At 44.4% G+C, this 144,179-nt stretch overlaps 1 protein-coding gene across 1 annotated transcript; it reads right to left on the bottom strand.

Annotated features, from left to right (window-relative positions):
* Nucleotides 1–32,047: 32,047 nt before the first annotated feature.
* On the bottom strand, nt 32,048–82,433 carry ZNF366 (zinc finger protein 366). The gene is made up of 5 exons (XM_040421470.1): nt 82,304–82,433; nt 64,537–65,853; nt 62,238–62,429; nt 35,204–35,378; nt 32,048–32,804 (listed from the first exon to the last, which is right to left on the bottom strand). The coding sequence occupies exons 2-5, from the start codon at nt 65,839–65,841 to the stop codon at nt 32,374–32,376; spliced, it is 2,103 nt and encodes a 700-aa protein (XP_040277404.1). The 5' UTR covers nt 65,842–65,853; nt 82,304–82,433; the 3' UTR covers nt 32,048–32,373.
* Nucleotides 82,434–144,179: the final 61,746 nt, after the last annotated feature.

Here is a 144,179-nt window from a genome sequence, read left to right as displayed (position 1 = left end):
TTCAACCGCTTGTTGCGGTCTTTCTCAAGCTATGTGCACATGTGTTACAACCATAATATATATAGGTGTATCAATTCATAGTACAAAAGAATCAATTAACTATAAAAGTGAACAAAATTCATAATAAATCACATTTAAAACATAAACATTCATCCATATCAATGTGAAAAATACATAATTGAAATAAAGTGACAGTGCCATATAAATAATACGTGATATACAGTGACAATGCATAATAAAGTATAATTAATAATGAAAAAATACAGGTTTGCCCATTACATAGTGTGTATTAAAAAACTCACACAATCAGCTGATAGACTGCGCACGCCGAGCATAGCGGTCTCGGTGGCGTCCACATTCGGTTACTGCGCATAAGCGGGAGCAATAAATCTCGCGATATCTCAGGCGCAAAGAAACTCAATAGAGACCACATCAAAGATGGCCTAATCCGACGGCGCCCACATGTGCGCATGCCTACGCAATAGAGGCCACCCACTCTAGAATCATGTGATCCTTGTCACATGATCCAAATAGAACCAGGTAAACAAAACCATAGGTGTGTAAAGGATCTGAGCGGCAGACTGCGGGTCAGGATTGCACAAATGGCCCATGGTTCCCCAATGATCAGCGGCGAAACCGCTGCCATGGAAACCCAAGGTCAGGCGTCCTACCAACCTTCCCGCCGCTATACAGACCCATTCATGGAATACACAATGTGGGAAAAGAAAGTGTCTCACAGTCAGGACCAACCGGATCAGCAGTAAAGTCATCACTGTAATAGGGCAGCAGTGGCGTCGACACGGGTCACCGCGTCGAACCGCCATCGTACCCTATGAGGCACTGAACAAATCCACACATGTGTCCTACATGAATAAAACAAAAACTGGCGTGACCCTTTAGCAGAGAAAGGGGGCAACACCTTTTTCAGGTATAGCATATTTCAAAAGCATTCAATGTGTAAGTGGACCTAAAAATTGCCATATGCAACGCGTCACATGTGTGGCACAATTCAGACATGGCCATCATAAAGGTTGTTTAACAAAATATATAAAACAGAATGTGGATAGCTAATAGGGACCGAGATGCTCTTGTCTTCATGCAGAGTATCAGCCATGATCGTTATGGATAGCCGAATCTACAAATAAAACAAAAAAAAAAGAAAATGTTAAAAACAATTTATATTTCAGCTTGGTTGTATTATACACATGTTCACTATATCCATATCAAGGAATACGGACAACGCGGTACACGGGGAGAGACACCACAAATTTTTGTATTATTTGTGGATTCGGCTATCAATCACGATCATGGCTGATACTCTGCATGAAGACAAGAGCATCTCGGTCCCCATTAGCTATCCACATTCTGTTTTTTTTTTATTCAACATTTTATTGAAAGTTTCAGTTGAAAGTATTCATATACATATGGACATGTACAGTAATCAACCATATACATGTGTTGCAAGAATATCTCGTTGACATAAATATAAAATACAATTATGTTAAACCCTCAACATCTTTCCCTCCCCTCTCCCCCCAACTTTTTTCATCTGGATACGACCCACTAATCTTGATTTCTATACCTGTGTGGATGCTGCTACATAGTTATGCCTTTATCCTACTTTCAATTTCCCCAATGTCCCCTTCAGGTCTCTCAACAAATACCACTCTGTGTGTTGAAAATTTGCCACAAGGGAGTTAATATCCTCTGCAGATAGATGTCTAGACATAAAGACATTCCATTTGTCTAAAAATCTGGTTGACTTCAGATTTTTATGTGCTTCTGCCTCCAACTGGTCCATAGGCAAAAAGTGCCTCATTTGACTTAGGAATTCTCTCTCAGATGGTGTCCGTGAGTCTAGCCAGTTTCGTAATAAACTTCTCACGGCTACAAGTAACGCTCCATCCACTAACCCAGGAACCTTAACATTTTCTGGAAAAATATGAAATAGCAACACCTTTGGCTCACAAGGCAGGACTATTTGCCAAGTGTCTTTGATCCAGGATAAGACCCACTCCCAATAATAACCGAACTTTTAAACAGAGCCATATACAGTGATCTAAGGTAGCTTTTGGCGTACCACACTTAGGACATTCGGTTATCCTAGTCTTATTAGTATCCGATGACACATCCAGCAAATCTAAAAAAAAATTTGTAGATACCAGATGAAATTCCTCTCTGACAAGTGAGAGCAAAAATAGAAAGATAGTAGGGTACACCACCACTTGGTTCCACAAGGAGGATTAATATAACAATATATTTATTTAAATATCGTGATATACAGTATATATTCAAAACATGCTAAAATAGATGGCTAAAACTAATATTTAAAATACCTAAAATATAAAACACTTAATACAGTAGTTAAATTTAATGATTCTCTGTATTTTGACCAGAGTTTCAGGGTCTTTATATAAAAAAAAATGTCGTCTCTCCAAAGGGTTAATTAACCCAGTTGATGTCCCGATAAATAGTACTTAAATAATGAAGATCGATCTAGTCTTTGGATATAATCTTTTAAATAGTTACTTGTATCTTTACAAATTTGTTGTCACTTCATATATTCAGTATAGTGCCGCTAGATGTCACTGCCAATTAGCAGAAACAAACCGGAGCTATCTTACTCACTGTTTTGGATGGAGTAGTGCCGGTTTTTGTTGCAACATTCGTGGCGTCCCACGTGTGATGGAGTTCTTTGCAAAGTTGCGGTATATTTGCGATTCAGTTTACACAGGACTTGCGTAGGTCCTATGTGCAGGACTCGGGATCTTCGGTGATCATATGTAGCTGTGCTGTCTTGGTGGGTACCTGGCAGTATATACTTTCTGCGCTATTTAATTTGTTTCACACAGGGTAAAGTCTCACCAGGAAGGCTCTCACTGGAAGGAAACAGGTATCCAGCTATTTTTAGAGAAAACGAATATTCACCGATCCCTTTCCTCTTTCTTATCTTTAAGCGCTTTGGATCCTCCGGTTCTGTACTTTATTTCATGGGATTAATTACCATACGCGTTTCGGAGTAGGCTACGACTCCTTCTTCAGTGGCTGATTTTCCCATGAAAAATGATCAGTTTTCATACACCTGAGCAGGTGTGACCTGAATTAATTAGCTTGTGCTGTGCATAGGAAGTGACGTGAGTTTCTTTTTGATCTCGTAATGGAGAGACATATATATGTATTTAAAAACCCATTGTTTCTCAGGTTAAAAATATATTAAATCAGCACAAGGAAATATATCACATTATAATAAAAAAGAAATATATCACATTATAATAAAAACATATAATAGAATGAACAATTAAGATGAAGTTGTATACTCTGCCCTAGAGGATTGGACGGTGATGCCTTCAAGAAGAATGCCACGAACTTACAACTACGGACCATACATGAATTCTTCTTCTAAGTGACTGTGCTTTGGGAAAGGGGGGTGGGATGGAGGGGGGGAGGGGGGGGAAGGGGTTATAGTTGTGTATTTGTTTAATGCACTTACTTGTAAAAACAAAATAAAAATTATTTGATCAAAAAAAAGATAGGTTAAATGACATAAACTATATATAAAGGCCGGGACTATACTTTTCAATATTATAGATAAAATCTATGGCATTATTTCGTTCCATATATATCCCTACTTCATAGTACTATAAAACAGAAACTGAATACCGAAAAAACGCACGGCCCACTATGTAATAATCCTGCATTTTTTTGGGCAATGCGGTTTTAACCACCTCAGCCCCCAGTGCTTAAACACCCTGAAAGACCAGGCCACTTTTTACACTTCTGACCTACACTACTTTCACCGTTTATTGCTCGGTCATGCAACTTACCACCCAAATGAATTTTACCTCCTTTTCTTCTCACTAATAGAGCTTTCATTTGGTGGTATTTCATTGCTGCTGACATTTTTACTTTTTTTGTTATTAATCGAAATTTAACGATTTTTTTGCAAAAAAATGACATTTTTCACTTTCAGTTGTAAAATTTTGCAAAAAAAACGACATCCATATATAAATTTTGCTCTAAATTTATTGTTCTACATGTCTTTGATAAAAAAAAAATGTTTGGGTAAAAAAAAAATGGTTTGGGTAAAAGTTATAGCGTTTACAAACTATGGTACAAAAATGTGAATTTCCGCTTTTTGAAGCAGCTCTGACTTTCTGAGCACCTGTCATGTTTCCTGAGGTTCTACAATGCCCAGACAGTACAAACACCCCACAAATGACCCCATTTCGGAAAGTACACACCCTAAGGTATTCGCTGATGGGCATAGTGAGTTCATAGAACTTTTTATTTTTTGTCACAAGTTAGCGGAAAATGATTATTTTTTTTTTTTTTTTTTTTCTTACAAAGTCTCATATTCCACTAACTTGTGACAAAAAATAAAAACTTCCATGAACTCACTATGCCCATCACGAAATACCTTGGGGTCTCTTCTTTCCAAAATGGGGTCACTTGTGGGGTAGTTATACTGCCCTGGCATTCTAGGGGCCCAAATGTGTGGTAAGGAGTTTGAAATCAAATTCTGTAAAAAATGACGAGTGAAATCCGAAAGGTGCTCTTTGGAATGTGGGCCCCTTTGCCCACCTAGGCTGCAAAAAAGTGTCACACATCTGGTATCTCCGTATTCAGTAGAAGTTGGGGAATGTGTTTTGGGGTGTCATTTTACATATACCCATGCTGGGTGAGATAAATATCTTGGTCAAATGCCAACTTTGTATAAAAAAATGGGAAAAGTTGTCTTTTGCCAAGATATTTCTCTCACCCAGCATGGGTATATGTAAAAAGACACCCCAAAACACATTCCCCAACTTCTCCTGAACACGGAGATACCAGATGTGTGACACTTTTTTGCAGCCTAGGTGGGCAAAGGGGCCCATATTCCAAAGAGCACCTTTCGGATTTCACTCGTCATTTTTTACAGAATTTGATTTCAAACTCCTTACCACACATTTGGGCCCCTAGAATGCCAGGGCAGTATAACTACCCCACAAGTGACCCCATTTTGGAAAGAAGAGACCCCAAGGTATTCGTTGATGGGCATAGTGAGTTCATGGAAGTTTTTATTTTTTGTCACAAGTTAGTGGAATATGAGACTTTGTATGAAAAAAAAAAAAAAAAAAAAAAATCATCATTTTCCACTAACTTGTGACAAAAAATAAAAAATTCTAGGAACTCGCCATGCCCCTCACAGAATACCTTGGGGTGTCTTCTTTCCAAAATGGGGTCACTTGTGGGGTAGTTATACTGCCCTGGCATTTTCCAGGGGCCCTAATGTGTGGTAAGTAGGTAAATGACCAGTGAAATCCAAAAGGTGCTCTTTGGAATATGGGCCCCTTTGCCCACCTAGGCTGCAAAAAAGTGCCACACATGTGGTATCTCCGTACTCAGGAGAAGTTGGGGAATGTGTTTTGGGGTGTCTTTTTACATATACCCATGCTGGGTGAGAGAAATATCTTGGCAAAAGACAACTTTTCCCATTTTTTTTATACAAAGTTGGCATTTGACCAAGATATTTATCTCACCCAGCATGGGTATATGTAAAATGACACCCCAAAACACATTCCCCACCTTCTCCTGAGTACGGAGATACCAGATGTGTGACACTTTTTTGCAGCCTAGGTGGGCAAAGGGGCCCATATTCCAAAGAGCACCTTTCGGATTTCACTCGTCATTTTTTACAGAATTTGATTTCAAACTCCTTACCACACATTTGGGCCCCTAAAATACCAGGGCATTATACCTACCCCACAAGTGACCCCATTTTGGAAAGAATAGACCCCAAGGTATTCGCTGATGGGCATAGTGAGTTCATGGAAGTTTTTATTTTTTGTCACAAGTTAGTGGAATATGAGACTTTGTATGAAAAAAAAAAAAAAAATCATCATTTTCCACTAACTTGTGACAAAAAATAAAAAATTCTAGGAACTCGCCATGCCCCTCACGGAATACCTTGGGGTGTCTTCTTTCCAAAATGGGGTCACTTGTGGGGTAGTTATACTGCCCTGGCATTTTCCAGGGGCCCTAATGTGTGGTAAGTAGGTAAATGACCAGTGAAATCCGAAAGGTGCTCTTTGGAATATGGGCCCCTTTGCCCACCTAGGCTGCAAAAAAGTGTCACACATCTGGTATCTCCGTACTCGGGAGAAGTTGGGGAATGTGTTTTGGGGTGTCTTTTTACATATACCCATGCTGGGTGAGAGAAATATCTTGGCAAAAGACAACTTTTCCCATTTTTTTATACAAAGTTGGCATTTGACCAAGATATTTATCTCACCCAGCATGGGTATATGTAAAATGACACCCCAAAACACATTCCCCAACTTCTCCTGAGTACGGCGATACCAGATGTGTGACACTTTTTTGCAGCCTAGATGCGCAAAGGGGCCCAAATTCCTTTTAGGAGGGCATTTTTAGACATTTGGATACCAGACTTCTTCTCACGCTTTGGGGCCCCTAGAATGCCAGGGCAGTATAAATACCCCACATGTGACCCCATTTTGGAAAGAAGACACCCCAAGGTATTCAATGAGGGGCATGGCGAGTTCATAGAAATTTTTTTTTTTTGGCACAAGTTAGCGGAAATTGATATTTTTTATTTTTTTCTCACAAAGTCTCCCGTTCCGCTAACTTGGGACAAAAATTTCAATCTTTCATGGACTCAATATGCCCCTCACGGAATACCTGGGGGTGTCTTCTTTCCGAAATGGGGTCACATGTGGGGTATTTATACTGCCCTGGCATTCTAGGGGCCCTAAAGCGTGAGAAGAAGTCTGGAATATAAATGTCTAAAAAATTTTACGCATTTGGATTCCGTGAGGGGTATGGTGATTTCATGTGAGATTTTATTTTTTGTCACAAGTTAGTGGAATATGAGACTTTGTAAGAAAAAAAAATAATAATTCCGCTAACTTGGGCCAAAAAAATGTCTGAATGGAGCCTTACAGGGGGGTGATCAATGACAGGGGGGTGATCAATGACAGGGGGGTTGATCAATGACAGGGGGTTGATCAATGACAGGGGGGTGATCAATGACAGGGGGGTGATCAATGACAGGGGGGGTGATCAATGACAGGGGGGGTGATCAATGACAGGGGGGGTGATCAATGACAGGGGGGGTGATCAATGACAGGGGTGGTGATCAATGACAGGGGGGTGATCAATGACAGGGGGGTGATCAATGACAGGGGGGGTGATCAATGACAGGGGTGGTGATCAATGACAGGGGGGTGATCAATGACAGGGGGGTGATCAATGACAGGGGGGTGATCAATGACAGGGGGGTGATCAGGGAGTCTATATGGGGTGATAACCACAGTCATTGATCACGCCCGTGTAAGGCTTCATTCAGACGTCCGTATGCGTTTTGCGGATCCGATCCATCTATCAGTGGATCCGTAAAAATCATGCGGACGTCTGAATGGAGCTTTACAGGGGGGTGATCAATGACAGGGGGGTGATCAGGGAGTCTATATGGGGTGATCACCACAGTCATTGATCATGCCCCTGTAAGGCTTCATTCAGACGTCCGGATGCGTTTTGCGGATCCGATCCATCTATCAGTGGATCCGTAAAAATCATGCGGACGTCTGAATGGAGCTTTACAGGGGGGTAATCAATGACAGGGGGGTAATCAATGACAGGGGGGTGATCAGGAAGTCTATATGGGGTGATAACCACAGTCATTGATCATGCCCCTGTAAGGCTTCATTCAGACGTCCGGATGCGTTTTGCGGATCCGATCCATCTATCAGTGGATCCGTAAAAATCATGCGGACGTCTGAATGGAGCTTTACAGGGGGGTAATCAATGACAGGGGGGTGATCAATGACAGGGGGGTGATCAGGGAGTCTATATGGGGTGATAACCACAGTCATTGATCATGCCCCTGTAAGGCTTCATTCAGACGTCCGGATGCGTTTTGCGGATCCGATCCATCTATCAGTGGATCCGTAAAAATCATGCGGACATCTGAATGGAGCTTTACAGGGGGGTGATCAGGGAGTCTATATGGGGTGATCACCACAGTCATTGATCACGCCCCTGTAAGGCTTCATTCAGACGTCCGGATGCGTTTTGCGGATCCGATCCATCTATCAGTGGATCCGTAAAAATCATGCGGACGTCTGAATGGAGCTTTACAGGGGGGTAATCAATGACAGGGGGGTGATCAATGACAGGGGGGTGATCAGGGAGTCTATATGGGGTGATAACCACAGTCATTGATCATGCCCCTGTAAGGCTTCATTCAGACGTCCGGATGCGTTTTGCGGATCCGATCCATCTATCAGTGGATCCGTAAAAATCATGCGGACATCTGAATGGAGCTTTACAGGGGGTTGATCAATGACAGGGGGGTAATCAATGACAGGGGGGTGATCAGGGAGTCTATATGGGGTGATCAGGGAGTCTATATGGGGTGATCAGGGGCTAATAAGGGGTTAATAAGTGACGGGGGGTGGTGTAGTGTAGTGTAGTGGTGCTTGGTGCTACTTTACTGAGCTACCTGTGTCCTCTGGTGGTCGATCCAAACAAAGGGGACCACCAGAGGACCAGGTAGCAGGTATATTAGACGCTGTTATCAAAACAGCGTCTAATATACCTGTTAGGGGTTAAAAAAAACACATCTCCAGCCTGCCAGCGAACGATCGCCGCTGGCAGGCTGGAGATCAACTCTCTTACCGTCCGTTCCTGTGAGCGCGCGCGCCTGTGTGCGCGCGTTCACAGGAAATCTCGCGTCTCGCGAGATGACGCGTATATGCGTCCACTCGGAATGAATCAACCACCTCCAGGACGCGTCTGTGCGTACAGCGGTCCGGAGGTGGTTAAACAATCACATTGAGTTTTTACTATAATTCAGTTTTCTGCCGGTATTTAATATAATTGTTACTATTGGGTATGTATCGTCCCATATTTAAATCATACAATCATACATTACTTCTAATTCTGTATATATTAAATGTATAAAATCATTATTACAACAGTTGCTTATAATTATCTGTATTGTCGGGAGGTAGAGGACAATACATATTCTATAATAGGCTAAATAATATACTCTAGTCAGGTTCTCCCATTCCCTGACCGCAGGTACCACACTATCTCCCCAGTGTCCAATAGTGATGAGCGGCAGGGGTCATATTCGAATTCGCGATATTTCGTGAATATTTTGTAGAATATTCGTTGAATATTCGCAAATTTGAATATTCGTTATATTCTACGATTTTTTTACTCGAAAAATCGGCAAGGTAATGATCGTGTAATATGCGAATTTTCGTCATGCGAATTTAAGTCATGCGATTTTTTTCAACTTACAACTATTAGACAAAGAAGATTATAGCACTATATTAGCTAAATTTCTCTATATTCGGTTTTTTTTCTAATATTTGCTATATTGCTATAACTTCGTTTTTTCGAATATTCATAATATTCTAAAACAAGAATATATAGCAATATAGTGAATATTCGAAAAAAAAAGAATTTAGAGCAATTTAGCTAATATAGTGCTATAATCTTTTTTTTTTATAGTTGTAATTTTTTTCCAATCTGAACTTCAGATGAGAAAAAAATTACAACTATTAGACAAAAGATTATAGGACTATATTAGCTAAATTGCTCTAAATTCGTATTTTTTTCGAATATTCACTATATTGCTATATATTCTTGTTTTAGAAAATTACGAATATTCGAAAAAACAAAGTTTTAGCAATATAGAAAATATTCGAAAAAAAAACGAATATAGAGCAATTTAGCTAATATAGTGCTATAATCTTCTTTGTCTAATAGTTGTAAGTTAAAAAAAAAAATCGCAATAAAAATTCAAAAATTCGCAAACAACACTACTCCTAAAGTCAAATATACTGCAGCCTTCTCATTGGCCCACAAGCTAGAAGCAGGGAGGGATCATGTGTACGGATTAAAAAAAAATGGAATATTCGAAATTACGAATATATATCACTATATTCGAAATATTTGCGAGTTTTCGAAGTACCTATATTCGCGATAAAAATTCAAAATTCGAATATTCCTGATCAACACTAGTGTCCAATAATGCACCTCCTAGCCTGAAATAGGAGTTTAGAGGCTATATCTCGATGTTTGGAGTTATCTATCTTATCCATCACTTCCAAAATACATAACTCAAACTCCCTAGGAACACTAAACCCATGATATGCCTCTATTCTTTCATTTACCTTCTGCCAGAAATACTGGATCTTTATACATGTCCAGAGTATATGCACATCATCCACACCTATCTGGCCACAATTTTTGCAGCTAAATTCTTTAGATTTGTAATATTTCATAAGACTCTTGGGGGAGTAGTATAGTCGATATAGTATATTAAATTGAGTGATCCTATGAGAGAAGTTGTTTAAAACCCCAATTTTATCCTGTTTCACCCTCTCCCAGAATTCTTCCCGTTTAGACTTGAGAACATCTTGCCATTTATGCATTAGACAATTAATTGCTCTTTTTTGATATAACAGACATTCATATATCCTAAACACCAGTTTCTTTCCTACTGTTAATTTAGAAATATTAGATAAAGGGGGTGGGAAAGTAACAATTTGTGTTCCCCTTCCCAACGACACACGTAAGGCTTGTTTCAATTGTAGATAAAAGAAACTCATGTCTTTATCCCCAATTCTATACACGTTTTTAAGATCCAGGTATGTGATTATATCTCCCTCCTTCCATACTTGGCCCAATCTATAGATTCCATATTTCCACCAGATTTCCTGTTCAATTGGCTTTTATTCTATAAGTTGAGTATTGTCCCACAATAAGGTATCTGTGTGTAATCTAGTCTGTTGCCACAGTTCTCTTACCTCTTTCCAGATTTTAGCCCACAACCCAAATAGCAGTATTTTACTGGTTTGCTGTTGTGACAAAATGTCAGCTTCCACCAATTGGAAGATGCTGCAGTTGTCCAACTTTTTATTTATCCCTGCTATCATGGTCTTATATCTTTGTGAATTACTCCATATTAACATATTTCTAATATGGCCAGAGAAAAAATAAAAGTTCCAAATCCGGAGCCGACAGACCACCCTCTCTCACGCGAATTTGCAGTATTTGTGCTCTTATCCACGGTTTTTTACCTCGCCATATCGGATCTGCCAGAAGAGAAGCTATTTAAAAAAATATATATTTTGGGGATTAATACAGGTGCATTCCACATTATATAATTCAGGGAGGGTAAAATGCACATTTTGACCAAGGAAATATGTCCTGCCATTAAGACATATCATTTTTTCCATACCTCTATTTTCTTCCTAATTTCCTGTATTTTAGGAAGCACATTTAACTGGACATAGTCCTTATGTCACGGCGGACAGGATACAAGATACACAGGATATAAACAAGCAAGTGTCTAGGCAAGAAGCTGGGAATAGAGGTCACCTCCTGACAAATCCCTACCAGCTCTCCCTAGACTTCTATGCCCACGTTCAGACCCTGAAGGTGGGAATAAACGTGTCCCCGTGCCTAGGCTGAAGATTCCCTAGAATCCCTAAGATGGTGAAAGGGGGAAAGAGGCAGCCTGCTCCCTCAGGACCTGGAGGGGGCAGGCGTCTCTCTAACAGCCTAGACAGACAACCACAAGAAAACAAAACCAACTTATCTTTTACTGAGCAGGAACAGCAAATCCTTCCTTCCTTCCTCTGAGCCAGACAGAAGCTATAACCCGCACAGGACACTGGTAGTGGGAGTAATTTAAACTCAAACCAACGACCCCACCCAGTGCACCTGAAGGGAGGCGGATATAGCTCAACTCAAAAACAAAAAGGCTACACACGTGCTGCTAACCTGGCAGACCTCCGCACATAGCCTGAGCAGGGCATGTTACAGAGGAACATCAACCTCCAATTCAAGTGCCTGAACTACCAGTTAAGTCTGTAGAGCCTATGCTAACTGTTGAAAAACTAATGATGGAAGCAGATCCTCTAAAATGGTTCCTTACACCATGGTTAAACATTGCTGTGCCTGCTCCAGTCAGTACGGTGTCACGTCAGCCAGAGGAGCCACCTCAGGAAGAAGTTTCAGTAGTGCAAGAAATTCCAGATGTACCAAGTCCCCTTGCGCCAAGGTCAGAAGAAGGATCGCCACTTTGCAGATCCAGTCAGATTACAAAGGGACAACCACCTGCCCGTTATAGGGAGTATTTACCTCAGAATCAGTGGAGAATGCTTCCAGCTATCCCAGTTTAATGTGGATTACAATTTCACTTTGGTGAGACTACAGAGCCTGAGTAAGAGACTTCTTGACTTTGATTATTTGCCTTACTCCAAGGACTCTCTACAGTCTTCTTTGTTTTGTTGTTGCAACGTTAAAGCCTGTGCCCGGAGATAGACTCAAACGTACCTGAGCCTCTGTGTTGTTCATCATCTTTACTTCCCCTATGCTCAGGGAACGGACTCATGTCCTGTGAGCTTCCTGATTTTCACCCATGTTTATTATTTAGAAAAAATGTGATGGATTGAGTCAGCACAACCTGTATGTGGGTGCACATCACTATGGCGAAATACATATACAAACGGAGAATACAAATGTGATAGCACTCTACATCCAGCATTCTACCCTGCCTCCATGCTGGATGAGGCATTGGTGTACATTTTGGCCAAAGCGTAATAAGCCACTCACCACGTCAAGGTCGCCTCTATTTGAGTGGTCCCTAACACTAGTTCCTACCTGTTTATGGGCCATGACAGCCACACAAAGTCCAGGGAATGCAGGTCAGCGTGCACACCAAGCACACTCTGCTTTTAACCCCGTCCGGGGCCATTACAGCTTTCATCGGATCCAGGGATGCAAGTACCAACATGCACGCTAAGCCCACCATATACTTCTCCTGGAGCCAAATGGCTACTGGTAGGTTCTATATAAGCAGACTCAGTTTTATACTGACTTTAAAACCAGCCTCCAGGACAGATTGACTGGTCAGGTGTGCATGACTCAAGGGAGATCGCCACACCTCCAATACATACTACAAAGAAAAAATGTGGGGGATTGAGTCAGCACAACCTGTATGTAGGTGCACATCACTATGGCGAAATACATATATACAAACTAAGAAGACAGGTTAGCATGGAGGTGCTCAAACCCACATGCAGTTGTGCATATATATAGGGGAGCAAATCCTGCACTTGTGGCCCGTTGCTAATGGCAATCCCCAGCAATATGCATACAATGGAGGATGCCCGCGGCGAACCACAAGTACCACAATAGACCTCCTACACAAGGTAACAAGTGCGGATGTGATAATTAATATAACAATATAACAAAACAATAACAAACACAGGTGCACTCTGCAGTCTCACTAAATCCTCAAACTGATTTTAAAATTGAGAGATTAGTCAACATGTCCTACGGTGTAGAACATGTCTAAGCCCGGACACCACGACAAGGTTTCTCAAGTAGCCCGGGACCCTACACTCTCCTACCTGAGCCGTATGGGTGATACCAGGAGCCAGTGGGCAAATTACAGGAGCATAAGGCCGACTCACAAACAACTCACCAGTTACCTCCAGCATGTGGCCATGCTTGCAATGGGAGGAGGGAGGAGTCTGTGAGTCCCACTCAAGACTTGCTGATATGTCCCAGGCCTCACAGGTGCACCTAAATGTGACCTGTAGATGGAAAACAGGCACATTTAAATAGGAGTTTATACACCTCCAGGAATCTATATATACAAACTAAGAAGACAGGTTGGCATTAGCAGGAGGTGCTCAAACCCACATGCAGTTGTGCATATATATAGGGGAGCAAATCCTGCACTTGTGGCCCGTTGCTAATGGCAATCCCCAGCAATATGCATACAATGGAGGATGCCCGCGGCGAACCACAAGTACCACAATAGACATCCTACACAAGGTAACAAGTGCGGATGTGATAATTAATATAACAATATAACAAAACAATAACAAACACAGGTGCACTCTGCAGTCTCACTAAATCCTCAAACTGATTTTAAAATTGAGAGATTAGTCAACATGTCCTACAGTGTAGAACATGTCTAAGCCCGGACACCACGACAAGGTTTCTCAAGTAGCCCGGGACCCTACACTCTCCTATCTGAGCCGTATGGGCGATACCAGGAGCCAGTGGGCAAATTACAGGAGCATAAGGCCGACTCACAAACAACTCACCAGTTACCTCCAGCATGTGGCCATGCTTGCAATGGGAAGAGGGAGGAGTCTGTGAGTCCCACTCAAGACTTGCTGATATGTCCCAGGCCTCACAGGTGCACCTAAATGTGACCTGTAGATGGAAAACAGGCACTTTTAAATAGGAGTTTATACACCTCCAGGAATCTATATATACAAACTAAGAAGACAGGTTGGCATTAGCAGGAGGTGCTCAAACCCACATGCAGTTGTGCATATATATAGGGGAGCAAATCCTGCACTTGTGGCCCGTTGCTAATGGCAATCCCCAGCAATATGCATACAATGGAGGATGCCCGCGGCGAACCACAAGTACCACAATAGACATCCTACACAAGGTAACAAGTGCGGATGTGATAATTAATATAACAATATAACAAAACAATAACAAACACAGGTGCACTCTGCAGTCTCACTAAATCCTCAAACTGATTTTAAAATTGAGAGATTAGTCAACATGTCCTACAGTGTAGAACATGTCTAAGCCCGGACACCACGACAAGGTTTCTCAAGTAGCCCGGGACCCTACACTCTCCTATCTGAGCCGTATGGGCGATACCAGGAGCCAGTGGGCAAATTACAGGAGCATAAGGCCGACTCACAAACAACTCACCAGTTACCTCCAGCATGTGGCCATGCTTGCAATGGGAAGAGGGAGGAGTCTGTGAGTCCCACTCAAGACTTGCTGATATGTCCCAGGCCTCAAAGGTGCACCTAAATGTGACCTGTAGATGGAAAACAGGCACTTTTAAATAGGAGTTTATACACCTCCAGGAATCTATATATACAAACTAAGAAGACAGGTTGGCATTAGCAGGAGGTGCTCAAACCCACATGCAGTTGTGCATATATATAGGGGAGCAAATCCTGCACTTGTGGCCCGTTGCTAATGGCAATCCCCAGCAATATGCATACAATGGAGGATGCCCGCGGCGAACCACAAGTACCACAATAGACATCCTACACAAGGTAACAAGTGCGGATGTGATAATTAATATAACAATATAACAAAACAATAACAAACACAGGTGCACTCTGCAGTCTCACTAAATCCTCAAACTGATTTTAAAATTGAGAGATTAGTCAACATGTCCTACGGTGTAGAACATGTCTAAGCCCGGACACCACGACAAGGTTTCTCAAGTAGCCCGGGACCCTACACTCTCCTACCTGAGCCGTATGGGCGATACCAGGAGCCAGTGGGCAAATTACAGGAGCATAAGGCCGACTCACAAACAACTCACCAGTTACCTCCAGCATGTGGCCATGCTTGCAATGGGAGGAGGGAGGAGTCTGTGAGTCCCACTCAAGACTTGCTGATATGTCCCAGGCCTCACAAGTGCACCTAAATGTGACCTGTAGATGGAAAACAGGCACATTTAAATAGGAGTTTATACACATCCAGGAATCTATATATACAAACTAAGAAGACAGGTTGGCATTAGCAGGAGGTGCTCAAACCCACATGCAGTTGTGCATATATATAGGGGAGCAAATCCTGCACTTGTGGCCCGTTGCTAATGGCAATCCCCAGCAATATGCATACAATGGAGGATGCCCGCGGCGACCCACAAGTTGTTCGCCGCGGGCATCCTCCATTGTATGCAGTAGGAGAGTGTAGGGTCCCGGGCTACTTGAGAAACCTTGTCGTGGTGTCCGGGCTTAGACATGTTCTACACCGTAGGACATGTTGACTAATCTCTCAATTTTAAAATCAGTTTGAGGATTTAGTGAGACTGCAGAGTGCACCTGTGTTTGTTATTGTTTTGTTATATTGTTATACTAATTATCACATCTGCACTTGTTACCTTGTGTAGGATGTCTATTGTGGTACTTGTGGTTCGCCGCGGGCATCCTCCATTGTATGCATATTGCTGGGGATTGCCATTAGCAACGGGCCACAAGTGCAGGATTTGCTCCCCTATATATATGCACAACTGCATGTGGGTTTGAGCACCTCCTGCTAATGCCAACCTGTCTTCTTAGTTTGTATATATAGATTCCTGGAGGTGTATAAACTCCTATTTAAATGTGCCTGTTTTCCATCTACAGGTCACATTTAGGTGCACCTGTGAGGCCTGGGACATATCAGCAAGTCTTGAGTGGGACTCACAGACTCCTCCCTCCTCCCATTGCAAGCATGGCCACATGCTGGAGGTAACTGGTGAGTTGTTTGTGAGTCGGCCTTATGCTCCTGTAATTTGCCCACTGGCTCCTGGTATCGCCCATACGGCTCAGGTAGGAGAGTGTAGGGTCCCGGGCTACTTGAGAAACCTTGTCGTGGTGTCCGGGCTTAGACATGTTCTACACCGTAGGACATGTTGACTAATCTCTCAATTTTAAAATCAGTTTGAGGATTTAGTGAGACTGCAGAGTGCACCTGTGTTTGTTATTGTTTTGTTATATTGTTATATTAATTATCACATCCGCACTTGTTACCTTGTGTAGGATGTCTATTGTGGTACTTGTGGTTCGCCGCGGGCATCCTCCATTGTATGCATATTGCTGGGATTGCCATTAGCAACGGGCCACAAGTGCAGTATTTGCTCCCCTATATATATGCACAACTGCATGTGGGTTTGAGCACCTCCCATATATATAGCCCAGCTCATGCCTAGTCGGGGGTGTGCAGTCTAGCAGAGAGTCCTCAGGCAGTTCAGTCCAGTTCAGTCTGGAGTCTTCAGCCCTGAGTTGAAGTGGTCCATATACTCAGAAGGATATTAATCCAGAAAGCAGAGACCCAAAGGGTTACGGCCATTGTTATACGCACCTTAGGATCTTTGGAGTTACAAGTGAAGGATTTACTAGCCTCCAGCAGCCTCACTAACCTGCACTGGGGATAACAGGGACCAGCATAAAAGTCCTCTACCAGTAAGCATAAAAATCTATATCATTTAACAGCTAGAGAGACAGAAATCACACCTGTCAGCAGTGGACCTGTTGCAGCTTTACCTCTGTCCATCTTAAAGAGACTGTTTTCTATATGGATGTAACCGTTACTAGGAGCAACATTCAGTAAAAGTTATAAGTTGGATTGCACCATCCTTGTCTCAGTCTCCAATTCCTCAGTTAACACTACAGTAAATGGTTGTACCACCACAAAAGGTACTGGCGTTACGACTACAAGGGACCTTGCCATAGGCACATTAATACAGACCATCAAGGTCACCTCGAACCACCATCTGGCCTGTGTCCCTTACACCAGAGTGTGCCCCAGAGAATTCTTGTGCCGCTCTCCTTATCACTTATGCGAGCCTGCCCAGGGACGACGTAACCGTGAGTAACCAGAACTGTATTTACCTCGGCCCACCTATTTCTCACACCGTGACCTCACATGTAATTCCCCTGTCGGTCTGGCATCCCGCATTAATGCTCTGTGTCCCTGCTGTCCAGTGCGGGGCTTGGCTGTCATTTACGCACGGCATCCACTCGTGTGAAACAGCCCTTCGAGTCATTCTTCCCCCTGCTCCCAGACAGACTTTCCATTTTTACTACCTCTGGGAACTGCACCTGGACTCCTTTGTCACTAGTGTGGAAAGTCCGGGGTGAACTGCCGGAATAGCCACACTGCAAACCTGGAATTAGATCACTGCGATTAGCAACCTGCATGGCACATATCTGCCCTCTAGTACCTTTTCTGTTGGTTGCCTACAATTGTTTCACATTTTTAATTTTTTTGTATGTTTTTAATAACATTTTATTACGACTGATTGATTATAAAAGCCAGAAAAAACGTATGCATGTCGTCTCGTTGCGATCAAATGGATGAGGTAAATATGATATAATTTTTTTTTCTTTATTTTACACTATGATATTACTGTCAGATGCCGCAATAAGCTATGAACGCGGCATCTGAGAGGTACAATGATGGGGAGCGGCGCAATTACTGCTCCCTGTTATTGCACCCACTGCTTACAAAGAAATGTGCTTCATGACGAAGTAATTCATCACAAAGCAAATTTATTTGTAAAATTTGGCTAAACAACCGAATCGAATTTTACAATACTTCGCAGATCTCTAATACCCTAACACACCTACACTGTGGCTACGACTTCTCTGTATAGTGGTGGGAGTAATAAGTTTCAAGTTCCCCATGATACCAAAAGGACATGCTGAGTTCGGTATCAAGGTTTTTTACAGTAATAATTCATTAACAAAGTTATTACACGAAGTCTCATAAGACTTCGTGAAGTAATAACTTCGGCTCATCGGAGCCAATACATTCTAATACTGTATGGAGCGCCTGCTCCGTACATTATTACAACAAAGTTTTATGAGAATCGACTTCGGATGAAGCAGCCGAAGACGATTCGCTCATCCCTAATAAAGATAACCAAATCAAACAAATGAGTCCAAAATACCCGTTCATTGATTGATTGAGGAAAATTATCCAATGTCACATGTCTATGAGTGGCAAAAGTATTTGAACCTCAGTATCTGGTGTGACCTCCTTGTGCAGCAATAACTGCAACTAAACATTTCTGATAATTGTTGATTAGTCCTGCACATCGGCTTGGAGGAGCCCATTCCTCCATATAAAACAGCCTCGGCTCTGTGATGTTGGTGGGTTTCCTACCATGAACTGCTCATTTCAGGTACTTCCACAACATTTCTATTGGATTAAGATCAAGACATTGACTTGGCCATTCTAAATCCTTAACTTTCCTCGTTAACCAGAGTTATACTTTCTCCAAACAATGCTTCTCTTTTAAAACAAACAGTTCTATTTTGGTCTCAATCGTCCACAAAATATTGTTCCAATAGAATCCTGGCTTGTCCAGGTGACGTTTAGCAAACTGCTGGTGGGCAGCAATGTTCTTCTTGGAGAGTAGCAGGTTTCTTCTTGCAATCATGCCTTGCACATCATTGCTGTTCAGTGTGCTCCTGATGGTGGGTTCATGAACATTAACCAGTGGCGTACACACAATCCATGGGGCCCCGGTGCGAAACTGATCCATGGGGCCCCCTCCCCGTCGACGCCCCCCCCCAACCAGCCGCCGCGCATGTGTGTGTGCGTATGTGATATATATATATATTATACTGCAAAAAGAAGTTGAAAGAAATCCAGCTCCACTTGGATAAAGGAATGTGCGATTATTCAGCTTGTGGTTAAAAACTCATCCATGAATTACAAAAATTAGCAGTCTTGTCTACGCGTTTCGGGCTACCAGAGACGATTCCAGCCCTTCTTCATGACTTCATGACAGAAGGGCTGGAATTGTCTCTGGTAGCCCGAAACGCGTAGACAAGACTGCTAATTTTTGTAATTCATGGATGAGTTTTTAACCGCAAGCCTAATAAACGCACATTCCTTTATCCAAGTGGAGCTGGATTTCTTTCAACTTCTTTTTGCATTTGCTGCCCGCACCTGACACGGGCTGTCCATGCTCACAACCAAAGGAAGGGCAGGTGAAAGCTGCTACACTTCTCATATATATTATACTGTATACAAGAGGATGATATTCGGTATAACCCACGGTATTCCCACGTAAAACCAGCTCTGCTACATTATGTAGCAGAGCTGGTTTTGTCATGCATTTATTTTGCCTTCATATGGTAAAATACTTCATTGGCTATCAATGGCTTTATAACTAACTCTGCTATATTTCTGTAGCCTACAACCTCTGACTGCCCAGTTGGGCTGAAACTACTACACCCAACATGTTCTGGCAGTAATAGTAAATGGATATTGGTGCAATTCTGAGCTACTAGTCTATATATGTAGCCTACATATTTATTATATAGACTAGTAGCTCAGAATTGCACCAATATCCATTTACTATTACTGCCAGAACATGTTGGGTGTAATAGTTTCAGCCCAACTGGGCAGTCAGAGGTTGTAGGCTACAGAAATATAGCAGAGTTAGTTATAAAGCCATTGATAGCCAATGAAGTATTTTACCATATGAAGGCAAAAGAAATGCATGACAAAACCAGCTCTGCTACATCCAAGCATATACTAGAAGCTCAATAGAAGTGACTACACAAAAGAGCTGCACCCCAAGACAACAGAAAAAAAAACATTACTTCATAGCACAAGTCACCAGTCATAACTTTACATACATTGCCCAACTCTCAGCCCCCATCAGACCTCACTCACTCTGAAAGCCGGACCGGCTTCTTTGCGCAGCGCTCTCCCTCTCCCTTTCTTTTCCGGCGCCTTCTCCCTGTCCCTGCATCTCAACGTCATGTCCGGCACGCCGCACCGCCGGCCGGGGAGGAGACTCAAGGGAGGGTAGGGCTGGCAGCAAGGAAACTCAACACTGGGGGGGCGGGCCCCGGCAGTGGCGTAGCGTGGGTTGCCAGCACCCGGGGCAAGCCAAAAGTTACGCCCCCCCCCCTACCCCAGGCACGCCCCTTTTAACAGATACTGTAGTAGATCCCTAGCAGCCCTATGTAACACCACAGATAACACAGTGATAACTCTGAGTACAGATAATGTAGTAGATGGGTGTAAGCCCCCAGAATTCAGAACACACACAGTGTGACCTGAAGTCTGGGGCCGAATGCGGCAGGGTGGCCATATTCTCAATCTGCTCCCCCAACCCTACTGTGAAACAGATATGTGCATGGACATTATTATTACGGTATAATACCGCCCCATACCTGTTACATCCAGTGACCGCTCCTGTGATGTAGACTCTCCTCGACGTCTTCATTCAGAGATAAGACCGCCATGATACCTTCTTTCAGCCGCTTCTCGTCTCTGCAGAGTTTCACAGAAATGTTTTTAGGTTCCTCACTTTACTATCATCCTCTCCTTCCTGGTGTCTCAACAACTCATCCTGCTGCCCCCCAATATTGTGCTAGAGCCATACAGATAGTCCCCCATTCCCCATAATATTATTTCCCCTGTATATTATAATGTCCCCCTCTTTGTTATTAATATAATGGCCCCCTCTTTATTATTAATATAATGGCCCCCTCTTTATTATTAATATAATGGCCCCCTCTTTATTATTAATATAATGTCCCCCTCTTTGTTATTAATATAATGGCCCCCTCTTTATTATTAATATAATGGCCCCTCTTTATTATTAATATAATGTCCCCCTCTTTATTATTAATATAATGGCCCCCTCTTTATTATTAATATAATAGCCCCCTCTTTGTTATTAATATAATGTCCCCCTCTTTGTTATTAATATAATGTCCCCCTCTTTGTTATTAATATAATGGCCGCCTCTCCCCTCCTCTCCCCTAATTACACAGGGTGGGACTCTGCACTCAGTCTCAGGGACAGTCACTGACTCAGACTGTCACTCACTCTGGGTCGCTTGAATCACTGCCTGGCCTGGAGTCTTGACTTCAGTTCTGCATCTTCTTCATTCTTGCTCCGGCTACTGGCTCTGCACTCACTGCCTTTCCCGCCTGGAAGGTGGGCGGGGCCTATCAGGAACTGCCGTGCATGCCCTGCCCCCTCTCCCCTCCTCACTCTGCTCTGCAGCCGGACGCTGCCCGGGATATACAGGCACAGCACTACTGCAGGGCGGGTCCACAGGCGGCCGGGCCCCCTGGAGTGCCGGGCCCGGTCGCAAGTGCGACCCCTGCGATCCCTGTATGTACGCCACTGACATTAACGTTAGTTAACGCGATTAAGGCCTTTAGTTGATTAGAGCAGGGATGCTCAACCTGTGGCCCTCCAGCTAAATTACAATTCCCAGCATACCCTAATAGCTGTAGGTTGTCTAGGCATGCTGGGAATTGTAGTTTTGCAACAGCTAGAGAGCCAGAGGTTGGGCATCCCAGGCTTAGAGGTTACCTTGGGTTTCTATATGATCTCGCAGACTATTACACACCTTGTTCTTAGCATGATCTTTGCTGGTTGACCTTTCCTAGGGAGGGTAATATTGGTCTTGAATTTCTCCTATTTGTACACAGTCTCATTGTGAATTGGTTGAGTCCAAACTCTTTAGTTATGGTTTGGTAACCTTTTCCAGCAACAACTCTTCTTCTAAGGTCCTCAGAAATCTACTTTTTTGTGCCATGATCCACTTCCACAAATGTGTTGTGAAGATCAAACTTGACAGATCCCTTTGTCATCCCATTAATTGAAAATACTTGACTCTAATTTCACTTTGAAATAATCCACTAATCCTAAAGGTTCACTTACTTTTGCCACTCACAGACAAGATATTCGATCATTTTCCTCAATATCATAAATGATCAGGTCTAATATTGTTGACTCATTAGTTAGATCTGGCTATCTGTATCTACTTTAAGGACTTTTGTGAAAATCTGATGTGGTTTTAGGTCAACTTTATGCAGAAATATAAAAATTCTGTAGGGTTCACAAACTTTCAAGGAGCATTGTAAGTACATACAAAATCTTTAGCCAATAGCCCTGCTATTAAGGTAAATGTTCACAGGCTTGCTGTTTGGTACTAAAGCAGCACACAGCAAAATCACGGTAATATGCAGTAAAATTTGCAATCTCAAAAGTATTGTGTTTTTTTTAGATAGATGCAGTGCCTTAAAAAAAATGTATTCATACCCTTTGAACTTTTCCACATTTTTTTCAGGTTACACCCACAAACCTAAATGTATTTTTGGAGATTGTCTGTGATAGACCAACACAAAGTACTTTTCTAAATTATTAATAAATAAAAATCTTGAAAGTGTGCCATGGATTTGTATTCAGGCCTCCAGGACTACCTTTTGCTGCAATTGCAGCTTCAGGTCTTTTGGAGTATGTCTCTACCAGTATAGCACATTTAGAAGCTGAAATGTTTGCCCATTCTTCTATGCAAAATAGCTGAAGTTCAGTCAGTCAGCGTCTGTAAACAGCAATTTTTAAGTCTTGTCACAGATTCTTAGTGGGATTTAAATATGAACTTTGACTGGGCCATTCTAACACATAAATATGCTTTGCTCTAAACCATTCCATCGTAGCTCTGACTGCATGTTTAGGGTTGTTGTCCTGCTGGAAGGTAACCCTCCGCCTCAGTCTTAAGTCTTTTGCAGCCTGTACCAGGTTTTCCTCCAGGATTGTCCTGTATTTAGCTCCGTCCATCTCCCCATCAACTTCCCTGTTCCTGCTGAAGAAAAGCAACCCCACAGCATGATTCTGCCACCACCATGTTTAATGGTGGGGATGGTGTGATGTGCAGTGTTATTTTTCCACCACACAAAGCATTTTTTTTTATTTTGAGCCCAAAAAGTTCAACTTGGGTTTCTTCTGACCAGAGCACCTTCTTACACATGTTTCCTGTGTCCCCTACATGGCTTGTGGCAAACTGCAAACAGAACTTCTTATGGCTTGCTTCCATGCCACTCTTCCATAAAGGCCAGACTTGTGAAGTACATGACTAGTAGTTGTCCTGTGGACAGGGTCTCCCACCTGAGCTGTAGATCTCTGCAGCTCCTTGTACATGGAGATCTACAGTGGTAAGTGCTAGGGATCAGTTGATTCAAGTTAAATGGCTTCATAGGATTTATTATACTCCTGTGAGACTATTTAAAATGGGTAAATTGCCGGACCCTCATTGTACAAGATGTGGACATGAAAACGGTTGTCTTATACACATGGTTTGGCAGTGTCCGATTATTCATGGCTTCTGGGAAGAGATCCATAAATATTTTAATGACAAACTAGGCTTTCCTAACGTCTGTACTGAGCTCACTAGTCTGTTGGGGGTAGCCAACGAGATTGTTCCAACCAAATTTGGCAGGAAGCTGTATAGAATACTCTTATATTATGCTAGGAAGACTATCCTTCTCAACTGGAAACCTCCTAAGAATCCTACTGTGCAACAATGGGTATATCTAGTTAATGCTGATCTTGAATTATACAAGTTTGTGTATGAGAGAAGAGGGACCCCTGATCGCTTCATGAAGATATGGGACCCCTGGATTGGAGCCCAGACTCTAGTACCATAGATGACTGAAAGACTGTTCTGACCAAGAAGGCGTGTGTGAATGTGTGTGTGTGTGTGTGCAGTACTTTTAATCTTCCTTAGGATTGATATGTTGGGTACTGTACATCCTGAAAGTGATATCTTTTTCTTCTGTCCCAAACTTAGGTCATGAGGAACTGTTATGATTGATCCCATGTATTTGATTTGTACTGGACTCAATTGATGATTGTTTGTATTTGATGTGTTTGTTATGCTGTTTGCTAAATTAATAAATAAAAAGATACTATTAAAAAAAATCTCTGCAGCTCCTCCAGAGTGACCATGGGCCTCTTGGCTGCTTCTCTAATTAGCTCTCTTCTTACCTGGTCTGTCAGTTTTGGTGGACGGCCATGTCTTGGTAGGTTTGCAGTTGTGCCATACTCCTATTTTTGGATGATGGATTGAACAGTGATCCGTGAGATGTTCAGAGCTTGGGATATTTTTTTATAACCTAACCATGCTTTACACTTCTCCACATCTTTATCCCTGACCTGTCTGGTGTGTTCCTTGGTTTTCATGATTCTGTTTGATCACTAATGTTCTGTAACAAACCTCTCAGTTATAGTGAGAATAAATTACACCCAGATGGACTCTGTTTACTAATTAGGTGACTTCTGAAGGCATTTTGTTACACTGGATTTTATTTAGGGGTATCAGAGTATGGGCTGAATACAAATTACACCACACTTCAGATTTTTTTTTTATAAAATTTTTTGAAAACTATGTATCATTTTCTTTCCACTTCACACATACTTGCTACTTTGTGTTGGTTTATCACATAAAATCCCAATAAAATACATTTAAGTTTGTGGGTGTAATGTGATAAAATGTGGAAAAGTTCAAGAGTTATGAATACATTTTCAAGGCACCGTAGATAGGTAAATAGGTTCAGCAAAAATGCTCAGTTACTGATAATACAACAATCTGCATCCGTTATGAACGGATCCGGTTGTATTATCTTTAACATTGCCAAGACGGATCCGTCATGAACTCCACTGAAAGTCAATTGGGGACGTTTTCTATCGTGGCAGATTGTGGTAGAGAAAACAGATACGTCCCTATTGACTTGCATTGGAGGTCATGCCGGATCCGTCTTGCTCTGCATCCCAGGAAGGAAAGCAAAATACAAAGTGTTGCAGGTTGCTCTCAGGTGTGGGAACGCAACTAAACGGAACAGAATGCATTTTGGAGAATTCCGTTCAGTTCAGTTCAGTTGTGAATGGGGACAAAACTGAAGCATTTTTTTCCGGTATTGAGCCCCTATGATGGATCTCAATACCGGAAAACTAAAACGCTAGTGTGAAAGTGGCCTTATTCAGTTACTACCTTTAAAAGGTACCTGTCAGATAGGTTATGCCTTGCAAAACAATTGCAGGGCTGGGTAGGAGACTTTTGGCCTGACTTTTAGAGAGAACTAAATTTATTCCCATATGAAAATGAGTTCTGAAGTGCCCAGTGGGCGGTCCCAAGCAAGGCAAGTGCTTCGTTTCTTGTCACTGAACACTCCAATGCATCCTCTTTGGAAGCCATTGTGTTAGTGATATTGTTGGATGAAACTTTAGAATGACTAAAATTGGAAATAAACTGAAAACATCTGGGGAGACTTCAGGATCAGGTATAAATATGTACATATATAGAGATATAGTAAATGTGTGTGATCCACATCTACTGCATATTTCTATTCAGAAAGGTTTGGGAACATGTTCACCTCCACCTCATTCTCTCCCTCTTCCTCTTTTCTTCTGCATTATCTATATATGAGTGTTATCAATTCAGTTAAAAAGTTCCACTTTCCTCTTTTCGGTTCCTTTTATTCTTGGTAGAATTTCTTCTTTCTCTTTTTTGTGTGGTTGCAGTCGTCTTGTCGGGTTACACACAGGTTGTAAATGTACACTTAATAAATTGGTTATCATGAGCCATTTATTGAATAGGCTAAGATGCAGTACCAGACACAGCCTGTGGACAGAAGTGGCACTCCTTCGGGAAATAAAATGTCCAATCCTTTCGTAAGTTGCAAAATTCTATTGAGAAGAGCGGATTGCAAGCTATCTAGGCTCTATAAAATATTGGTGGATGATTGTGCTGATGACCTATCCTCCAGATAGGTCATCAGTATCTGATCGGGGAGGGGGGTGTCCAGGACCACCGCCAATCAACTGTATGAGAAGGCACTGGCGCTCCTGTGAGCGCCGCTGCCTTCTCACAGCATACCAAGCACAGTGCCATAAATTGTATATCGGCTGTGCTTGGTATTGCGCTCAGCCCCATTCACTTCAATGAGGCTGAGCGATATACCAAGCACAGCCACTATACAATGTAAGGCCGCTATACAATGTCAGCCCTGAAGAGGCAAAATAGGCCACTCCTTAAAGGGATTTTCCGACACTTTTAAACGAGTTGGAAAACCTCTTTATCAGAGTACAGGAGGCTGTGTAAAATTTATAATGAAAAAATGCACTCACTCAATGTCCCGCACCACCCCTCTGATCCCCACTGGGCCTGCAGCAGTCACTGGCCATTCATTGTTCATGTGGCTGCTGCAGCCAGTCACCGGGATATCCTGTGGATATGCCAGAAATGTCCATGTTGGGAATACCCCTTTAAAGTTTGACAGGTTGACTGTTTTAACTAAAACCTTGAAAACCTTGGAGTAGATTTATTAATGTATTTATGCGTTCTCTGGTGTAAAGATAGTAAAAAATGTGGATTTCAGGCTGAATGCCATATTTAAAGGGATAGTCCACCTTTTATTAAGTGATGGCATACCCTCAGAATAGGCCATCCCTAGCTGATCGGTGAGTGTCCAACAGTGGCGGATTATAATTGGGGCGTTTGGGTTGGCAGCCCCAGGCCCAGGGTGAGTGAAGGGCCCATCGCCGATTCGCCATCCCAAACGCCCTATTTTGCACCACCAGTAACTAACTAAGTATGTACAAATTAATATAGCAAAATATACTCTGCAGCAGGAGCGCTTCACTGCAGCTCCGCCTCCTCCGGCACAGAAGGAGAAGCTGCAGTGCTTATCTCCGTCAGCCGGAGCCGCCGATGTGCCTGCCCCATTTGTGAGTGTGACCTAACTAATGCTCGCCCCCAGTCTTCTCAGTGCCAGCAGCCAGCTTCATCAGACCACGGGCTGGGTCTGTGGGCGGCAAGTGGCAGGCAACTACAAGAAAGCAGCAAGCAAGGAGGACCTGCTTCCATCAGCAGCCAGAGTGAGCAGCAGCCAAAGCTCCATAGTAAATGTTAATGAATGTTAATGATGGGCAGCAGGGCAGGGCAGTGGGCTGTGTGAGTGTGATAGAGGCACTCAATCAGAGCAGCCAGTGGCAGAGAGACTCACTGAGGCCATCAGCAGCCATTTTAGTCAGATTACAGCCACTCTGCAGCTTTGGCTCTGATATGACTGAAATGGCTGCTGCTGGCCTCAGTCTCTCTGCCACTGCTGCTCTGCCTCTATTTTCACAGGTGCCACTGCCCAGCACACAAAGTGTGTTTGAATATCAAAATGGTGGATTATTATTAAAGGGATTCTGTCACCTCGTTTTAGCCTATAGAGCTGCGGACATGCACAGCTAGATCGCCGCTAGCATGTCCGCAATATACCTGTCCCATAGTGCTGTGTCCTTTTATTGTGTTAAAAAAAATTATTTTATAGATATGTAAATGAGCCTGGTATGGTGCCCAAGGGGCTGTACTAACCTTCTTGGTGCCCAGCCATGTGAAGGAGCCCAGCACAGCCTGCGTCCTCCGAATCTCCTCCTTTCTTCACAGTTAGATTGCCGTAATCTCGCGATGCACAGTTCCTTCCCTGAGGCTGATGCCAGCACAGGGAAGGAAGACTATACCGGCACTGCGCATCGCGAGATTACGGCAATCTAACTGTGAAGAAAGGAGGAGATTCGGAGGATGCAGGCGGTGCTGGGTTCCTTCACAGGGGCGTGGCTGGGCACCAAGAAGGTTAGTACAGCCCCTTGGACTCCTTACCAGGCTCATTTACATATCTATAAAATCTTTTTTTAAACACAAAAAAAGGACACAGCCCTATAGGACAGGTATATTGTGGACATGCTAGCGGCGATCTAGCCGTGCATGTTCGCAGCTCTATAGGGTAAAACGAGGTGATAGAATCCCTTTAATCCTTCTCCTCACACATGCCTAGCCCAGCATACCAAGTTTTTGAACATCAAAATGGTGGATTATTAATCCCACTATGATACAGGGATTAATAATCCACCATTTTGATGTTCAAACACTCGGTGTGCTGGGCTGGGCATGTGTGAGGAGAAGGATCAGTAATCGACTATTTTGATGTTCAAAGTAACTCTTGGTGTGCTGGGCTGGGTACTAGGGATGAGCAAACTTCTGTTTTCAAGTTCGGTGTATAAGGTTCTGGTACCTGTTAGCGGAATCCATAACGGAATTCTTAGATAACCCAAACCTTATACCCCAAACTTGAAAACATAAGTTCATGTTGTGTAGTTATCTTTTAATAGTTGCTATAGATAGAAATAACTATGGGGCAAAACACAGAATGGGGTGGGGGGGGGGGGGGGGGCACGGGGTCATTGATAAATAGAGGAAAGGGGCCCAAGTTTGGGAAACAGCGCCAGGACTATGATGCACTTAATCCGCCCTTTCTGGACCATTTATCCAAAAATCACGGACAGCCAACCTTTTCTACGGAAAATTTGGAAAACTATAAAGAACTATAAAGATTATAAGTAATCCATGTCTACAGGTCAGCTACTAATAGTGAACACATTAGCAGCATTAACTGTGAGCTCTAAAATGCTGAGAATTACCATGAAAGCATACCTCCCAACCTTCCCGGATCCGGCGGGACAGTCCCGTATTGCAGTAGCTCTCCCGCAGTCCTGGTACGGGGGAGGTATGTCCCGCACTCAGGCAGCTGTTGCTGTTTCAATAGGAAGCAGAGACAGTTGCCTGTGATGATGAAGCAGAGAGCCCTGCTTCATCATTCCTCCCCCCCCCCCCCCCCCCCGCACCGCCTCCTGCACAGACTAGAGCAGCCAATGTCCTGCTGCTGCTGCTAGGAACAAGGTAAGTATGTGATGTTTATTTATTTTAAACTTTCTATGAGGGGCACATAACAGGGCATATTACTGGGGGCACAGCTGGGCATATTACTGGGGGCACAGCTGGGAATATTACTGGGGGAACATTACAGGGCATATTACTGTGGGCGCATAACTGGGTATATTAATGGAGGCACAGCTGGGCATAATTCCATGAGGGGGAACATAACAGGGCATATTACTGGGGGCACAGCTGGGCATATTACTGGGGGCACAGCTGGGAATATTACTGGGGGAACATTACAGGGCATTCTACTGTGGGCGCATAACTGGGTATATTAATGGAGGCACAGCTGGGCATAATTCCATGAGGGGGCACATAACAAGGCATATTACTAGGGGCACAGCTGGGCATAATTCCATGAGGGGGCACATAACAGGGCATATTACTAGGGGCACAGCTGGGCATAATTCCATGAGGGGGCACATAACAGGGCATATTACTGGGGGCACAGCTGGGCATAATTCTGTGAGGGGCACAATGTGGGCATAAATACTGTGCGGTGGCATAAAAGGGGAATAACTACTATGTGGGGGTATGAAGTGGACTGATTGGGATTAGGTGCATAGTTATGTTTTGGGTAGAGTTAAAGGCGTGGCCTAGTGCGGAAAAAATATGCCACCGCACACTTCGCACGGCGTGTCCCTCTTTGTTCATTTAGAAAGTTATAGGTATGATAAAAGTGACCTGCTCGAGTCCCACCAGCCTCAAATAAAATGACGGACACATCTAATTTTTGACACTGGAAAAAAAAAGTCCCCTATTTTTACGGATTGTCCAGGAATTTCTGGACAGTGGGCAACCTTGAATATAGACAATCACAATACACTAGTAACTGCCTGGTAGTAACTTTATCTACATGATAAATGTCATTTTCTGAAGTGACACAACCCCTTTAATAAAAGATGGACAACCTGTTTAAGAAGCCCCCATGCCACTTTTTCTGTCACAAATAAATAAAGAAAGTGCCTACAGTAGGTCTTCAGAGGAATTCATAGCGGGAAAAAAAAGGGATACAAAAGCGTAGCACACCACACTTTTCCATTCTGCAGGGTCCGTTAACATATACTTTTTTTCACAATTTTTTTGTTACAATTTTTTCTACGGTGAACGGATGCCACTCTATGGCATCGGTCTGAGGCATCTGCTAACGTATACGTTTTTTTGTATACGTTAAACGGATGGCAAAAATGTGATGTGAACCTACCGTAAGTTGCTAATAGCTACACAGGACTGGACGGGGACTAGTATTAGTCATTTGGTCTAGTTTGTGCCATGAACTTTACTGCTAACATACCAAAAGAAAGAAACCAACATCTCAAAGGTCATGACTTTGGGTCGGGATTCTCAATTGCTAGATGTGTTTCAGTTTTTTGGTTATTAGCACTAAGCAGGAATATTGCTATGAGAGATGACACTGATTCAGGCTTGCTGGAATCATAACTCCCCTTTAAGGGAGCCAAAAGAAAAACACCTACTGCCCAGTTCGGGTTTTACAATGTCTGGTGTGATGGAAAGGGGCTGTCTAGGGACTGGTAAAAAAAAAACTAAAAACTAAACTCACCTTCCAAAGCCCCCTCCCATCCAACAGCACTTCTCCATTCTCTCTGCTGGGCTGCAGCCATGATGTGATGTTTTGGCTTCAGCGTTGATGTTCTGTATGACCACTGCAGACAATCACTGGCCTACATATTTTTGTGCCATACACTGTTGAGGCCAGTAATTGGCTGCAGTGGTAGATGGGACGTCACTGCTGCAGCAGTGCTGGATCAGAGGGGTCTAGGAAAGATGAGTTTATGTTTTATATTGTTTATGTTTGCCCAAGTAAGGTTACTTTTACACTGGCGTTTTGGGCGGATCCGTTATAGATCTGCAAAAACGGATCCGTTACAATAATACAACTGCATGCATCCATCATGAACGGATCCGTTTATATTATCTCTAGCATAGCCAAGATGGATCCGTCATGAACTCCATTGAAAGTCAATGGGAGACGGATCCATTTTCTATTGTGCCAGATTGTGTCAGAGAAAACTGATCCGTCACCATTGACTTACATTGTGTGTCAGGACGGATCCTTTCAGCTCAGTTTCGTCAAGCGGACAGCAAAATGCTGCGGAATGGAGACCGATCGGAGGCAAACTGATGCATTCTGAGCGGATCCTTATCTATTCAGAATGCATCAGGGCAAAACTGATCCGTTTTGGACCGCTTGGGAGAGCCCTGAATGGATCTCACAAACGGAAAGCCAAAACGCCAAGTGTGAAAGTAGCCTAACATTTTAACTTGGACAACCCCTTTAACTTCCAAAATAGCCATGTAGAGCAGTGATCTCCAACCTGCAATTGGCCCTAGACCCTACAGGGAAATCTCCCAGTGGGCCAATAGCCAGGGGGCCACGAAAGCCATTTTCTTGGCCACTGGCCAGGTACATAACCTAACTAATGCTAGGAGCATCAGATGCTAATGCACCTGGCCAGCAACCATTCTCTTGAATTCAACTGTTATCGTCGTCCTGAGGCGATACTGTTGAATACTGTGGCGGGGGTGGCATTATTTTGTGCTGCACTACAGCTTGTGTTGTCCTGCCTTCTGTCAATTTGAGCATGGAGCCACCTTTAGTTGTTTTTTTTTTCCAGGGCCTTAAGGTTCCCAGTCCGCCTCTAGCTAAACTAGAACTCTAAGCATGCCTTGACATGCCTAGTATGATGGGAGTGGAAGAGTTGCAAGTTGGATACCATTGAATTAGAAGCAGTTTTTCTTCCTCGGATGGACAAAGACTTGCACATTTGTCCAAGGCTAATAACCTAACACGCCTCTCCTTCCCGGCATTTCTCCAGATTGTGGGTTGATACCCCAGTATTTATAGTATAAAATGAGAAGTAAGCTCCCCTAGGATCTGAGCAATTGGTTTTATTATTATTACTATGCACTCAATAAAGAGTACAATACATCCCTTATAAATAATATTGCAAACATTGTGTTAATGGCTGCCATGCATAGTGAAATATATGGCTTACAGTTTGATATCACTCGTCCATTAAGACAGAGCAGATGGAAATTATCGCTACAACCTCCTACAAAGCTGTGCTGAACAGATTATGGTATAGTATGGCATTTCTGCGACATGTTATGAGCCTCTGTTTGCTGAGTTCACTCGCTTTGTGATAAATGTAATTTTATATATTTAGGTGTCGTTACTTCTCTTTGGTCCATTTATGGCTTTAGTCCACAAGCTTCCCATCTGTGTTTCTGTTCTTCATAAAGAAGTAATAAGGAACAGATATTCCTAAACTTCCCTCTTTCTGGCTCAGGTCCATATCCGTTTCTTCCTCTTTGTGCTGGTAACTTATTCTTTCTCCATCTCTTTGTTTGTGGAGAATCTCTTGATTGTCCTTGTTTGGAATCTCTTTCAAGATACTTAGATGTTCCTTAGTATGGTATGTTGGCTCCTTATGGACGGCTTCTTGATACATTTGTTGACCATTGTATCTGTCATCCTCCTCCTGGAAAGAATTGCTCTTTACACTTTCTCCATCTGAATGATCAGACATTTCTTCTTCTCTCCTTTTTCTGGATAAGTCATAAGGTTCTTTCTGCTCCAAACTACGAAGGACAATTGAACGAGAATGATCTGCTCTTACACGGACAAAACCTGGAGAAAGAAGAAAACTATTTAATGTGGGGTTTACTTCAGGAGTGTCATATTGCCTCATGAATGTATTCACCTGAGGTACCAAAAGAACATTTTGGGGAGCAAACCCCGCAACTAGGCACTCCTATAAACCCTATGACTAGTATAACCTGACAGTAGGTTATGGTTTTGTCAACCTTACTTTTTCAGTGTTTGCTTGTTGTCTGCACCTCTATACCTAATGTATAAGTGCCATTACTGAGACATTTATGGTCACCGATGTCTCAACGATGTGATAAGGAAATCACATATACAATTCTAGTAATTCTGATACTATAACACTTCCCTCTGGTCAGTTTTCAAGATGCCTAGAAAAGAAATCCATTAAAACATTTACTGATAAATAGAAGCCGTGTTGGAATCAGGTACCTTGGACATTCTGTTGGAATGTTTATAAGGGCCCACGGGTTGTCCAGCCTTTACCAAGTGATGGCCTATCCTCAGTATTCGGTCAGTGATTTCCATCAGTGATTTTAAGCCAAAACCAGATGTGGCTCTAAACACAGCACAAGAGCAGATCTTTCCATTATACCTTATGTCTGTGGAGGATCCAGTCCTGGTTGTGGCTCACAATCACTGATGGAAATCACTGACCAAAACACGGATGTGTGAATGAGGCTTAAGCCATCACTAGCTAATAAGCGAGGTCCAACACGCTGCAGCCCCGCCAATCAGCTATCTGGGCGTAACTCCATCGCCAGAAGTTGGTGCCAGAACTAACCTTCCAGTGGAGGGAGCTCGTTACTACAGCACTGATCCTATTGAAGTCAGTGGGAGCAGCGCTGCAGTAACAAAATCCTTCCAAGGTTGATGGTGCTGTGTAGTTCCAGCATTGACTTCTGGCAATGGAGTTTTACACCTAAACAGCTAATTGGGGGGAGGGGGGGGGGGGGGAGACTCCTGCTGATCAGCTACCAGCTAGAGGCTGGACTTAGTGAAGGCTGGACAACCCCTTTAATCTATACAGAAATCAACTGTAGTTTAGTTCTGCTGCATCAGTTCAATTCCACTACAGTTCCACTCCACTACATCAAACCTGCTGCATCAAGTTCAGTTGCACCTCTCCAGCTCTGCATCCTCAATTTCTCTCCACTACTCTGGGGATGCTACATCTCTTCATCAACTCTGTCTCTGCTACATCTGTCTCCATCCTGCTGCACCAGCACTGCTTATCATGAGGTAGAAGACCTGCTATTCTGGACAAGCATCTTTGAGGATCCATCTCACTAAGGCTACTTTCACACTTGCGGCAGAGTGCTCCGGCAAAACGTATGCCAACTGATGGCATTTGTAAGACTGATCAGGATCCTGATCAGTCTGAAAAATGCCTGATCAGTCAGAAAAATGCATTGCAATACTGGATCCGTCTGTCCGGTGTCATCCGGAAAAACGGATCCGGCATTTATTTTTTTCACCTTTATATTTTGAATGCCGGATACGGCCCTAAAAATTTCCCATGGAAAAAAATGCCGGATCCGGCATTCAGGCAAGTGTTCAGTTTTTTTGGCCGGAGATAAAACCGTAGCATGCTGCGGTATTATCTCCGTCCTGATCAGTCAAAAAGACTGAACTGAAGACATCCTGATGCATCCTGAACGGATTACTCTCCATTCAGAATGCATGGGGATAAAACTGATCAGTTCTTTTCCGGTATAGAGCCCCTAGGACGGAACTCAGCGCCGGAAAAGAAAAACGCAAGTGTGAAAGTACCCTAAGGGCTGTTTCACATAAGCGAGTCCATTGCGGGAATCACGCATAAGGCCATCCTTCATATAAGATAGGGCCAGGGGCTATTCATAGTATTCAGTATATTGGGCAGACTAGATGGGCCAAATGGTTCTTATCTGCCAACACATTCTATGTTTCTATCCTCTGCTCTGGACTTGCAGGAGCGCACGGCATTATCATGATTTATAATGCTATGTGTCTCTGCTTGACCTTATTTCTACAGAATCATACTGACAGTTTTATGTCACTATGATCCTGTAGAAGTAAGGCCATGCAGAGGCACACAACATTATAAATCATGATAATACCCTGCGCTCCTGCAAGTCCAGAGCAGAAGATCACACTCCCACACAGAGCGCGATTCCCGCAATGGACTCGCTCGCGTGAAACAGCCCTAAGTGAGATACAATACCCCTGCAACACTATGTACGATACACACAAAGTGTCAGGATAAGTGGGCTAAAGAGTTGTACTTTAAAAAAAGTCTAGCGTGGAGTTAATATTAGCCGGGAACCTGTTGATGAATCTGGTGCATGAGCAAAAAGAAGTGATACTGATATTCCTGCATTTATACATCCCCAAATACATGTACAGCATGTGGAAAGTAACAGCAGTATAATTTACAGTTGTACCTCGAGAGTGGAAGCCTCTTTCGGTGACTCCATGTTTGACCTTCAAATGGCGAGTCAGGTTTCCCTTTAGCGTGAACTTACTGGGGCAGTAGAGACATTTGAAGGGTTTGCTGTCAGAGTGCAGGTGCATGTGGCCCATTAAATTGTGCATACGATTAAACTCCTTCCCACACAGCTGTTAAGAAGAAGAGTAAGGAGAGGTTACAGAAAAATCAGGACGGCGATATTATTTATAGTGTCAGGATATTGATAATTTCAAGAAGGGAAATTATTCTTTTTTATTTTCAGATTAGGGTAGGTTCGCACTAGCGTTATGGCATTCCGTTTATAACGGTATATAACAGAATTCCCTGACGGAATGCAAAACAGAAGTCTTTAAGATGCATTCCGTTTTGATCTGTCATGATAGAAGTCTATGGGCAAGCATAACGGATCCGTCTGGTTTCCTCCTGTCGACAGGACTTTTTTTCCGTCCAGACGAATCCGTTATGCTTGCCCATAGACTTCTATTATGACGGATCAAATCGGAATGCCTCTTAAAGGGCTGGATCTCACAGGCTTCCGGAGAAGGCAAGCTCCGATGCCTATGGAAGGCATCAGGCTTGCCTTCTCTGCCATTGGGTCCCCGCCACTGCAGCATGGGGACCCGATGGGGAAGCGGAGGGCTCCCGTACCCTCCGCGAACCCTCTGCATGCCGCGGTCAGCTTTGACTGCACCATACAAGGGGTTAACACACCGGTATTTTCACCAATGCTGGCGTATACAGCAGGGGCCCGGCTGTTAGTGACTGCCGTGTCCGTGCCGCTGATCAGGCGGGCTAAGCTCCTGCACCCGCCCGATCAGCCCGCCGTACATGTACGGCGCTGGTCCTTAAGTCACGTCCACCAGCGCCGTACATGTACGGCGCAGGTCCTTAAGGGGTTAAAGAAGGGTTATTATCATTTTTTTAAAGGTTCAGAATGGCATAAAATAATAAAATAAGTAATGTTCACCTCATCGATTACTCAAACTCTGGGCCCCATAGCACCTGATTGGACTACTAGGACTCTAGTTAGTTCCATGTACAATAGATAAGCACATGTTAAGCCCAACTACCAATCATTTGACAAGCCAATTGTAGCAACCCACAGGAGACTGCTGTGAGGAGGATGGGAGTGGTAGTAGTGGCTAGGATTAGTGCAGTAGCTGCTAACGGTGGTGTTTTGCACTCTGGAACTCCCTGAGGTCTTGCAATGGATGGAGAGGCACAACCCTTGTTCCCCTTGGGGCACACCCTTGTACCTGATGATGTGCAGCACGCCAGACCTGCAGGGTATAGCAAAGCGAGGTCACGGTTATGGGCAATCGAGGGTTGCTCACTGTATTGGAGAACCCTGGGCAGGCATGCGGCAGTGAAGGAGAGGTAGACACAGTTAATCTGGGGCACACTCTGTATGTAGGGACCAGGCCTGATGGTGGATGAGGTGCCCTGGATGTTACAGGTATTTTGAGTGCCTGGGGCAAGGTCCCTTTTGGATTCGTGACGCCAGTGCCTGTAACGGTGGCACACCGATTTATAGTTGGAATAATTGAGGTACACAGGTGGTATAGTGAACCAAACGTTGCTTTACTTAACCACCTCCGGACCGCCTAACGCAGATTCGCGTTCCGGAGGTGGCAGCGCTGCGCACAGTCACGCATATACGCGTCATCTCGCGAGACGCGAGATTTCGCTCCAAGCCGGCCCGCGCATGCGCATCGCGGGCCGGCAAAAGTTAAAGAACAAGTTCGTCACCAGCCTGCCAGCAACGATCATTGGCTGGCAGGCTGGCGATTTTTAAAAAATCCAATCACAAGCCATATAACAGATCATATTAGTAAATATGATCTGTTATATGGCTTCTCTGCTCCTGTGCTGGTCCTTTTCGTCGGTTGGATCCAGCACAGGAGCAGACTGAACTGTGAGTAGCACCAACACTACACCTTAGCCCCAGATCACCCCCCTGCACCCCAATTAACCCTTTGATCACCCCTTTGATCGCCCCTGTCAATCACCAGTGAAAGGAAAAAAAGTGATCAGTGTAAACTGTCACTTTTTTTTTTTCACTAGTATTGGCTGTTAGGTTTTAGGGATAGTTTAGGCCCCTTGGTTAGGTAGTTAGCGTCAGTTAGCGCCCACCCCACCGCACCGCAGTCACTTTTATTCGCTGAATAGCGTATCGCTAATCAGCATTTGTACTTTTATAGTATCTGTAAGTGATCAAAACTGATCACGGTCAGATCTATAATAGTATTAGTGTCACTTTAGTTCGCCCTCCACCCAAAACGCAGTGTTTGCCCGATCAGGCCTGATCGGTCGCCCACACGTGCGTTCACCCACGCCCGCCCCACCGCAGTGACAAAAAAAATATATTTTTTGATCACTGCACATTCATTTTACACGCACTGCGGCGATAAAAAAATCAGTTTTGATATTTTTTATCAACCGCAGCGGCCTCCGGTACTTCGCTAGCCTCCCCTTTGTAAGACAGGTTTTCTTTTTTTCTTGGGTAGTCTCAGGGAATACCCCTAAATTTAGTAGTCCAAAATGTCAAACAGGGGGTATTCTTCTGAAGAGGCCTACAGGATTCTGACCCAGTCGGATGAGGAGTGGGAACCCTCATCTGATGAATCTAGCGGGTCAGAATATGAACCTGTGGAAAGCAGTGGCTCTCTGACCCAAAGTTCGGACGAGGAGGTGGAGGTCCCTGGCAGCACCAGGCGTACCCGGCCCCATGTCGCTAGACCACAGGTTATGCAGGATCCGCTTCAAGAGCAGCAGAGTGGGGCTGTCGCTGCCGGATCACGTGGTGAGGCATACACCAGCAGCGCAGCCCTCCCTGGACCTAGTACCAGCACTGCCGTACAACATGGTGACGTGGCGAGCACCAGAAGGGCAGTTGAAGCTGGTACGGTGGCACGTGCACTAGTTACCCCGTCGCAGCCACCGCAAAGACAGGCCCGTAGAGCCCCTAGAATCCCTGAGGTGCTGGCAAACCCTGATTGGCAGTCACCAACTTCAGCCGCACCTGTAGTTCCCCCTTTCACCGCCCAGTCTGGAGTTCGGGTTGAGACGGCTCAAATCGGTTCGGCCCTGGGATTTTTTGAGCTGTTCTTGACTGCGGAGGTCTTGGACTTAGTCGTGGCAGAGACCAACCAGTATGCCACACAATTTATATCCGCCAACCCGGGAAGCTTTTATGCCCAGCCTTTCCGGTGGAAACCAGTCCAAGTTTCCGAAATTAAAATTTTTTTGGGCCTTCTCCTCAACATGGGCCTGACAAAAAAGCATGAATTGCGGTCATATTGGTCAACGCACCCGATTCATCACATGCCCATGTTCTCTGCTGCTATGTCCAGGGCACGATTTGAGGCCATCCTCCGTTTCCTGCATTTTAGCGACAACACCACCTCCCGTCCCAGAGGCCACCCAGCTTTTGACCGGCTCCACAAAATTCGGCCCCTCATAGACCATTTCAACCAGAAATTTGCAGATTTGTATACCCCCGAGCAAAACATCTGCGTAGACGAGTCCCTAATACATTTTACCGGGCGCCTTGGCTTCAAACAGTACATCCCAAGCAAGCGTGCCCGGTATGGGGTCAAATTGTATAAGCTCTGTGAAAGGGCCACAGGCTATACCCACAAATTTCGTGTCTATGAGGGAAAAGATCAGACCCTGGAGCCGGTCGGTTGCCCTGACTACCTGGGGAGCAGTGGGAAGACAGTCTGGGACTTGGTGTCACCCTTATTCGGCAAGGGGTACCATCTTTATGTGGACAATTTTTACACAAGTGTGGCCCTCTTTAGGCATTTGTTTCTAGAACGGATTTGCGCCTGTGGCACCGCGCGAACTAGTCGCGTGGGCTTCCCCCAACGGCTTGTAACCACCCGTCTTGCAAGGGGGGAGAGGGCTGCCTTGTGTAACGAAGAACTGCTCGCGGTGAAATGGAGAGACAAGCGTGACGTTTACATGCTCTCCTCCATTCACGCAGACACGACAATCCAAATTGAGCGAGCAACCCGTGTCATTGAAAAGCCCCTCTGTGTCCACGACTATAATGCGCTCATGGGAGGGGTGGACTTCAATGACCAGATGTTGTCTCCGTATTTAGTTTCCCGCAGAACCAGACGCTGGTATAAGAAGGTGTCTGTATATTTAATTCAATTGGCGCTGTACAATAGTTTTGTTCTCTACAGTAAGGCTGGGAGAACACGATCTTTCCTCAAATTCCAGGAAGAGATCATCGAGAACCTCCTTTACCCAGGAGGTTCCGTGGCCCCATCCCCCAGTGTAGTTAGCCGTCTACACGAGCGACATTTCCCCAGTGTCGTTCCTGGTACCTCAACCCAACCGTCACCCCGAAAAAGATGTCGTGTCTGTAGCAGGAGTGGAATAAGGCGTGACACCCGCTATATCTGTCCTGACTGTGCTGACCACCCTGCCCTATGCTATGGAGAGTGTTTCCGGAAGTACCACACACAGGTACACCTAGCATAGGGATTGCATCTCACAGGACAGGCACACAGGGCTATTAGGGCCCTTTTACTCTCAGCTGCTGCAAACCTCTCCTTTCACCTGGGATAAAGTGCATAACGTACTTCGCCACATCTTTGGGCGATTTGCGCTTTGCACATTGTCCCATGGGGAAGGAGAGGTTTGTTCTATAAAGGTAAAAAAAACTAAACAAAAAAAAAATTACCGGTAAGTAAAAAAGTTAAAAAAGTTTAAAAAAGTTAATATGTTCTGTTCTAAAGTTAATAAAGTTATTGCTTTGCGGCCTGGTTTTTTCTTTTTTGTTTTGTTTTTTTTACCTTCCAGGTGGACCAACCGATCGACCAGCTGCAGCACTGATGTGCATTCGGACAGAAGCATTGCGCTGCTGTCAGATTACACGCAAGTCGGTGTATGCGGCGCTGCAAGACGAGATTTCTCCTCAGCAGTAAAAGATATGTTTGCCGAGGCATATGAGCTGAGGAGGTGGCGGTGTTCATATACTTTGGCAAACACTTTGTATATATAAAAAAAAAAATCCCGGCAATGATTTATTCATCCACATCGATTGATGTGAATGGAGAAATCTGGTTTGCCAGGGCATACGAGCTGAAGTGGGTATGGATGTTGGGCGGAGCTCCTATGTCCTGGCAGACGCCTTTCCCCTCCTTTTTCTTTTTTTGGCAGAGATTTTTTCATCCACATTGATCGATGCGAATGAAGAAATCTGTGCCGTTCATTTTTTTCTTTCAGCCCAGAGGCTGAACGGAAAAAAAAAATCTCATTACCCGTATGCTCAATATAAGGAGAATAGCAGAAACTCCTAATGCTGGGCATACATGTAATGATTGCGGAGACCCTCAAATGCCAGGGCAGTACAAACACCCCACAAATAACACCATTTTGGAAAGAAGACACCCCAAGGTATTCGCTGAGGGGCATATTGAGTCCATGAAAGATTGAAATTTTTGTCCCAAGTTAGCGGAAAGGGAGACTTTGTGAGAACAAAATCCAAAAAATCAATTTCCGCTAACTTGTGCCAAAATTTTTTTTTTTCAATGAACTCGCCATGCCCCTCATTGAATACCTTGGGGTGTCTTCTTTCCAAAATGGGGTCACATGTGGGGTATTTATACTGCCCTGGCATTTTAGGGGCCCCAAAGCGTGAGAAGAAGTCTGGTATCCAAATGTCTAAAAATGCCCTCCTAAAAGGAATTTGGGCCCCTTTGCCCACCTAGGCTGCAAAAAAGTGTCACACATGTGGTATCTCCGTATTCAGCAGAAGTTGGGGAATATGTTTTGGGGTGTCATTTTACATATACCCATGCTGGGTGAGATAAATATCTTGGTCAAATGCCAACTTTGTATAAAAAAAATGGGAAAAGTTGTCTTTTGCCAAGATATTTCTCTCACCCAGCATGGGTATATGTAAAATGACACCCCAAAACACATTCCTTACCTTCTCCTGAGTACGGAGATACCAGATGTGTGACACTTTTTTGCAGCCTAGCTGGGCAAAGGGGCCCATATTCCAAAGAGCACCTTTCAGATTTCACAGGTCATTTACCTACTTACCAGACATTAGGGCCCCTGGAAAATGCCAGGGCAGTATAACTGCCCCACAAGTGACCCCATTTTGGAAAGAAGACACCCCAAGGTATTCCGTGAGGGGCATGGCAAGTTCCTAGAATTTTTTATTTTTTGTCACAAGTTAGTGGAAAATGATGATTTTTTTTTTTATTTTTTTTTTCATACAAAGTCTCATATTCCACTAACTTGTGACAAAAAAAAATTTTTTTCATGAACTCACTATGCCCATCAGCGAATACCTTGGGGTCTCTTCTTTCCAAAATGGGGTCACTTGTGGGGTAGTTATACTGCCCTGGCATTCTAGGGGCCCAAATGTGTGGTAAGGAGTTTGAAATCAAATTCAGCAACAAATGACCTGTGAAATCCGAAAGGTGCTCTTTGGAATATGGGCCCCTTTGCCCACCTAGGCTGCAAAAAAGTGTCACACATCTGGTATCTCCGTACTCAGGAGAAGGTGGGGAATGTGTTTTGGGGTGTCATTTTATATATACCCATGCTGGGTGAGAGAAATATCTTGGCAAAAGACAACTTTTACCATTTTTTTATACAAAGTTGTCATTTGACCAAGATATTTATCTCACCCAGCATGGGTATATGTAAAAAGACACCTCAAAACACATTCCTCAACTTCTCCTGAGTACGGCAATACCACATGTGTGACACTTTTTTGCAGCCTAGGTGGGCAAAGGGGCCCATATTCCAAAGAGCACCTTTCGGATTTCACTCGTCATTTTTTACAGAATTTGATTTCAAACTCCTTACCACACATTTGGGCCCCTAGAATGCCAGGGCAGTATAACTACCCAACAAGTGACCCCATTTTGGAAAGAAGAGACCCCAAGGTATTCGCTGATGGGCATAGTGAGTTCATGGAAGTTTTTATTTTTTGTCACAAGTTAGTGGAATATGAGACTTTGTATGAAAAAAAAAAAAAAAAAAAAAATCATCATTTTCCACTAACTTGTGACAAAAAATAAAAAATTCTAGGAACTCGCCATGCCCCTCACGGAATAGCTTGGGGTGTCTTCTTTCCAAAATGGGGTCACTTGTGGGGTAGTTATACTGCCCTGGCATTCTAGGGGCCCAAATGTGTGGTAAGGAGTTTGAAATCAAATTCTGTAAAAAATGACGAGTGAAATCCGAAAGGTGCTCTTTGGAATATGGGCCCCTTTGCCCACCTAGGCTGCAAAAAAGTGTCACACATCTGGTATCTCCGTACTCAGGAGAAGGTGGGGAATGTGTTTTGGGGTGTCATTTTACATATACCCATGCTGGGTGAGAGAAATATCTTGGCAAAAGACAACTTTTCCCATTTTTTTATACAAAGTTGTCATTTGACCAAGATATTTATCTCACCCAGCATGGGTATATGTAAAAAGACACCCCAAAACACATTCCTCAACTTCTCCTGAGTACGGGGATACCAGATGTGTGACACTTTTTTGCAGCCTAGGTGGGCAAAGGGGCCCATATTCCAAAGAGCACCTTTCGGATTTCACTCGTCATTTTTTACAGAATTTGATTTCAAACTCCTTACCACACATTTGGGCCCCTAGAATGCCAGGGCAGTATAACTACCCCACAAGTGACCCCATTTTGGAAAGAAGAGACCCCAAGGTATTCGCTGATGGGCATAGTGAGTTCATGGAAGTTTTTATTTTTTGTCACAAGTTAGTGGAATATGAGACTTTGTATGAAAAAAAAAAAAAAAAAAAAATCATCATTTTCCACTAACTTGTGACAAAAAATAAAAAATTCTAGGAACTCGCCATGCCCCTCACGGAATAGCTTGGGGTGTCTTCTTTCCAAAATGGGGTCACTTGTGGGGTAGTTATACTGCCCTGGCATTCTAGGGGCCCAAATGTGTGGTAAGGAGTTAGAAATCAAATTCTGTAAAAAATGATGAGTGAAATCCGAAAGGTGCTCTTTGGAATATGGGCCCCTTTGCCCACCTAGGCTGCAAAAAAGTGTCACACATCTGGTATCTCCGTACTCAGGAGAAGGTGGGGAATGTGTTTTGGGGTGTCACTTTATATATACCCATGCTGGGTGAGAGAAATATCTTGGCAAAAGACAACTTTTCCCATTTTTTTATACAAAGTTGTCATTTGACCAAGATATTTATCTCACCCAGCATGGGTATATGTAAAAAGACACCCCAAAACACATTCCTCAACTTCTCCTGAGTACGGGGATACCAGATGTGTGACACTTTTTTGCAGCCTAGGTGGGCAAAGGGGCCCATATTCCAAAGAGCACCTTTCGGATTTCACAGGTCATTTTTTACTGAATTTGATTTCAAACTCTTTACCACACATTTGGGCCCCTAGAATGCCAGGGCAGTATAACTACCCCACAAGTGACCCCATTTTGGAAAGAAGAGACCCCAAGGTATTCGCTGATGGGCATAGTGAGTTCATAGAACTTTTTATTTTTTGTCACAAGTTAGTGGAATATGAGACTTTGTAAGAAAAAAAAAATAAAAAATCATCATTTTCCGCTAACTTGTGACAAAAAATAAAAAGTTCTATGAACTCACTATGCCCATCAGCGAATACCTTAGGGTGTGTACTTTCCGAAATGGGGTCATTTGTGGGGTGTTTGTACTGTCTGGCCATTGTAGAACCTCAGGAAACATGACAGGTGCTCAGAAAGTCAGAGCTGCTTCAAAAAGCGGAAATTCACATTTTTGTACCATAGTTTGTAAACGCTATAACTTTTACCCAAACCATTTTTTTTTTACCCAAACATTTTTTTTTTATCAAAGACATGTAGAACTATAAATTTAGAGCAAAATTTCTATATGGATGTCGTTTTTTTTGCAAAATTTTACAACTGAAAGTGAAAAATGTCATTTTTTTGCAAAAAAATCGTTAAATTTCGATTAATAACAAAAAAAGTAAAAATGTCAGCAGCAATGAAATACCACCAAATGAAAGCTCTATTAGTGAGAAGAAAAGGAGGTAAAATTCATTTGGGTGGTAAGTTGCATGACCGAGCAATAAACGGTGAAAGTAGTGTAGGTCAGAAGTGTAAAAAGTGGCCTGGTCTTTCAGGGTGTTTAAGCACTGGGGGCTGAGGTGGTTAACAGTCCAACTTTGTACAGCAAGATAGTTATACAGTCCTTTAGATCAAGTACTTCACAAGCAGGCTTTATTCCACAAGATGGCAGGTATTGATTATGCAAGATACTCAGAGGGTAAATCCACAACACACTCAGAATCAGGTTGTACCTTTCCTCAGAAATAGCGTACACTGTCCTTTCTAGAACTCCTGTCTAGTTTTAATCCCAAGGCCCGGATGCCTAAATGGTGGCTTAAATCCTTGGTATATATACAGTATATCTTCCTCTTGTATTAAATCCTTGCTTTGCTTCCTAAAGCATCTGCCCATCAGTGTTACTTATCTTTGCTTGTAATATCCTGACTTGTCTTGATAATGACTGTAGGTTTCTCCCAGGAGGTTCTGTCCTGCAACTGGGGTGTCTCTACTGAGCTAATCCTAGCCTCAGGAGCTTCAGGTGGACGAAGTAACTCCTCTAGTCCCCTGGAATGAACTACCACTCCCCTGTCTGGGCCTTCCTATATATATCTAGGGCTCTCTAGCTCCCTCTAACGTCTGGGAGGCTAAACTACACCCTGACAGGCCTGACACCCAGCTAACACAGGGAAATGCATACACATAACATTAAAGGTAATAAAGACACATTAACCCCTTTTGTGCAGTGCCCACCTTTATCTAGTGGGACACTACAGATGCAAGACAGGAGACCTTGGCCAGATGATGGAATATGGTTGTGCAAGACAATAAACAGGTCATATTCTCTCCAGGGTGCACACACAATCTTTCCAAGGTTGTATATGGGAAAGCAGGTTGTAAAGTAGCTGACTTTGAGCCTCTCTCTAACAAATCCAAATCTTACAAAATCGGCCAAAGGGGTGCAAAATGTCTCTCGCAATATGCACTCCCACAGCAGGGTTCAGATGACCTGTCCCTTATATAAGTGTGGTGGGTACCGAAGCAATATACCCTCTCCACAAGCAGCAAGGTTTGTTGCCATAAACAAGTGTAACATCCAGGGGCGTAACTAGAAGTGACTGGGCCCCACAGCAAATATTTGTAAGGGCCCCCCCAGCGCGCTTCGCACCTCCCTCCTCCTGTGTAAACCCCACTCCTTTGGCACAGTGTAGCGGTATACTGTATATTGTGGGGCACAGTGGATGCTATATGTGTATAACATAAACATATTTCACATGAAAACTTACAGTTACTTGACCCTTGGGGATCTCGGAAACAACTTCAACACTTGGCCGGGGGCTCGGCGGAGCTGATGTTGTGCTTTATCCTAATGAGAAAGATTTCATAATAAAGATTTGGAGAAGGGGCAGTGGGGTCGCAGGGCAGGGAGAGGCTGGTGCTGCTACTAGGGGGTCATACCATGGGGGAGTAATAAAGCCCACCATAATGCCCCCCAAGTAGTAATAATTCTCCTTATAATGTGACAGTGCAAAAATACCCCCTTGTAATGCCCCCAGTTGAGCTAATGTCCCCATAGTGCCCCCATAATGTCCCAGTATAAAATACCCCTATATAGTGCCCCCAGTAAATGCCTCCATAGTGCTCCTCTCCCCCCTTCCTGCTAGTGCCCCCCATAATGTACCAGTATAAAATGCCCCATATATAGTGCCCCAGTAGATTCCCCTCAGTGTCCGGCCTCTGATAGGCTGCCGGCCTAGTGTCCCCCATAATGCCCCCCCATCATGTGCCAGTATCAAGTGCCTCTCTCCCCCCCCCCCACATGCCCCAGTATCATAGTGCCATCTCCCCCCCCCCCACAAAAAAAGTGCCAGTATCAAGTGCCTCTCTCCCCCCCCCATGTGCCAGTATCAGGTGCCAACCCCCCCCCCAGGTGCCAGTATCAGGTGCCAACCCCTCTCCCCCCCCCATGTGCCAGTAACAGGTGCCTCTCCCCCCCCCATGTGCCAGTATCAGGTGCCAACCCCCCCCAGGTGCTAGTATCAGGTGCCTCCCCCCATGTGCCAGTATCAGGTGCCTCTCCCCCCCCATGTGGTAGTATCAGGTGCCAACCCCCCCAGGTGCCAGTATCAGGTGCCAACCCCTCTCCCCCCCCATGTGCCAGTATCAGGTGCCTCTCTGTCGTCGTCGCCCCAGGTGCCAGTATCAGGTGCCTCCCCCCATGTGCCAGTATCAGGTGCCTCTCTCCCCCCCCATGTGCCAGTATCAGGTGCCAACCCCCCCCCCCCAGGTGCCAGTATCAGGTGCCAACCCCTCCCCCCCCAGGTGCCAGTATCAGGTGCCTCTCTCCCCCCCATGTGCCAGTATCAGGTGCCAACCCCCCCTCCCCCCCAGGTGCCAGTATCAGGTGCCAACCCCTCCCCCCCTATGTGCCAGTATCAGGTGCCAACCCCCCCTCCCCCCCAGGTGCCATTATCAGGTGCCAACCCCTCTCCCCCCCCCCATGTGCCAGTATCAGGTGCCTCTCCCCCCCATGTGCCAGTATCAGGTGCCAACCCCCCCTCCCCCCCAGGTGCCAGTATCAGGTGCCAACCCCTCTCCCCCCCCATGTGCCAGTATCAGGTGCCTCCCCCCAGGTGCCAGTATCAGGTGCCTCTCTCCCCCCCCATGTGCCAGTATCAGGAGCCCTTCAGCCTCAACTGGTGACAAGCAAGCAGCCACCTCCAGACCTCCAGGACAAACCATTCCCTGTGAGCATAACTGTGAGTAACATCCAGAGACCAGGAGAAGGCAAATTCCTCCTCAGCTAGTCAGTCCCATACACAGCAGAAGATAGACAGAGCAGAAGATATAGATTCCTGCCATATTCTCCAGGCATATGATAGAAGCAGAAGAGATAGTGATCCCTGCCATATATTGCCAATACCTGCTGGGACCCAAGACTATTGCTGTATCTTATGTGGATTAATGCTGCCTCCAGTAAAGACAAGTTGAATTATATTCCAAGTCTGGATCTCATTCATTGCTACCAAAACCCTCAATTACTCCTACTAGCAACACACTCATTTATTGCAAGTGAGCCAGGATCCAGGAATCCAGCCGTACCAAGGTAGGAGACACCGTTGACACCATTACCACTACCATACAGAGACATTACACCACTCTGGCATTCCTAACCTGGTACGTGAATTGCAACACCTTAAAGGGCCCTGAGACTGTACCCTGCGCACGCTGCAATTGGCGTCACAAACAAAAACTATAGACTTCTATACCCATATCCGGACCCACTGCATAATTTTGGCGTCCGTGTAACTGTACCACGGTCCGGCTCATTGCATTTTTTGGCGGCACTGGAACAGAATCGAGCTGTGTGCCAACAGGATCGAGCTGTGTGCCAACAGGATCGAGCTGTGTGCCACAACAGAACCGGATGCAATTGTGTGCTTAATCGGATCGAATTGCATGTTTCACAGTACTGCAAGATCTGAGGATTCTACAAAAACCCTGAAAATTGACTTTATTGCCTTATTGCTGTGCCAGAAAGCACCATGCGGTGTTCACAAGTACTCAAAGGGTTAATTCGCCATATTCGCAAAATGCCGCCGCCTCTCCATGCTTGTCGGAATCGGGAAAAGTCAAGAACGCCCTCTCAAGAGCGCGAAAATGCCGAATACGCCCCCCAGAAGCGGGAAAACTCAGGAACGCCATTTCAAGAGCGTGAAGATGCCGAATACGCCCCCCTTGAAGCGGGAAAACTAAAGACTGCCCACCACAAATTTTACATTGTGAGCCAAGGGAGTGAAGACTCCTCCCTCTGGGCTCAACCCTCACTTCCTGAATGCACCCCGACAGAGGAGCCAAGGAAGATGGCATTCCCGGTGCCGAAATGGAACCAGATGGTTATCGGAGGAGAGCCGGTGTATGAAGATCACCCACCAGAGATTCAAGTCTCTCAGCTAGTGAGGAAAAGTGGTCCCTCCATCTTTGCCACAAGCCCGGAGGCAGTGGATCCCTCCGCGGCTACAGAGTCTGTAACCCCTATCCTTACCAGTGCCGAAGAAGAGAAGGTCGCTGTTGCTGTTGCCACTCCCGCGGAAGAAGACGAGACTCTGGTCAAGTCCTCAGAGGCTGTGGATCCCTCCGCTTCCATTGCTGTCAGCGCGGAAGACGAGACGTCACGTAAGATGTCTGCCGACGCTGAACCAGTCCCCGCGGAGATCGCCGGTGATGTTGCTGCCCAGGCGTCCAACCAGCCTGCACCGCGGATGATGATTGAACCCCGCGACAACTACCAGGAGGCACCGGAACCGGCCGCAACACCAGGTAGGAGCAGCCACACTCCCTGGGGCCCAGGCCCGGTCCGTACCTGTCCCTGCACCGCTTCCCGCGGGTCCCGATACCGCCAACAGGCCTAGGCCTGCTCCGCCAAGGACACCCACTGGTGCGGCGGAGGCGGCTGGTGTTTCCACTCCGCCGCCCAGTTCCACCACTACTAAACCGGGATGCCTAAACCCTGAGGTCCCCTGGGAAATAACCGCTTATGCCCAGACGGCGTGGGAATACAAGTCCACCATTGAAGAATGGGTCAAGCAGGTAGTGGACGACCCCCAGCCAGGAGACCCCAAACTTACCAGGCGCACTGGGACTGTGCTATGGTTCTCCGTGGAAAGGGGAGTTGGATTTTTGCAAGATAGCCGCTCCGGGTCGGAGATCTTTGTGGGCCGCCGCTCAGTGAAGCGCCATTATCTGCCGCAGGCCCGTCACAACCTGTACGCGGGGGATCAGGTAGAATATACCCCCATGCGTTCAGTACAAGGTCCCTTCGCTGCTGGTGTGACTTTGTTAGACAAGCCATTAACCCCTGCAGTCACCCCGGAGACCTAGCAGGAGGACCCAGGCTCTGCGGGGAAGGTGAGATGCCTTCAAGAAACCCCGAATGGCAGGTTGCGTTTTAGGGAACAACCCCAGCCAGAGCCTGCACCCCTTATTCTGGACCTGGCCACGCCACCAACACTACGGGTGGGTCAGATAAACAATTCGGTGTTGACATTTAATCCCAAAGTGCAGCCCTATGGACTGCCCTGGAAGCAGCCTCAGGCACCTCCTGTGTGTCTACCGGAGCCCCTTCAGCCAGAAGTTTTGAGCCCCTCTGCACAAGCTAGGGATTCTGGCTTGCAGCATGTCACGGCTGCATTTTCCAGGCTGTCTGCACAGCCAATACCAACAGCCACCACTAGAGGTCAGTGGCGCACAACAACTGCTGCGACGATGAGCTACCAGAGGCAAGAGCGCCCCCTGATGCGCTTCAGTAGCTCTAGTAGCGAGGAGGACATGGATGCCTTCCTCTAAATGTATCCTTTTACAAAAATAAGGAACTGTTTGGGAGCCACGTCGTGGACTATTCCTGACGGGTGAGGACCCGTTGGCATTGTGTGCTTTTAACGTTTTTATTTCAGGTTGCCCTAGTTTGTCCTCACCCTGGTGGTCATGAGCTGTAAGGACTCCCCCCATCATCATTTAACCCCTCATGTCCAAGTTCATTGTTTTAATCTCTTTCTCAGGTTACTTGATAACCTTGTGGAACTATGGTTCTAAATATGCTGCTTTTAGACATTTTATACCTCCTTGGATTACAATTAACTTTTATCCCTGTGGATTACAATTGACTTTTAAAGTTTCCAGAGAATTCTACTACTTCAAGCACTTCAAGAAAAAAGGACTCAACTTATTTTTGAGCCTATCCTTGCCTTAATAAAATTGCACTATTTTACTAAAAATCTTTTATTGCAACATAAAAGAACAGACTCAAACGATACCTGAGCTCTTTGTGACTTATACTGTAATATTTTTGCACTAATTGTACCAGTTACCTGTTATGCAACGTTTAAGATAACATGCCCATTGTGTGTATTCTCTCCTAGGTGCCGCAATGTGAATTTATGCACTATTTATGACAATTGCACTTAACCGTTGCACTTAACAAAAAATGTAGCAAGTTACTCAAGTATGCCTTATTTGACAGCTCTTATTCTCTCCTTCCTTTATACAGGCTGCCTTCATACGGACGCTTAAAACTAATGGCCTACACCCAGTGATATATACCCATAGTACCCAGGGTAGGACCAAGTGGCAAGTCTTGGCAGGTCCAGTAATTACACAGGTACCCCCGCTGCTTCGGGAATCGTTAGAAGTCCTAGACTGCTCATTCCCGCTTGTTTCATGTTCAGGATGATTCCCATCCTGAGGTGTCTTATTTCCAGGAGATCCATGGGATCGTAATGCCCCCCCTCCTGTGACATTGCCAGAAGTATACAGAGACGATAAATATCTCCCCTTCTGAGCCTTTTGCCTAAGGTAAGGTGCCTCAAACCTTAGAGCCATAATTTAGCTACCCCTTAGTCACCATAGTGATCGTGCTTTAAGCCAAATTTCTCAGGTTTTGGTGCAAGAAATGGAATACAGGATAAAGCCACCCTTTCATTTGCGGGCATTCCATTACACAATGGTGGGACTACAGAGTAAAGACACCCCCATGCTTTCTTTGGTGTCTACAGAGCTCAGGACACTACAAAGTCAGTCAGTAATGTTTGCTTTGTGCAGTATTTAGGTTACCTGGTTATACCAAGAGAAGGAAACTGTGTGTTGGACACCTTACTCTAGCGGGCAGGAACCTGGGGAAAGCCGTTTCATGTTTGTCTTTGTATGTCATATATGTGTAATTCATGCAGCACTTTGTACTATATTGGGTACCCCAGAGCTGATTCCTCTACCTTCCAAGCACAAGCCGAGGACTGCTTGATTCAAAGTAAGGGGGAATGTAACATCCCAGAGTTATGTTACTAAACTCTTTTTCCCCGCTACTATTTGTTGGTAACATGTGCCTTGTCATCTAATGTGATTTTATGTAATATCCCTCACAAATGTGCATTTTGTAAGCGTGTTATATGTATTTGCTGTAATTTCCATGTGTTACCAGGGTCTTAGTAACAGTTTAGCATATCTAGACTGGAATAGTACATTCCAGTATAGCTTCCCCCTCTTTGAGGAGGTATGGAATGTTCCCACATCCTGCCTCATGGGGAGGAAAGGAAGTTACAGTTAGTGTGCCAGCCACCCCTGCAAGGGGAAGGTTGTGCTGGTAGGAGCTCCCAGTTCTAGGGATCCCAAACCAGGATCTTGTCTCGGTTGAGACCAAAGATCTTCATTCCCAGTCTGAGCCCTTCAGCCTCAACTGATGACAAGCAAGCAGCCACCTCCAGACCTCCAGGACGAACCATTCCCTGTGAGCATAACTGTGAGTAACATCCAGAGACTAGGAGAAGCCAAATTCCTCCTCGTCAGTCCCATACACAGCAGAAGATAGACAGAGCAGAAGATATAGATTCCTGCCATATTCTCCAGGCATATGATAGAAGCAGAAGAGATAGTAATCCTTGCCATATATTGCCAATACCTGCTGGGACCCAAGACTATTGCTGTATCTCATGTGGATTAATGCTGCCTCCAGTAAAGACAAGTTGAATTATACTCCAAGTCTGGATCTCATTCATTGCTACCAAAACCCTCAATTACTCCTACTAGCAACACACTCATTTATTGAAAGTGAGCCAGGATCCAGGAGTCCAGCCATACCAAGGTAGGAGACACCGTTGACACCATTACCACTACCATACAGAGACATTACACCACTCTGGCATTCCTAACCTGGTACGTGAGTTGTAACACCTTAAAGGGCCCTGAGACTGTACCCTGCGCACGCTGCAATTGGCGTCACAAACAAAAACTATAGACTTCTATACCCATATCTGGACCCACTGCATAATTTCGGCGTCCGTGTAACCGTACCACGGTCCGGCTCATTGCACAAGCAATTACCTTACTAGCTTTCCTTGCACCAGTCCTCTGTAATGACCCCCAACAGTCTGTAGATTCTTTACTTCTTTTTCTCAGAGGTCTGGCACTTCTCCTCAGCATGCAGGGATGGATGATCCTTGAAGTAGGCCTCACACTGCACAGGCAGATGCAGCTCCCCACATTTTGGCTGCCAGATTATTCTACACTTCTGAAAAAATTGTTTGGATTTTACAAAGTCCTGTCTAGAATGTATGACGTAAAATCAGACAAGCAAGGAATGAGATTAAGAACCCGCAAACACCTAATAAGTACAGCACACTTTGTTTTTCACATTCACTTTGAGAACTAAGGAATGGAAACCTGTAGCCTGCAGAGAGCTACAAAGGCTGCCACTGAGCTGTCTTCCTTTATAAGAAGGGTGTTTCTTTCCTTAGAGAGGCAGAGAGAGAAAACCAGAATGAGAATGACTGTAAACTGTCCAAAAAGACCGTGAGAAAACAGGAAACCTCGAGAAGTACAAGAGAAAGCAAGATGAAATCTATTTGCGAGTCATTCCCATGGGACATGTGAGCCATTGTTATGAAGGCAGTGCAGTCGTTATATCCTTCCTTCTCCTGAGGAGGAGCTCAATGCCAGAATGCTGCTATCTGGTCATTGCCTTATTTCTGCTGAACATCGGCCAAAAAGAAAAAATTGCGCTACCAGGAATCTTTTGAGGTCTTTGCCATATTGGCAGGGGGTGAGCGAAATCCAAAACACATTTCATTTGTTCTCTATGCATTATTGAAGATGAAAGGGGCACATGCAGAGTCAAACAAGTCAAGTGCTAACATCTCACCAGACAAGCACTGCCATTGCTGGAGCCTGCTCATATCCCACTTCTGTTTCCCTGTAATCATTCATATTCACAAGGCACACTGGGGATCACCCGTGTCAAGGCACAAGCTGTTCTAATAGTTTGAGTGCAATGAAAATAACGTTACGTTCATCTTGCAATTTGCAATAATACAGAAAGTATTAATTATGTAATTGACATAAGGGATCTAGTACTTTATCCATTAAATGCTTTGGCACAATCCTTGTAGAAATACTGCACAAGAGAAAGTGACAAAAATACCATACATTTTTCAGACTAGTAAAAATTAGTTAAATGCTTTGACAGCATCCTTATAGAAGGAAAACTGACAAAAAAAATACCAGAAATTTCTAAGACTAGTACAAATTAGTCACAATTTTACCCTGGCTAGAAAGGTTCCCTTCACATCCATCTGGCATCTGAAGGAACAGAGACCCATAGAGACAAATCATCTTCCTTTAATATTTCTCATGCTACATCTTGGACCCCAGCAAGTACTTTTGGTGGACACCTGGGGTGATAACATAGCCCTTTCTCCAGCATATACTGTAGACTTGTAATTTGTGGAGTCCAAGCCACATATTCTGAAAATAAAACACTGACTGGGGCTTGTGCAGTGTAAGTTGCATATAAAACATTTCACAATTTTTGCACATGAATGCCTATTATATAAGGCTTGTCTGCTTGATATAAAGGAAAATATGCAGGTCCTATAGAATGACAGCATGAGAAACAGGATCATGTGGGCAATTTTTTTGGACTGGCCCCCTGTACCGCCTGTACAGTCCTGATGGCGGTCATGCTTTTGTGTGACGGACGGGAAGTGAAAAACCTGTCACTGATGGATGGCTATTGGAAGATGGAGGGTTGTGACCACACACACTGCACAATATGCTGTGATTCATTGAAAATATATAACTGCTCCTAGAAATTTTCTGAGAATTCTCTCTTACGGTCCTATAGATACAAATATAGTTGTCAACGGGCTTTAGGGACATTTCACATGTGACATGTTAGGTTCATCCTTAAAATACTCATCTACTCATAAGTTTAAGTTCTTAGCCCCCAATGCAAAACGAGCCTTCCCATCTCTACATACAATTTATAGTACCGGTATCTACTTAGGAGGCAGTAGGCACATTGGGCCACTTCAGACCCCAGCTCCCAGGTGTAGCTGCAACCTCTACCCCTTAAGTACTAAATATACACACATATAAAATGAAAGGCCAAAAACTGCAGATTTTGTGTATGAGGGTGTCCTGACCCTTCCACGACACAAATATCCCAGCACAATGTTAAAAAAGGCAGTGAAATAATTACAGGGAGAGTAAACAGTGACATCCCCACTTGACGCAGGTATTGGCTATCGCACTCGCTTCCAACCCTTTACCCACTCCCACCAAAACCCCCAAAATAACGACACGTACACCAGGTTGGATTGAATCGAGCACAGCAGCCGTTTTATTATTACATATTTAACTTTCACAGAAAAGAATGTACAACCAACCCATATGCAACGGCATATGACAACACCCCTTACCCCCCCCAACTTATGTATAACATATATTAACGACGAGGGAGGTCCTCAAAGCCCCGACTGTTTCATAATAAATCTTCTTCCACGAATTACTCCATCTTGCCCCCAGCCGATGAGCGCCAGCTTGGAGGCACCACTGATGGACCTAAAAACCTTGCCATAAAATAACAACCATGGGAGTCCAGCCCCAACAATGGAGCCCTCCCATCCTCCAGAACCTGTTATTTCACCAACTCCCAGCACCTCCCGCCGCCAAGAACGCACAGGCTTGAGCCCTTAAGCATGGGCGTCCCTCCAAACACCCAAAGCTGTTCCATGCCCACTTGCACTCCTAGACACCAGAGATCAATCCCAATCCCATTGAGATGCACCTCATCGCTCCGCCAAAATGCCCCTGAACCTTGCTCCAAATCTGGATGTCTCACAGCTACGGAACATTCCGCAACATAAACCTTCCCACCGCCCGATTCACCTTTATCCGGGCTTTGTTCAAACGATCCGCTGACCGAGATCCCCACCACACATGCCTGTATACCACATCGGACTCAGGGCCGGCTCCAGGTTCATGTGGGCCCTTGGGCGATAAATCCCAGTGGGCCCCCATGAGGCATTTTTTTACATTGACATGTCCCCCTGTGGCTCCTACACGGTATAATGACCCCCAGTGGCCCCTATACAGTATAATGACTACTAGTGGCCCTTCACACAGTATAATGAACCCCCAATTCCCCCCCCCCACTGTATAATGACCACCTGTGGCCCTGCATTCAGAATAATAACCCCCAGTCGCCCCCATTTAGAATAATGACCCCCAGTAGCCCCCACACTGGGGGAATACTGTATGGAGGGGGCTCTGGGGGTCATTATACTGAATGGAGGGTCATTGGTGATCATTACTAAATGGGGGACACTGGGGGTCATTATACTATGTAAAGGGCCCTCACAGTATAATGACCCCACAGTGGCCCTCCATTCAGAATAATGACCCCCAGTCGCCCCCACACTGGGGGTTATACTGTATGGAGGGGGCACGAGGGGTTATTATATTTAATGGGGGCTCTGGTGGTCATTATGCTAAATGGAGGGTCAATGGGGATCATTATACTAAATGGGGGGCACTGGGAGTCATTATACTGTGTAAGGGACCCTCACAGTGTGATGAATGACCCCCCAGTGGCCCCCTCACATACCTATCATTGCAGGGGAGCTGGTGGTCCTGTCATTCACTAACCGCAGCTCCCAGCTCCCCACATGAACCTGGAGCCGGCCCTGAATGACCCCCAGTAGCCCCCACACGGGGGGAATACTGTATGGAGGGGGCTCTGGGGGTCATTATACTGAATGGAGGGTCATTGGTGATCATTATACTAAATGGGGGACACTGGGGGTCATTATACTATGTAAAGGGCCCTCACAGTATAATGACCCCACAGTGACCCTCCATTCAGAATAATGACCCCCAGTCGCCCCCACACTGGGGGTTATACTGTATGGAGGGGGCACGAGGGGTTATTATATTTAATGGGGGATCTGGTGGTCATTATGCTAAATGGAGGGTCAATGGGGATCATTATACTAAATGGGGGGCACTGGGAGTCATTATACTGTGTAAGGGACCCTCACAGTGTGATGAATGACCCCCCAGTGGCCCCCTCACATACCTATCATTGCAGGGGAGCTGGTGGTCCTGTCATTCACTAACCGCAGCTCCCTGCGCTCCTTCTCTCCTCCGGCCCGCTGCAGCAGTGAGCCAGGCCTGGAGGAGAGAAGGAGATGTGCAGTGATGGAGCTAGAACTGACTGGGCCCCACAGCGAAATTTAGTACGCCCCCCTCCCCCCCAATGTGTGTTCACATTACGTTTTTCCTATTGGTTTGATGTATACACATGTGCAGCACTCCACGTTTTTGTATCCTGCAGAGTCAAGTAAAAAATGCATACGTCAACGTATATCAACGTATATGTTTTTTTACCATGGAACTGTATGGTGAACGGACACCCACTGTACGGCATCAGTCTGAGGCATCTGTCAATGCATACATTTTCAGTATGCATTAAATGGATGGCAAAAATGGGATGTGAACCCAGCCCTAGTGTCAGAATAAGCCCCAGTACACAGCGGAGCAGCGAGGTGGAGAGGGGAGGCCGCCATGTACTGACAGAGCGCTACCTGGTCCTGGTGGTCAGGGATGAGGACTGTGCTTCCCAAGGATCATTTATCTATTGGGAAATCCAGGGCACAGTATAATACACTAGAATCTATATAATATAAAGATATTAGCCCCACCCCCCGAATAATCATACGATTAGGGGGTCATTTATTATATAGAAATACGTCTATATTAGGCGTATTTCTGACACAGATGTGGCGCAAAGGTCCTTAGCACCGCAATCTGTATCTTTTCCCGCTCATGCCAGGTCTAAAAAAAGTGGTGTGGGCAGAAAGGGATACAATTATGGCCATCCAGTTATTGGATACCACCGCCATATAGTGATAACACCGCCATATAGTGATAACACCGCCATACAAGGATAAAACCACCATACAGTGACCGGATAAAAGGTATAAGAGGGCACAGTACAGGGAATGACTATGGGCACTGCACAGAGTGTGGTAAAAGGGCACAATGCAGGGTATAAAGGGGCACAGTACGGGGTGGGGGGCACAGTCACATGACCCTGTGATGTTAGAAGGTCCTTATGGTGAATGCGGTTCAGATGCCACCATAATGAGAGGCAGAAAAGTGAGACAGGGGCCCGGGGCCCTGGATGGACAGGAGGGGTGGACACAGCAAGTAGGTGGAAGGGGCTCTGAGGGGGATTCATACAAGTAGTGGCAGGAGGTCTGTGCAGGGCAGCAATAGGAGATAGGAGGGTGGGACAGGAGCCCTGGATACATGAGGGAGGAAAGGAGACAGAAGGGGCTCCATGAGGATGAGATAGGACAGGATATGCGGGGGGGGGGGGGGGGGGGCAGGTGTCATGGAGACAAACAGCTTAATAAAACAGTAACACAACTAAATAGAATGAAGCAGCAGTGTCCCCCCCCCCCTTTCCTTCTGTCCCACAGAGAAGAGACAGTCACAGTGCAGACTCACTCACAGACTGTCTCCACACTTCTCTGCTCCAGCTCCAGCCGTGCGGTCTCTCTCCAGTCTCCTCAGGCAGCGTGTGTCCTGAGTAGAGGGGGCGTGTCCTGAGTAGAGGGGGCGTGTCCTGAGTCTCTGCAGCTCAGAGGGCCCACCAGAGGGGTACTGCGTATGTGAAATGACAGCAGTGAGAGCTCCCATCTGTATTGATGGAAGTGCTCATAGCAGCACAGTGGGCCCCCCCAGGAGCATTGGGCCCCGGCACTTGCCCGGGGATGCCGGGTTATGACGCCGGCCCTGATCGGACTAAACAGTTACTAATCCCGGGAATAAAGCCCAAATCCGGAACAAATTCAATTTTATATCCCTGATCAGCTCCCGGAAAGGTCTTGCCCCTAATTCACTACCGCCTACGTGTAATACCAACACATCTGGTGGTCTATCCAATTGCACAAACCTGTGTACCTCTGGTAAGACGCTACTGCACACCATCCCTCTTTTTCCTAGCCAACGAATCACCGCCACGTCCCTTGAAAAACCTATGTCACCCGTCCTGCCATACCGCCGCTCACAATGCTCCCCAAAAGACGAACAAATGGCCCATGATCCAAACTAAAGCCGGTCGACTTCCTGCAATAGAGGCAAAAGAAAGCAGAGCACCCACTAAATATTCGCCTGAATTTGCAAATAACTACCATTAAAGGGAACCTGTCAGCGGCAAAACCCATCCCAAACCGCCAGCAGTACCTTCAAGTAGCCGGCAGTGAGTTTTGAATGATGATTTTCTTACTGCATTCTGATGAGGCAAAAGTATGAAAAACATTCTTTTATCCTGAGTCAACGCGATTTTCCAGTCAGGCTTCAAGCCAAGGGGTAGCGGCCTCTTTGCTTCAAGTGAAGGTAACCACGCCCCCTTCCCTGCCCCTTCTATACCCCATGCAGGGAGCGGCGACCCCCACCTGGCCCCCAACCCGATGCTAACTATGTCAAACCCCCCAAAACATTGACCAGCCCCCTTCCCACGTCCCCAGAAGGTCCCTCCACCCGTCCACCCCCAAAAGCACTAGGATAGCTAGGAACGGTGCCCATGGTAACTCACCAGGCTGCCTGGACACTGTGCTCCCACCAGCCGCAGGTCCTGAATCCCGTCCAGAAGCCGTTTCTGGAGCCCATCCTTCCAGCGATCCCGACTCCAGATGGGACAACCCATCGTCCGTGGATGATGCAGCCCCAAGGGACCCCTGATCAGTTATGCTTGTGCTGAATGATGAAGAGGTGGGGCCAGTGTCCTGCTGCCCGTTTTCCACATCTGACTCTCGGTTGGCAATGGTACTGGCGATGCGGGGGGGGGGGGGGGGGCAGCGCTGTAGGGGGAGACAGCCCTATCCTCTTCTACCAATCTGTGCCAAGCGGCCTCTCCTGTAACAGACAGGGGATCCGCCAAACCTGTCCTGAGCCACTGTAATCACCAGCAGAGAGTGTGCTGTTAATCTACATGTGTCTGTCAGAGTCCCGCCGAACATGTGGATTCCTCCCATGGTGGGACTAATGAGCAGGGGGCTGGCGCTCAGACGCTTGCCGTGGAGGGTCCCTGGTGGGGCTCCTGACCCGGCGCCGGACCCTGGGGACCTGATCTGTACTTAGGCGCACCGTCAGCGCGTGAGCGCCGTGGCCAGCGCATCTCCTGCCTCCTCCTCGCCGAGCAGACCCTGAAGCTGGGCCTGTAACTACTCCAGTCCCTGCGCCACTGCTCTCTCCCACAGCAGGCGGCCATAACAAGGTAAGCTGCCTATTCTGAGCTGCCTATTTTCTGCACCCCTACCTGCTGGTGTCCTCTCTATAAAATGGCCTCTTCTTCCCGTCCTGCAACCCTATTTAAAGTCCCCCCCCCCTTTTTCCCCACCCCTAACTTTAAACCCACCAATCCCTACCTGGCCCTGTCAGAGGCACAATAGTCACACAGATGTCACAGAGCACGGATGAAGCAAGCAGTTGTAAGCCATGTACCGGGGTGGGCTCCTTTAGGATACAGCGAAGTCACGAACGAGGAAAGCAACTCTGACACCAGCTTTTGCCAAAATGGAATTTTACTAACACGTGATAATAAACACAACCACAAATGCTGAGAACATAAAATAAATTTACATACACCCAGCCCAAAGGCTGAGACCCCTGCACAGCATGGTGCCCTCTGATGGATGCTGGAGGAAATTGTTTGGTAATTTACCTACTGGCGGGCACAACGAAAACTTCCTCGCCGGAGCTATTATTACCCTGAAGCAAACACAAACAATTGTTTGGGTGCTTAGTACGGGCTAGCCTGCAGTGCAACACAACAGTTTACAATCATACCGTGCTCTATAGTGTTCCCCCTCCCATAACTAGTCCGGTAGCACGTGCCTGAGTATTACTCCTGAGTAAAACGCTGAACTGGATTGAGTTCGTGGGGGTTTTATCAGCTCTCAAATGTGCAATGTCCCTTTAAGGAATGGAGTAACAGTAGAAACACTTTAGGCCTGACACAAACCAGAGAACCTAAACAGCCTCGTCTCAGTCTCTAGGTGCCAACACTGCAATGAGGTGCGTGCACAATCTTACCGACCCGGGTCTGCTCTTCTTCCGCTGATGACTCTGAACCGAACAACCAGTCTCTCCAGCAAACATGAGGTCCCGCAGGGTATGTAGCTTTGTTCCTCAGCTCTTATCAGCCTTCCTGGAAACAATCCTCCTTTCCCTGGACAGGATCTGGGTCTTAGACAGCGATTAACTTCACTTAGCTGCAGCTGTGATCACTGAGGGCCTCTTACTCCTGGATCTATCAAATTCTTTGCTCACACACAGCTCCTCAGTCACAGCTAGCTTCTAAGATGGTTACTGCTGCTTCTTCTAGCAAGTTCTCAAACCCCACCTCCTTTGAATATTCAAATATCTGCAGTCTATTAGCTGTGTTTAAGAAACAGCGGCCTCTTGTGGCCAAACAGCAGAATATCAGTACTGATCATTTAACAATCCACACACACACAGTGTTCAAACAATGAGAGCTGTTTCTCAATCTCACACAGTGATGTCACAGTATGGGAATAATGCACAAAACGAAGAGTTATGTCACAGAATGTGCTTGGAAGGGTTTTTGCACACAGTGATGTCACAGTTTAGGAAGAATGCACACAATGCATAGTAAATGTAACCATGCTGATGTCATAAGTGATTCCTTACAGGATGCCTCCAAGAGGGAACCCCCATAGATAATACCCGTGCACAGATATAGATAATACTCCTATAAACAGTTCCCACGTTAATTAAAAAGTATACCTCCTTCTCACACCACCAAGCTGTCACTGACATATCCCTTCTTCTCCTGGTGATGCTCTCTATCTACAAATATCACCACCAAAGAAGTGATCCAGTCAGGTTAGCCGTCAATAATTGACCATTCAAGATGATCGAACTACCAGCTTTGTAGGAAACTTGCTGTATTTTTTGGAAGCTTGTTAGGCTACTTTCACACTAGCGTTTCTATTTTCCGGTATTGAGATCTGTCATAGGATCTCAATAACGGAGAAAAAAGCTTCAGTTTTGTCCCCATTCATTCATGAATGGGGACGGATCCGTTTTCTCTGACACAATAGAAAACGGATCTGTCCTCCATTGACTTATAATGGAGTTCATGACGGATCCGTCTTGGCTATGTTAAAGATAATACAACCGAATCCGTTCATAACAGATGCAGACGGTTTTATTATTAGTAACGGAAGAGTTTTTGCTGATCCCTGCTGGATCCAGCAAAAACACTAGTGTGAAAGTAGCCTTAGACCTCATTTATACGAACGTATTTTGTTTCCGTGTCCATTCCGTTTTGTTTTTTTTGTGGATTGGATGAGGACCCATTCATTTCAATGGGTCCGCAAAAAATGCAGACAACACACCGTGTGCTGTCCGCATCCGTATATCCGTTCCGTAGCCCTGCAAAAAATATAGTACATGTCCTATTCTTGTCAGTTTTGCGGACAAGGATAGGCATTGTTACAATGGATCTGCAAAAAAAACGGATGCAATAGGGATGCCAAAAGGACGTGATCCGTATTTTTTGCGGATCAGCGTTTTGCGGATGGCAAAACACATATGGTCATGTGAATGTAGCCTTAAACTGGGGAGATGTAGGTATGCTCAAAGCTTGTCTGCCGGCCACTTTGAAGCAGACAACATGAAATGTACCGAATCCATTTTTTCTGAATTCTGCACCTCTTCTGTCCACATTTCTGACTTTATGTATACACTAGCTGAAGGACCCGGGGGAAGCTACAGTATATTGATGGTGGAAACAGAAGATCCTGGAAAGGAAAGGATCTGAAATGATCAGTTTTATAATAAATAATAAAAACATACTTAAAAATGAAGTGCATCCATTAAAGATGTATAGGCAATTAAGTGCAGGATTTCCCATAGCTGGGGTCCTGTTCATGCTCTATACACAGAATAGTAGACCCAAAGTGGATACATTTTAGCAAGCTCATGCTGCCAGTAAATAATTAGAACAAACAGTATCAATGGGACATTTTAGTTTCACTGGTCCCATAAAACCTATTGTAAAAGCATCAGGACAACATGTGATATCTCACCTTGCACTTGAATGGCTTTATATCAGAGTGGACAATCATGTGTGCCTTAAGAGTCTGTTTTTGGACGAAGCTCTTGAAACACAGATGACATTGATAGGCTCGGATGTTTGTGTGAATCAGGATGTGCCGCTTCATATTTGCCAGAAGAGTAAACTCTCGACCACAAATCCCACACTTGTGTTCTTTTACACCCTAAATACATAAAAAAAATAAAACTGATTATTGAGTTCTAGACAATATTGAACATCACACATAATATACAAGGAGTGTGGGAGTGCCTCTGTGGGAGTGCCTCCGTGGGAGTGTCAGTGGGAGTGTCTCTGTGGGAGTGCCTCTGTGGGAGTGCCTCTGTGGGAGTGCCTCAGTGGGAGTGCCTCAGTGGGAGTGCCTCAGTGGGAGTGTCTCTGTGGGAGTGCCTCTGTGGGAGTGCCTCAGTGGGAGTGTCTCTGTGGGAGTGCCTCTGTGGGAGTGCCTCAGTGGGAGTGCCTCAGTGGGAGTGTCTCTGTGGGAGTGTCTCTGTGGGAGTGCCTGGTTTTGCAGCTCACTGCGGCTTTGGCCACTTTCACACTCGCTTTTGGTGTGGGTCCATCATGGATCTGCACAAACGCATCCGTTCAGATAATACAACCGTCTGCATCCGTTCAGAACGGATCCGTTTGTATTATCTTTAACATAGCCAAAACGGATCCGTCTTGAACACCATTAAAAAGTTTTCTATTGTGCCATATTGTGTCAGTGAAAACGGATCCGTCCCAATTGACTTATGCCTCATGCACACGACCGTTGTGTGTTTTGCGGTCCGCAAATCGCGGATCCGCAAAACACTTATGGCGTCCGTGTGCGTTCCGCAATTTGCGGAACGGCACGGACAGCCTTTAATATAACTGCCTATTCTTGTCCGCAAAGCGCGGACAAGAATAGGACATGTTATATTTTTTTTTGCAGACCACGGAACAGAGCAACGGATGCGGACAGCACACGGAGTGCTGTCCGCATCTTTTTCGGCCCCATTGAAGTGAATGGGTCCGCATCCGAGCCACAAAAACTGCGGCTCGGATGCGGACCAAAACAACAGCCGTGTGCATGAGGCCTTACATTGCGTGTCAGGACGGATCCGTTTGGCTCAGTTTCGTCAAACGGACACCAAAACGCTGCAAGCAGAGTTTTGGTGTCCGCCTCCAAAGCGGAATGGAGGCGGAACGGAGGCAAACTGAGCCAAACGGATGCATTCTGAGCGGATCCTTTTCCATTCAGAATGCATTAAGGGCAAAACTGATCTGTTTTGGACCGATTGTGAGAGCCCTGAACGGATCTCACAAACAGAAACCAAAACGCCAGTGTGAAAGTAGCCTTAGGCTACTTTCACACTTGCGAATCCCAATACCGGAATTAAACAGATCCGTTTTGATTTTGCACATCAGGATGCATCCATTCTGTTAGGATGCGGATGTGGGAAATCAAAACGGAAAGAAACGGACCCGTCACTACCACTACATACATTGAAAGTCAAAGGGAGACAGATGTAGTTTTTTAGGCTCCTACAAAATCGGATCCATCACCATTGACTTTCATTGTTTTTAGTGCCGGATCCGTTTTATTTCCGTTTTTATGACTGGACACAAAAATGCAGCTTGCAGTGAGTGCAGCTTACCTTAAGGTCTCCTCCTCTTATTTTTTATTTCCCAGCACTGTCACTGGGAGAGGAGGGCATGGCTTAGCACAGTTGGCTATTTCTGCCAGTCCTATAGTAGTGAATGGAGCTGTCGCGCTTGCTCAGTGTGCTCTCCATTCACAGCTATGAGACTTCCAAAAACAGCAGAGCGAATTACCCTAGCAATGAAGGGAGAGCATGCTGTGCGCTCTCCTTCACTTTGGGGACCCCTTTCTGGAGATGGGAGCAGGTCCTGGAGGTGTGATACGCCATCAATGTCTGACATGAGCCAATGGTTGGAAAGTGCGATGAGGTCTCTGCTGTCCCACTGTATGCCCCCAATTTCATATGATGGAATTACAAGATTTTTTTTCTGTTAGTTGCATACAGATAATTTTTTTAAATCACATTTTTAAAAATGTGGTATGCTCCACCCTGTATGTGTGGAGATATTTTCTTCTAAAAGCATTGCATGGCAGTGCACATTGGCTATAATAAAGGAGCTGCGACAGCGGCCTGCCAGTGTGCATGAGCTCTAAGGCTGGGCACTCACTTTTTTCACACTGTTCTCAATCCTCAAATAAAAAAAAACCCTAATCATGCCAGATCCGATGAGGACGTGTTAAGGCAGTAATGTCTATAACTAACCTTATGTGTCAGTGAATGCTGCTTAAGGTGATGCGGCTGTACGAATTCCATGCCGCACTCGGAGCAGATATACGGCCGGATGTCCTTGTGTTTCATCATGTGATTCTGCAGTTGGCTTGGGTACTGGAACGTTTTATCACATTCGCTGCAGTTGTACTGAACGGGGCCCCTGTGGGCCGTCAAGTGTCTTTTAAGCTGTGCCAATGTTGGGAAATCGAGTCCGCACTCCACACAGATATTTTCCCGCCCGCTCTCGTGCTTCGACTCATGAACTTTCAGTTCACTTGGATAGGCAAACCCTCTGCCGCATATCCTGCAGTTGTATGGTTTCACGTCACTGTGCTGCATCATGTGGCGCTTTAAATGACTAGTTTGGGTAAAAGCTTTATTGCAGACTTTGCACTTGTGGGGCCTGGTGCCCTGGTGAGTTAGCATATGTGTGTGCAAATGACTGAGCTGTTTAAACAACTTGCCACAACGTGAACACGCATGAGGTTTGATGCCACTGTGCCCTAAAATATGTGTCACCAAATTATATTTGGATGTGTAGGACTTTTCACACATTGGACACTTCCAGCGTTTCTGATCGCCCACCTCCACGTAGAAGCTGTCATCAATCTGAATATTGACATCCACCCTCTCCACCTTCTGCTTGTTGTCGTCATGCTCCTGAATCTGAGTTTTAAAAGCATCGTCCGCTGGATGGCCTGTATCAACACCATGATGCGTATGCATAGTTTGTGTGGGCATATGGGAGGGGAACACCATGCCAGGGTAATTTTTATGAAATAATGGGTAAGAGGGATGCAGGCATAGCGATCCAACAGGCCATACTGCATTTCTTCTTATGGGTTCTTGTTTTAATGGACTAAGCCAAAAAGGCTCCATAGTTCTGTAGTACTGAAGACCAACATTGAACAAATCAACCATTTTGGCATTGTAGCCTGACAAAGGTGGTAGATGATAAAACAAGGGAAGGCGAGAAGGGAGAAAATGCTTTCTTTCTTCTTCAGTCTGCATGTGGACTTTTTGGTCTTCATCATCATAGGGCATCTTAGATGGAAAAATTATTCTTCTGGGTGATCCACTTTCTAGTTCTTCGTGCAAATGGTGGAGGTTATCTTCTGGATGACCATACTTGAAGTGTGGAGAGTGATGGGAATATCCCTCATGGAAGGGAGATAGTCCACCATACTTCACTATGGATGGCAAAGCTTGTCGAATGAGTGGAAAAACCGGAGGTTTCTTAATGTCGGCATTAAGGCAAGAAGTGTAGTCTTTTTCTATGCATGTGGCGTTCTGCATACTGTAGTTTAACTGAAAGAAGAACAGAAATAAAAATAGTGGAATAAATATTTGCAATTCAGTTGCTGGACCTATGACTCTACACAGGGACATAGCTATAGGGGTCGCATTGGTCGCAGTTGCAGTTGAGGTCTGACATTTGGGGGGTCTGATTTGAGGTCTGATACTAGGGGGGGGATCTGATTTGAGGTCTGATACTTGGGGGGTTCTGATTTGAGGTCTGATACTTTGAGGGTCTTATTTGAGGTCTGATACTTGGGGGGTCTGATTTGAGGTCTGATACTTGGGGGGGTCTGACATGGAGTCCTGATCTGAGGTCTGATGCGGGGGTCTAACATGGAGGTCTAAAGGGGGTCTGATCTGAGGTCTGATATGGGGGTCTTACATGGAGGTCTAAAGGGGGTCTGATCTAAGTTCTGATATTGGTAGGTCTGACATGGAGGTCTAATGGGGGTCTGATCTAAAGTCTCATACTGGGGTCTGATCTGAGTTCTGATATGGGGGTCTGACATGAAGGTCTTATGGTGGTCTCATCTGATGGGGATCTGATATGGGGGTCTAATCAGAGGTGTGATATGGGGGTCTGATCTGAAAGGTAAGGGGGGTATTTATTGTAGTGGCGCACAATTTAAAGGGGTTATTTTTTGTACTGTAACACATTAATAAGGGGGTATTTTGATAGTGGCACAAATTATAATAGGGTATTTTGGTACTGGCAGACATTAAGGCATATTTTTCTACTGGCACACATTATAAGGATAATTATTACTACTGGGGGCTATGGGGAACATGATTATTAGTATGGGCACAATGGGGGCATTATTACTATTGGGGGTACTGTTAATACTATGTGCTCTGGGAAAAAAATATTTCTCTTTGTGGGACTTTGGGGAACACTATTACTATTAGTTTAGCACATTATGGTTACACTATTAGTTTCAGGGACACTATCTGCTGGGCACAGTTGATTTTTAGGGCACTGTGATCCAATAGATATTGAAGGGGGCACTACCTGTGTGGTACTAGTATTTTCAGGGGGACTGTTTCTGCAGTATAGTATTGGGGAGCACAGCGGGCACAGTATTGGGGGCGGCAGGATAGGTTTTCTAGAGGTGGGAGGATGATGGAAAACTAGGAAACTCAGATGTCTGTTTGTCAACTCTGCAGAGATGAGAGATGGTTGAAAGAAATCATCATGGCGGTCTGGTGTGAAAGGAGAAGATGAAGAAAGAGAATATCTACATCAAAGAAGACATCACTGGATGTCCCAAGCTAAACTCTTGCACCAGGACCCATGAGCCTTTAGCTACGCCTATGACTGTACATAATGATATCCAGACAAGATTGCCTATAACTGTATATACAGTGAAATCTCTCTTAAAGTGCATCTGTCAACAGATCTGTACCTATGAAACTGGCTGACCTGTTACATGTGCACTTGGCAGCTTAAGGCATCTGTCTTGGTCCCATGTTCACATGTGCCCGAATTGCTGAGAAATATGAAGTTTTAATATATGCAAATGAGCCTCTTGGATCAACGGGGGCATTGGCCGTTACACCTAGAGACTCAGCTTTCTCTGTAACTGCCGTGCCCTCTGCAGGCAGTGTAAACATCATTACATTTGGTCCTGTCAGTCAAAGTGCAGAGAGTGCGGCAGTTACAGAGGGCTGAGCCTCTAGGTGTAACGGCAATGCCCCCCATGGCTACTGGATGCTCATTTGCATATATTAAAACATCATTTTTTTTTGCAGCAATGTGGGTATAAAGTTAGTTATATCTTATGTATTTTTGTCCTCTTCTTGAGGATCACCACTTTTAACCACTGCAATGTTTGATGGTGGTTGCATATGAAATGCTTAAAGAGGACCTTTCATCAGTTTTGACATAGGCTAATTATGGTATTACCTTGTAGGGCGGCCCCCACTGATGCCATAGGTGTTTTTTTTTTCAACCCCCCCACCGTTCGCCCGCTGTGGTCCCCCGATATTTTGGCGCACTGTATTGTAATGAGCTGTAACTTTGCAACGGGGTAGAGACGCAGTCTTCTGCTGTGGGCGTCTCTTCTGCTGTGTCCGCTCTGATTGGATCGTGCTCACTGCCAGGGAGAAGGAGACGCCCACAGCAGAAGACTGCGTCTCCTCCCCGTTGCGAAGTTACAGCTCAATACAATACAGAATGCCAAAATAACGGGGGACCACAGCGGGTGAAAGGTGGGGGGGGGGGGCGTTGAAAAAAAAAAAACATCCATGGCATCAGTGGCAGCCGCCCTACAAAGTAATACCATAATTAGCCTGAATACAGTGTGGATGGAGCATGCAGGCTATACAGGCTGTAGACTAAAGAACCTTCAAATGGTTTATTCCTGGTAGGTCTCGTATGGAGACTGCAGTTTCTCTCCAACACAATTCCATTGGTATTATTCTCTATTAAAGTGAAGAGGATACAATTGTCCCCTTAAATGGTTTTCTGGTGCTTAGATATTGATAACCTATCGTCAGGATAGGTCACCAATATCAGATGGGTGGGGGTCCAAAACCCAGCACCCCATCAATCAGCTATTTCGCGCTGCCACGAGAAACAGACGCTAAAGTGTAAAGAGCAGGAAGCAGACGGCTCTGTACACTGTGTAGTGTCCAGTACCGTCGTACTGAAACTCAGCTCCCATTGACTTGGATGGTTTCTGAGGTGCAGTACCTCAGCATGGCCACTACATCGTGCATGGCGCTGTCTGCCTTCAGCTTTATACACTGTATAGCTTTCAGTGCCACAGCAGCCCAAAATAGCTAATCGAATGGGTGCCTGGTGGTATCCAGAGACTAGATCATCAATATCTGTAACCTGGAGGACCCCTTTAACATCTGCAGTAAAACTAGATTTCATCTAATGTCATAAATTAGATTTCATCCGATTGCAGTAGGTTTTAACAGACCCTAATTACAAGGGCCTTTCTAATAGACGTCATTTCTTGTCCTCATTGACAATTTTTCCATCCAGAAGGACCTAATGTTACTTTAATTTCCTGATACGCATCTCAGATTTCCTGGATTTCAAATCACTGCCAGCGCTGAATGAAGGCTTTCTGCCAGGATGAAATGCATAATTTGTTTTCATTTATCTTCATTTACGTGGCCTTTTAAATGTTGTGTACTCTAAAAACACAAGCTTGCCTAAAGTGGTGAATATGGAGCATGTCTCCTATGCTACCCTAGTTATACCAGTAAAGCTTAAAGAGTAACTAAACTTTAAATTTTTTTTGTAAAATGTCCCTAATGCCCTAATAATACTTTTTCTAATGTACTTTATTAATGGATTTTAAATTTTTAATGGAGTTTTCCCTCCCGAAGGCGCTCCTACCCATACTACGTGCACTGCGGCCCCATTCATAAACTGTACAACCTTTACTCCGTACACCGTCAGCGGTGTACAGAAAAGTGGATTTAAAGCGCACAGGGAAAGGTGCGCTTTAGGGAGGGAAAACTCTATTTAAATTTAAAGGTAAATATTTTTTAATAAAGTATTTTACTAAAAGTATTATTAGGGTATTTAGGACATTGTACAAAAAGCTTAATTGAAAGTTTAGTTGCTCTTTAAGCTGAAACTTGCCGCAATGTGCTTCAAGTATTTTCTCATGAGTAAATTCCCTGTCATTTACATTTGTAGTTGATGTTAATTAAAAATTCCAAACCATTTGTCTTCTGCAGCCTGCAGGTGTTCCCATACATTGCAGGCTGCCTAGCCCCGTTCAGGGTGAATTCCCTAAGACAAGCTGATGACTCGCACTGTAGCCTTTATCTCAGCTCTCTTGAATGATCTTTTAAGATTACATCTTTTATGTACAGTGGATATAAAAAGTCTACACACCCCTGTTAACCACTTAAGGACCACAGGTTTATACCCCCCTAAAGACCAGGCCCTTTTTTACAAATCGGCACTACACTACTTTCACCGTTTATTGCTCGGTCATGCAACTTACCACCCAAATGAATTTTACCTCCTTTTCTTCTCACTAATAGAGCTTTCATTTGGTGGTATTTCATTGCTGCTGACATTTTTACTTTTTTTGTTATTAATCGAAATTTAACGATTTTTTTTGCAAAAAAATGACATTTTTCACTTTCAGTTGTAAAATTTTGCAAAAAAAACGAGATCCATATAGAAATTTTGCTCTAAATTTATAGTTCTACATGTCTTTGATAAAAAAAAAATGTTTGGGTAAAAAAAAAATGGTTTGGGTAAAAGTTATAGCGTTTACAAACTATGGTACAAAAATGTGAATTTCCGCTTTTTGAAGCAGCTCTGACTTTCTGAGCACCTGTCACGTTTCCTGAGGTTCTACAATGGCCAGACAGTACAAACACCCCACAAATGACCCCATTTCGGAAAGTACACACCCTAAGGTATTCGCTGATGGGCATAGTGAGTTCATAGAACTTTTTATTTTTTGTCACAAGTTAGTGGAAAATGATGATTTTTTTTTTTTTTTTTTTTTTTCATACAAAGTCTCATATTCCACTAACTTGTGACAAAAAATAAAAACTTCCATGAACTCACTATGCCCATCAGCGAATACCTTGGGGTCTCTTCTTTCCAAAATGGGGTCACTTGTGGGGTAGTTATACTGCCCTGGCATTCTAGGGGCCCGAATGTGTGGTAAGGAATTTGAAATCAAATTCTGCAAAAAATGACCAGTGAAATCCGAAAGGTGCTCTTTGGAATATGGGCCCCTTTGCCCACCTAGGCTGCAAAAACGTGTCACACATCTGGTATCTCTGTATTCAGGAGAAGTTGGGGAATGTGTTTTGGGGTGTCTTTTTACATATACCCATGCTGGGTGAGATAAATATCTTGGTCAAATGCCAACTTTGTATAAAAAAATGGGAAAAGTTGTCTTTTGCCAAGATATTTCTCTCACCCAGCATGGGTATATGTAAAATGACACCCCAAAACACATTCCCCACCTTCTCCTGAGTACGGCAATACCAGATGTGTGACACTTTTTTGCAGCCTAGGTGGGCAAAGGGGCCCATATTCGAAAGAGCACCTTTCGGATTTCACAGGTCATTTTTTACAGAATTTGATTTCAAACTCCTTACCACACATTCGGGCCCCTAGAATGCCAGGGCAGTATAACTACCCCACAAGTGACCCCATTTTGGAAAGAAGACACCCCAAGGTATTCCGTGAGGGGCATGGCAAGTTCCTAGAATTTTTTATTTTTTGTCACAAGTTAGTGGAAAATGATGATTTTTTTTTTTTTTTTTTTTTTCATACAAAGTCTCATATTCCACTAACTTGTGACAAAAAATAAAAACTTCCATGAACTCACTATGCCCATCAGCGAATACCTTGGGGTCTCTTCTTTCCAAAATGGGGTCACTTGTGGGGTAGTTATACTGCCCTGGCATTCTAGGGGCCCGAATGTGTGGTAAGGAATTTGAAATCAAATTCTGCAAAAAATGACCAGTGAAATCCGAAAGGTGCTCTTTGGAATATGGGCCCCTTTGCCCACCTAGGCTGCAAAAACGTGTCACACATCTGGTATCTCCGTATTCAGGAGAAGTTGGGGAATGTGTTTTGGGGTGTCTTTTTACATATACCCATGCTGGGTGAGATAAATATCTTGGTCAAATGCCAACTTTGTATAAAAAAATGGGAAAAGTTGTCTTTTGCCAAGATATTTCTCTCACCCAGCATGGGTATATGTAAAATGACACCCCAAAACACATTCCCCACCTTCTCCTGAGTACGGGGATACCAGATGTGTGACACGTTTTTGCAGCCTAGGTGGGCAAAGGGGCCCATATTCCAAAGAGCACCTTTCGGATTTCACAGGTCATTTTTTACAGAATTTGATTTCAAACTCCTTACCACACATTTGGGCCCCTAGAATGCCAGGGCAGTATAACTACCCCACAAGTGACCCCATTTTGGAAAGAAGAGACCCCAAGGTATTCGCTGATGGGCATAGTGAGTTCATGGAAGTTTTTATTTTTTGTCACAAGTTAGTGGAATATGAGACTTTGTATGAAAAAAAAAAAAAAAAAAAAGCAGCATTTTCCACTAACTTGTGACAAAAAATAAAAAATTCCAGGAACTCGCCATGCCCCTCACGGAATACCTTGGGGTGTCTTCTTTCCAAAATGGGGTCACTTGTTGGGTAGTTATACTGCCCTGGCATTTTCCAGGGGCCCTAATGTGTGGTAAGTAGGTAAATGATCTGTGAAATCCTAAAGGTGCTCTTTGGAATGTGGGCCCCTTTGCCCACCTAGGCTGCAAAAAAGTGTCACACATGTGGTATCGCCGTATTCAGGAGAAGTTGGGGAATGTGTTTTGGGGTGTCATTTTACATATACCCATGCTGGGTGAGAGAAATATCTTGGCAAAAGACAACTTTTCCCATTTTTTTATACAAAGTTGGCATTTGACCAAGATATTTCTCTCACCCAGCATGGGTATATGTAAAATGACACCCCAAAACACATTCCCCAACTTCTCCTGAGTACGGCGATACCAGATGTGTGACACTTTTTTGCAGCCTAGATGCGCAAAGGTGCCCAAATTCCTTTTAGGAGGGCATTTTTAGACATTTGGATACCAGACTTCTTCTCACACTTTGGGGCCCCTAGAATGCCAGGGCAGTATAAATACCCCACATGTGACCCCATTTTGGAAAGAAGACACCCCAAGGTATTCAATGAGGGGCATGGCGAGTTCATAGAAAAAAATTTTTTTTGGCACAAGTTAGCGGAAATTGATATTTTTAATTTTTTTCTCACAAAGTCTCCCGTTCCGCTAACTTGGGACAAAAATTTCAATCTTTCATGGACTCAATATGCCCCTCACGGAATACCTGGGGGTGTCTTCTTTCCGAAATGGGGTCACATGTGGGGTATTTATACTGCCCTGGCATTCTAGGGGCCCTAAAGCGTGAGAAGAAGTCTGGAATATAAATGTCTAAAAAATTTTACGCATTTGGTTTCCGTGAGGGGTATGGTGAGTTCATGTGAGATTTTATTTTTTGACACAAGTTAGTGGAATATGAGACTTTGTAAGAAAAAAAAAAAAATAATTCCGCTAACTTGGGCCAAAAAAATGTCTGAATGGAGCCTTACAGAGGGGTGATCAATGACAGGGGGGTGATCAATGACAGGGGGGGTGATCAATGACAGGGGGGGTGATCAATGACAGGGGGGTGATCAGGGAGTCTATATGGGGTGATCACCACAGTCATTGATCATGCCCCTGTAAGGCTTCATTCAGACGTCCGTATGCGTTTTGCGGATCCGATCCATCTATCAGTGGATCCGTAAAAATCATGCGGACGTCTGAATGGAGCTTTACAGGGGGGTAATCAATGACAGGGGGGTAATCAATGACAGGGGGGTGATCAGGGAGTCTATATGGGGTGATCACCACAGTCATTGATCACGCCCCTGTAAGGCTTCATTCAGACGTCCGGATGCGTTTTGCGGATCCGATCCATCTATCAGTGCATCCGTAAAAATCATGCGGACATCTGAATGGAGCTTTACAGGGGGGTAATCAATGACAGGGGGGTGATCAGGGAGTCTATATGGGGTGATCACCACAGTCATTGATCATGCCCCTGTAAGGCTTCATTCAGACGTCCGGATGCGTTTTGCGGATCCGATCCATCTATCAGCGGATCCGTAAAAATCATGCGGACGTCTGAATGGAGCTTTACAGGGGGGTAATCAATGACAGGGGGGTGATCAGGGAGTCTATATGGGGTGATCACCACAGTCATTGATCACGCGCCTGTAAGGCTTCATTCAGACGTCCGGATGCGTTTTGCGGATCCGATCCATCTATCAGTGGATCCGTAAAAATCATGCGGACGTCTGAATGGAGCTTTACAGGGGGGTAATCAATGACAGGGGGGTGATCAGGGAGTCTATATGGGGTGATCACCACAGTCATTGATCACGCCCCTGTAAGGCTTCATTCAGACGTCCGGATGCGTTTTGCGGATCCGATCCATCTATCAGTGCATCCGTAAAAATCATGCGGACATCTGAATGGAGCTTTACAGGGGGGTAATCAATGACAGGGGGGTGATCACCACAGTCATTGATCATGCCCCTGTAAGGCTTCATTCAGACGTCCAGATGCGTTTTGCGGATCCGATCCATCTATCAGTGCATCCGTAAAAATCATGCGGACATCTGAATGGAGCTTTACAGGGGGGTAATCAATGACAAGGGGGTGATCAGGGAGTCTATATGGGGTGATCACCACAGTCATTGATCATGCCCCTGTAAGGCTTCATTCAGACGTCCGGATGCGTTTTGTGGATCGGATCCATCTATCAGTGCATCCGTAAAAATCATGCGGACATCTGAATGGAGCTTTACAGGGGGGTGATCAGGGAGTCTATATGGGGTGATCACCACAGTCATTGATCATGCCCCTGTAAGGCTTCATTCAGACGTCCGGATGCGTTTTGCGGATCGGATCCATCTATCAGTGCATCCGTAAAAATCATGCGGACGTCTGAATGGAGCTTTACAGGGGGGTAATCAATGACAGGGGTGTAATCAATGACAGGGGGGTGATCAGGGAGTCTATATGGGGTGATCACCACAGTCATTGATCACGCCCCTGTAAGGCTTCATTCAGACGTCCGGATGCGTTTTGCGGATCGGATCCATCTATCAGTGGATCCGTAAAAATCATGCGGACGTCTGAATGGAGCTTTACAGGGGGTTGATCAATGACAGGGGGGTAATCAATGACAGGGGGGTGATCAGGGAGTCTATATGGGGTGATCAGGGGCTAATAAGGGGTTAATAAGTGACGGGGGGGGGGGGTGTAGTGTAGTGTAGTGGTGCTTGGTGCTACTTTACTGAGCTACCTGTGTCCTCTGGTGGTCGATCCAAACAAAGGGGACCACCAGAGGACCAGGTAGCAGGTATATTAGACGCTGTTATCAAAACAGCGTCTAATATACCTGTTAGGGGTTAAAAAAAACACATCTCCAGCCTGCCAGCGAACGATCGCCGCTGGCAGGCTGGAGATCAACTCTCTTACCTTCCGTTCCTGTGAGCGCGCGCGCCTGTGTGCGCGCGTTCACAGGAAATCCCGGCTCACGCGAGATGACGCCTATTGGCGTTAGTGTGACCTGGGAGCGCCGCAGAAATGACGCCTTTCGGCGTTAGCGTGACGGTAAGTGGTTAAAATGTCAGGTTTCTGTGATGTAAAAATGAGACAAAGATAAATCATTTCAGAAATTTTTCCACCTTTAATGTGACCTATAAACTGTACCACTCAATTGAAAAACAAACTGAAATCTTTTAGGTAGAGGGAAAAAAAAATATAAAAATAAAATAATATGGTTGCATAAGTGTGCACACGACCGTATGGCTTTTTCAGCATTTTGCAGTCCATTTTTCACGGATCCGTTGTTCCGTTTTTGTTTCCGTTCCCATTCCGCTTTTCTGTTCCGTTTTTTCCGTATGGCACATACAGTATATAGAATTTACATAGAATAAAATGGGCTGGGCATAAAATTGTCAATGGATGGTTCTGCAAAAACGGAACGGATACGGAAGACATACGGATGCATTACCGTATGTGTTTTTTTTTTTTTTGCTGACCCATTAACTTGAATGGAGTCACGGAACGTGATTTGCGGGCAATAATAGGACATGTTCTATCTTTCAACGGAAAAACGGATGCACACGGAGTACATTCCGTTTTTTTTGCGGAACCATTGAAATAAATGGTTCCGTATACTGACCGTATACGGAACGCAAAAAACGACCCGTAAACGGAAAAAAATAAACGGTCGTGTGAAAGAGGCCTTAAACGAATACTTTGTTGAAGCACCTTTTGATTTTTTTTACAGCACTTGGCAAGATTTGCCCACTCTTCTTTGCAAAAATACTCCAAGTCTGTCAGATTGCGAGGGCATCTCCTGTGCACAGCCCTCTTCAGATCACCCCACAGATTTTCAATCGGATTCAGGTCTGGGCTCTGGCTGGGCCATTCCAAAACTTTAATCTTCTTCTGGTGAAGCCATTCCTTTGTTGATTTGGATGTATGCTTTGGGTCGTTGTCATGCTGGAAGATGAAGCTCCTCTTCATGTTCAGCTTTCTAGCAGAAGCCTGAAGGTTTTGTGCCAATATTGACTGGTATTTGGAACTGTTCAGAATTCCCTCTAGCTTAACTAAGGCCCCAGTTCCAGCTGAAGAAAAACAGCCCCAAAGCATGATGCTGGCATCACCATGCTTCATTGTGGGTATGGTGTTCTTTTGGAGATGTGCAATGTTGTTTTTTGCGCCAAACATATCTTTTGGAATTATGGCCAAAAAGTTCAACCTTGGTTTCATCAGACCATAACACCCTTTCCCACATGCTTTTGGGAGACTTCAGATGTGTTTTAGCAAAATGTAGCCTGGCTTGGATGTTTTTCTTCATAAGAAAAGGCTTTCGTCTTGCCACTCTACCCCATAGCCAGTGGCATGCCCAAGGGGGGGGGGGGGGGACGGTGCGCCCCGGGTACGGCTCTGACGGGGGTGCCAGCAGGCCCAGAAGCAATGAGCGCTTCCATCAATACAGATGGAAGCGCTGACACCCGTGACTGGACCCAGTCCTACATACTGCGGCGGGGCAGGGAGTGGAGCGCATAGTTCCCTGCCCCGCCGCGATCACCGCCATAGGCCTGAAGCCTATGCAGTAGTGGAATCCCTGCCCAGGCGCGCGTGATGACGTCATCGCGTGCACCTGTGTCGGGACCTAGCAGCACAGTGCTGGGACTCTGCAAACAAGCGCAGGTAAGTATTTAGCTTTTAGGTTTTTTTTCTTTTTTTTCTTTCATGTGCCAACTTTGGGGGACATGAGGGGGCCGGGGTGCACACAGGACAGAACACGTGTGTGGGCAAACTTTTATTTTATTTTATAATATGCCAACTTTGGGGGACATGAGGGGGGTGCACACAGGAGGACTTGGGGGGAATATGGTGGGATACTGTGTGGCACAGTGGGGGCAATTTATTATGGGAGGGATGGCAATGTGGGGGACACTACTGTGTGGGGGTAGTGTGGGGGACACTACTGTGTGGGGGGCAGTGTGGGGGACACTACTGTGTGGGGGGCAGCGTGGGGGTACTACTGTGTGGGGGCAGCATGGGGGACACTACTGTGTGGGGGCAGCATGGGGGACACTACTGTGTGGGTGGCAGCATGGGGGACACTACTATGTGGGGGGCAGTGTGGGGGGTACTACTGTGTGGGGGCAGCATGGGGGACACTACTGTGTGGGGGCAGCGTGGGGGACACTACTGTGTGGGGGGCAGCATGGGGGACACTACTGTGTGGGGGGCAGTGTGGGGGGTACTACTGTGTGGGGGCAGCATGGGGGACACTACTGTGTGGGGGCAGCGTGGGGGACACTACTGTGTGGGGGGCAGCATGGGGGACACTACTGTGTAGGGGCAGCGTGGGGGAAATTACAGTGTGGGGGACACTACAGTGTGGGGGACACTACTGTATGGGGCAGTGTGGGGGACACTACTGTATGGGGCAGTGTGGGGGACACTACTGTATGGGGGCAGTGTGGGGGACACTACTGTGTGGGGGCAGTGTGGGGGACACTACTGTGTGGGGGGCAGTGTGGGGGAAATTACTGTGTGGGGGCAGTGTGGGGGAAATTACTGTGTGGGGGGGCAGTGTGGGGGAAAATTACTGTGTGGAGGGCAGAATGGGGGCAATTCTATTGGGAAGGCACTGTAGGGGCCAGTCTATTATTTCTGGGGACACTATACAGGGATTATTGCCTGGAGCACAGTATTGGGTGTTATTATTACTGGGGGCACTCTAGGGGACATTATAGCTGCTGCGGACACTATAGGGACATTTGGGGTCATTTATTAAACTGGTGTAAAGCAGAACTGGCTTAGTTGCCCATAGCAACCAATCAGATTCCACCTTTCATATTTGACAGCTCTTTTGGAAATCCAGTTCTACTTTACACAAGTTTGATAAAGGACTCCAATTATGTCTATTAGGGTCACTATTTTTTTTAGCAGTATAGTACCTGGGTCATTGGGGGGCACAACAGGCACAGTATTGGGCGTGGCAGCAGGATCACACTGTGGGGACACCAGGATGGGGAGGTTAATGGAAAAACTGAGAAATTTAACGTGTCTGTGTTACAAACTCTGTAGAGACGAGATGAGGCTGAAAGAATTTCTCATGGTGGTCTAACGGAGGAGAAGAGGAAAGAGAAGGTCTACATGACAGGAGATGTCCCTGGATGTAAGAAGTATGTGGTCAAGTATTGGTGGGGGGGGGATGTGTCAGAGAAAGGACCCTCCCCTGGTGCCAAACACCCTGGGCACGCCACTTCCCATAGCCCAGACATATGAAGAATACGGGAGATTGTTGTCACATGTACCACACAGCCTGTACTTGCCAGATATTCCTGCAGCTCTTTTAATGTTGCTGTAGGCCTCTTGGTAGCCTCCCAGACCAGTTTTCTTCTCGTCTTTTCATCAGTTCTTGGTAATGTCACTGTTGTGCCATATTTTCTCCACTTGATGATGACGGTCTTCACTGTGTTTCATGGTATATCTAATGCCTTGGAAATTCTTTTATACCCTTCTCCTGACTGATACCTTTTAACAATGAGATCCCTCTGATGCTTTGGAAGCTCTCTGTGGACCATGGCTTTTGCTGTGGGAAGCGACTAAGAAAATTTCAGGAAAGACCAACCTGAGCAGCTGAACTTTATTTGGGGTTAATCAGAGGCACTTTAAATGATGGCAGGTGTATGCTGATTCCTATTTAACATGATTTTGAATGTGATTGCTTAATTCTGAACACATCTACATCCCCAGTTATAAGAGGGTGTGCACACTTATACAACCACATTATTTTATTTTATTTTCTTCTCTTCCCTCCACCTAAAAGATTTCAGTTTGTTTTTCAATTGAGTTGTACAGTTTATAGGTCACATTAAAGGTGGAAAAAGTTCTGTAATGATTTATCTTTGTCTCATTTTTTTACAGCACAGAAACCTGACATTTCAACAGGGGTGTGTAGACTTTTTATATCCACAGTAGTTGTAAATGTGTCAGTTTAAACAGATTGCTCAGGAGAGATAAGGGTTACAGACTGAGCTGCTCTTCTGACAGATTTCACTCTGAACAGGACTGAGCAGCCTACAAGGTATGTGAACACACTAAGGCTGCAAAAGAAATATAGATGAGAATTTTTAATTAAAAACCAATTACAAAAATGATTTTTGTAACATAATAGATGCAATTCAATAGAAAAAAATGATGCGATAGGGTCCATAACCTTTAAGGCTTTAAAGTTATTTTGGTGTTCAGTTTACAAGTATTATATCTTCATGTTGCAATGTCTATCTGTTGCATGTGCAGGTGAAATGTATTGTTATAAATTACCAGTCAACTCAATACCTGAACATATAATACATGTATACCCAGGTCTGCCGGATTGGGAGCTATTCTTACCTAGTGGTTCTAGCTTCTTGAGCTGGGTACCCTTTTATTAGATCTATTGGTCTTAATTGAGAATTTGGAAAGGTGTTGTCTTTATGAGAGCAATTGGTAATATCCAGCAGAAATTGTGAGGGCCCCTCAGAAAGACACACATCAACCAGACTTTTATGGTCTAGCTGGTCAATGTGTCAAAAAAAATTCATAGACTGAAAAAACTGTTTTAACTCTCTGTCCCAAATCTCCCGAAACACTGATTTGTTCACATGCAACTTCCCTAGTGGCTACAGTAGATATACTGCTGTACACGGATTGTATACTATTGTGGGTTTGCTGCTAATCTACAAGACTGTGTTATAATGGCAGCTACATTTGTAGTGCTTTTGATCATCACCACCTACAGTAGCGTACATAGAGAAGTAAGGGCCCCATAGCAAGGATCAAACCAGGCCCCCCACACAGGACAGAAGGGTTTCTGCCTAAACCCCGTTCAATGACTCTGCTTTATTTGCTAAAAGTTGTTCCTTTTAGAGGGTAGAGTCCTGACCAAGTTTTCACCCTCAGTAGAAGAGGGGATGATCCCAACTAAGACTGGGCCCCCTCTTGCCCTGGGCCCCATAGCAGTTGCATGGTCTTCTGCTATGGTAGTTACACCCATGACCACCTATATAGCTCAATTTGTACAGGATTCTTGTATCAGACCAGTTTTCCTATCATCACTAAGATATCCAATCACTTTTTGCATAGGTGGAGATCCAACCATCAGGACATGCATGGAAACACAGAAGTGATGCTTCTGGACACCTGCTGTACAGGGAATTGCAGCACAGCGCTATTACCACAATTTTAGAAAATTGGTATTGGGGCTGTAGTTTGACTGTTTGCCAGTAGGAGTCACTGTTATACAACTTTTTTTTTGCATTACACCAATGACCATTTCACCTTGACCTCTCAATGGGTCAGATATACTAAGAATGGCCTTACAAAAATGCCAGTCTTAGTATAAAGTTCATCGACGTAGAATGCGCCAAATTAATTAAGAGGCACAGGCAGTCTGTGTGTTAGATATTCAAATATATTCATATGCACCAAAATTTGCAAAATTTAAAAAAAGTTTTCTAATGCCACAAAAGTGGGGAAAATTAATTGATAAATTGAATTTATAGTGCATTTGCTTTCTATCACCAGAGAACACAACTTTTAAATCACATCCGTGGGAGTGCCGTGGAATTTCTTTAATTTATTTTCTTGGATGTTGGATCACCTCCACAGTCGCTGGCACACCGTTACTTTTTTAAATTGCTGTGCCGCTTTTATTATAATTAGATAGATAGATAGATATTAGATAGATAGATAGATATTACATAGATAGATATTAGATAGATAGATAGATAGATAGATATTACATAGATAGATATTAGATAGATAGATAGATAGATAGATAGATAGATAGATAGATATTACATAGATAGATAGATACATGCCTCCATTTCTAGCCTATTATATCTGTATGTGATCACCATTACAACAGAATGAAAAGTAATACAATTTAGAATATAAATTGCAATTGCTTTCAGTACTGAGTATAGAAAAAAATGGCAATTTAATACTAATAAGCTAAAATATTTCCTGAACAGTTCACTAACAGTTAATTGATGTCATAATTTGATTATATTTTTATATTTAATAACAAAAGAAAAGAAAAAAAATGTTTGTGATAAATCTTATGGTGATAAAGTCTGGGCTGCGATGTAATAATGTTTCTGTCAAAATGGAAATATAATAATTTTTAGTTATTTCATTTTAATACAATTAGGACCCCTTCCCACGTAGCAGATTTTGGTGCAGAGAATTTTCTGTGACATAAAATCAGTTCCGTTCTTTTGAATGGGGTTGTTTTGGAAGAAGCACATGGCTTTCTACAAGCCTTATTCAGGTGAATGGAACTGATCTTCTGCAACAAAATCTGCGGCATGTGAAGGCTCCCTATACCTACTAGTGAAATGTAGATAGATAAATTATAGAGAAATAGATATATTGATACATGGTAGATGGATAAAAAATTTGAATATTGTGCAAAAGTCCATTTATTTCAGTAATGCAGCTTAAAATTAGAATTTTGTGAAAAAGTTCAATATTCTAGGCTCAAAGTGTCACACTCTAGTCAGCTAATTAATCCATACCCCTTGAGCAAAGGGGACCTGAGATTGTGACTTTGGGGTTTCATAAGCTGTAAGCCATAATCATCCAAATTGTAACAAATAAAGGCTTGAAATATCTCGCTTTGCATGTAATGAGTCGATCTCATATATTAGTTTCACCTTTTAAGTTGCATTACTGAAATAAATGAACTTTGCACAATATTCTAATTTTTCAAGTTTCACCTGTAGATAGATAATATGAGATAGATAGATATGTGTAGATAAAGAGACTGCAGCACTAGTCAATGTGAACTCGCGGGTGCAATCCCTCCAGGCTGTAGGTTATTGAGCCCATATAAATCCAATGTTATAGAATGAGGCAGCACTCCAAATCAGTGAAAATGGTGGACCGTTTCTTCACCCCACTTGCAACATGCATCTTCACTGATTTGGAGTGCTGCCTCATTCTATAACATTAGATAGATAGATAGATAGATAGATAGATAGATAGATAGATAGATATGAGATAGATAGATAGATAGATATTAGATAGATATGAGATAGATAATAGATAATAGATAGATAATAGATATGAGATAGATAATAGATAAATAGATAGATAGATTCTTTGTGTAATTTGCAATCATACTGTCATTTTATTACTTTCTATTCCCAGGTGCAGACTGTGAGTAATAAAACCTGTGACTAGAAATCATCCCTGTGTGTGACGTGCACATGCGGATCACATAAGTGCCTCTCAGAAATCCCACATCCAGTTCTATATTGTCACTCGTCACCTACATGTCCTTAGAGTGCACGCAGGAAATCTACTTACTGATCCCTGAGGAGGCAGGGCTGTCTTCTCACTGATGCTCTTAGCGCCTCTTATCAGTGTCTTGTCCTTTCGCGCTCTCTGTCAGTGTGATTTGGTGGAGAGTTTAGTAAGGACAGTGTATAAAAGTGACTTAAGAAAGAGAACAGGAACAATCATTTGCTTCTCCTTTTTCAGATGAGTACCTTCGGAAAAAAGGAAGGAAGGGAGGAGAGAGGAAGTCAACAACCCTATGCTTTCCTGAAAAAAAATAAGGAAACAGCAGATAGACATCTATTTCTTCTATTAAAAAATGGCTTAAGAAGAGAAGAGAGAAGGAATTTCAATGACATTCCAGTCTTGACGGCTGCAGAAGAGCACAGCGGAGCTGACATGACTCTTGTATGGTGGGAATTTTCCCAGGGAATGTCAGTTTTTCCATATAATTAGATCCTTGTGACACAATGACAACACCTTTTGGACCACAGATACATCCTGTACATATTGTCTACCTTATAAAGAGATAATATGGACATTATATTGCAGTACAATTTATTATACCTTTCTAAATTATAACTCACTACACGATATCATCTATATAATAAAAATCAATGTCTGTCTGTCCAGCCTTCATAGGCATCCAGATGCCAGAACCGATGGACACCAAATTTGGCAAATAGGTACATCAGGTGTCTTGGAAGGTTTTCATAAAGGTTTTCAAAAAGTGAATATCTCAAGGACATACCATTCTTGAGATATTCCCAAAAAAGGTATTAGCCAATAGAAGCTCGCAGTTCCTTCACTCCTATCCTAACTGCCATACACATGGTCACATGACCCTTATTAGCCAATAGAAGCTTGCAGATCCTTCAGGCTTGACACAGTTACACAGTTTCAATAACAACTCAGCCATTTCTCTTCACTGCTGTAGGTCACTGTTAAGTGGATGGAATGCTGTGGAGGTCACTGTTAAGAGGTCAGGGTGCTGTGGAGGTCACTGTTAAGTGGATGGAATGCTGTGGAGGTCACTGTTAAGAGGTCAGGGTGCTGTGGAGGTCACTGTTAAGGGGCGGACACGGTGGCAGTCACTGTTGAGGAGGTAGGTCACTGTTAAGAGGGCGGGTCACTGTGGAGGTCATTGTTAAGGAGGCAGGTAGCAGTTAAGGGGACGAGGTGGTGTGGAGGTCTCTGTTAAGGGGGTATAGTCCTGTGGAGGTCATTGTTAGTGGGGTAAAGCACTGTGGAGTTCACTGTTAAGGGGCAGGGCACTGTGGTTGTCATTGTTAAGGGGGTAAAGTGCTATGGAGGTCACTGTTAAGCCGACGGGGCGCTGTGGGGGTCACTGTTGAGATGGTTGGGCACTGTGGAGGTCACAGTTATGGTGGAAGGGTTCTGTGAAGGTCACTGTTAAGCGGCGGGGTACTGTGGAGGTCACTGTGAAGGGGGTGGAGTACCGTGGAGGTCACTGTTAAGGGGGCAGGGTGATGTTGAGGTAATTGTTAAGGGGGTGGGATGCCGTAGAGGTAACTAATAACAGAGCAGGGCACTCTAGAGGTCACTGTTAAGGGGGATGGGGCCTGTGGAGGTTACTGTTCAGGGGGCAGGGGGCTGTGGAGGTCATTGTTAAGTGGGTGTGGTGCTGTGGAGGTCACTGTTAAGGGGGTGGGACCCTGTGGAGGTCACTGTTAGGGTGAAGTGCTGTAGAGGTCACTGTTAAGGGGCAGGGTGGTGTGGAGGTCACTGTTAAGGGGGTGTGGTGCAGTGGAGGTCACTGTTAAGGGGTGGGGTGCTGTCGAGGTCACTGTTAAGGGGGAAGGAGACTGTAGAGGTCACTGTTAAGGGGCAGGGTGGTGTGGAGGTCACTGTTAAGGGGTGGGGTGCTGTCAAGGTCACTGTTAAGGGAGAAGGACACTGTAGAGGTCACAGTTAAGGGGGTGAGGGCACTGTGGCGGTCACTCTTAAAAAGGCAGGATGCTGCAGAGGTCACTGTTAGGTGGCAGGTTGCTGTGGAGGTCACAGTTAAGGCAAAAGGGTGCTGTGGAGGCCACTGTTAAGAAGGTGGGGTGCTGTGGAGGTCACTGTTAAGAAGGTGGGGTGCTGTGCTGTAGAAGTCACTATTAAGTAGGCAGGGCACTGTGGAGGTCACAGTTGAAGGGGCAGAGTGCTGTGGAGGTCACTGTTATGGGGGACAGTTAATAAAATAAACAGCGTGTAACTGCTGGGGTATATAGGGCTATTAATGATGTCCCTATAAAACAAACCCAAATAAACACACAAACAGACCAACATGGAGTGCCCTGGAGGTCACTGTTAAGGGGCAGGGCACAGTTGAGGTCACTGTTAAGGGGGGCGAGGGAACTGTGGAGGTCACTGTTAACAGGGTGGGGCGCTGTGGAGGTCACAGTTAAGGGGGCAGGGTGCTGTGAAAGTCACTGTTAGGGGGTGGGAGCTGCGGAAGTCACTGTTAGAGTCCATTCACACATCCGTGTGTGTTTTGCGAATCCAATAAACACATAGACCAACACTTCAGACTCGGGCAGCGCCGTGTGCTTTTCCAGTATCATATATAACATATCATAGGAATGTATACAGTTACTGTAATAAACTATTTGCACTGAGCTCCCCCTAGTGGTAGCTGCACAAAAATTAAATCTTTTCATGTTGGGAAAAGAAAAAGTACAGCAAAGGCCCCTTCTTCCCCGGGCCCCATAACAGTTACGTGGTCTGCCTCCAATGAAGGTAGGTACACCACTGGTCCTGCGGTCATGTCGCACCAAGAACATAATTTGCAAGGTGTTTGGATGTTCTCTCTATGTTTGCATGCGTTTCTTCTGGTTTCCTCCTACACTCCAGAGACATAGTAATTTATAGGGAGTTTAGATTGTGGGCCAATTGGAGAAAGTGAATAAGGTCTGTGGAATATGTCCGCCCTATATAAGTGAGTAAAATAAATAATACATTAAAAATGAAAGTTATTGCATTTGAAAAAGTGAATGCCGGACAGGTCTGGGGCCATTTATCTCTGGTGAGGAAGCAATAGATGAACCAGACCAAAATCAACAGGGCCGTATTTTACGAAAAATAGTCATATTGAGTGAAGCATGCTTTGGATCATAGATCCGAAGTCAGTGTGGTCAAAAGAGACTTTGGTGAATATAGTCGGACTTTGATTTTTATACTTGAAAACCATTTTAAAATTTAAATCCGAAGTCGGCTTCAGTACCAGGGTATGCACAGTATGCTAGGTGGAGTTTTCTGCCTAGCAGTGAGCCCAGTAACATCACAGGCTAGGGCAGCGCTAATGCCCGCCCATTAGTACCAGTGACATCACTGGGAACACTGCTTGGCAGAAGCCTCTGACTAGCAGTGTAAGGCTACATGCACACGACCGTATGTGTTTTGCGGTCCGCAAATTGCAGATCCGCAAAAAAAAACAACGGATGACATCCGTATGCCATCCGATTTTTTGGGCGGATCCATTGTAACAATGCCTAAAACGGACAAGAATAGGACATGTTCTATTTTTTTTGCGGGGCTACGGAACGGACATACTGATGCGGACAGCACACTGTGTTGTCCTCATTTTTTGCGGACCCATTGAAATGAATGGGTCCGCATCCTATCCGCAAAAAAAAAGGAACGGACACGGAAACAAACAATGTTCGTGTGCATGTAGCCTAAGTTTGTAAACAAAAAATCCCTTGCCCTGCGTGACACAGCATAGGACAAGGGAGAGCATCAGAGCACGAAATTCCCTGATGCACCACTCAGAGGGGCTGGAAGGGTGAAGAAGGGGTTATTTCTGGATTCGGCTCTGAACCCAGACAACCCCTTTAACCACCTCAGCCCCCAGTGCTTAAACACCCTGAAAGACCAGGCCACTTTTTACACTTCTGACCTACACTACTTTCACCGTTTATTGCTCGGTCATGCAACTTACCACCCAAATGAATTTTACCTCCTTTTCTTCTCACTAATAGAGCTTTCATTTGGTGGTATTTCATTGCTGCTGACATTTTTACTTTTTTTGTTATTAATCGAAATTTAACGATTTTTTTGCAAAAAAATGACATTTTTCACTTTCAGATGTAAAATTTTGCAAAAAAAACGACATCCATATAGAAATTTTGCTCTAAATTTATAGTTCTACATGTCTTTGATAAAAAAAAAATGTTTGGGTAAAAAAAAAATGGTTTGGGTAAAAGTTATAGCGTTTACAAACTATGGTACAAAAATGTGAATGTCCGCTTTTTGAAGCAGCTCTGACTTTCTGAGCACCTGTCATGTTTCCTGAGGTTCTACAATGCCCAGACAGTACAAACACCCCACAAATGACCCCATTTCTGAAAGTACACACCCTAAGGTATTCGCTGATGGGCATAGTGAGTTCATAGAACTTTTTATTTTTTGTCACAAGTTAGCGGAAAATGATGATTTATTTTTTTTTTTTTCTTACAAAGTCTCATATTCCACTAACTTGTGACAAAAAATAAAAAGTTCTATGAACTCACTATGCCCATCAGCGAATACCTTGGGGTCTCTTCTTTCCAAAATGGGGTCACTTGTGGGGTAGTTATACTGCCCTGGCATTCTAGGGGCCCAAATGTGTGGTAAAGAGTTTGAAATCAAATTCAGTAAAAAATGACCTGTGAAATCCGAAAGGTGCTCTTTGGAATATGGGCCCCTTTGCCCACCTAGGCTGCAAAAAAGTGTCACACATCTGGTATCCCCGTACTCAGGAGAAGTTGAGGAATGTGTTTTGGGGTGTCTTTTTACATATACCCATGCTGGGTGAGATAAATATCTTGGTCAAATGACAACTTTGTATAAAAAAATGGGAAAAGTTGTCTTTTGCCAAGATATTTCTCTCACCCAGCATGGGTATATATAAAATGACACCCCAAAACACATTCCCCACCTTCTCCTGAGTACGGAGATACCAGATGTGTGACACTTTTTTGCAGCCTAGGTGGGCAAAGGGGCCCATATTCCAAAGAGCACCTTTCGGATTTCACTCATCATTTTTTACAGAATTTGATTTCTAACTCCTTACCACACATTTGGGCCCCTAGAATGCCAGGGCAGTATAACTACCCCACAAGTGACCCCATTTTGGAAAGAAGACACCCCAAGGTATTCCGTGAGGGGCATGGCGAGTTCCTAGAATTTTTTATTTTTTGTCACAAGTTAGTGGAAAATGATGATTTTTTTTTTTTATTTTTTTTTCATACAAAGTCTCATATTCCACTAACTTGTGACAAAAAATAAAAACTTCCATGAACTCACTATGCCCATCAGCGAATACCTTGGGGTCTCTTCTTTCCAAAATGGGGTCACTTGTGGGGTAGTTATACTGCCCTGGCATTCTAGGGGCCCAAATGTGTGGTAAGGAGTTTGAAATCAAATTCTGTAAAAAATGACGAGTGAAATCCGAAAGGTGCTCTTTGGAATATGGGCCCCTTTGCCCACCTAGGCTGCAAAAAAGTGTCACACATCTGGTATCCCCGTACTCAGGAGAAGTTGAGGAATGTGTTTTGGGGTGTCTTTTTACATATACCCATGCTGGGTGAGATAAATATCTTGGTCAAATGACAACTTTGTATAAAAAAATGGGAAAAGTTGTCTTTTGCCAAGATATTTCTCTCACCCAGCATGGGTATATATAAAATGACACCCCAAAACACATTCCCCACCTTCTCCTGAGTACGGAGATACCAGATGTGTGACACTTTTTTGCAGCCTAGGTGGGCAAAGGGGCCCATATTCCAAAGAGCACCTTTCGGATTTCACTCGTCATTTTTTACAGAATTTGATTTCAAACTCCTTACCACACATTTGGGCCCCTAGAATGCCAGGGCAGTATAACTACCCCACAAGTGACCCCATTTTGGAAAGAAGAGACCCCAAGGTATTCGCTGATGGGCATAGTGAGTTCATGGAAATTTTTTTTTTTTGTCACAAGTTAGTGGAATAGGAGACTTTGTATGAAAAAAAAAAAAAAAAAAAAAATCATCATTTTCCACTAACTTGTGACAAAAAATAAAAAATTCTAGGAACTTGCCATGCCCCTCACGGAATACCTTGGGGTGTCTTCTTTCCAAAATGGGGTCACTTGTGGGGCAGTTATACTGCCCTGGCATTTTCCAGGGGCCCTAATGTCTGGTAAGTAGGTAAATGACCTGTGAAATCTGAAAGGTGCTCTTTGGAATGTGGGCCCCTTTGCCCAGCTAGGCTGCAAAAAAGTGTCACACATCTGGTATCTCCGTACTCAGGAGAAGGTAAGGAATGTGTTTTGGGGTGTCATTTTACATATACCCATGCTGGGTGAGAGAAATATCTTGGCAAAAGACAACTTTTCCCATTTCTTTTATACAAAGTTGGCATTTGACCAAGATATTTATCTCACCCAGCATGGGTATATGTAAAATGACACCCCAAAACATATTCCCCAACTTCTGCTGAATACGGAGATACCACATGTGTGACACTTTTTTGCAGCCTAGGTGGGCAAAGGGGCCCAAATTCCTTTTAGGAAGGCATTTTTAGACATTTGGATACCAGACTTCTTCTCACGCTTTGGGGCCCCTAAAATGCCAGGGCAGTATAAATACCCCACATGTGACCCCATTTTGGAAAGAAGACACCCCAAGGTATTCAATGAGGGGCATGGTGAGTTCATTGAAAAAAAAAAATTTTGGCACAAGTTAGCGGAAATTGATTTTTTGGATTTTGTTCTCACAAAGTCTCCCTTTCCGCTAACTTGGGACAAAAATTTCAATCTTTCATGGACTCAATATGCCCCTCAGCGAATACCTTGGGGTGTCTTCTTTCCAAAATGGTGTTATTTGTGGGGTGTTTGTACTGCCCTGGCATTTGAGGGTCTCCGCAATCATTACATGTATGCCCAGCATTAGGAGTTTCTGCTATTCTCCTTATATTGAGCATACGGGTAATGAGATTTTTTTTTTCCGTTCAGCCTCTGGGCTGAAAGAAAAAAATGAACGGCACAGATTTCTTCATTCGCATCGATCAATGTGGATGAAAAAATCTCTGCCAAAAAAAGAAAAAGGAGGGGAAAGGCGTCTGCCAGGACATAGGAGCTCCGCCCAACATCCATACCCACTTCAGCTCGTATTCCCTGGCAAACCAGATTTCTCCATTCACATCAATCGATGTGGATGAATAAATCATTGCCGGGATTTTTTTTTTTTATATATACAAAGTGTTTGCCAAAGTATATGAACACCGCCACCTCCTCAGCTCATATGCCTCGGCAAACATATCTTTTACTGCAGAGGAGAAATCTCGTCTTGCAGCGCCGCATACACCGACTTGCGTGTAATCTGACAGCAGCACAATGCTTCTGTCCGAATGCACATCAGTGCTGCAGCTGGTCGATCGGTTGGTCCACCTGGAAGGTAAAAAAAACAAAACAAAAAAGAAAAAACCAGGCCGCAAAGCAATAACTTTATTAACTTTAGAACAGAACATATTAACTTTTTTAAACTTTTTTAACTTTTTTACTTACCGGTAATTTTTTTTTTGTTTAGTTTTTTTTACCTTTATAGAACAAACCTCTCCTTCCCCATGGGACAATGTGCAAAGCGCAAATCGCCCAAAGATGTGGCGAAGTACGTTATGCACTTTATCCCAGGTGAAAGGAGAGGTTTGCAGCAGCTGAGAGTAAAAGGGCCCTAATAGCCCTGTGTGCCTGTCCTGTGAGATGCAATCCCTATGCTAGGTGTACCTGTGTGTGGTACTTCCGGAAACACTCTCCATAGCATAGGGCAGGGTGGTCAGCACAGTCAGGACAGAAATAGCGGGTGTCACGCCTTATTCCACTCCTGCTACAGACACGACATCTTTTTCGGGGTGACGGTTGGGTTGAGGTACCAGGAACGACACTGGGGAAATGTCGCTCGTGTAGACGGCTAACTACACTGGGGGATGGGGCCACGGAACCTCCTGGGTAAAGGAGGTTCTCGATGATCTCTTCCTGGAATTTGAGGAAAGATCGTGTTCTCCCAGCCTTACTGTAGAGAACAAAACTATTGTACAGCGCCAATTGAATTAAATATACAGACACCTTCTTATACCAGCGTCTGGTTCTGCGGGAAACTAAATACGGAGACAACATCTGGTCATTGAAGTCCACCCCTCCCATGAGCGCATTATAGTCGTGGACACAGAGGGGCTTTTCAATGACACGGGTTGCTCGCTCAATTTGGATTGTCGTGTCTGCGTGAATGGAGGAGAGCATGTAAACGTCACGCTTGTCTCTCCATTTCACCGCGAGCAGTTCTTCGTTACACAAGGCAGCCCTCTCCCCCCTTGCAAGACGGGTGGTTACAAGCCGTTGGGGGAAGCCCACGCGACTAGTTCGCGCGGTGCCACAGGCGCAAATCCGTTCTAGAAACAAATGCCTAAAGAGGGCCACACTTGTGTAAAAATTGTCCACATAAAGATGGTACCCCTTGCCGAATAAGGGTGACACCAAGTCCCAGACTGTCTTCCCACTGCTCCCCAGGTAGTCAGGGCAACCGACCGGCTCCAGGGTCTGATCTTTTCCCTCATAGACACGAAATTTGTGGGTATAGCCTGTGGCCCTTTCACAGAGCTTATACAATTTGACCCCATACCGGGCACGCTTGCTTGGGATGTACTGTTTGAAGCCAAGGCGCCCGGTAAAATGTATTAGGGACTCGTCTACGCAGATGTTTTGCTCGGGGGTATACAAATCTGCAAATTTCTGGTTGAAATGGTCTATGAGGGGCCGAATTTTGTGGAGCCGGTCAAAAGCTGGGTGGCCTCTGGGACGGGAGGTGGTGTTGTCGCTAAAATGCAGGAAACGGAGGATGGCCTCAAATCGTGCCCTGGACATAGCAGCAGAGAACATGGGCATGTGATGAATCGGGTGCGTTGACCAATATGACCGCAATTCATGCTTTTTTGTCAGGCCCATGTTGAGGAGAAGGCCCAAAAAAAAGCAAAAAAATTTTAATTTCGGAAACTTGGACTGGTTTCCACCGGAAAGGCTGGGCATAAAAGCTTCCCGGGTTGGCGGATATAAATTGTGTGGCATACTGGTTGGTCTCTGCCACGACTAAGTCCAAGAGCTCCGCAGTCAAGAACAGCTCAAAAAATCCCAGGGCCGAACCAATTTGAGCCGTCTCAACCCGAACTCCAGACTGGGCGGTAAAAGGGGGAACTACAGGTGCGGCTGAAGTTGGTGACTGCCAATCAGGGTTTGCCAGCACCTCAGGGATTCTAGGGGCTCTACGGGCCTGTCTGTGCGGTGGCTGCGACGGGGTAACTAGTGCACGTGCCACCGTACCAGCTTCAACTGCCCTTCTGGTGCTCGCCACGTCACCATGTTGTACGGCAGTGCTGGTACTAGGTCCAGGGAGGGCTGCGCTGCTGGTGTATGCCTCACCACGTGATCCGGCAGCGACAGCCCCACTCTGCTGCTCTTGAAGCGGATCCTGCATAACCTGTGGTCTAGCGACATGGGGCCGGGTACGCCTGGTGCTGCCAGGGACCTCCACCTCCTCGTCCGAACTTTGGGTCAGAGAGCCACTGCTTTCTACAGGTTCATATTCTGACCCGCTAGATTCGTCAGATGAGGGTTCCCACTCCTCATCCGACTGGGTCAGAATCCTGTAGGCCTCTTCAGAAGAATACCCCCTGTTTGACATTTTGGACTACTAAATTTAGGGGTATTCCCTGAGACTACCCAAGAAAAAAAGCAAGCCTGTCTTACAAAGGGGAGGCTAGCGAAGTACCGGAGGCCGCTGCGGTTGATAAAAAATATCAAAACAGATTTTTTTATCGCCGCAGTGCGTGTAAAATGAATGTGCAGTGATCAAAAAATATATATTTTTTGTCACTGCGGTGGGGCGGGCGTGGGTGAACGCACGTGTGGGCGACCGATCAGGCCTGATCGGGCAAACACTGCGTTTTGGGTGGAGGGCGAACTAAAGTGACACTAATACTATTATAGATCTGACCGTGATCAGTTTTGATCACTTACAGATACTATAAAAGTACAAATGCTGATTAGCGATACGCTATTCAGCGAATAAAAGTGACTGCGGTGCGGTGGGGTGGGCGCTAACTGACGCTAACTACCTAACCAAGGGGCCTAAACTATCCCTAAAACCTAACAGCCAATACTAGTGAAAAAAAAAAAGTGACAGTTTACACTGATCACTTTTTTTCCTTTCACTGGTGATTGACAGGGGCGATCGAAGGGGTGATCAAAGGGTTAATTGGGGTGCAGGGGGGTGATCAGGGGCTACAGTGAAGTGTTTGGTGTACTCACAGTGATCTCTGCTGGATCCAACCGACGAAAAGGACCAGCAGAGGAGCAGAGAAGCCATATAACAGATCATATTTACTAATATGATCTGTTATATGGCTTGTGATTGGATTTTTTAAAAATCGCCAGCCTGCCAGCCAATGATCGTTGCTGGCAGGCTGGTGACGAACTTGTTCTTTAACTTTTGCCGGCCCGCGATGCGCATGCGCGGGCCGGCTTGGAGCGAAATCTCGCGTCTCGCGGGATGACGCGTATATGCGTGACTGTGCGCAGCGCTGCCACCTCCGGAACGCGAATCTGCGTTAGGCGGTCCGGAGGTGGTTAATGTATTGTTGCAAAATGATGACTGCCATTTTACTTTGATTTTTCCGGTGTTTCTCAGAAAATGTCTTTGTGATAAATATGCATTATTTCTAACTTTAAATAAAATCGATGCATAGAATAAAAATTGAAAAAGCCTGAATATTTTATTCTTTGGTTTCTGGAATGCTCAGTGTGTGAACCAGATGGTCTAGTGGCATGTAATCTATCTAAATGACTCCACAAAATCCATAGTTGGTACCCTATAATCAATGACACCAGCCAGGGGCTGACATATAATGTGCTACCTTGTAGATAAAGGGGGGACGGGGTCACTGTCACCTTAAAAGCAGCTTGTCATTGTCTATTGGATTGCATGTAAGAAACTGAAAAAATTAGTTTATTAGAGAGATAGAAGGGGGTGCTACACATTTGAGTCACATTATTATGACCACTTCCTACTGTCGAGGTCGGCAGCGTGTAGCTTATGAAGGAAGTCACGTGTTGTGAGCTGGCATGGTGGGTATATAAGGTGTGTGATAGGCTGTCTGCACACATATCCCTCATTGCTGTCGTGGGTTGCAAAAAGGGATGATTTTTGTCTTTCAAGGATGGCAGCATTCTGAGACTGCAGAGTTTGTGAACTGTTCTCGTGCTGTGGTGAAATTGTATTGTGAGTGGACAAATGGCACCACTGTGAAGCGAAATGTAAACTGTAGAGCACCACGTGCTACTAATGTGTGAGAGGTGAACGTTGGCTATGAAAGGGTGCCAGGATGAACCAGCAAAAACAATGGAGCAGCTCCCGCCAAAATGAACCAGAGGGCTACCAGGCGTATCTAAAACAACTGTTTAGTGAACCCTACTGTGTATGGGCCTCCAAAGCAGACGGGCAGTCATTGCACCTCTGCTAACAAAGTTTCATCGAGAGAGAAGGCTTCAATTTTCACTGTGACATCAGAATTGGACTTCCTCTGATTGGAAAAGGGTTGTCTTCCCCAATGAGTCATGTTTTCTGCTTCATAGAATGGAAAGACATTGGAGTGTCAGACGAGAAACATCAGAACAAACACCCTGCAACTATTGGTGGAAGAACACAAGCTGGTGGTGGCAGCGTTATGGTCTGGGTAATGTTTTCGTGGCATTCCCTGGTCCCACTCATCTATGTGGAAGGCACTCTTAACTGATTTGGGTATGAATTCATCCTTGCAGATTACGTCCACCTATACATGCTGATTGTCTTCCCTGGGGTGGATGGGATCTTTTCAGCAAGACAATGCAACATGTCACATGGCTAGAAATGTCCGAGATTGGTTGGAAGAGCATGACCAAGACTGCCAAGTACTACCCTGGCCCCTAATTCACCAGAGATGACCATCTGTGGGACCTCGTCGATTATCATGTTTGCTCTGTGGATCATCCCCCATGCACCCTCCAGCAGCTCTGTGATGCAGTCAGCATGGCTCAGATACCTGTGACAACCTACCAGGACCTTCCAGAGTCACTCCCAGCCCATCTAGCTGCTGTCCATGCTGCACATAGCGGTTACTCTGAATATTAGATGGTGGTCATAATAATGTGACTCTACTGTGTATATACTGAGCTATGTGAGATTAAAGAACCACTCCCATGGTTGTTGTTTCCCGATTTGCATTTCAAATAGATATTAAACCTCTGCAATGGGCAGCCTCACCCCAGGGCCCTCTATTTTGTGCACGTCCTAGGTGTAGGAATTGCTGAGTGGTATAGTGCGGCCTAAAATGGCTCTTTATGTGTGTCACGGTGCTCCTACCTGGATACGGCTGGACCCCAGGCTTTGGCTCCAAGGCAATAAATAGGGGAAATAATTGAGGGATAAAAGAATAACTTGAGTCCAGACCTTGAGATGAAGTTCAATGGCAACTTTACTTTGCATAAACGTTCTCCAGAACGGCTTACAGGCTTTGTCTTGGTTCCAACAGGCTTTAGCATGAAACTGGCAGGCAAACTCCACTCTGCTATATCTGTTTCTCTCTGAATCTGCTGTACTGACAGGCTGGCTGTATAACTCAGCCTCTTCTGTATGCTGCACTTCACTTTGTAGTCTGACTCTAGGTTATGCCAGGGATCTTTCCTCCTGGCTCCTGAGGTTTCAAGCTTTGGCCTCCATGGCCAGCAGAGCTTAAGGTGCTGATACTGGCACATGGGGGGAGAGAGGCACCTGATACTGGCACATGGGGGGAGGCATCTGATACTGGCACATGGGGAGGGAGAGGGGTTGGCACCTGATACTGGCACCTGGGAGGGAGGGGGGATTGGCACCTGATACTGGCACATGGGGGGGAGAGAGGCACCTGATACTGGCACATGGGGGGAGGCACCTGATACTGGCACCTGGGGGGGAGAGAGGCACCTGATAGTGGCACATGGGGGGGAGAAGGGTTGGCACCTGATACTGGCACCTGGGGGGGGGGTTTGGCACCTGATACTGGCACATGGGGGGGGAGAGAGGCACCTGATACTGGCACATGGGGGGGGGAAGGGTTGGCACCTGATACTGGCACCTGGGGGGGAGGGGGGTTTGGCACCTGATACTGGCACATGGGGGGGGGCAGAGGCACCTGATACTGGCACATGGGGGGAGGCACCTGATACTGGCACATGGGGGGGGAGAGGCACCTGATACTGGCACATGGGGGGGAGAGGGGTTGGCACCTGATACTGGCACCTGGGGGGGGGGTTTGGCACCTGATACTGGCACATGGGGGGGGGGTAAGAGAGGCACCTGATACTGGCACATGGGGGGAGGCACCTGAATGTCACGGATGGTGTACAGGAAACAAGACAATACCATATAAACAATGTCTCTCTGGATCCACAACTAAGGAACAAAGGGAGACCCCTGCAATAGACCTGCCGCTCTCCCTCACTGCTCAGCCTATGCGAACACCCCAAAGGTGGATGGCCGCATATCCACGTTCCTCGGCTATCTATTACCTGAAGACCCTACAATAGTGAAGGGACACGACCACTGGCTCCCTACACTGACACGGAGGGAGTCAGGGTCACCTGGATCCAGAAAAGACAAAATCATAAATACATAAACAGCACTTATCTTGCAGACGACTGACGACTGAGGACTGGGAACTGGGAACAGCATGCACACACACTCCAGGAAGTTGTATCAGCCGCACACTACTGCATTATGGGGAGGAACTTAAAGGGTAGCAATCAGTCCAACTGCATGACAGCGGAGATAGACTAACGAGATGAGAAACTAAACCAAAACAAAGAAATTCAAGGAGGAGGATCTGAGAAGCTCCTGTGAGCGCTTCTCAGCTGTCTGGCTGTGACAGTACCCCTCCCTCTAGGAGTGGACTCCGGACACTCAGAGCCCACCTTTTCAGGATGGGACCTATGGAAAGCCCTGATGAGACGAGAGGCCTTAATGTCCGTCACTGGGACCCACATCCTCTCCTCAGGACCATAACCCTCCCAATGAACGAGGTACTGGAGGGAACCGCGGACAAGACGAGAATCCACAATCCTAGAGACCTGAAATTCAAGATTTCCATCAACCATAATCGGAGGAGGAGGCAAAGGCGAGGGTACAATAGGTTGAACATAAGGTTTCAATAAAGACTTATGAAAAACATTATGGATCTTCAAAGTCTGAGGAAGATCAAGACGGTAGGCAACAGGATTGAGGACAGACAGGATCTTGTAAGGCCCAATAAACCTAGGACCCAACTTCCAGGAGGGAACCTTCAATTTGATATTCTTGGTAGACAACCACACCAGATCACCAACATTCAGGTCCGGACCAGGCACACGTCTCTTATCTGCCACACGCTTATATCTCTCACTCATGCTCTTTAGATTATCCTGAATCTTTTGCCAAATAGATGACAAAGACGAGGAGAATCTGTCCTCATCAGGCAAACCAGAAGAGCCCTCTCCCGAGAAAGTCCCAAACTGCGGATGGAACCCATATGCACCAAAAAATGGTGACTTATCAGAGGACTCCTGACGACGGTTATTTAAAGCAAACTCAGCAAGGGACAAAAAAGAACACCAATCCTCCTGATTCTCCGCCACAAAACAGCGCAGATATGTCTCCAGATTCTGATTGACGCGCTCTGTCTGGCCATTCGACTGCGGATGGAAAGCAGAAGAGAATGACAACCGAACCCCCAAGCGAGAACAGAAAGCCTTCGAGAATCTGGAAACAAACTGCGTGCCCCTATCAGAGACTATGTCTGAAGGAATCCCATGCAATTTGACAATGTGGTCAATAAATGCCTGCGCCAGCGTCTTAGCATTGGGCAAACCAGGAAAAGGGATAAAATGCACCATTTTGCTAAAACGGTCCACCACCACCAGAATCACAGACTTCCCCGAGGAACGAGGCAAGTCCGTTATGAAGTCCATGGACAGATGTGTCCAAGGACAGGAAGGAATGGGCAAAGGAAGGAGAGGACCTGATGGCTGTGAATGAGGGACCTTGGCACGAGCGCAAGTCTCGCAAGCTGCCACAAAACCCTCAACCGACTTACGAAGCGCAGGCCACCAGAATCTCCGAGCGATGAGATCCAGTGTGGCTCTTGCCCCCGGGTGCCCAGCAAGGACCGTGTCGTGGTGTTCTTTAAAGATCTTGTGTCTCAAAGCGAGAGGCACAAACAACCTCCCAGGAGGACAAAGATCAGGAGCTTCTGACTGGGCTGCCTGCACCTCTGCCTCCAATTCAGGAAAAAGAGCAGAGACCACCACACCTTCAGCCAAAATGGGACCCGGGTCTTCAAAATTCCCACCTCCCGGAAAACAACGTGACAGGGCATCTGCCTTCACATTCTTAACCCCAGGGCGGAACGTAACAACAAAATTAAACCTTGAAAAGAACAAAGACCATCTGGCCTGTCTCGGGTTCAGACGCTTGGCTGACTCCAAGTAGGCTAGATTTTTATGGTCAGTAAACACGGTAATAGGGTGTCTGGCTCCCTCTAGCCAATGGCGCCATTCCTCAAAAGCCAACTTGATGGCCAACAATTCCCTATCTCCCACATCATAATTTCTCTCTGCGGAGGAGAGTTTCTTTGAGAAAAAGGCACACGGTTGCCATTTGGCAGGAGAGGAACCCTGAGACAAGACCGCACCCACCCCTACCTCAGAAGCATCAAACTCAACTATGAAGGGTAACGAAATATCAGGTTGTACTAGGATGGGAGCGGAAGCAAAACTCTCCTTGATATTAGAAAAGGCCTTACGCGCCTCTACTGACCAGGAAGAAAAATCTACCCCCTTTCTGGTCATATCAGTGAGTGGTTTAACAACAGAGGAATAATTCAAAATAAATTTCCTGTAATAATTGGCAAAGCCCAAAAAACGCATCAGCGCCTTCTGATTCTCAGGAAGCTCCCACTCAAGCACAGCGCGGACCTTCTCGGGGTCCATGCGAAAACCAGAAGCGGAGACAAGAAACCCCAGAAATTGGATTTCTGGAACCGCAAACACACATTTTTCCAGTTTCGCGTATAATTTATTCTCCCGCAGGATGAGCAAGACCTGACGTAAGTGTTCCTTATGAGTCTTGAAATCAGGAGAAAAAATCAAAATGTCATCCAAATACACTAATACAAATTTTCCCATTAAATGATAAAAAATGCTGTTGACGAAATGCTGAAAAACGGCTGGGGCATTCATCAAACCAAAAGGCATAACCAAATTCTCAAAATGGCCCTCAGGGGTATTGAAAGCCGTCTTCCATTCGTCTCCTTCTCTGACCCTAACCAGGTTGTATGCCCCTCTTAGGTCTAATTTGGAAAAGACTTTAGCCCCAACAACCTGGTTAAACAGGTCCGGGATCAGAGGAAGCGGATAAGGATCACGAATAGTGATACTGTTCAGCTCCCTGAAATCCAGACAAGGTCTTAAAGAACCATCTTTTTTCTTAACAAAGAAAAAACCAGCGGCAACAGGTGACTTCGAGGGTCGTATGTGTCCTTTTCTCAGACTCTCAGAGATATAAGCCCGCATAGCGACCCTCTCAGGTTGGGAGAGATTGTATAAACGAGATTTAGGCAGCTTGGCGCCTGGGATGAGATTAATAGGGCAATCATACTCCCTGTGCGGGGGCAAATCCTGAACTCCACTCTCAGAGAAGACATCCGAAAATTCAGAGAGGAAAGGTGGTACAGTCTTAGTAGAAACCTCAGAAACAGATGTCATGAGGCAATTCTCTCTGCAAAAGTCACTCCAACCATTTATTTGCCTCGCTTGCCAATCAATGGTGGGGTTATGTTTAGTGAGCCAGGGTAGCCCCAACACTAGAGGAGTAGGCAAACCGCTAAGGACGAAACATGACACATCCTCAACATGAGCATCACTCACAATTAAACGGATATTGTGAACTATGCCCTTTAATGATTTCTGAGAAAGTGGAGCTGAATCAATAGCAAAAACAGGAATATCCTTTCCCAAAGTGCATACCTGGAAACCATGAGTTATTGCAAATTGATTATCAATGAGGTTGACAGCTGCTCCGCTATCCACAAAAATCTCACAAAAAATGCTCTTGCTCTCTAGCGCCACCCTAGCAGGCAGGACAAAACGGGAACTACAAGCAAACGGAAAACCTTCAATTTCCGCCTCAACCCTGCCAATAGTAACAGACGGAACATTTTTAAAAGATTTTTTCCTTTTTGTCTCTTTATTACTCCCAGAAAACTGCCTGAATCTCCTAGAGGGACAAACATTTGCCAGATGATTTATACCTCCACAACAAAAACAAACCCTCCCCTGCGGGCTGAATCTTCTATTGTCAGAGGCAATCAACCCCAGCTGCATGGACTCCTGCTCAGAAGGGGCTGACAGCGACTGAGACCCCTGTGCACAGAATGAGACCGCTGCACTGTCCCGGGACTGAGTATGACAGGAAGGAGAGATCTCTCCTCTCTCTCTAAGACGCCTGTCAATACGAACAGCCTGAGACATAGCAGAATCCAAGGAGGTAGGTCTTTCATGAAAGGCAAATGCATCTTTCAATCCCTCTGAAAGACCATAGCAAAATTGACTTCGGAGTGCAGCATCATTCCAACCCGTATCTGCTGCCCATCTCCGAAATTCTGAGCAGTATATCTCTGCGGACTGTTTACCCTGGCATAACAGACGTAGTCTAGACTCAGCCAGAGCAATACGATCCGGATCATCATATATCTGACCCAGGGCTAAAAAGAATTCATCCACTGAACGAAGGGGCCGTGCCCCCTCCGGCAGCGAAAAGGCCCAGGACTGAGCGTTACCCCTGAGCAGCGATATAATGATCCCCACCCTCCGTTCTTCATCACCAGAAGAATGGGGAAGAAGGCGAAAATGGAGTTTGCAAGCCTCTCTAAAACGCACAAAATTCTCACTACCCCCGGAGAACGTATCCAGGAGCGAGATCTTAGGCTCAGCACAAACTCCATGAACGCAAGCTGAACCGGTCACTTGAAACTGAGAAAAAGTCTTACGGAGATCAGCTACCTCCAAAGAAAGACCCTGAAAGCGTTCAGCCAAAAGTGAAACCGGATCCATGCTTGAGACGGTTTTGGCGGCTGATAATGTCACGGATGGTGTACAGGAAACAAGACAATACCATATAAACAATGTCTCTCTGGATCCACAACTAAGGAACAAAGGGAGACCCCTGCAATAGACCTGCCGCTCTCCCTCACTGCTCAGCCTATGCGAACACCCCAAAGGTGGATGGCCGCATATCCACGTTCCTCGGCTATCTATTACCTGAAGACCCTACAATAGTGAAGGGACACGAACACCGGCTCCCTACACTGACACGGAGGGAGTCAGGGTCACCTGGATCCAGAAAAGACAAAATCATAAATACATAAACAGCACTTATCTTGCAGACGACTGACGACTGAGGACTGGGAACTGGGAACTGGGAACAGCATGCACACACACTCCAGGAAGTTGTATCAGCCGCACACTACTGCATTATGGGGAGGAACTTAAAGGGTAGCAATCAGTCCAACTGCATGACAGCTGAGATAGACTAACGAGATGAGAAACTAAACCAAAACAAAGAAATTCAAGGAGGAGGATCTGAGAAGCTCCTGTGAGCGCTTCTCAGCTGTCTGGCTGTGACACTGATACTGGCACCTGGGGGGGAGGGGGGGATGGCACCTGATACTGGCACATGGGGGGGGAGAGAGGCACCTGATACTGGCACATGGGGGGGAGAGGGGTTGGCACCTGATACTGGCACCTGGGGGGGGAGGGGGGGTTGGCACCTGATACTGGCACATGGGGGGGAGAGAGGCACCTGATACTGGCACATGGGGGGGCACCTGATACTGGCACCTGGGGGGGGGGGGGGGGTGGCACCTGATACTGGCACATGGGGGGGGGAGGCACCTGATACTGGCACATGGGGGGGAGAGGGGTTGGCACCTGATACTGGCACCTGGGGGGGAGGGGGGGTTGGCACCTGATACTGGCACATGGGGGGGGAGGGAGAGAGGCACTTGATACTGGCACTTTTTTTGTGGGGGGGGGAGATGGCACTATGATACTGGGACATGTGGGGAGGAGGAGAGAGGCACTTTGGGGGGCATTATGGGGGGACACTAGGCCGGCAGCCTATCAGAGGCCGGACACTGAGGGGCATCTACTGGGGCACTATATATGGGGCATTTTATACTGGTACATTATGGGGGGCACTAGCAGGAAGGGGGGAGAGGAGCACTATGGAGGCATTTACTGGGGGCACTATATAGGGGTATTTTATACTGGGACATTATGGGGGCACTATGGGGACATTAGCTCAACTGGGGGCATTACAAGGGGGTATTTTTGCACTGTCACATTATAAGGAGAATTATTACTACTGGGGGGGGCATTATGGTGGGCTTTATTACTCCCCCATGGTATGACCCCCTAGTAGCAGCACCAGCCTCTCCCTGCTCTGCTATCCCTCTGCCCCTTCTCCAAATCCTTATTATAAAATCTTTCTCATTAGGATAAAGCACAACATCAGCTCCGCTGAGCCCCCGGCCAAGTGTTGAAGTGGTGTCCGAGATCCCCAAGGGCCAAGTAACTGTAAGTTTTCATGTGAAATATGTTTATGTTATACACATATAGCATCCACTGTGCCACGCAATATACAGTATACCTCTACACTGTGCCACACAATATACAGTATACCTCTACACTGTGCCACATAATATACAGTATACCTCTACACTGTGCCACACAATATACAGTATACCTCTACACTGTGCCACACAATATACAGTATACCGCTACTCTGTGCCAAAGGAGTGGGGTTTACACAGGAGGAGGAAGGTGCGAAGCGCGCTGGGGGGGGCCCTTACAAATATTTGCTGTGGGGCCCAGTCACTTCTAGTTACGCCCCTGGGGAGGGGTATACACGTATATATGTATATATATATGTATGTATATATACAGTGGTGGAAATAATTATTTGACCCCTCACTGATTTTGTAAGTTTGTCCAATGACAAAGAAATGAAAAGTCTCAGAACAGTATCATTTCAATGGTAGGTTTATTGTAACAGTGGCAGATAGCACATCAAAAGGAAAATCGAAAAAATAACTTTAAATAAAAGATAGCAACTGATTTGCATTTCATTGAGTGAAATAAGTATTTGAACCCCTACCAACCATTAAGAGTTCTGGCTCCCACAGAGTGGTTAGACACTTCTACTCAATTAGTCACCCTCATTAAGGACACCTGTCTTAACTAGTCACCTGTATAAAAGACACCTGTCCACAGAATCAATCAATCAAGCAGACTCCAAACTCTCCAACATGGGAAAGACCAAAGAGCTGTCCAAGGATGTCAGAGACAAAATTGTAGACCTGCACAAGGCTGGAATGGGCTACAAAACCATTAGCAAGAAGCTGGGAGAGAAGGTGACAACTGTTGGTGCGATTGTTCGAAAATGGAAGGAGCACAAAATGACCATCAATCGACCTCGCTCTGGGGCTCCACGCAAGATCTCACCTCGTGGGGTGTCAATGGTTCTGAGAAAGGTGAAAAAGCATCCTAGAACTACACGGGAGGAGTTAGTTAATGACCTCAAATTAGCAGGGACCACAGTCACCAAGAAAACCATTGGAAACACATTACACCGCAATGGATTAAAATCCTGCAGGGCTCGCAAGGTCCCCCTGCTCAGGAAGGCACATGTGCAGGCCCGTCTGAAGTTTGCCAATGAACACCTGAATGATTCAGAGAGTGACTGGGAGAAGGTGCTGTGGTCTGATGAGACCAAAATAGAGCTCTTTGGCATTAACTCAACTCGCTGTGTTTGGAGGAAGAAAAATGCTGCCTATGACCCCCAAAACACCGTCCCCACCGTCAAGCATGGGGGTGGAAACATTTTGCTTTGGGGGTGTTTTTCTGCTAAGGGCACAGGACAACTTATTCGCATAAACGGGAAAATGGACGGAGCCATGTATCGTGAAATCCTGAGCGACAACCTCCTTCCCTCTGCCAGGAAACTGAAAATGGGTCGTGGATGGGTGTTCCAGCACGACAATGACCCAAAACATACAGCAAAGGCAACAAAGGAGTGGCTCAAGAAGAAGCACATTAAGGTCATGGAGTGGCCTAGTCAGTCTCCGGACCTTAATCCAATCGAAAACCTATGGAGGGAGCTCAAGCTCAGAGTTGCACAGAGACAGCCTCGAAACCTTAGGGATTTAGAGATGATCTGCAAAGAGGAGTGGACCAACATTCCTCCTAAAATGTGCGCAAACTTGGTCATCAATTACAAGAAACGTTTGACCTCTGTGCTTGCAAACAAGGGTTTTTCCACCAAGTATTAAGTCTTTTTTTGTTAGAGGGTTCAAATACTTATTTCACTCAATGAAATGCAAATCAGTTGCTATCTTTTATTTAAAGTTATTTTTTCGATTTTCCTTTTGATGTGCTATCTGCCACTGTTACAATAAACCTACCATTGAAATGATACTGTTCTGAGACTTTTCATTTCTTTGTCATTGGACAAACTTACAAAATCAGTGAGGGGTCAAATAATTATTTCCGCCACTGTATATATGTGTGTGTGCTCAGCCACTCATAGATACACTTGTAGACGTTCAGTGATACAGTTGTACCTGCCCATATACATGGCTGAGCTAAATCAGACATAGATTACCAAATTTTTCTTACATGACAGACCCTTCATACAGTACACGATGAGATGTAGTCAATTACCCACTATATATGTGGCATTATACCTTATATATTACCTCCAACATTCAGATGGCATACATATACGCTAACACGGTTGTACCCTAGGATGACACACCATGTGGGTCTTCCTAACTACAAGTATCTAATACATACTAGACCATATATATTCATCACCATAACTCTCTGCTCTATAAGCTCTCATAGTCCTGACCTTGATCCACTCGGGATCCCTTTACACAACTCCCCCCCATGATATTTACGAATACTTTATTTTATTGTGCCTATTTTCCGATATATCCAGCTATGAATTGGACCATCACGTGTATATATAGAATAACAAAAATTTCTTGACAAATACTTTTAATAGTAATTTTCATTCCAACTCAATTTTGTACTACATATTGTTACAGATAAATAATGTGACCGCTGATGAAGGTCTGAGATGACCGAAACGTCCGGTCTAGACGTTCTGTTTGTACATTGAAGAAGTATTGGGCAATTGGATTGATGAAATTACTGCGAAACTAAAAATAAATAATCTTGATTGCAACACTAAAAATCTGTGTGCCTCAATTTCGCTAAACATATATTGGCTGTTCTCAGCCCTTGATTGGCACCAGAACCATCCTAACTGAGTGCGGTTCTCCACTTCACTATATATTGTACTTCATGACACTGGTAAAATGAAGTAAAAAAAATTCATTTTTATTTATAAAAAAAAAAAAAATTACCAAAAATTTAAAAAAATTGCAAATTTCCAAGTTTCAATTTTTCTACTTCTATAATACATGGTAATACCAGCAAAAATAGTCATTACTTTACATTCCCCATATGTCTACTTCATGTTTGGATCATTTTGGGAATGATATTTTATTTTTTGGGGATGTTACAAGGCTTAGAAGTTTAGAAGCAAATCTTGAAATTTTTCAGAAATTTTCAAAACCCCAATTTTTAGGGACCAGTTCAGGTCTGAAGTCACTTTGTGAGGCTTACATAATAGAAACCACCCAAAAATGACCCCATTCTATAAACTACACCCCTTAAGGTATTCAAAACTGATTTTACAAACTTTGTTAACCCTTTAGGTGTTCCACAAGAATTAATGGAAAATAGAGATACAATTTCAAAATGTCACTTTTTTGGCAGATTTTCCATTTTAATCATTTTTTTTCCAGTTACAAAGCAAGGGTTAACAGCCTAACCAAACTCAATATTTATGGCCCTGATTTTGTAGTTTACAGAAACACCCCATATGTAGTTGTAAACTACTGTACGGGCACACGGCAGGGCACAGAAGGAAAGGAATGCCATACGGTTTTTGGAAGGCAGATTTTGCTGGACTGTTTTTTTTGACACCATGTCCCATTTGAAGCCCCCCTGATGCACCCATAGAATAGAAACGCCATAAAAGTGACCCCATCTAAGAAACTACACCCCTCAAGGTATTCAAAACTGATTTTACAAATGTCGTTAACCCTTTAGGTGTTCCACAAGAATTAATGGAAAATAGAGATACAATTTCAAAATTTCACTTTTTTGGCAGATTTTCCATTTTAATATTTTTTTTAACTTTTACAAAGCAAGGGTTAACAGCCAAACAAAACTCAATTTTTATGGCTCTGATTCTGTAGTTTACAGAAACACCCCATATGTGGTCGTAAACTGCTGTACGGGCACACGGCAGGGCGCAGAAGGAAAGGAATGCCATACGGTTTTTGGAAGGCAGATTTTGCTGGACTGTTTTTTTTTACATCATGTCCCATTTGAAGCCCCCCTGATGCAACCCTAGAGTAGAAACTCCATAAAAGTGACCCAATCTAAGAAACTACACCCCTCAACGTATTCAAAACAGATTTTACAAACATCGTTAACCCTTTAGGTGTTCCACAAGAGTTATTGGCAAATGGAGATGAAATTTCAGAATTTCAATTTTTGGGCAAATTTTCCATTTTAATCCATTTTCCCCAGTAACAAAGCAAGGGTTACCAGCCAAACAAAACTCAATATTTATGGCCCTGATTCTGTAGTTTACAGAAACACCCCATATGTGGTCTTAAACACCTGTACGGGCACACGGCAGGGCGCAAAAGGAAAGGAATGCCATACGGTTTTTGGAAGGCAGATTTTGCTGGACAGTTTTTTTGACACCATGTCCCATTTGAAGCCCCCCTGACGCACCCCTAGAGTAGAAACTCCAGAAAAATGGCCCCATTTTAGAAACTACGGGATAGGGTGGCAGTATTGTTGGTACTAGTTTAGGGTACATATAATTTTTGGTTGCTCTGTATTACACTTTTTGTGAGGCAAGATAACAAGAAATAGCTGTTTTAGCACCGTTTTTATTTTTTGTTATTTACAACATTCATCTGACAGGTTAGATCATGTGATATTTTTATAGACCAGGTTGTCACGGATGCGGCAATACCTAATATGTATACTTTTTTTTTTATTTATGTAAGTTTTACACTATGATTTCTTTTTTGAAGCAAAAAAATCATGTTTTAGTGTTTCCATAGTCTGAGAGCCATAATTTTTTTCGTTTTTGGGCGATTACCTTGGGTAGGATATGATTTTTGCGGGATGAGATGACAGTTTTATTGGCACTATTTTGGGGTGTGTGTGACTTTTTTTGATTAATCAAATTTTATTAAAGTTTTCAGATTAAACTTTACAAAATAACAAAAGCCCCAAGTAGGAGCGCCATGACAATTTATGACAGTATTGGTACAATATGTCAAGACATCAAGAACATACATAAAGTGCACAATCTTATCAAATTTATTCCATCTTGTCATAATTTGCTGTTCAGTTTGTCAACAGAGCTCATAAACCTAACTGGAAAAAGAGAGAAGCAGAAAGAGTGACAGACATGAAAGAAAGAGAAAGAAAAGAAAGAGGAGGGTAAGGGTAAGGGGAAAGGCAGGGGAAGGAACCATATCCCTGTCGCTAAAGGAGATATAAAGCCTGAAGCTTTCATCGCCACCGTAAACTAAGGTCATCCTACTTCATAGAGCCAGAATAGAGAGAAAGTCTGGGGATTCTATTGCCGTAACCCATCCAGCCCATGTCCTGTTATATTTATCCGACGAATCGGACGCCTCCGCCGAAATCTCCTCCATTCTGGCTATTTGTTGCATTTCTTGAAACCAATCCCTCATCGTGGGAACCTGTGTTGAGCGCCAGTATCTAGGGATCACTGTCCTAGCTGCTGTGATAAAAATTCTTAGTAATGACCCCTTTTGAGACGACATAGATCCCGGAAGGATGGAGAGGAGCGCCACCTGAGGAGAATTATTAGCTGGTTTTGAAGAAATTTTATTGAATGCTTGGAATACTGAGTCCCAAAAGGGTTTAATTAAGTCACAACCCCACCATACATGAAGCATCGTACCTCTTTCTTTGCAACATCTCCAGCATAACTCTGAAACTGAAGGGAAAATTCTATGAAGTCTGACTGGGTATCTATACCAACGGGATAATATTTTGTAGTTCTTTTCTTGAGCGGCACACGCCATAGAAAGCTTATGAGAGTATAGGAAAGCTTTTTGACAATCAGCTTCTGCCCTTGATAAAATTCGGGCTGCCTTTTTGAGAATCCGTTAGAAGAATCTGATACAGGCAAGAAACAAGGTGAGTCGGTGGAGAAGACAAAGTAAACAATTTTTCAAACTCTGTGAGTGAGGCCCCAAAAGAACACTGTGCTCCCCTGGACAAGACGAAAGATTTAATTTGCTCATATTCCAGCCAGGACATCCTCTTGTCCGGGAATCTAGTGGACATAACTGATAAAGACGGAAATGCACCTCCTTGCGCATCAAGTGATGAAAGCGATGGTCATCCGAGGTCCTAAAGCCCAAAAATGAATCCCTACCTGTTCCAGCTGGGAATGCTGGGTTATGAAAAATAGGAGTAAGTGGGCTAAGTCCTCTGATACCCATCCCCTTGCGGGTTAATAAGTCCCAGAGTCTAATAGTGTGTTGTAATAAGAAGGAGTGGTTAGAAGATCGTGGGCGATCCACAGGTGATAGCCAAGTAATGTGTTTGAGAGGGAGGGTGCATAAGGTTTGTTCTAAACCAACCAATTGTTTCGTGTCTGAGTTGTGATGCCAGTCTAACACTCTAATGAGTACTGCAGCTGAATGATACAACCTGAGGTCCGGTAAACCTACGCCCCCTTGGGGTTTAGATCTGGTCAAAGTAGAATGACCTAACCGCGGGCTACCCTGCCCCCATATAAAACGAGAGAATGCCGTTTTGGCTTTCCGGAAAAAGGAAGATGGTGGAGAAAGTGGAATTGCCTGAAATACATATAAAAATTGTGTGTGACTTTTTGATCGCTTGCTATTACACTTTTTGTGATGTAAGGTGACAAAAAATTGTTTATTTAGCACAGTTTTTATTTAATTTTTTTTACGGTGTTTATCTGAGGGGTTAGGTCATGTGATATTTTTATAGAGCCGGTCGATACGAACGCGGCGATACCAAATATGTATACTTTTTTTTAATGTAAGTTTTATACAATAACAGCTTTTTTAAAACAAAACAAAATTATGTTTTAGTGTCTCCATATTCTGAGCCACAGATTTTTTTTATTTTTTGGGAGATTGTCTCAGGTAGGGGCTAATTTTTTGCGGGATGAGGTGACGGTTAGATTGGTACTATTTTGGTGGGCAAACGCCTTTTTGATCGCTTGCTGTTGTACTTTTTGTGATGTAAGGTGACAAAAAAAATTGTTTATTTAGCACAGTTTTTATTTTTAATTTTTTACGGTGTTCATCTGAGGGGTTAGGTCATGTGATATGTTTATAGAGCCGGTCGATACGGACGCGGCGATACCTAATGTGTATACTTTTTTTTCCCCCCTATTTTTTACCAATTTATTTTAACTTTATTTGGGGAAAATTAGGTTTTTGTTTATTTTTACTTGAAACTTTAAATTTTTTGGGGGAAAAACTTTATTTTTTCAACTTTTTTTTTACTTTATTTTTTGTCCCACTTTGGGACTTGAACTTTTGGGGGCCAAACCCTTACAATGCATTCCAATACTTCTGTATTGGAATGCATTGGCTGTATGAGTAATACTGTGTGTATTACTCATACAGCTTCCGGGGCCTGTGAGATCCAGGGGGCTGGATCTCACAGGCTCTTCACCGGAAGGCAGCGCAGATGCCTCAGGAAGGCATCGCGCTGCCTTCCATGCCATCGGGTCCCCCCCACAGCCCCATGGGGACACGATGGCACGCCGCCCGCACATTAAATAGCCGCAAACCGCAGGTCTGAATTGACCTGCGGTTTGTGGCGATCGCCGACACGGGGGGGGTCACGGGACCCCCCCGCGCATTTAACCGTGGTGCCTGCTCAATGATTTGAGCAGGCACCGTGTTCCGATCACCGCCCGCCGGTGATCGAAACTATAGATGACGTACCGGTACGTCATGGGTCCTTAAGGACTCACAGGCCCCGGAAGCTGTATTATAGCTTGCTGCTTTTCCAAGACTGCTTACCAAGAGCTGATTTACAAGAGCATTGAGATATTCAGGAGACCAACTTAGTCTAACTCAGAGTTTTTCCACTGTAGCAGAACTTCAGTGGTGTTTCTGGTCAATACTCAGACACTGTGTTTCAAGAGATGTAAGGAATTTGCTAGACACAGGATCTCTATTGTCTGATTGCAAATGAGCATAGGCAAGTAAGGTGTTAATTTGCTGTTGGGGGAGGAGCCTTTGTGGGAGGGTGTGTATATATACCCACACAGTATTAGCTTGCTAATTATAGCTTGCTGCTTTTCCAAGACTGCTTACCAAGAGCTGATTTACAAGAGCATTGAGATATTCAGGAGACCAACTTAGTCTAACTCAGAGTTTTTCCACTGTAGCAGAACTTCAGTGGTGTTTCTGGTCAATACTCAGACACTGTGTTTCAAGAGAGGTAAGGAATTTGCTAGACACAGGATCTCTATTGTCTGATTGCAAATGAGCATAGGCAAGTAAGGTGTTAATTTGCTGTTGGGGGAGGAGCCTTTGTGGGAGGGTGTGTATATATACCCACACAGTATTAGCTTGCTAATTATAGCTTGCTGCTTTTCCAAGACTGCTTACCAAGAGCTGATTTACAAGAGCATTGAGATATTCAGGAGACCAACTTAGTCTAACTCAGAGTTTTTCCACTGTAGCAGAACTTCAGCGGTGTTTCTGGTCAATACTCAGACACTGTGTTTCAAGAGAGGTAAGGAATTTGCTAGACACAGGATCTCTATTGTCTGATTGCAAATGAGCATAGGCAAGTAAGGTGTTAATTTGCTGTTGGGGGAGGAGCCTTTGTGGGAGGGTGTGTATATATACCCACACAGTATTAGCTTGCTAATTATAGCTTGCTGCTTTTCCAAGACTGCTTACCAAGAGCTGATTTACAAGAGCATTGAGATATTCAGGAGACCAACTTAGTCTAACTCAGAGTTTTTCCACTGTAGCAGAACTTCAGTGGTGTTTCTGGTCAATACTCAGACACTGTGTTTCAAGAGAGGTAAGGAATTTGCTAGACACAGGATCTCTATTGTCTGATTGCAAATGAGCATAGGCAAGTAAGGTGTTAATTTGCTGTTGGGGGAGGAGCCTTTGTGGGAGGGTGTGTATATATACCCACACAGTATTAGCTTGCTAATTATAGCTTGCTGCTTTTCCAAGACTGCTTACCAAGAGCTGATTTACAAGAGCATTGAGATATTCAGGAGACCAACTTAGTCTAACTCAGAGTTTTTCCACTGTAGCAGAACTTCAGTGGTGTTTCTGGTCAATACTCAGACACTGTGTTTCAAGAGATGTAAGGAATTTGCTAGACACAGGATCTCTATTGTCTGATTGCAAATGAGCATAGGCAAGTAAGGTGTTAATTTGCTGTTGGGGGAGGAGCCTTTGTGGGAGGGTGTGTATATATACCCACACAGTATTAGCTTGCTAATTATAGCTTGCTGCTTTTCCAAGACTGCTTACCAAGAGCTGATTTACAAGAGCATTGAGATATTCAGGAGACCAACTTAGTCTAACTCAGAGTTTTTCCACTGTAGCAGAACTTCAGTGGTGTTTCTGGTCAATACTCAGACACTGTGTTTCAAGAGAGGTAAGGAATTTGCTAGACACAGGATCTCTATTGTCTGATTGCAAATGAGCATAGGCAAGTAAGGTGTTAATTTGCTGTTGGGGGAGGAGCCTTTGTGGGAGGGTGTGTATATATACCCACACAGTATTAGCTTGCTAATTATAGCTTGCTGCTTTTCCAAGACTGCTTACCAAGAGCTGATTTACAAGAGCATTGAGATATTCAGGAGACCAACTTAGTCTAACTCAGAGTTTTTCCACTGTAGCAGAACTTCAGCGGTGTTTCTGGTCAATACTCAGACACTGTGTTTCAAGAGAGGTAAGGAATTTGCTAGACACAGGATCTCTATTGTCTGATTGCAAATGAGCATAGGCAAGTAAGGTGTTAAGTTGCTGTTGGGGGAGGAGCCTTTGTGGGAGGGTGTGTATATATACCCACACAGTATTAGCTTGCTAATTATAGCTTGCTGCTTTTCCAAGACTGCTTACCAAGAGCTGATTTACAAGAGCATTGAGATATTCAGGAGACCAACTTAGTCTAACTCAGAGTTTTTCCACTGTAGCAGAACTTCAGTGGTGTTTCTGGTCAATACTCAGACACTGTGTTTCAAGAGAGGTAAGGAATTTGCTAGACACAGGATCTCTATTGTCTGATTGCAAATGAGCATAGGCAAGTAAGGTGTTAATTTGCTGTTGGGGGAGGAGCCTTTGTGGGAGGGGGTGTATATATACCCACACAGTATTAGCTTGCTAATTATAGCTTGCTGCTTTTCCAAGACTGCTTACCAAGAGCTGATTTACAAGAGCATTGAGATATTCAGGAGACCAACTTAGTCTAACTTAGAGTTTTTCCACTGTAGCAGAACTTCAGTGGTGTTTCTGGTCAATACTCAGACACTGTGTTTCAAGAGAGGTAAGGAATTTGCTAGACACAGGATCTCTATTGTCTGATTGCAAATGAGCATAGGCAAGTAAGGTGTTAATTTGCTGTTGGGGGAGGAGCCTTTGTGGGAGGGTGTGTATATATACCCACACAGTATTAGCTTGCTAATTATAGCTTGCTGCTTTTCCAAGACTGCTTACCAAGAGCTGATTTACAAGAGCATTGAGATATTCAGGAGACCAACTTAGTCTAACTCAGAGTTTTTCCACTGTAGCAGAACTTCAGCGGTGTTTCTGGTCAATACTCAGACACTGTGTTTCAAGAGAGGTAAGGAATTTGCTAGACACAGGATCTCTATTGTCTGATTGCAAATGAGCATAGGCAAGTAAGGTGTTAATTTGCTTTTGGGGGAGGAGCCTTTGTGGGAGGGTGTGTATATATACCCACACAGTATTAGCTTGCTAATTATAGCTTGCTGCTTTTCCAAGACTGCTTACCAAGAGCTGATTTACAAGAGCATTGAGATATTCAGGAGACCAACTTAGTCTAACTCAGAGTTTTTCCACTGTAGCAGAACTTCAGTGGTGTTTCTGGTCAATACTCAGACACTGTGTTTTAAGAGAGGTAAGGAATTTGCTAGACACAGGATCTCTATTGTCTGATTGCAAATGAGCATAGGCAAGTAAGGTGTTAATTTGCTGTTGGGGGAGGAGCCTTTGTGGGAGGGTGTGTATATATACCCACACAGTATTAGCTTGCTAATTATAGCTTGCTGCTTTTTCAAGACTGCTTACCAAGAGCTGATTTACAAGAGCATTGAGATATTCAGGAGACCAACTTAGTCTAAGGGCTCATTCAGACGGCCGTATGCTGTCCGCAAAAATACTGAATGCTATCCGTTTTTTTGCGGATCCGCAAAAAAACGGATCCGCAAAAAAACGGATAGCATTCAGTATTTTTGCGGACCCATAGACTTCAATGGGGCCATGTCCTGATTTTCACGGACAAGTATAGGACATGTTTCATTTTTTTTGCGGATCCGCAAAAAAACGGATAGCATTCAGTATTTTTGCGGACAGCATACGGCCGTCTGAATGAGCCCTAACTCAGAGTTTTTCCACTGTAGCAGAACTTCAGTGGTGTTTCTGGTCAATACTCAGACACTGTGTTTCAAGAGAGGTAATGAATTTGCTAGACACAGGATCTCTATTGTCTGATTGCAAATGAGCATAGGCAAGTAAGGTGTTAATTTGCTGTTGGGGGAGGAGCCTTTGTGGGAGGGTGTGTATATATACCCACACAGTATTAGCTTGCTAATTATAGCTTGCTGCTTTTCCAAGACTGCTTACCAAGAGCTGATTTACAAGAGCATTGAGATATTCAGGAGACCAACTTAGTCTAACTCAGAGTTTTTCCACTGTAGCAGAACTTCAGTGGTGTTTCTGGTCAATACTCAGACACTGTGTTTCAAGAGAGGTAAGGAATTTGCTAGACACAGGATCTCTATTGTCTGATTGCAAATGAGCATAGGCAAGTAAGGTGTTAATTTGCTGTTGGGGGAGGAGCCTTTGTGGGAGGGTGTGTATATATACCCACACAGTATTAGCTTGCTAATTATAGCTTGCTGCTTTTCCAAGACTGCTTACCAAGAGCTGATTTACAAGAGCATTGAGATATTCAGGAGACCAACTTAGTCTAACTTAGAGTTTTTCCACTGTAGCAGAACTTCAGTGGTGTTTCTGGTCAATACTCAGACACTGTGTTTCAAGAGAGGTAAGGAATTTGCTAGACACAGGATCTCTATTGTCTGATTGCAAATGAGCATAGGCAAGTAAGGTGTTAATTTGCTGTTGGGGGAGGAGCCTTTGTGGGAGGGTGTGTATATATACCCACACAGTATTAGCTTGCTAATTATAGCTTGCTGGTTTTCCAAGACTGCTTACCAAGAGCTGATTTACAAGAGCATTGAGATATTCAGGAGACCAACTTAGTCTAACTCAGAGTTTTTCCACTGTAGCAGAACTTCAGCGGTGTTTCTGGTCAATACTCAGACACTGTGTTTCAAGAGAGGTAAGGAATTTGCTAGACACAGGATCTCTATTGTCTGATTGCAAATGAGCATAGGCAAGTAAGGTGTTAATTTGCTTTTGGGGGAGGAGCCTTTGTGGGAGAGTGTGTATATATACCCACACAGTATTAGCTTGCTAATTATAGCTTGCTGCTTTTCCAAGACTGCTTACCAAGAGCTGATTTACAAGAGCATTGAGATATTCAGGAGACCAACTTAGTCTAACTCAGAGTTTTTCCACTGTAGCAGAACTTCAGTGGTGTTTCTGGTCAATACTCAGACACTGTGTTTCAAGAGAGGTAAGGAATTTGCTAGACACAGGATCTCTATTGTCTGATTGCAAATGAGCATAGGCAAGTAAGGTGTTAATTTGCTGTTGGGGGAGGAGCCTTTGTGGGAGGGTGTGTATATATACCCACACAGTATTAGCTTGCTAATTATAGCTTGCTGCTTTTCCAAGACTGCTTACCAAGAGCTGATTTACAAGAGCATTGAGATATTCAGGAGACCAACTTAGTCTAACTCAGAGTTTTTCCACTGTAGCAGAACTTCAGCGGTGTTTCTGGTCAATACTCAGACACTGTGTTTCAAGAGAGGTAAGGAATTTGCTAGACACAGGATCTCTATTGTCTGATTGCAAATGAGCATAGGCAAGTAAGGTGTTAATTTGCTGTTGGGGGAGGAGCCTTTGTGGGAGGGTGTGTATATATACCCACACAGTATTAGCTTGCTAATTATAGCTTGCTGCTTTTCCAAGACTGCTTACCAAGAGCTGATTTACAAGAGCATTGAGATATTCAGGAGACCAACTTAGTCTAACTCAGAGTTTTTCCACTGTAGCAGAACTTCAGCGGTGTTTCTGGTCAATACTCAGACACTGTGTTTCAAGAGAGGTAAGGAATTTGCTAGACACAGGATCTCTATTGTCTGATTGCAAATGAGCATAGGCAAGTAAGGTGTTAATTTGCTGTTGGGGGAGGAGCCTTTGTGGGAGGGTGTGTATATATACCCACACAGTATTAGCTTGCTAATTATAGCTTGCTGCTTTTCCAAGACTGCTTACCAAGAGCTGATTTACAAGAGCATTGAGATATTCAGGAGACCAACTTAGTCTAACTCAGAGTTTTTCCACTGTAGCAGAACTTCAGTGGTGTTTCTGGTCAATACTCAGACACTGTGTTTCAAGAGAGGTAAGGAATTTGCTAGACACAGGATCTCTATTGTCTGATTGCAAATGAGCATAGGTAAGTAAGGTGCTAATTTGCTGTTGGGGAGGAGCCTTTGTGGGAGGGTGTGTATATATACCCACACAGTATTAGCTTGCTAATTATAGCTTGCTGCTTTTCCAAGACTGCTTACCAAGAGCTGATTTACAAGAGCATTGAGATACTCAGGAGGTAATCTGGAGGTGGATACAATCTAAACAAGTAAGATTTGTTTGTTTAAAATCTTTCCCCTCTTTACAATGGCAGACCTGGTTCTGTGCAGGAATTGTTGTGCTTTTATTTCAGGTTCCACTCTTCAGAGGTTTGGATACTGTCTGATCTGTAGACAGCTCTCCATAATGCAGCAGGAAATTAACTTTTTGAAATATGAGATTTTTAAATTAACCACTAAACAAACTCAGGCTGAGAACATTGCAATGCCACTGCCACAGAGGCCCCCTAGAATAGGGAGATGGGTTACTGTAGGTTCTGGTAGACTGAGAGTTGTGGATAGAAGGCATGTCCCACAGTCTGTGGCTCTCCATAATTCATTTGCAGCACTTTCAGAGTGCAAGAGCAACATGGAGGATGGCTCAAGCACAGTGGGTGAGAAACAATCATCTCCCATGCCTAAAGTATGTAAGACTGCAGCCAAAGACAAAAAGGAGAAGGTGAGGATTGATAGTAAGCAGCTGTTGGTGGGCGATTCCATCATAAGAGGTGTGAAGTTTGAGGAGAATGGTGTTGTGAGATGTCTCCCTGGTGCTACCGCTAGCAGGGATAGACGACGGATCCTTAATATTGTTAGGCAAGCAAAGCAGGAAAGGGAAGTGGATGTTATTCTCCATCTTGGGACAAACGATCTGGCTTGCAATGAGGTTTCAAAGGTGAAAGAAGCTTTTCACACACTTGGAAAGGATATACGGGAGGTTGCATCAACTGTTTCATTCTCTGCAGTTTTGCCTGTGCATAACCTTCAGCATGACAGGAAGATGCGCATTAAGGAATTCAATGTATGGCTTGGTGAATGGTGTCTGAACCAAGGGTTTGGCTTTGTGTCTCATGTTAGCTCTTGTTGGAATGGAAAAGAACTGTACAAGAAAGATGGTTTGCATCTTTCTCTCAAAGGAACGAATGTCCTCGGTGAACAGTTCCAGGTATTTGCTAAGAAGCATTTAAACTAGGAAAGGGGGGCAAAAGAGTGATAATCCAGCAGTCCAACTGCCCCCCGGAACAATGCCAGAAGAGGCCAGTAGCACAAAGGTTAAGGAATGACAAGCTCAGAGTCTTGTCTACAAATGCTCGCAGTCTAGGGAATAAGATCAATGAACTTGAGGCTATAATGGCATCTGAGAATATAGATGTAGTGGCTGTTACTGAGACGTGGTTCAAGGGGAGTAATGACTGGGATATATCAATACCAGGGTTCTCTCTATACAGGAAAGACAGAGAAGGCAAGAAGGGGGGAGGGGTGGCCCTGTATGTGAAAGATAACATAAAATCTAATTTGATACAAGTTAGCGAGAACAATTTAGAGTCAGTTTGGGTTACCGTGCAGCTTGATAATCATAAGGTAACTCGTGTAGGTGTGATATATAGACCACCTAGCCGAGTAAAAGAATTAGATGATCTACTAGTTGAGGAAATAGCTAAAATGACATTGAAGGGGGAAGTTATCATTATGGGAGACTTCAATCTTCCAGATGTAAACTGGAAAACCAAAATAGCTAGTTCTGCCAGGAGTACAGATATTCTAAATTCCCTACTGGGATTATCTCTACAGCAAGTAGTGGAGGAGCCAACCCGGAAGGAGGCCATTTTAGATTTAGTATTCACAAATGGGAATTTGGTATCTTATATTACTGTAGGGGAAAGCTTGGGATCTAGTGATCACCAGTCAGTGTGGTTTACTATAAGTACAGTGACTGAGTCACACCACACAAAAACAAAAGTTTTAGATTTTAGAAAACAGACTTTTCTAAAATTAGATTAGTGGTATACAAGTCCCTATCAGACTGGAACAGTTTCATTGGAGTCCAGGAGAAATGGGACTACTTAAAAGTGGCACTATTGAAGGCAACAGAAAATTGCATTAGGCTTGTCGGTAAAAGCAAAAAAAGGAAGAGACCACTGTGGTACACAGCAGAAGTGGCCAAAATCATTAAAAACAAAAAGATAGCATTTAGGAATTATAAAAAAAAAAAAAAACGAGGATGACAGACAAATTTATAAGATTAGGCAGAGAGAGGCCAAACAAGTTATAAGAGCTTCCAAAGCAATTAGCTCAGTCAGGGAAAAAAGGCGAGAAAGCATTCTTCAGATACATAAATGAAAAAAGGAAACTAAAACAAGGAATTACCAAATTAAAAACAAAAGAAGGAAGGTATATAGAAGAAGATAAAGAACTAGCTGACTGCCTCAACGAATATTTCTGTTCAGTTTTTACAAAGGAAAATGAAGGAGAAGGACCTCAGTTAGGAAAGAAGACTAATGAATCTTTTGATGCATGTGTCTTTACAGAGGAAGAGGTTCTAAGTCAGCTGTCTAAAATTAATACAAATAAGTCACAGGGGCCTGATGGGATACACCCAAAGCTATTAAAAGAGCTCAGCGTTGAACTAGCAAAACCATTAACAGATTTATTTAACCAATCGCTGGCAACAGGAGTCGTCCCAGAAGATTGGAAATTAGCAAATGTTGTGCCCATTCACAAGAAAGGTAGTAGGGAGGAATCGGGCAACTATAGGCCAGTAAGCTCAATAGTGGGGAAATTAATGGAAACCATACTTAAGGAGAGGATTGTGGAACATCTAAAATCCCATGGATTGAAAGATGAAAAACAGCATGGGTTTACTTCAGGGAGATCATGTCAAACTAATCTTATTGATTTTTTCGATTGGGTGACTAAAATAATAGATGGAGGAGGTGCAGTAGACATCGCTTATCTAGACTTTAGTAAGGCTTTTGATACTGTCCCACATAGAAAGCTTATCAATAAAGTGCAGTCTTTGGGCTTGGACTCCCATATTGTTGAATGGATTAGGCAGTGGCTGAGGGACAGGCAACAGAGGGTTGTAGTCAATGGAGTATATTCAGACCAAGGTCTTGTTACCAGTGGGGTACCTCAGGGATCTGTTCTGGGACCCATATTGTTTAATATCTTTATCAGCGAAATTGCAGAAGGCCTCGATGGTAAGGTGTGTCTTTTTGCTGATGACACAAAGATTTGTAACAAGGTTGATGTTCCTGGAGGGATACACCAAATGGAAAAGGACTTAGGAAAACTAGAGGAATGGTCAAAAATATGGCAACTAAAATTTAATGTTGATAAGTGCAAGATAATGCACCTGGGACGTAAAAACCCAAGAGCAGAATATAAAATCAGTGATACAGTCCTAACCTCAGTATCTGAGGAAAGGGATTTAGGGGTCATTATTTCAGAAGACTTAAAGGTAGGCAGACAATGTCATAGAGCAGCAGGAAATGCTAGCAGAATGCTTGGGTGTATAGGGAGAGGAATTACCAGTAGAAAGAGGGAGGTGCTCATGCCGCTCTACAGAGCACTAGTGAGACCTCATTTGGAGTATTGTGCTCAGTACTGGAGACCATATCTCCAGAAGGATATTGATACTTTGGAGAGAGTTCAGAGAAGAGCTACTAAACTGGTACATGGATTGCAGGATAAAACTTACCAGGAAAGATTAAAGGACCTTAACATGTATAGCTTGGAAGAAAGACGAGACAGAGGGGATATGATAGAAACTTTTAAATACATAAAGGGAATCAACAAGGTAAAAGAGGAGAGAATATTTAAAAGAAGAAAAACTGCTACAAGAGGACATAGTTTTAAATTAGAGGGGCAAAGGTTTAAAAGTAATATCAGGAAGTATTACTTTACTGAGAGAGTAGTGGATGCATGGAATAGCCTTCCTGCAGAAGTGGTAGCTGCAAATACAGTGGAGGAGTTTAAGCATGCATGGGATAGGCATAAGGCCATCCTTCATATAAGATAGGGCCAGGGGCTATCCATAGTATTTAGTATATTGGGCAGACTGGATGGGCCAAATGGTTCTTATCTGCCGACACATTCTATGTTTCTATGTTTCTATGACTCGGGATCCATGCTGTACCGGTACGTCATGGGTGCCTATGGGGTTAAACACACTGCTATTATTTTGAACACAACTGTACAAAGATTCAAATCGTCTTTTTCAGTTACTGCATCATGTGACTAAGATATAACCATTACAGGTTCTTTTCAAAAAATTAGCATATTGTGATAAAGTTCATTATTTTCTGTAATGTACTGATAAACATTAGACTTTCATATATTTTAGATTCCTTACACACAACTGAAGTAGTTCAAGCCTTTTCTTGTTTTAATATTGATGATTTTGGCATACAGCTCATGAAAACCCAAAATTCCTATCTCAAAAAATTAGCATATCATAAAAAGGTTCTCTAAACTAGTTATTAACCTAATCATCTGAATCAACTAATTAACTCTAAACACCTGCAAAAGATTCCTGAGGCTTTTAAAAACTCCCAGCCTGGTTCATTACTCAAAACCGCAATCATAGCTAAGACTGCCGACCTGACTGCTGTCCAGAAGGCCATCATTGACACCCTCAAGCAAGAGGGTAAGACACAGAAAGAAATTTCTGAACGAATAGGCTGTTCCCAGAGTGCTGTATCAAGGCACCTCAGTGGGAAGTCTGTGGGAAGGAAAAAGTGTGGCAGAAAACGCTGCACAACGAGAAGAGGTGACCGGACCCTGAGGAAGATTGTGGAGAAGGACCGATTCCAGACCTTGGGGGACCTGCGGAAGCAGTGGACTGAGTCTGGAGTAGAAACATCCAGAGCCACTGTGTACAGGCGTGTGCAGGAAATGGGCTACAGGTGCCGCATTCCCCAGGTCAAGCCACTTTTGAACCAGAAACAGCGGCAGAAGCGCCTGACCTGGGCTACAGAGAAGCAGCACTGGACTGTTGCTCAGTGGTCCAAAGTACTTTTTTCGGATGAAAGCAAATTTTGCATGTCATTCGGAAATCAAGGTGCCAGAGTCTGGAGGAAGACTGGGGAGAGGGAAATTCCAAAATGCCTGAAGTCCAGTGTCAAGTACCCACAGTCAGTGATGGTCTGGGGTGCCATGTCAGCTGCTGGTGTTGGTCCACTGTGTTTTATCAAGGGCAGGGTCAATGCAGCTAGATATCAGGAGATTTTGGAGCACTTCATGCTTCCATCTGCTGAAAAGCTTTATGGAGATGAAGATTTCATTTTTCAGCACGACCTGGCACCTGCTCACAGTGCCAAAACCACTGGTAAATGGTTTACTGACCATGGTATTACTGTGCTCAATTGGCCTGCCAACTCTCCTGACCTGAACCCCATAGAGAATCTGTGGGATATTGGGAAGAGAAAGTTGAGAGACGCAAGACCCAACACTCTGGATGAGCTTAAGGCCGCTATGGAAGCATCCTGGGCCTCCATAACACCTCAGTAGTGCCACAGGCTGATTGCCTCCATGCCACGCCGCATTGAAGCAGTCATTTCTGCAAAAGGATTCCCGACCAAGTATTGAGTGCATAACTGAACTTAATTATTTGAAGGTTGACTTTTTTTGTATTAAAAACACTTTTCTTTTATTGGTCGGATGAAATATGATAATTTTTTGAGATAGGAATTTGGGGTTTTCATGAGCTGTATGCCAAAATCATCAATATTAAAACAAGAAAAGGCTTGAACTACTTCAGTTGTGTGTAATGAATCTAAAATATATGAAAGTCTAATGTTTATCAGTACATTACAGAAAATAATGAACTTTATCACAATATGCTAATTTTTTGAAAAGAACCTGTACATATATGTTCCCCAGGAAGCCAGTTTCTCTCCTTCCTATGCAGATGATAACTACAAGCAGAGTCTGAAGGAAGATTGTTATCTGCTGTATATCCACCCCTCAGCAGCTCTTCATTCCACCCACTACAGTCACCACCTCCTCCTCCTTCTCCACACAAGCATCGAAGGCTTAGAATCACTAAGGCTACTTTCACACTCGCGTTTGGTGCGGATCCGTCATGGATCTGCACAAACGCTTCCGTTCAGATAATACAACCGCATGCATCCGTTCAGAACGGATCAGTTTTTATTATCTGTAACATAGCCAAAACAGATCCGTCTTGAACACCATTAAAAAGTCAATGGGGGGGGGGGCGGATCCGTCTTCTATCGTGCCACATTGTGTCAGTGAAAACGGAACCGTCCACATTGACTTACATTGTGTGTCAGGACAGATCCGTTTGCGTCCGCATCATCAGACGGACACCAAAACTCTGCAAGCAGCATTTTGGTGTCCGCCTCCAGAGCGGAATGGAGACGGAACGGAGGCAAACTGATGCATTCTGAGCGGATCCTTACCCATTCAGAATGCAGTAGGGCAAAACTGATCCGTTTTGGACCGTTTGTGAGAGCCCTGAAACGTCTCTCACAATTGGAAACCAAAACGCCAGTGTGAAAGTAGCCTAAGCTGCAAGGGCCTTTTGACATCCTACGGTCATGTGACCAGATCAAGTCACATGGGTTACACTTAGCAGAAAAATGAACTGTTAGTTTTTCTATAAGCAGTTATGTTAGGAAATTAAAGTTGATTCGCTCATCCCTATTCACCATGGAGTTCCACTGTAAAAAAAATATAAATTTTTCTTTTTACCATACTCTGCAGGATACAATAACGTGGTGTGCCGTGTTTTGTATCCTATTTTTTCTAACGTGTATGTCAAACGGAGGCATAAAATGTGATGTAAACTAAGCCTTAGGGGCAGATTTATTAAAACCGGCATTTTAGACGCCGGTCTTAATAAAGCCCTAAGCTGGCGGTGGATCTGCCGAAGTTATGAAGAGGTCTCTCCATAACTTCGGCACATCCAGCACCTATAACGGACGTACCGAGTCATACGGACGTCCTGGCGACAGTGAGTGGCAGGAGATCTGTGAGACTGGCAACATGTGGTTTGATCTGACAGGTTTTCCTTGTGGATCAATAGGTGTCTGTGTTGTTTCTGGTAATGGCCACACCCCTTGCCTCCAGGTGTTGCTTCTGTGGTCATTTAACCTTCCTTATTTATAGTTGCTTCTCCCACGATGCTGTGCGGTTTATAGCTTCTGTGCCTGTGGATTATTTGTGGTTGGATCTCGGTTGAGTTCCTGGTGCTTCCATAGCCCCTTTGAAGTTAAGTCTTTCCTTTCCCTTTTGTATGTTGTTTGGGTTCTGTGTGTTGCATTTCCCTATTGTTTGTATTAGGCCTGAAGTAGCTCCTGTTCATCCTTCCTGTTGAAGGAACAGGTATTCTCGTTCCTGCCATTAGTACTAGGGTCCTATAGGGCATATGAACTCACCTACCTTTGGGGTATGTTCATACTGGTAGTCAGTCAGGATTTTGGTTATGGTTTTTACTAGAAGGTGTCCATCTTCCTTCCCTAGTTCTCAAGACTGATTCCCTGTTTCCTCCTTCCCTCCTAGGCTCGGTGTGGTGTTTCCCTCCCACACCGAAGCGTGACAGCACCAGTCTAACTGTAAGACCTCTTCCTTGCTGTCTTACATTTAGACCTTTTTCTATGCCTGAAACAGGCGTATAAAATGGTGAATGAGACGGGCCCACACCACGCCCACAATTTTAGACCTGGCGTGAGCGGGCCAAAGGCGCAGATAGCGACTCAACTAACCGTTGCGCCACTATATGCATCCGAAATACGCCTAATATAGGCGTATTTCAACATGATAAATTACCCCCTTGGTGTTTTGAGGTCCGGAAGTCTGAAAACAGGGGCCATATGATCCAGTGACATCATAACTTCCTGTCAGAACAAGTTATGTTTATGCCTACAGAAAACTCACTTTATTTTAAAGGGACTCTGTCACCACTTTCTAACCCCCCCTTTTCAAAGTATTGTTATCTGCATGGCGCCCCTGTGATTATAAATGTGTTGTTAGAAGTTAAATTCGCCGTCTCCTTTTGATAAAAAGAGCTTTTATCTAACCTGTCAATCTTCTTGATAAGGTGCCCAGGGCGTTTCTTTTCGTCTCAATCTGCCGCCCGCCGCCGCCACCGTTGGTGCCCAGCTCCTCCCCTCATGCTTTCAGCGCCGCCTGAATGTAATCAAATACGCCTCCGGCTCTCTCTGTGCCCCCTCCTCCTTTTCAAAGATCCCGCGCGTGCGCACAGGGCTGTGCCTGATGCGCCCGTGCGGACTTTTACAATCAGCCTCATTGAGCGAAGTGCGCATGCGCGCACTTCGCTCAACCTCCTCATCAGACGAGCACTGCAGCAGGCTGCAGTGCTCGTCTGATGAGGAGGTTGAGCGAAGTGCGCGCATGCGCACTTCGCTCAATGAGGCTGATTGTAAATGTCCGCACGGGCGCATCAGGCACAGCCCTGTGCGCACGCGCGGGATCTTTGAAAAGGAGGAGGGGGCACAGAGAGAGCCGGAGGCGTATTTGATTACATTCAGGCGGCGCTGAAAGCATGAGGGGAGGAGCTGGGCACCAACGGTGGCGGCGGCGGGCGGCAGATTGAGACGAAAAGAAACGCCCTGGGCACCTTATCAAGAAGATTGACAGGTTAGATAAAAGCTCTTTTTATCAAAAGGAGACGGCGAATTTAACTTCTAACAACACATTTATAATCACAGGGGCGCCATGCAGATAACAATACTTTGAAAAGGGGGGGTTAGAAAGTGGTGACAGAGTCCCTTTAACCTTTATGAGAGAAATGCTCAGAACCACAACGAAAATGTTCTCATTCTGAAACCAGACAGTTAAGGTACAGCCACACGTTGAGGTTTCCTGATGCAATTTTGGAAGTCAAAACCAGGAGTGAATTCAAAATAGAGAAGTCATATCTGTCCTTTATACTTTTTCTTCTTATGGCTACATTTACACAAACATATGAATGAGTCCACATTCATTTCTATGGGGCTTCAAAAGATGCGGACAGCACACCGTGTGCTGTCCGTATCCGTTGCTCCGTGCCGCGGCCCCGCAAAAAAAATAGAACATGGCCTATTCTTGTCCGCAATTGCGGACAGGAATAGGCACTTTCTATAATAGCCACGGCATGTGCCGTCCGCAAATTGTGGATCCGCAAAGCACAACGTTCATATGAATGTAGCCTATATGATTCACTCTTGATTTTGGCTTCCAAAACTGCATCAAGAAACATGCCCGTGTGGCTGTACCCATAGCCAACTTCACTAAACCTTACTAAAGGTCACTTATTTTTGTCTCCCCAGCCCACGTTTGCTCTTACACCTGCAATAAAATGTATGTACACAGGTATTTTGTACCCATCTATGGATCCCATACAATTGCTAAGAGTGGAAGAGGTCCTTGAGGATATACTGGGACCTTTGTTCTTGGATGTTGTATATTTCCATAGAGTGGATATAAAAAGTCTACACACCCCTGTTAAAATGTCAGGTTTCTGTGATGTAAAAAAATGAGACAAAGATAAATCATTTCAGAACTTTTTCCACCTTTAATGTGACCTATAAACTGTACAACTCAATTGAAAAACAAACTGAAATCATTTAGGGAGAGGGAAGAAAAAATATAAAAATAAAATAATATGGTTGCATAAGTGTGCGCACCCTTAAACTAATACTTTGTTGAAGCACCTTTTGATTTTATTACAGCACTCAGTCTTTTTGGGTATGAGTCTATCAGCATGGCACATTTTGACTTGGCAAGATTTGCCCACTCTTCTTTGCAAAAACACTCCAAATCTGTCAGATTGCGAGGGCATCTCCTGTGCACAGCCCTCTTCAGATCACTCCACAGAATTTCAATCGGATTCAGGTCTGGGCTCTGGCTGGGCCAATCCAAAAACTTTAATCTTCTTCTGGTGAAGCCATTCCTTTGTTGATTTGGATGATTGTTTTGGGTTGTTGTCATGCTGAAAGATGAAGTTCCTCTTTAGGTTCAGGTTTCTAGCAGAAAGGAAGGTTTTGTGCCAATATTAACTGGTATTTGGAACTGTTCATAATTCCCACTAGCTTAACTAAGGCCCCAGTTCCAGCTGAAGAAAAACAGCCCCAAAGCATGATGCTGCCACCACCATGCTTCACTGTGGGTATGGTGTTCTTTTGGTGATGTGCAGTGTTGTTTTTGGGCCAAATATATCTTTTGGAATTATGGCCAAAAAGTTCAACCTTGGTTTCATCAGACCATAACACCTTTTTCCACATACTTTTGGGAGACTTCAGATGTGTTTTTGCAAAATGTAGCCTGGCTTGGATGTTTTTCTTCGTAAGAAAAGGCTTTCGTCTTGCCACTCTACCCCATAGCCCAGACATATGAAGAATACGGGAGATTGTTGTCACATGTATCACACAGCCAGTACTTACCAGATATTCCTGCAGCTCCTTTAATGTTGCTGTAGGCCTCTTGGTAGCCTCCCAGACCAGTTTTCTTCTCGTCTTTTCATCAATTTTGGAGGGACGTCCAGTTCTTGGTAATGTCACTGTTGTGCCATATTTTCTCCACTTGATGATGACTGTCTTCGCTGTGTTCAATGGTTTATCTAATGCCTTGGAAATTCTTTTGTACCCTTCTCCTGACTGATACCTTTTAACAATGAGATCCCTCTGATGCTTTGGAAGCTCTCTGGGGACCATGGCTTTTGCTGTGGGATGCGACTAAGAAAATTTCAGGAAAGACCAACTAGAGCAGCTGAACTTAATTTGGATTTTTAATGTGATTGCTTAATTCTGAACACAGCTACATCCCCAGTTATAAGAGGGTGTGCACACTTATGCAACCACATTATTTTAGTTTTTTTTTTGTTTTGTTTTCTTCCCTCCACCTAAAAGATTTCAGTTTGTTTTTCAATTGAGTTGTACAGTTTATAGGTCACATTAAAGGTGGAAAAAGTTCTGAAATGATTTATCTTTGTCTCATTTTTTTACAGCACAAAAACTTGACATTTTAACAGGGGTGTGTAGACTTTTTATATCCACTGTATTTGATATGGCTATACACAGGAAGGTGAGAACATAGGGGCAGATTTACTAAACATATAAATGGCATAAACATAAATTTATGATAAATGTGGCGCAGGGACAGACACTTTTGTCTTACTCCATACCAACCATTGGTTGGATTACCTGGAGATAGAATTTTACCCCAGAATTGTGAGGTAATTTGGGCGCTTTTTTCCTGTGAAAACCCACCCTTCCAGCTAAGCCCTGTCCTTTTTCAAGTGAGTAAGGAAAAAAATTGGAAAAGTACTAGTTGTGCCAATTTCCACTGCTTTTTAAACAGATTCTAGGAACAAACGCATTAGTAAATTTGGGCCATTATATTGTGATATACTGTTTTTCAGTTGTAGTAATAGTATTCAGGCTCGGACTGTCCCACAGGAGAACAAGTAAATCCCTTGGTGAGCCCCTGAGCAAGGGTGGGCTCCTAATCCCCCACATCTTGCACAAGTGGCATATGGCACAGTAGATAGACTACAGTACATATAGATAGACCGTTTTCAGAATCTCAACCAGGCACTGCTTCCATATAAAAGACTGGGTAGATTATTTAAGAGACTAGCTTTCATTATAGATGCATAAAGTGATGGAGAAGATTTCTAGGCACAGAGGCATGCCAGACAGCATAATCTTTCCCTGAGGAACCTGCCTTCTCAAAGTTTCTGCAGGCACAGTACCTCATAATCAGTCATAATCAATCATCTTGAGCGACTTGCCGCCTGCTGCTGTGTCATTAGGTGATATTTGCATGTAGCTGTACATTGGGCCCTAAGCACCCCAGTCCAACACTGATAGTATTAAATATAAATGAATACTATATATATATATATATATATATATATATATATATATATACACTGACCAAAAATATAAACGCAATACTTTGGATTTTACTCCCATTTTGCTTGAGCTGAACTCAAAGATCTGAAACATTTTCTACATACACAAAAGACCCATTGCTGTCAAATATTGTTCACAAATCTGTCTAAATCTGTGTTAGTGAGCACTTCTCCTTTGCCGAGATAATCCATCCCACCTCACAGGTGTGGCATATCAAGGTGCTGATTAGACAGCATGAATATTCCACAGGTGTGCCTTAGACTGCCCACAATAAAAGGCCACTCTGAAATGTGCACAGTTTTGCCAAACTGGGGGGGAAGGGGAGGGGGGGGTCAGAAAACCAGTCAGTATCTGGTGTGGCCACCATTTGCTTCATGCAGTGCAACACATCTCCGTCGCATAGAGTTGATCAGGATGTTGATTATGGCCTGTGGAATTTTGGTCCACTCCTCTTTAATAGCTGTGCGAAGTTGCAGAATATTGTCACGAACTGGAACACGCTGTCGTAGACGCCGATCCAGAGCATCCCAAACATGCTCAATGGGTAACATGTCCGGTGAGTATGCTGGCCATGCAAAAACTGGGATGCTTTCAGCTTCCAGGAATTGTGTACAGATCCTTGCAATATGGGGCCGTGCATTATCATGCTGCAACATGAGGTGATGGTCGTGGATGAATGGCACAACAATGGGCCTCAGGATCTCGTCGCGGTATCTCTGTGCATTCAAAATGCCATCAATAAAATGCACCTGTGTTCGACGACGAACTGCAGTCAGGTCCAGACCCCGATGAGGACGATGAGCATGCAGATGAGCTTCCCTGAGACAGTTTATGACAGTTTGTGCAGAAATTCTTTGGTTATGCAAACCCTTTGTTGCTGCAGCTGTCCGGGTGGCTGGTCTCAGACGATCATGGAGGTGAACATGCTGGATGTGGAGGTCCTGGGCTGGTGTGGTTACACGTGGTCTGCGGTTGTGAGGCCGGTTGGATGTACTGCCAAATTCTCTGAAACGCCTGGAGACGGCTTATGGTAGAGAAATGAACATTCATTGCACGGGCAACAGCTCTGGTAGACATTACTGCAGTCATCATGCCAATTGTACGCTCCCACAAACGTTGCGACATCTGTGACATTGTGCTGTGTAATCAAACTGCACATTTCAGAGTGGTCTTTTATTGTGGGCAGTCTAAGGCACACCTGTGCCATATTCATGCTGTCTAATGAGCACCTTGATATGCCACAACTGTGAATTGGGATGGATTATCTCGGCAAAGGAGAAGTGCTCACTAACACAGATTTAACAGATTTGTGAACAATATTTGAGAGTAATGGGTCTTTTGTGTATGTAGAAAATGTTTCAGATCTTTGAGTTCAGCTCATGCACAATGGGAGCAAAACCGAAAGTGTTGCGTTTATATTTTTGGTCAGTGTATATGATACTAGGACTGTTTTAGTACCATATTAATGTGTTTTCTGGGAGTTTTACACTGAGTTTTATACTAGATAGGTCATCAGTATCTGATCCTTGGGGGATTGACACCTGGGACCTCCGCCCATCAGCTATTTGAGAAGGCAGTGGAACTCACAGTAACACCAGGGCTTTCTCTCAGCTTTCCCTAGGCCAGTGATGACACATTTATCAGTGGTCTAGAATCAGCTCAGCCCCATAGAAGTGAATGGGGCTGAGCTGCAATACCAAGCACAACCGCTATACTATGTACGGCGCTGTGCTTGGTTTGCTGAGAGAAGGCCACGACGCTATCGCGAGTGCTGGTGCCTTCTTGAACAGCTGATGAGCGGGGGTCCCTGGTGTCGGACCCCCACCGATCAGATACTGATGACCTATCCAGAGGATAGGTTATCAGTATAAAACTCCTGGAAAACCCCTTTAAATCCTTATTTGTGCTACAAAAAAAATACATTCAGTACAAAAAAGTGCACGCATCTCTACCTTCATTCTCGTGATCGGTGGGGATCTTAGTGCTCAAACACCACCATCTAAACTTTTGATGTTGATATGACATATCAAAAGTTTACTAAAAGTACAGTGTCACTTTGAGGTCATATCACTTTCCTTATAGTCAGGGGCGTAAATAGAAATACCGTAACTGGGTCCCATAGCAAGAATCTAAATTGGGCCCCATTGCCCCATTCATAGGCCCTCGCACAACTGTTCCTGGCCAGTATATACAGCAGTGTACTGATATGTGAGGTACAAGGTATAATAGATGCAGCGTGTACAGATATATAGTATATACAGCAGTGTACTGATATGTGAGGTATGAAATATAAATTACAGCTCGTACCTCGTATATCAGTACACTGGCACTGTCTAAGGTGTGGTGTGGAGAGTAAGGGACAACAAGAGGGTCTAAGTCTGATGACAGTCCAAACAATAAATGTATTAGTCCAGCTCATCCAATTCTTCTGTGCACGGATTAAGCCAAGGCCGGCTCTTCACATAGTTAAAACAAAAGAAAGCTCCAGCACGGGGTAGATCATACGTTATTGCGTCTTTATTTCAGTATTCACATGGCAGGTAAAACGTAGTGAACTTCACCTCCCTCCACCTCCCATAAGATCAACATGTTTTGAACCTCCTGGTTCTTAATCATGATCACTCTGTTTGTCCCATATGTGCGGCTCTCATAAGCCTCCGCCTCCAATAAAACAACGGGGGGGGGGGGGGGGAAGAAAAACCGCAAAAAAGGGGGGCAAACTAACCCAACATCTAAGTGACAACAACGCTGAAAACAATTAAAAACTGTAAAAAGCTATGGTAGAGCACATGTGCACACCAGATTAAGTATACTGAATATAAAACTCAATTAAGAGAATCTCCGATCAGAACCTGTGTGAAGGCGCCGATAACACCAATCATCCATGCATTAACCCAAAAAAACAAAAGAGTGTAAACCCACCCCCATTGCGACCTATAGTATCGGGCATTGGCTCCTTAACTGAAAAATTGGGGGAATGGTTGAATTCGCTATTACAACCCCTAGTCCGAAGCTTACCAGGATATATCCGGGATACTACGGATGTATTACGGGCTGTATATGACAAAAAAATGGTGTGACGGTTTTTCATGGCTGACATTGGATGTAGTCTCATTGTATCCTTCTATCCCCCATAAAATTGCTATTTGGGCCCTGGAATTCCATCTCCATAAATATAGTAATTATATTTCTGAGGTCACATTCTTTCTTATGACAGATAATAATTATTCTTCTTTTGATAAGAAATTTTATCTGCAAACAAAGGGTGTGTCTATGGGGGCTAGGTTTTCACCTTCCCTTGCTAATATCACAATGGCATACTGGGAGGAACATTATATCTTCTCTGTTGGGAACCCGTTTGTGGGGGCGGTGGGCTGGTATGACAGATACATCAACGATTTGCTCATTATATGGGGCGCCGATGTGTCTGCCATACCACAATTTGTCTATTATGTCAATAACAACTCCTATAACCTTAAATTCACACATTTCGTGGACCCCCAAACTGTCAATTTTTTTGATCTGAAATTAACGGGCATACCAGATTGCAACATCTTTACAGAAACATTTTGCAAACCGATTTCGGCCAATACCATTCTGAAGGCCACTAGTCATCCCCCTGGACATACAATCAAGGCCATTCCAGTAGGTGAACTTATTCGCGCACATAGAAACTGTAGTACGGACGTGGCCTTTACACGGGAATCTCCAACTATCTGGAATTGCCTTAAAAGTAGAGGCTATCCTGATTAGATGCTCTATAGAGATTTCAACATAGCGTCCAGTAAATGTAGAAAGGATTTGCTATTTAAAACCAACACTGCCAAATCTATCATTAGCAATGACAACTGTCTCAATAATAATAATAAAAGTCAAAATAAAAATAAAAATATGAATAAGGATAGATACTAAGAGGATAAAATAGATAAACCCACTCTAGTCCTTACGTACTGTCGGCAGTTTCCCGAAATTCCGCAAGTGATTAGGAGATGCCTTCCGATACGTTATGAAGACTAAAACCTGGCCAATACTTTATCTCCATCATCATTTAGACGTATTACGATCAAAAGTAAAAATACTTGGTTGGGATTTAAGGGTTTAACCAAATGCGGGGGTCATTCCTGCAGGACTTGCAAATATGCAGTTCAAACCACTGAATTTGATAATTCCCTACATACTAACACGTTTCCCATACGCAATTATATGAACTGTAATACAGCCGACGTAATTTACGCCATTAATTGCATTTCATGTGATTTTATGTACGTAGGGAGCATGAGCAGACAATTTAAAACGAGATTGCGTGAACACCTTAATTACATAGTAAATCCACGGGCAACAGGTATATCTAGCATAGCTAACCATTTTATTCACAAACTTTTGCATTTGAGAAAGTGACGACACCAGCACCTGCTACGAGAATCCTTTTGGATTTTTACTCTCAATACCAGGTTCCCATTCGGATTGAATCAGAAAAAATATATACTTTATTGATTTAATAATTTTATTTATATTTGGTATGTAATAAGGCCATATTGGTGCCAACTTTTATTCTGGACAGCAGTTTTGCCCTTCTTTTTTCCTTTCCCCCTGTTTTTAATTGTATTGGTCTTTCTAAGGTGTGATGGAAATGAAGACCATGTGCACACTATGCGGTTTTTTAATTACCATAGAATTAGTCCGACTATCCCCGAGATTTTGATCGGAGATGCTCTTGATTGATGATATGTCACACTAGGTGAGAGACGACAAAGACAACGAAAACAAAAAGTTCCTCCACTGCATCAATTCATATTCATATTACATTCAAAAATAGTAAGAAGGAAAAGATGGGTGGATCTCACCTCGTCTGGGCGGGGTCCAACTGTGAAGGATGGTCCTGGCGATGGTCTGGCCAAGGACCTATGTGACCAGGTGCTGTTGTGGTATTGGCAAGATGTATATCCTGAAAGGCCCTGGTACACCCAAATATAACCCATTTAAAACCATTGTAGATCTGCATCTATTCGCGCGTAAACTGCGCTGGTACAAGCATTTCTGTAACATCGAAAAGAAACAGAGCGTAGAAATGGGTGTTCCCCGTGACATGATATCTGACGTCAAATTATTGGAAAGTCTGTCGGCAACTGATGAACCAGCTTTAGGTGAGGGCCCTTTTACTCTTTTTAAAAATAAGAGTAAAAGGATACCGCCTATAGGCGAGACAAACTGCGTAGACGTTTTCCTCAAACTTGTTAGTAAAGATCTTGAGACTATACATATGTACCCAGCACCTCAGAATTGTACTCAGGATGAACTGTGTGCATTTGATGACTTGTCTAAAAATAAGGGCATTGTCATCAAGCCATCGGATAAAGGTGGGAACACGGTCATCCTGAGTACAAAGGATTATGAGGGAATTTGTGAGACCCTATTAGCCCCACGGGACTGTTATGAAATCCAACTCCTGTGTATAAAAAAGAGTTAAAAAATATACTAGACAGGGCTAAATATGCCAAACTCATCAGTCAAGAAGAATATGAATTTATGTATCCAGCACATCCCCAAATTGCCACTTTTTACAGTCTTCCCAAAGTGCATAAAGGCTATAAGCCTCTAAAGGGGCGCCCGATCGTATCAGGCAATGATAGCCTGAGCCAAAACCTAGGAATATATATAGATAAGATCCTGGCACCATTTGTCCTCTCACTGTCATCCCACGTAAAAGACACTGGGGACCTCTTACGGCAGATAGAGGGTATACAGCTTGATGAAGGCTGCATTTTGGGCAGTGTTGATGTCGAAGCATTATACTCATCCATCCCACACAAGTGGGGCCTTCATGCTGTATCTTACTTTCTGTCATCTAGGGGGAGACACTTTCAGGCACACAGTGCCTTTGTACTGGAATTACTTGAATTTTCATTGAGGAGAAATTATTTTCTCTTCAATGGACGTTTCTACCACCAGCTCAGGGGCACCGCGATGGGGAGCCCATGTGCCCCATCGTATGCAAATCTGTTCCTGGGCTGGTGGGAGAACACTATTGTATTCAGGGATGAATGTACGACCGAGCTGCAGCATGTCCAAAAATGGGCCCGCTTTATTGATGATGTTTTTGTTATCTGGAAGGGAAGCATGGAGACCTTCTCGGCATGGGTTCAACAATTAAATCAGAACGAGATTGGCCTCCATTTTACATCTGAATGTGATCCATTCAAACTTCCCTTCCTTGACATCACAATAAATCTAAACCATCAGGGATGCTTGGAAACATCAATATATCGTAAGCCAACTTCGACCAATTCCCTCCTGAGGTGGGAAAGTAGTCATCCATACCCCCTCAGGAAGGGAATACCAAGAGGTCAGTACCTGCGCCTAAGACGAAATTGCTCTAAGCGCTCGGATTTCGTGAAAAACAGGCGAGTGATCTAAAAACCCGCTTCCTGGACCGCGGTTATCCAGTGGGTGTGCTTACACCAGCCTACCAGACTGCCCTGAACAAGGACAGAGTGTCCCTCCTGGCGCCAAGAACAGATGCCCTTACAAATAAGAGCTTAAGTGATGACAGAGAGATTCGCTTTATTAGTACCTTTAATGGTTGTTCCTCAGGTATCAGAGACATCATATCAAAACATTGGCACGTGCTCCTAATGGATCCTGATGTACGCAGGGCCATAAAGGGGCACCCCAGCATCACTTATAGACGGGGCAGAAGCATCCGTGATATGCTGGTACATAGCCACTATACACCAGGGTCCAAGCCAAGGACTTGGTTGGAGAGAGGTATCAGTGGCAACCACAAATGTGGTAGATGCGTGGCGTGCCCCTTTATGGCCAAAGCAAAGTCATTCAGGAGTAACAATACTAATAGGGTCTACACAATTACGGACTTTATTAACTGCAGAAGCACTGGTTTGGTGTACAAGATTACATGCGAATGTGGCGAAGAGTATATTGGGAAGACTGGTAGGGAGTTCAGGAGGAGAATAGGAGAGCATTTGAGCGATATAAGAAACGGAAAAGACACATCGGTGGCACGTCACGTTAACACCAAACATGGAGGGAGACCGGACTGTCTATCCTTCTCTGGAATTGAAAAAATTAAACCTGGTACCAGAGGAGGTGATTTTGATAGAAGGATCCTGCAATGCGAGGCTAAATGGATCTTCTATCTCAAAACAGTCCATCCATTTGGTCTAAACGAACAACAAAATTTCTGTTGTTTCTTGTGATTTACATTTAAAGCTCAACAATCATGGAGGGGTACATGTCGTGTCCCTCCTCTCATCGTGTGTGCCCACCATATGGGCGCATGCGATGGGACGATGGACACGACTGTAAATAATAGAGAGGGAATCCACTAATTGACGGCTCACATCCCCCTCCTTCCTCCCCCCTCCCCCCTCCCTCCTCCACAATTTGTCTGGGATGACCCTCAGACCAGATGCTGTTCTACCTGAACATATGGGATGTGATGGTGTATATAATTTGTGCTATATTTTAACATAATAATATAAAACATATAGTCCGAATGATAAAGAGAGGGCTTGCCCGATTGGATAATGATCCCCAGTTCTGATGCTGTCACCGTTTAAACCATGAGCGCAATGGACGTGATGGTGGTCTTATCCAAAATATAGCATTACAATATGATTAAGTTCAGGAGTTCTGGTCTAACAATCGGCCAGCTGTAGAAAGGGGAGGAGCCTGCGCTCGGTGGTCATGCCAACCTATATCTGTAATGCGATTGTGCATCCATGAAAATGACAGGCAAGGTATCAGTTGTCTGCTACGAGGGCCGAGTGTCATGAGCCTAGCAGTTGCTATGCAACGGGCAACGCTCTGACTCAGGCTCTGACCTCACTTCCGGTTTAGCCGCATCATGTGACGCTGACTTCCGGTCCGGTGGAACGCACGCGAGCGGCGTGCGTTCCACGTCGAAATACATGTGTTCCACGATATCTGGACAGGTGAGTCAAACGATCACGGGGGGCGTACACAAATCGGAGGTAGAGGTATAAGAGGAGGCGGCTAATGATCATTCATTGCTCACCTAAACTACTGTTATGTTGGGTGAGACATGGACTGACAAGGGACACTTCCCCTGCATCAGTGAGGACAAGAGCTATCCTTCACCTTGTCCTAAGAATACGAGGCCAAACTCACCTTGATTCTGAGTAAGTACATTGCGGCTGTTGACTAGCCACTGTGCGTGCGGTGCTCAATAATTGGTGACCTGTATTGAGTGCCTGTTTATAACTTTTATTTGTAGTTGCCCTGGAATATACATACGGAGTCCCCTGATGATGTAGGGCGTTATAGTTAGGGCTTGATAGGTTTAAGACCCATACTGAGGGAAAGGCTCGGTGTGGGGTCGCCCCTGTCGGGGCGGGTGCTCCATTGTGGTAGGCAGGATTTTCACCAGTCCCTATCCCCCTAGGCAGGCAGGAAAACCATAACAGGGCCTTTCAGGATATACATCTTGCCAATACCACAACAGCACCTGGTCACATAGGTCCTTGGCCAGACCATCGCCAGGACCATCCTTCACAGTTGGACCCCGCCCAGACGAGGTGAGATCCACCCATCTTTTCCTTCTTACTATTTTTGAATGTAATATGAATATAAATTGATGCAGTGGAGGAACTTTTTGTTTTCGTTGTCTTTGTCGTCTCTCACCTAGTGTGACATATCATTTTAAATGACCTAGTAAAGGTTACGTTTTAACTAATCCCAGTTTACATATATTTTTTCTGCATGATTTGGGTGTAACTATATACCACCTACAGCAATCACAAAGAGTGGTATACTAATTTGTTTTATGCTCTTGATTGAGTTTTATATTCAGTATACTTAACCCGGTGTGCACATGTGCTCTACCATAGCTTTTTACAGTTTTTAATTGTTTTCAGCGCTGTTGTCACTTGCATGTTGGGTTAGTTTGCACCCCTTTTTTTGCGGTCTTTCTTGCCCCCGCCCCCGTTGTTTTATTGGAGGCGGAGGCTTATGAGAGCCGCACATATGGGACAAACAGAGTGATCATGATTAAGAACCAGGAGGTTCGAAACATGTTGATCTGATGGGAGGTGAAGTTCACTTCATTTTACCTGCCATGTGAATACTGAAATAAAGATGCAATAACGTATGATCTACCCCGTGCTGGAGCTTTCTCTTGTTTTGTCTAAGTCTGGTGCTAGCATTCTTAGGCTAGCCAGACACATGAGATACCTGTCGGAGTACTGTCTTTGCTGCTCCATTAATATAGCACTAATGTAAGAAGCAAAATGTCAGTAATTAAAAACAACAAAGCAGAACTTGCAGGGGGAAGTACTTATACTAATGTATCCACTTCTGAATTTTCTTTATTGTTAATCCTATTTTCTCAAGCAGAAATGACTACATTTCCCATTTGTGTCGCCGCTGATTGATGTACTTCACACAAAAAACATAACCAAACCAAATCATTCTTACCCAGACGCCGCTTCTGCATTCATAGTTCCAGGTGTAGGCTCCTTTCCAGGTGTAGGGTCACAGTTTTGTTTTAGCACAGGATTATTATTTTTTTGCATGCACAGATTTGTAAATTACTGAAATTTTTACTGGTACCAGGCCACCCTAGGGGCGAACAAACTAAAGGCAAATTTAAAAGCATCTCTCTCCATTTCATATACAAGGGTCTTTTCACCCTGTGCCTGCAGTGTACCTTTACTATATGCATAAAGCTCCCAGCACATATGTCAAATGGACCCATAGGCCCCATTATACCACAAAATCAGCTATTCGATACAGAGATAGGGAATGTTTTGATAACATGGACACCTATGGGTGAGATATGTGCCCGAGGATTTCCTGGATACACAATGCAACACAGTGTGAAATTAATCTAAAGTTGATTTTCATACTTCAAGGACTGGATGTGAGCTGGAAAAAGTTGGAAGATTCCTGTATGTAGCTAGCTAGCAGTGGAGGTAAGTGATGCTAACCATATGGGTGAACCAGCTCAGAGCCTATGTATGACAAAGACTGAGCATCGCAGAAGAGTACAGACTAAAGCTAAGGGGTAGAGAGAAGCTGTCTAACCCATCCTGCATCCTAACAGCAGTCAAGGCCTATATAATAGGCCTATGTAACAGCGGATGCTGTGCGCCGCTTCTCTCCTGCTTACCGCCGCGGTCCCGGGTGCCGTGTCCAGCGGTGATCTGCGGCCAGTGCTTCCCATTCACCGCTGCAGTCCTGGGCTCTGTCTGTGTAGGTACTGTGATTCTGGGATCCGCTCCACAGTTTCCTCTCAGCCCTGGCCACAGCATGCTTGCTGCTTGTTTTCTGCAGCACTTCCTTAAGAGCTGGTGCGCGTCACTTCCTGGGCTTCATGGGTTAGGTCATGTGACCTTGCTGACCAATCCTAGCCCTCCTGTGCATATATAAGTGGTTCAGCCCCACTTCCCAGATGCCACAGTGTCAAGGTCCTTGTGTCCTGCTATGGTTCCTGATTTCCGCTAGTGTTCCTGACTCGTATCTGTATTCCTGGACTCTGCTACCTGTTACATCCCTATCTGCTTGCCTTCACTCTCCTGTTGCCTACCCAGATTGCCTGACCTGTACCTGTGCCGCCTGCCCTGACCTTTTGCCTGTCTGACTACGCCTCTGCCTCATCCTTCCATCCTGCACCTCTGGTACCTCGTGTACCTATCCTCCTCAAGAGGTAGCGACCTGGTGTTCCCCTCGCTAAAGTCTATCCCCACCATCAGGGGTACTGTGAAGATCCAGAGGTTCACTTAGATAACGGCCTTAGAGGAGGTAGGACACGTGGCACAGTGGGTTCACACCCGCTGGTTAGTGACAGCCTATGACCAAGACGAGTTGTTTTTCCACACATAAGCAGCACGTCTAATGGCATAAAGTCACTGAGGAGTGTGTGCACAAAAGTTGTAGAGACGGAAATACTGCAATCTAGGAGCGCATGTTGTAGACTGTGCAGATTGTGTGCCCCTAAAAGGAACATGTTATATGTGCCAGTTGCCACTTAAAGAGACAGTGTCTCTAATAATCCTGTTGCCTCTAAATGTGCACCTTCATTGAGAGATTGTAATAACCACTAAGCAAGATGTCACATACCCCCAGGCTTTTATGACATGACTATTTTTGCACCTACAATAAGTACACCCCTGCAAGGGGGGCCGACCATTTCACTGTATAAGGTCTAGGTATTGCATGTGAGTGGTAAGAACCACCTTAGCTTATAACGTGCTTGCAAATATGGAAAATAAATAGTCTCTTATGTTCCAGCAGCAAGTAAGAGTTCAGTGGAGGCAGATATGGGACCAGCCAACCGTAATGGACTCCCGTCTACTGCAATGTAGTGAATCTAGCTGCAATAGTTTACCCCTCTATGTATGAACACGGCCGTACACTGGATTTCTCCTATTTCTGTCTCTGGCTCAGTCTTTGTGTAACATCCCGGAGTATGTCACTAAACTCTTTCTCCCCGCTACAACATGTTAGGTATACATTTATTGTCATCTTGTGTAATCTAATATTGCATCTTTCTGTATATGTATTTTCTAGGCCTGTTTTATATATTATGCTGTAATTTCCATGTACACCAGCAGGTGGCAGCAGTATGTAGCAGGACCTTATCCAGTTTAGTATACCTGGACTGGAATAGTTCTGTCACGGCCTATGGTCTGCGCTGTGACACTGTTGCTACACTTGCGGTTGCCCACGGCAATGTGTTGCTGTGTGAGCATGCGGTGGCAGTGTCTCGGCCTTCTAGGTGATTGCCGTGACATGGTTGCCACGCATGTTGTTGCCTGCGGCAACGTGTAGCTTTCTATGCTTGTGTGTGCACTTCCCCTTTAAGTGGCTTCCTTCCCTTGTCTGGTGTTGGAAGGGTTAACTCCCTTCCTAGTGTTTTGTTAACACTGGGTTTATGTGTGTGTGGGTGTGGCTGCTTGGGCTATTTAGCCTCTGCTGGATGCCTGAAGCTGAGGGGTACTCCAGCCATGGTGTATGCTGGAGCTATCCTCCTGGTCTTCATATTCCATCTGTCCAGTGAAGGCCACCCTTGTGGTCATAGAAGATGTTCTTATGGTGTCTCACGTTTATTGCAGCTATGGGTGTCCTGGGTTCCTGTGTGGTTTGTGGTGTGTGCTGTGTCCTTTTAATGTTGGTGTGGACACCAGCACTTGTGCACGGGTTCCAGTCAGTGTGTCTGTGGCAGGTAAGTGTGTTACTGGTTTCACTTACCTGCCATCTCCTTATAGCTGTATGTGTTCCCCTCTCCTTGCAGCCTGGCCTCAGATAGAGACTCCTGTTCCTCCATGACTGGGATGAACAGGTTGTCTCTCCCCTGCTCCTAAGTGAGGGATTACCAGGGCGACTTAGGGTTTCTAGGAATCCTGAGTATGAGTCGTCCTACCATCGGGGTCCGCTCATACAGTGAGGAGTCAGGGAGAGGATTAGGGACGCGGTAGGAGGTGACCTGCTCCCTTACTACTTCTTTTGGCCAGGCTGATCCCCCTTTACCATTTGACACCGCACGGTGGGGGGTTTCCCCCACTCCTCGTCATGTCAAGTTCATTCCAGTCTAGCTCCCCCCTCTTTGAGCAGAAGTGGGCTGGCCCATGTCCTGTCTCATGGGGAGGAAGGAAAGTTCTAGTTAGTATACCAGCCCCCCTGCTAGGGGAAGGCTGTGTTAGTAGGAGTTCCAAGTTACAGGGATCCCAACCCTGGAGCCAGCCTCGGCTGAGGCCAAAGATCTCCATTCCCAGACTGAGCCATCAGCCTCAGTGCTGGTAGAAAGCAAGCAACACCTCCATTCCTCCAGGAAGAGCATTCCCTGTGAGCATAGCTGTGAGTACAGATCCAGAGACCAGGAGAAGTCAAATCCCTCCTCAGCTAGTCAGGCCCATATCAAGCAGAAGACAGACAGAGCAGAAGATAGATACCTGCCAGATTCTCCAGGCATATGATAAGAAGCAGAAGAGATATTGATCCCTGCCACATATTGCCAATACCTGCTGGGACCCAAGGCTAATGCTGTATATCGTATGGATTAAAGCTGCAACCAGTAAAGACAAGTTGAACTTTATTACAAGTCTGGATCTCCTTCATTACAACCAAGTTCCTCAATTACTCCTACTAGCAACACTCATTTTATTGCAAGTTAGCCAGGATCCAGGAGTCCAGCCGTACCCAGGTAGGAGACACCGTTGACACTACACAGAGACATTATCCCCACTCTGGCATTCCTCACCTGGTACGTGACTTATAACATTTTAAAGGGCCCTGCAACAGTACCCTGCGCAAACTGTAATTGGCGTCACAAACAAACCATAGACTTTTATACACATATCCTGACCCACTGCATAACTGGCCACCGTACCACGGTCCTGCTCATTGCATTTGTCTTACAATAAGCCTTACATTTATTAATGCTAAATACTGGTCACTGTGTGGTTTACCTTTATTTATGAAAAGTTTGGTAAAATATGGTATTAACCTTCATTGGTGGCCCTTTATTTTACTTTAAAACAGTTTAGCATATGTAGAGTTAAATGTGTTTTTATCAACGTAACATCAAGGAAAATGTTGACATTAGAATACCTTCCCTGAGAGACTGTATCGTCATGTTAGAAGAATCTGGGTGTGATTCGATTTATACCGACAGTAGTACTATAGTGTGAGCGTAGCTATAAATGGTGCACAGGTAGCAGTAGCACCTCTTCCCTCCTCATAAGGAAGCTGAAAATTGTGACATTAACCCCTTAGTGAACAGCCTGTTTTAGGCATTACTGACCAAGTTTTTTTCTTCCTTTTTTTGTCGCCTTACAAGAGCTATAACTTTTTTAATTTTCCGTCTATGTAGCTGTATGAGGGCTTATTTTTTACGGGACAAGTTGTACATTTTAATGGTGCCATTTTGGCGTACACATAATGTTCTGATTAACATTTATTAACTCTTTCTGGGAGGGATATGTAAAAAAACAGCAATACTACTGTTTTTAGGTTATACATTTTGCGGCGTTAATTTTTCAGCATAAATAACATAATATCTTTATTTTCTGGGTCAGTACAATTACAGTGATACTAAATACATTTTTTTTGTTATGTTTTACTACTTTTGTGCAATAAAACCCCTTTTTTTAAAAAAAAGAAGAAAATCTTTTTGCATCGCCGCATCCCAAGACCCATAACTTTATTATTATTCTTTCTATGGAGTTGTGTAAGGGCTTGATTTTTGCAGGATGACTTGTAGTTTTTATTTGTATCATTTTGGGATAAAGAACACTTTTTGATCGCTTGTTATTACGTTTTTTCAGTGATGACTAAGAATAACAATTCTGGAATATATATATATTTTTTTACTGCGTTCATCATAGGGGATAATTTACATGATATTTGTGTATTGCAGGTTGTTACAGATGCGGCGATACCAAACATGTGAGGGAGATTTTATTTTTGCTATTTTTTTCATTGAGAAATTTTTATTTATTTAATAAATGTGTTTTTGCTTTTTTTTTTACCCACAATTATCCCACAAGGGTCTTTTGATTGCTTCTATAATACAATTTACTATCCCTATAGTGCATTGCAGTTTAATGTCAGTGCTATACTGACATTGACCAGCAGGCTGCACCAGAGTAGAACACCCAAGGCAGTCTTGGGGCCTACACCAGGTCCCAGCCAGCATATACATACAAATGCGATCGTCAAAAACAGAAGATAGGAGCAATAAAGGTAAAAGAAATACATTACAAAATTACAGCGACCTTCATAAATGATTATTTTAAAGAATGTTGAAGCAGACCAGAAAACACCTTGAAGGAATCTGGAGTTTTATCTAGGGTGTCTGATCTGGGGTCTCTAGTTAGGGGATCTGAAGTCTATATTTATTTAGTTGTGTCTTGTCTGGGGTCTGTATTAGTTTAGAGAGTCTGGTCTAGCATCTGTACTTAGCGGGTCTGTATTGACAGAAAATCTCCAGCAATTTTACACGGATGAAGATCATGACATCAATATGCTCAGTGCTCAGCCCAGGTACCATGTAGCTGTAACAAGAAGCTCCTGCACATTGCTAAAAGGGATCAAGCAAGTAGTCCGGTGGCAGGCATGCTGAATTTTTTCTAATTCTCTTTTTTTGTGGCTGCACCACCCCAGTAAGACCTGTCCTAGGCATTGGACCTCCAGTGTCTACTGGAAATTAACCCTGACTGCGCCACTATGGTGCGTTCCATAAATGTCACACTGAGTCAATATGATGAAACTTACTACAGGTATTTGTGACAACAATATTTATCCATGTAATAAATTAAATGTTATGTGTGCTGGGACAAAGTGATTAAACATCCTCTCCTTCACATATTAAAATATTGAGCCACGTGCATGATTCATTTAGTATATGACTAGTCTTAGATGCATGCAGACTGATGCTAGACGTGCTGCACTTGTGACCTCTTGTGGTTATTATGTATATATCAGCTTTATATCAATGTCATTCTGGTACTGGACCTCACTACCAAGGACATTGTGCCAGTCAAGGGCATACATGTCATACAAACAGCCTGTGCTGCTGTCATGGGCCCCTAGAGGAAGTGGGTGCAGCCCTGGTTGGCCATATCACTTAGGATTGCAATACCGGGAAAAAACATTTCCGTTTTGTCCTCATGCATTTGAATGTAAAGAGATCCGTTCAGGATGCATAAGGATGTCTTCTGTTCCGGCAGCATTCTGTATCCAACACTGAAAACAATGTAAACTTTCAATTTATTTAGTGACAGAATAGTTTTTTTCCGTTTTTATTTCACACAACCGCATCCTAATGGAACGGGTGCATCCTGATATGCAAAATCAAAGCGGATGAGTTTAATTACGGTATTGAGATCCTCTGCCGGATCTCAATACCGGAATTAACAACGCAAGTGTGAAAGTAGCCTTATTTTAATGAGCGGTAAGATTCCTCTACAAAGTACATCCACCATTATAATCAATTCAAGGATCATAGAAATTAGATATTGGGCATAAATGTGCCAGTCATCTATCCAATGTGGTTAAGAGTCTGGTGGTATCACCCTGTACCAGGTGGGGACCAGATTTTAATCTTTGGGGCTCCTCTCCTCTATGTACACCCTTGATGCCACCACAGTTGACACCAACTGTGGTATCAGTCGGTCATACATGTGTAACTATATGGCGGTATTATTTAAGGGGGGACCCGTCACTTCTCTTGACATGTCTATTATTTTTTTTTATAATTGTGTATTTATTAAATAATATGGAAATGAAAATGCACATTTACAATAGGATAATGCACAATAGTACAAGGTAAAGAATGAAACATGAAATACATCACATTCATATTGATTGAGCACTTGTAACACTCGATAATAATCAGTGATGAAAAATGAGAGACCGAGCAGAAATATAACAATAAAGTGTACTAATGGAGACTGTGTCTATCTGTAATCAGTCCGAAGAAGGACTACTTAGCGGTGTATCCTAGACAAAAAGACATCAGGTAGTAGCGAAAGAGTCTTAAAGACCCAAAAGCCCAGAGCTTCTCAGCTAGTAATGCTTTACCTAACAAATACCCAAAAGACAAGACAAATAACATATACAGAGACATAAGGGAGGGGGGGGGGGGAACACCTCTTTCACATGAGGTCGTTAAGGTTGCCTTGTGGCCCAGTAATTCTGACAATGTCTATTTTAAAAATACTTGGAAAAGTTTGGAGCATCTTTCCCTGTATGTTTGGCCCTATACCTAGAAGGAGCTCTTCACTCATAAGTGATTACACCAGATCTTTATCCTCCAGTGGGGACCTGGCAGTATAATCACCAACTAGTGGGTAACAGCACTTCTACCTCCAGGAATCTCTACTGGGAAATAGCAACTGGCAAGAGTAATACTTAGCGTATTTTTGCAAGCAGCAAAACGTTCCCTGATACAGCAGAAGTCTATGTGCTTGTCGCCAAATT

Source organism: Bufo bufo, chromosome 2 (assembly GCF_905171765.1).
Source record: "Bufo bufo chromosome 2, aBufBuf1.1, whole genome shotgun sequence".
Taxonomy (NCBI): Eukaryota; Metazoa; Chordata; class Amphibia; order Anura; family Bufonidae; genus Bufo; species Bufo bufo.
The sequence above is the reverse complement of the archived record's forward strand: the minus strand, read 5'-3'. Positions and strand labels throughout refer to the sequence as shown.

Excerpts from the sequence above, each read along its gene's own strand:
- ZNF366 (XM_040421470.1), bottom strand. The coding sequence starts at position 65,841 with ATGCAGAACGCCACATGCATAGAAAAAGACTACACTTCTTGCCTTAAT. Across the intron at positions 35,379-62,237 it reads TAAAGCCATTCAAGTGCAAG|CTGTGTGGGAAGGAGTTTAA; the intron begins GTGAGATATCAC and ends TCTTCTTAACAG. Across the intron at positions 32,805-35,203 it reads AAGAGGCTTCCACTCTCGAG|GTTTTGTCCGTGTAAGAGCA; the intron begins GTACAACTGTAA and ends TTCTTTCTCCAG.